This window comes from Hippoglossus hippoglossus, chromosome 2 (assembly GCF_009819705.1).
Source record: "Hippoglossus hippoglossus isolate fHipHip1 chromosome 2, fHipHip1.pri, whole genome shotgun sequence".
Taxonomy (NCBI): Eukaryota; Metazoa; Chordata; class Actinopteri; order Pleuronectiformes; family Pleuronectidae; genus Hippoglossus; species Hippoglossus hippoglossus.
Window position 1 is genome coordinate 6,019,826 of NC_047152.1, and position 144,179 is coordinate 6,164,004.

Genomic DNA, 144,179 nt, shown 5'->3' on the forward strand with positions numbered 1-144,179 from the left:
CGGGGGACCCCAGGCAATTACCCATTCTGCCTACCTTGTTGCAACCCCAGTAAAGAACAATAACTCAAAATTAACTAGGGAGTTGCATTATGGGAAAAGCAGGCTCCAATGTTTGTGGAGCTTGACCCCCACCGGATAGTGAAGGTCAGGATATCTCAGCTTCTGCTTAATTTTCCATATTCTTGTTTCAATCTGTCTCTCACAAGTTTCTTTAGTAACCCTTTAAGCTATTACTATTCAAATATTTAATTTAGTATTTCACAAAATGAAAAGCTCTTTTATGATCTTATACTTTAAGCCACAAGGGGGCAGTATGTCAAAGCAAAGAGGCCCAACCAAACAGCATCAGTAGTAAATATTCAAACACATAAAGGAAGACACATTTATATGTATATATGAAAAAACATTTTATTAAAGAAGTGGGATGCTTTGCTTCCCTATATTCTATACATTATGTGCTATACAATGCAGCGGACAGACGGTGCAGGAGTTTATTTTCTTTACACGCATATGAAGGAAAGTCATTGTCAGAAAGCAGCGGACTGGTCCACAGACCCTATGCAGCACCCATTTATTCCAATGACAATAAAAAAATAAGTCAAATCAAACCTGGGGCCAAAACTGAAATGTTGGTAAATGTGCAGAAGTAAACATTTCCCCAAGAACCTAACACGTATTTTTCCGAAAAACACAAACTCAAAAACACCCCTAAGTTTAACATCATCTGCTTGGTTACTATTTAGTTTAATGTAGATTTTAACGGTGGGATCTAATAGACCAGATTGGAACAGGAGGTTTGATTATTTAATAAATGAATCACATCCTTTGAAATGCAAGTGCAATGTCTGATCTTTTTTATTCTATTTTTTGTTTTTTAGAAACATCTGTTCCCTGGCCCAGGATCACAGCTCCAATGGGGTGAGACCACCGCTCACAGCTGTTCATACAGAAGTGACTGTATAACTCCACAGTTAAACTGCTACTCGCTACCTCAACTTACAATTTCTGCCTTTTTCTACAGCAAAACGCATTTGAATGGTGGTTAAAAAAAGAAATCCAGCAAATAGTCATGTTGTACCACAGCGATTAAGGCCCTGGTGATTATTGAGCCAAAGCAATGGTAAGAACTTTCACCTCACTCTTCTAGGATTGTAAGTGTAAAACATAACAGAAGAATAATACAACAATACTGTTTTCTTTTTTGACTTGTTTCATAAAATAAATGGCCCATGTTAACATTTATAGCCATTAAAGTCTTTAAACTCGGACTCTGGTTTTTGAAATATTTACAATATTTAAAGAAACGGAAATATCAGAATATTTAACGCTGTTTGCTTTTTTTTTTTATGCGGTGAGAAAGAAGTGAGGTTGTTGTGGTTGTTGTGAGGATTGTTTTCTTGAACATGCTCCGTCTCCTGCAGCACAAGCTGAGGGGAACCCACGCCTAAATACTCCATAAACCCTAAATGACATTCTTCACATCGGTCGGTTCAGTCCAGGTAACATCTCGCTGCTCAGGCAACAGATTCTGTTTCCTATGTCCTACAAATCTAACCACACACACTTCAATTATAGGATGTAAACGAAGTCGACAACAAGGGGGCGCTATGTCTGCACGAGCTGTTTTCTCTTCCTGTGTGTGTAAGTAGAAATCCTCTGTATGATCATGACTGGACAGCCGACCTGATTTCTAAAAAAAACCTGGATTTTAAGGAGACTGGTGAACTAGGGTTAGACAGATAGTGAGGGACCAACACTGACTATAAATATTCTATATGCTGACGATTTCTGCCGGTCCATACAGCTTCAGTGCCTCATGCTGTAAAAGCTAAAAAGCAGAAAAACTTTCTGTTGTGGAATAAAATAACCCCTGTTTATCGTTTTATTAACTGCTACAGATAGAAAATTGAAAAAATATCAATATCTGACCCATATCTGTCAAACCCTAGTGAGGAAATGCAACACAGACACACTGCATTTATAGATACACACACATACATACATATTTGCATAAATTATGTACATACATTATGTGTGTTGGGACTAGATTTTGGCAAACACGCTGAGAGAAAAAGATTTTCTCTCATGAATAAGGCATGCCATGTACTGCGGCCCTGTGCGACTTCCTGTCACACGCCGCCGTCTGTTTAGGGTGTTTACTCTGCACGTCACGACAAGCTCTGATAACTTTAATTTACTTGACTTTATTCGTTTGTGATCCCACTCAGCCGACTGCTGTGATGTCATCACTTGGCGACGGCCATCGCTGCTGCAATGCCAGGAACGCTCGGGGCTCCTCCAAGGTATGACATCATCTGGATATGAAGCGCTGAAAGTCTGCTGGTTGGCCCATCTCCGCGATGTCATGACCCAATGCTCCACTGGCTGGGTTGCCTGTCAATGCCGTTGTCTCCCTGTCAGATATTTGACAGTCGTCGCCCTCGGTTGGTGCCGAGTGAAGCTCGCAGCCTCGGCTCTCTGGCCCTGTGGCGAGCAGAACAATTGTGAGACAAGCTTCTACTGAATGCATCTTAAAAACACAGTTTGACGAAGAATTTTCTCCTTGACGTTTACAATGTGTTAACAATAAGAAACATAAGCGACAATTCCCCTGAGGTTTTGAAAGGTGATATACTGGATCTGTGTAGGATGTTGTGCAAACCTATAGTGCTCGTTGAAGTCCAGTCTGAAGCTGAGGAACCGCAGACTCTCATCTGTGCTCGTCATCAGCAACACCAGGAACTGCTGGACGCTGCCCTGAAAGGATCAAGGTCAGAAGGACATTTCAGAAGGAGAAGATTCTGCCATGATAAATGACTGCTGCTTCTCCAGGTGGATCAGGTCAGTACCTGGTAGCAGTCTGTGAGAATGCGGAACTGGGAGCGCATCTTTGGTATGGTGTCCTGGAACTCCTGAATCCTCCGCTTCTCCTCCGTTTCCTGCTCGGCCGTCACTCCCCACTGACCCTGAATCAGCAAGAGACGACACAGATAGGGACAGGTTAGTCGAACAGAGTACTCTCTTTACTCAGTGGCCCAGCGTGATCAGTTCCTACCTCCGCTTCTCTCTGCTTCTTCCTCTCCTCATACTGCAGCCGTAGGGTGAGCTCCTCCAGTGCAGAGCGGTAGAGGGAGTCCTGCACTCTCTGAAACTCAATGATCTGGTCAAATATGGACCTCAGCTGGTTCAAAAGAGACTGGGGGAAAACAAGAGACAGGAAATGTGACTGACAATCTTATTTATGGCGTCAGATTATTGTGTGAGTGTTTGTGTGCGTTACCCTGCTGTTGTTGTCCAGCAGGCATCTTGAGATGATGGAGTCCAGGAAGACTTCGTGGGCGGCGATGATGTGGTCGAGGTCCTGAGCCTGCTGCACCTTGTTCCACAGCTCGTCCCAGCAGCATTCCAGCACCTACACACACACGGGAATTACACTGCTCTATCATAAGGTATCATTGAGTCAGGCTCAACCACCATTACTGTCATTATTTAATCACCTTAAACCTGCTAAAACTTCTAAAAACAACCTCATGAGTCTGACTTTCACTTTTGTTTAAATCAGAATTAACCGGACACGATGAATCACCTCTTTCCTGTAATTACTACTTTTTATTGATGTGACGGGAACGGCGCAGCTAATGGTCTGACCTCAAAGGTGATGTAGTACTGCATTTGGTGGATGAAGTGGACCATCTCCGAGGCCAGGATGTGGCACTGGTGCAGCGCGCCGTTCAACTCTGGAGGGTAAAAAGAAAAAAGGTTTTATGAGCCGCAGATTACAGAGAGAGCAGTAACAGACTTCGTTTGGCTGAACTTTTTCTCCTAGAAAATCTGAAAAATCTATAAAACACTATTTACTAAAGTGTTAAATGTGCTTTTTGTTAGGACCAAAAAAAGTGTGTGCGGGATAAACCTTCATGTGGTAAGAAAGTGTGTTTGTCATGTGTGTTTCTGTACCAGGCATGGTTTTGAGGAGCTTGGCGTTACACATCTGTCCCTTCCAGATGTCGGTCAGCGTGTACTCCATCCTCTTGGCCCTCCACAAGAAGTTAAACACGCGCAGGTAGTGGCCCATACAATCTCTTGTAAACAACTTGGAAACACAACACACAACAGATCTTCGAGATCAAAACAAAACATACACAATGTGCTGGGAAGTGTATGTGAAAGTGTGTCTTACCGTGGCAATGGGTCCCTCCACGTGGTAGTCCAGGCTGAAAACATCCCAGCCTGTGTCGCCCGAAGACACCTGGAGCAAATGAACGACACGTTGAGAACCTGCTGACATCTTTTCCATGCATAGACACACACACTCTCACACACACACTTTACCTCCAGCAGACGCACGTCGAGCCTCTTGAGGATCTCTGCGTTGTCAAACTGAGCGTTAGTGGCTCTGACGGCCGTTTCTAAGATACCAGTCAGGTTGTGTTGGTACAACGTGGTGGCAGGACGCACCAACTCCGGTCTGCAACAACATAATTAGGATATGGATAAGTCCTGAATAATATTCTACTGTTATATCTTTGCTTTACGTGTACAAATTAGCATTAACGTGTTATTATAAGATATCAAGTGTATATGTTACTTTAGTAGGTCCATGAGGTGTCTGATGAAGTCTCCCTGGCCCAGCAGCAGGTATCTCCTCATGGCCTGCAGGTGCTCCAGCAGCAGGTAGTTTTGATTGAGAACGTCCAGCAGGTATTTGCTGGTGTCGAAGTAGGCGGCGTCGATCTTCTCCTGAAACGCCCCCTCCAGGTCCGACAGCAGCTCTGCAGCTACGAGAAGGCAGAGATGGAGAAGGTATTAACAGACGAAAAGTTCACATACTTTAGTGCAGCTGATATAAACGTAAAACTGATGTTTGACTTCAACTTTTCAGGTTTTGATAGGGCACAACATCTGTGTGAAAATTCTTAGGACTCGAACAATTCAACTTGACGTCCTTCAGCAGATACAGTAAAAGCTTCAGATCAGACTCGACCGATGAAGTCCGAACACACCGAATCAATAGAATAAGCCTAAGTATAACTCTTTCCACTTCGTAGTCAGAAGGAGAGCGGGAGAAGGCCAGCGACCGGTAAGAGCATCGATCACTGCCAGTCCACTGCTCCACGTCAATACAACAATATCAATACAATGAGGACAAAAAAACTAAATGACAATAAAGCTCGTAGCATCAGTCCAGCTTTTACATGAGCATACTGCGTCTAATTGTCTCTTTATTAATGTTATGTTATCCTAATTATGCCCTTAAACCAAGTACAGAGAGAAAAACAATAGCTGTTGTCAGTAAAAACGTCATTGACACGTTCACTTGTTATCTGAATTTTCTGGGACATTTTCCTGGAAAGGAAAAGTTCCAAAAAATATCCGGAACAACTGACTCGGACATTTGCGTTCTCACATACAGCCCCTTCAGGAAAGATTTCTGACTTCTGTGCATATCTGAAAGCAGCTGAGGCTCTTACCATCTTTCGGCGTGTCTGCAGACTTGGACGCTGCTGTGATTTTGCCCGGCGGCGTTCTGTCATGACAAACCTGGTGCAGGAAGTTGATGGATTTACCGATCAGCAGAACCTGGAGGGGAGATAAAACAGTGCAGCAGGCAGGAGATATCAGTTAGGTTATATTTGTTTTGTGTGTCAGTACTTAAGCACCTCTGATCTATAGTAGTAGAATGTGCGGGTGTGTATATACCTTGCGGGCCTGGTCCATAGTGATGAACGAGGGGATCATACACTTCCTGAGGGAGTACTTGTCGTGCCACAGACGATCGGCCTTCACGTTGGGATCAGATGCTACAAAGAACTACAAACAAAAATAAATAAAGACAGTTAAATAAACAGTGTAAACTTTTATTTTCTCAAATCAGGTCAATGTGATGAACAAGAATCAGATCAGGTGTCGTCACTACGGCTCATGAGATGCTTAATTAAAGAGATGGCAGCACCTGTATCCAGGATGTTTTAGCTTCACTTTGTACTAGTCTATTTTTTTACAGTCTATGGTCCTGTCCTCACTTTATGATGGGTTTATGGAAAATGTATTAAAATATGTGACTGGTGGAAACGATTGAGGACTGCTGAGTTGTTGGTAAAAAATAAAGGAGCCAAAGCAAAAATCTAGATTTTAATTTCTAACTGTTCACCAAAAGGAATCACTGTCATGTTACAAACTAAAACATCCCTTATTTACTTGTTTTACTAGATGTTTTTTTAATGCATTGCCAGGTGTTGTTTCTTACATCGGGTTTTACAGAGCTTATCATTAATTTCCCTCCTGAAAGGTGCAATAACTTTCTCTCTCTGCTTTCTTTAAACACAGCACTTACGAGCAGAGTGCAGTGATAACTGCTGGTTACTGCTGGACACATAAATACTGTGACTGAGAGACGAGGGTGCAGGGAGAAGTAAAGGAGAAACATCCATCAGCAGGTTCTCCATTACACTCCTCTCATCCGTTCTCATTTAAGAAGATGTCCTGCCTCACCTCACTTTCTTTATTTCTCAACCCTCTTCTTTCTGATCAGGGTCAAACATCAGAGGAGTTAAATGGAACAACGTACAGATTAGCTGCTCTATGAAAGGATCTCAGGGAGCCAGGAGATTCAGATGCGTCACACGGTTTTCTACAGTTGGTTGTGGTGAGTGAGAAATGTCCTATATTTTCTCCTAAGATTTCCCACATGCACTGAACGTATCAGAAAGATGTTTGTACCTCGTGGTACGTATCTTCCAGCTCTCCATCATAGATCCACCTGTAGAGGAAGTTGAGGATAGGGTTTGACACCAGGCTGAGGATGTGTTGAACCAGCGCTCTCATCTGCGGGTCGCCCGTTTTCCCGTAGGCGTGGACAGCTGAAGCCAACTCTCCTCCCTTTCGACCTGAACACACAAACAGGTTAAAAAACGCACACTCATCTTATGTTAACACATTTCACCTCAACACAAACACAGCAGCCACGTCCAGCCCACCTTGGCAGTAGTCGACGAGGGCGGCCAGCGTTTTGAGCCGAACTCTGGGGTCGTACATCCAAACCAGCAGCCTCCTGAGGGTCAGGCTGTTCTCTGTGCACACGATCACACCTTGTTCATCCTCCACCTGCAGCTGAGACACATACAGCAACAAACACCAGTTAACAGAATGATGGGGGAAATGACATGAGACAGACTGTTTTGGCATTTTGGCCGAGGTATTTGCTCTTAGTGTCATTCTAATTCAATATTGATCAGCTTTTTCTTTGAGTTCTTTAATTTCCCTAAATCCTGTTGCAAAATTGAGATCAAGTTGGAGTTTATTCTTTAAATGAGTCGTTAATGTGATTACCTGAGAGTGGAGGACAGACAGCAGCCTGTAATATTCCTTCAGCTCCTGGTGGAGCGCTGCACAGAAGCTCTGAGGACAGAGAGGACAGACATGGATAAAAAGACCTGCATTAAAATAAGAACATATCCAGTAAGGATAATTAATACACGTGGTAAACGCAGACGCACCTGTCCAACCAGCCCAAAGGCCCGGTCGACGCTTCTGGCGTCGGTGAACTTCATGACTTTGTTGTGGAGCCAGCCGAGCTCCGCCAGTCTGCTGCAGGTGTCCCTCAGGGACTTGTGCAGCACCACCTGGTGCCGCACAGCACACATTACAACACATATCTGTCTCCAGTTTTATTTAGATGGCTGTGATGAGTTACATCATGGAGACGATTCAAATTTTGTATCTAAAGATTTATCTTTAAACGACGCATTAAATTTGTATCTGATTAACAAAACCTTGTATACAGGAAGCTTTAATGAGAGGTAAAGTGGCCAAAGACAAGTATCTCCATCCTCGACTCTTTTATCTCTGGCCTCAGTGGCTCCTACATTGACCGCAAGTCTATGTTTAGCAGCCCTGAGAAGCTACGGGACAGGTTACATCTCAGGTCTTCCTATCGATGATATGAGAGAGAGGGGAAAAAGAAATTGACAGGACAGAGAAAAGAGGAGTCGATGGGGCTCGGAGCCAAAGAGCTTCATATTGATCTGTTGAATCTCGTTTAAAGACCAATCATCAACAATTCCCTTGATATCATGTCATCTTCTCTGAATATGCGGTGACCATTACTTCAACTGGGCTTCATAAGATGGGAGGGAGACGGTGGCATTATCCAAGTGATGTAAAGCTTCCAGCCAGGCCAGATTTACTCTGTTGCTCTTCACCTTGTTGTTTATATTGTAACAGTTGATCAAGGATGATGATGACCTGAGCTGTTCTGTTACTGTTACTCCGGCCACTGTGTGCTGTACAGGGCTCGATGCGGTTCACATACCTTGCTGTCTATTTTGTAGCAGTTCTCCTGGGCGCTCAATTTGATGAACTTGCCGTCGATGCCCTGGAAGACGTAGAGGATGTCCCGCACCAGCGCCGCCTCGCTGACCTCCCCTATACCAGCAGAGGACGAGGGGATGAACAGTTTTATCGTCCATCAAAAATACAGACTGTGCTCTTAGAGTTCACATTAAATTTTAAAACAAAAAAAGATTATCTGAAACTATGACTCAATCTGGGACATGAGTTTAAACTTTTTAATGTTTTTTGAGAGTAGATTTAAAAAATGTAAGACGATGATGAAGCTCTGCTGATTATATTTGATATAACCTCATATTGATCTATTGTTCTGCTTTAAACAGACTCAAGACTTAAAATAACAAAACACATTAATGATGTTCTGGTCAGTCTGGAACCTGCACTGCTTACGGTTATTATTCTGTGTTTATATACGTCGCTCCGCACCTGTGTCACCGTCTCGGCGAGTTCGGACCACACGTGTGGAGGGAGCCTGAGGTCCGAGAGCTGGCCGGGTGGTGGGCAGGGTCAGAGCGGACGGGGAGGAGCTCATGGGAAGAGTCCAGGCCAGTCGAGAGCCCAGAGGCTGAACGGCTGCAGCTGCAGATTGAGGAGGTTGACTAAAACACACACATACAGATTCACTGTTAGTTACAAAGTTCCAACCAGTATCCTGCACTAATGTTGTCATTATACAAACATCTGGATATGATCTAGTTGGCGTTGATATAAATTTATGATCTAAATGCAATTTAAAGGTTAGGATTAACCCGAACCCTAATGCCATGAGACTTTTTTTATGTTTGGAGTAAGGACTTGACCTTTCACAATTAAAAGGTGAGCGTCAACAGCTCAATGGTCATTTTGAACTGAAGGACTCCTGCATTATTAATGAGGATAAATGGAATTAAATGGCCTTCTGGTGCCTCATAAGAGAGATTTATGTGAGGTCAGGCTGAGACGCCAGTTCAGGCTCCACTGTTAATTGATGCTTCCTTTATCTCACACTAAGTGTTTTTACAAGATGAGTGTCAAATAAGTAAACTTTCTCTCACCAGAGGCTATTAGGTGAAACTGTGAGAGTGTACTTATTATTTTGACCACATGTATACCAATATAAAGCAGACTTCAGATTAACAGTGGAGCTTGGCACCAGATGCTTTTAAATGCAACGTAATAAAAAAGATTAATTTTAAATCTGTCTTCTCACCCGGCCAGTAGTGACTGTGGCGTCGGCGTGGGTCCGTTCAGCGTGTAGACTCCCAGACTGGAGATTCCACTGGTGCCGACACTGGCCGTCAGCACGCCGCTTCTCTCCCCGTAGCCCAGGGCCAGGCTCTGTGGCCGGGTGCAGTAGAACGGGGTGGAGTGGGCGTCCCTGGGGAGGGCCTGGGCAAACAGCGCCCCATAGTTGCCGACCTGAGAAGGATGGGTAGACGATGAGGAGATGAGAGAAGTAAGTTTAAACCTCAGGCTTTTATTATGGTCCTTTTTTAGTAAACCTATTGAAGAAGGAGATGTGTGTGTGTGTGTGTGTGTGTGTGTGTGTGTGTGTGTGTGTGTGTGTGTGTGTGTGTGTGTGTGTGTGTGTGTGTGTGTGTGTGTGTGTGTCTCTCACCCTGCCGGATGGCTTACGAGGGTCCTCAGAGAGGCTGAGCAGCAGGTAGAGAACAGACCAGCGATGCTTCAGAACGCCCTGTCAAAGCACAAAATATCCCTAATTAACAAATAATACAATCGATAACCAAAGCATGAATAAAAAGATACACTATGAATCTGATTTGATCAAATTCCACATGATGATTTGAAGAACTGAAGAAAAAAAAGTACTAACCTGTGTCTGAAGTTTTCTGTGCAGCTCAGAGAACAAAGCAGCGTCGGCTTCTCTCCTCTGTCTCAGCACTGCAACAGCATCAAGACAAACTTCGTAAGTCTCCTACAATATTAACTTTGCAATCATTAACGAGAGTAAAGCAAAAGAAAGTAGATGAGGAACATGAGGTCAAGAAGATTTGCTTAGAAAAGACTAAAGGCTCGTTCTGTTGTGCAGAGAAACAAAAAACCTTGAGTATCTGTTTCTATGAGACTTTATTACACCTGAACAACACCAGCAGTCTGACCACATGTTGCTGACACGTCACACTTTGTAGCGAGAGCTGAATTGAATTCCCGTAGCAGCTTTAGTTGATTAACTGGAATAAACTCTCAACCTCAACCAAATATCTGATTTACTCACATCAGGAATCCACATGTAAATCCAGTCAGCAGGTGCCTGTAAAGTAACAACCTGAATCGTTATTTTAATGGCACCTCTGAGGCCTTCGGTCAACCTTTGATAAATAAGTAATTATGTGCGGTAAGTGCTGCACTATTTTTGTTTTAGCTTTGATCAATGTTTTCCCACTAATGGTGCCATCCTCCCCCTCATGAAAGTGTCTTTGGTGGAATGGCTCCAGCGTAAAAGACATCGAACACACGGGGAGAAAAGTTCCAGTAGTTCAATAACCCGCGGTACGACTGTGTCATCAGGCGACAATATTCTTCCAAAGGCCAGCTTACGTTCTTTCTTGATCTTCTCCGAAACCAGGAACTCATCCCGCTCAATGGTGGGGGCGTAGTTACTGCCGATGACTCGCACTGCATACTGGAACTGGTGGGCGACTTCAGCTGGAGAAATAAACAACCGGTGATGAGTAGAGGACAAGGACACACTTTGAGGTAATGCAGAAACCAGTAGAACCAGTAGAACCAGTAGAATGCTGCTGCTCTTGCTATAGATTTTCCAAAATCAACAATCAAATGCACATTATAAAACTTCAGGATCCTGGTGTGAATGTGCTGTTGTTTTGAAAACTACTTATGCAAATGGGTTAAAAACAATTACAGGTAATAGTTGCTGTGTTTGATCACATGGTCCAAGTTGCCATCTCTTTAAAAGTGACTGAGAAACACATGATCACAGTGATTTGTTTGCTGCTCCTCTGTGATGAAGACCTGCTAACCATCCTCTGAGATGCCAGCATCCAGCAGAGGCCTGCAGCTAGCAGGACCAACCAGGGTAGTGGACCAACCCAGCACCACAGCTAAATGGCTAACAAGCTAACAGATAACCGGATTGAAATCAAACCATCTGATCAATACAAAGCGAATAGTTAATAGCTCCATGTAGCATGAAGCTAAGTTTGTATGTGCTTACAGCCCGAGCCCATTGGCTGACAGCGGACCAAGCCCCGCTTACGTGCCGTTATCCTGCTCAGCTAAAGTGGCACCAAACACCATCTGTGTTTCTTATGGTTTAGTGTGTTGGATCACTTGTATGCACTTAAAGAAATAAGCAATATTGTATATTTGATTCGGCATTTTAACAACTAAAGCAAGTAGCGTTCATCCTCACGAAAGTCCCATCGTTTTCTACAACACTCCGCCACAAAAACATAGCGGCTTGAGCCAATGAGAGCAGTGAAAGTGTTAAATTATTGATAAATGTGGGGCTGACAGGTGCAGGAAACATGCGCCGAAATGGTCAGTAGACTGCAACGATTAATAAAAGTCCTTTACAGATTAAGTGACGCGTTTAAGATTTGAATTGTGAGGAGAAACGTTTGAGTGCAGATTTATTTGAATGACGTTTGGTTTGGATTTCGCATTGAACGCAACTGGCGCGGAGCGTGCCAGCGTTGCCGGGCGTACCTTCGCTTTTCCCCGTGATCCTGCAGCAGAGGCTCTGGAGAAGCACGTTGGGTGATTTCTGGTCCAGGGCCGCCATGCTGCTAACGCGGCTAACGCTCCGTGTGAGGCCCGGGGGTTTCTTTAATGTCTCTGGATGATGAGAACTAACTCCAGACTCCCACTAAGAGCTGCGCCATTTTGACAAGTGGAGTCAAGCTAGCGCGAGGCAGGAAGCACATGACAGCAGCTAGCGGCCTTTTCCTTCAAAGTAAAAGCATGGAACTCGGGCTGCTTCATTGAGCATATGTATATACAAATGTATATACAATTTAAATACAATATTAATAATACTTCAATGTATAATACCTTAATGATTCTTTATACATGATTTGCAAAATAGACAACTGCACTTTCACACTTTTAAATCCATCTAAATGCTTGTGCTCAGACAGCCTCCCTTCAGCTGGGATTTTATTGGGAAGATTATAACCGGATGCGGTGGTTGTTATTGCAGTTACATTGACGCTGGTGTCCCAACAGAACCCGCCGAAAAGCGTCTCCAGGAAACAGAGGTTGGACAAATGAAGGAAAATAGTTCCCCCCGGAAACAAAGCACGAAGAATCATGGTTCCGACCATTTGTTTATATATAGTGATGACTTAATATTGTGTTAACTTTCTGTTGCAATCATTTATAATATTAATAAATGAACACAAATTAATATTAAAAACACCAGAATTAAAAAGACAAGTGAAATTCGGCTGATTTGATGTACAGAAAAAGTTCACATCAAATATATACCCAATGCAAGGATGAAGAATTTATATACACGTGGATTTTATATCACAAAAGTACGGAGCAAAGGATTCCTGACAATCCTGTGTCTCTGTGCAAGAGCAACAATAATTTCATTGTGTGATATCAGGTGAAAATAAAACTTGATTAGCTGAGTTCTCTTCATGATATGGTACAAATCTGGTGGATGTGTGTATCTGAAGGATTAAAACACAAACATTGTCTTACAATTAATGTCTTGTGCCCACAAGTTATTATCTTTTGGGACTTCAGGGTTTCAGAACTAGTACATTTGCAGATGATAAAATAAATGGAAACTGGACAACAGAAATACAAATCAAACTATTAAAGTTTCACACACACACTTGCTTTGATTCAATCACACTCACATGACATAAGGTCCAGAATCAGTATCTGGGTTTATTTCCAAGTAGGTTTAAACATATAAGGAATTTGCTGTGGTGTGTTTGAGCAAGTATAAATATAAAATATATGAAATAGGAAACAAAATTTAATACAGTAAATAAATAATATAATAAAAGTACACACACACACACACACACTGTGATCTCCTAATTAACTGGTGCGCACGCGCTCTCCTGCACTCCCCCACCTGGACTCGTCGTGACGTCACAGTTAGAAAAGCTCCTTTTGGCCGCGGCGCGCGACACAAGCAGATTACTGGAACACGCGCAGCTGCGAGTGGAGAGGGAGCGCGCGCGCCAGGCGGAGGTAACTTCATGCACAGGAGGAGCGCACTTGTCTGTACCTGCGTGAACTGCGTGAAAACCCGCTCCGCTCCTCCACCTCTCCCTGGAGCCTGTCAGTGAAGTGCTGCGGGACCGAGCCCTGTTCTCTTTCTCCATCCAGGAAGACGAGCGGACGGAGAAAGTCATGGAGCGAGGAGGAGATTTAAAAAGAAGCTAGCGCTCCCAGCCCCGGCAGCCCCGCGGAGAGAACACCACTGACGCCCCGCAGAACAGAAGAAGTGTCCGGGGAGAAAGGGGAACAAGATGGGGATGGATCTCAGCACCCTCCGGACCCTCATCAGCAGATATGTAAGTTTTTATTATTGTGTGTTCAGTAAACAGTGCAGCCTCCAGCCACTGTTGGTTTCAGATTCCGCCGAAGCAGCCACTCATCCGGATTAAGTTACACTCAGGAAAGCGAGTGGAAAGAAGCTGAATGGGAAATTGTGAGGAAACACTTTGAAGACACCATCAGCCATTAGTCTTTCTTTACAGGAAGTTGCTGTTTTGTCTTGTTTTGAAGTTGAAATATCCATAGGAACACTCAACCCCAGTGCAAATAACTTATCATTTTTATTAGAGCCAGACAAAATGGCTACAAACTCTATCAAGAATCAACAAGAACATCTTGCTATTGATGACAAACATATAACGATACTTATTGATATTGTATTATTGCCCAGGGCTACGCAAGACCCAGTCCTTATATGATTTGTCTATACATTTTTAACTTGAAAGACTCTAAATCTTAATCTTAAAACTAATTTTGTGGATAGAAAAACAGTATAACATTTGTATTTTCTTAATGTAAGTGGAGTATTTATGTTAGATCGGCTAATGATGGGTTAAAATGCATTATTTTGAATGAAATTTTGCATGCACACAACCGCCAGGTATTGTTTTATTATTGTATGATATAGCGTTTTTTATAAAGACGTAATTTAGAGCATTGGAGCCGACACTGTTGAGCCACAGCCGCCTTCGTACCTTCAGTCAACATTTGCACTTTAATAAGAGAAAGGTGGAGTCAGAAATGATATCACCACATGTAATGCAGCATTCTGGAGAGGATATGCATTCATGACAGAACACGCAGACAGACATTATTTTCCTTCTCAACGTATGGACGAGTCAGTTTCAGAATCAGTGAAATCAAATTTGTATGAAAAACAAATCAACGCACTCTCTGAATGCAGCCAGTGGAAGCTTTTATTTTGTAGTTTTTACTCATAGATATTTTCCCGTTACCCAGAAAGTGATTAATTCACTATGGAGCATCTCCCGTGCTATTCGCTCTCATTTATTATGCTCTTCCTTCCAGTTGACCGTAATTACAAATGGAAGAGTCGGCCACATGAATTATGTAATCCAGTTGTTTTTCCCCTGCTAGTCAAATCGATAGGCAGCAGTGGAGCAGCCGGCCTGTATGGCTATGGGTTGCATTAGGCTCCTCTGTAATGTCTTTGACAATAATCCAGACAGAGCAAGCCCTACTCACATGAGGGATAGCGAGCTTCATACCCAGGCTCCACGCTCAGCTGAGGCTTAGACACAGCCTCCCAACTGTTGCAAATGGCTGATTAGATAAGTCCCCGCTGTGTGCAGGGTGAAATGGAGCCTTGTAGTAAGAAACATGCAGAGACAAGCCTTTGATTGGAAGGATGTGGGATGCTGATGAGGTCTGCTGCTGTAATTGATCTGGATAACTGCTTTAGGCAAATGGGTAAATTGATTGTATTGCCGTCACAAAAACGGCCGGATGCAAAGAGATTGCTGAATACAAAAATTAGGGCTGGGAGCCTTTATCTGTTTGTCAATACGGTACTTTTATGAAATATCAGTCAATACTATAGGAGCAAGTGGGACGGGAGGGAGGGCTCTACTTCTGACCGTGTCTTGAAAATGAACCTAATTATAAATTCAGTCTATATTTAATCTACAGCCTGTGACAAGATGTATGTTACTTGTCTTTCATGGCAGTTTTCCAATGTTAGATAGATAGAATATGAACATGAAGGGTCAATTGTTCTTATAGCAGTTCAATTTTATAATTTTTCTAATATCCATGATGTCAACATTGTTTTTAAATGCACCAGATTCTTCTACCGTCATTTATTAGTTGTTTTTATCCAGGAACCAGTCGTCCTTGTGGGCTGACAGTCATTACGCTTCGGACGTGTTGAGATCTGTCTCGTGAAAACGGCTCAAACAGCTGTGATTCAGACACAGACTGAATTTTATGGAGTCATAAATAATCCTGGTAGTTTCAACGTAACTGAACAATATTACAAACCAGTCATCAAACAATAAAAACAAGCGGATTCTGTGAAAACACCTCAAAAGAGCATCCAACCCAAACCAACCTTAGTATGTAGAGCGTATGAAATGTGATCAATATATATATCACAGCGACTTTCATATAGATTGAATTCTGAGTCGATTGATGTATTAGTCAATCAACAGAAAATAAAATATCGCAGAGGAGATGCTGAATTTTGTTAAAAATACTCAAACACATTAAACCCGTAGCTTAAATAAAGTCAGCTGAGGTCACGCTGTAGCCTCCTCATTACAGGTCGTCCTGCCGCGGGATTATTCCGTCTTCAAAGCCAGTCTTTCCAGTTGCTGCCATCTCTGATTTAAGCAAAAAGGCAGAAGATGTTATATAAGCCTATGGATCTCTTTTTAAAGCAGAACATGTAGAGTTGTAGTCTTTGTGGCTGTCACTCCTGTTCAGGCTGAATGAGAAGCAAATGTAATCACAGTGACGGGCAGGAGCACTGAGACCCAGTGTACTTGTACTGTATTCTTCCCCTTTCTTTTGTCTTCTCAGGGTTGTTTTAGGCTCTGAAAGTTTTTAAAGACCTTTTTTGACCATATCACATTTTCTTCTTGTTGCATGTTGTTTATTGCCACTTATGCTCAATCAAAAGAAATATATATTTTCTAAGGTGTATTTGTTTTTATTTGCGCATATCAGCATAGGATCTATATACTTAACACTCATTAATGGTATTAAAAATCTGTGATTGTTCTAGTTATGGAGTAGCTGCTGTACTTCCCTATTTACTGTGGAGAGTAGGCACAAAATCGACATAACGGCAGTTTCCTGCTGCAGAAATTAGGTGATAACTGGTTTGCTGAGGGCATGCGTATACAAAGCATCATGGGTAAAATTAGCCTTAGTTTGTTTCTGTCACAAGGATCCACTACTGATCTTTTGAAAAATCCTAATTTAAGGACACTTAGCGTTGTTTGAAGTTATTTCCGGAATAATCAAAGACTCTTTGAACCATCTGAGAAATAATCTGTATGCTGCTTGATTTATTTTTAACCTGTTTCCTCTGCAAGTAATCGTAGCTGACGTGTCCCCTCGCTTGTTTTTTATGACAAACAACAAAAATCCACATTGTTCACATATGAAAGTAATTAAGTAATGTCAGTATAGATAATCATTACTTAATTAAATTTAAGTTTATGTCAAACGAACTAAGAATCATTTCAGGCTACCACCTTTAGTCACCACTTTTAATACAGGAGAGACATGTGCATTAGGTCCAATGAAAGATTAATATGTTTACATTAGGGCTGCAATGATTATTTCATTCGTTAATTGTAGTGAAAAGTTATTTCCCGTCTGAGAGTCATATTTGTCTTCTGATTCTCTCCACTGACAGATTCAACATCGATTAAATGAGTAAGAAGAATAGGTGTATGAGGAAATCAATGGGAGCCAAGGCATCGTGCATAGTTAATCTAATGTTATCTACACTGAATGTCTTAGATTTAAATCTGTAATATTGAAAGGATCTTCCATCTTGAATAATGAGAGAATCCAGACTGAACTGCTGCAGTTGTTCTGCAGTTGTTCTGCAGTTGTGAGTGAAACAAGGTGAAGTTATCATGTCTCTGTGTGTGGAGGTGGGCTGAAGCTGTCGGGCAGCATTCCTCTGCTGCTGACTAATCTGGATTCCTGGACAGGAAGTGCCTCTCCTCTGCGTCTGCTTGGCTTCCTGCCCTCACGTGGAGTGTGGGGTTACCGGCGTTCGCTATACCTTCACCCACTTAATCCAGTTTAATGTCAAATCTAAGACAAACACTGATCTCCTCCTGCTCACATTCTACCTGTTGCACGTTCTCATCGGCACATAATCAAGACTAACCTCTTAGAGTGAGTGAGTAGTGGCTGTTGGTCATATTGTTGCCTCAGTAGTGTTACTGTTACTTCATGCAGGCTTGTAAGTGGGGAGTGGAATACAGTAATAGCCAGGTGACGCAGAGGGCAGCGGATCACATGAACTCATTGCCGTTGTCTGGTTGTCAATAATTCATAAGCACGCTGGCTGGCAAGGTGGACTGATGATAATGTAGCTTGTTATGGAGGCTTCCACTGCAGGCCTTTCTTACTATAGGGTGCAGGGACACCCATGGGTGCTTGAAAAAGGGTGGAGGACCCCAGTGAAATAAGGAATGGATCAATCTTACTCACTTATGTTGGAAATATCGCAGTAGAATGTTTTAACCAGTTAGTTTATAATAGTTTTATCATCAGTTCCCTCAATTTCTTTTTATGCCGAAGGGCCGGTGACACCAAGTGGTCGGAGGCATAATGTTTTTTGGTTGTCCGTCCATCTGTCCGTCCTTTTGTTGTGAACCCGATATCTAACGTTCAGTTGGTCAAACGTCAAGGTCACAAACATGTTTTTGGCCTAGTGGACATGATTTCTCAAGGTCAAACATTGTCATTTTTAAGACCCACAAATTTAAATACTTCTGCCTCGAGTTTCCTCAAGCACTGATAGCTTAGACCTTTTAGAGATGGTGATGGGACAGTAGTGTGTGTCTGAGGTCACTTTTCAGGACTTTTAAAACATGCATTTTTTTATTTTGAAGGACAGTCGTATTGTTGGAAATCTGTGTGGTTGATTCTTGTGCTCGTGTTGGGCAGTAACAACTGATTTTTCCTACTCATGCTAATCATTTAACACCCGCCCGTCTATACTGCCCACAGCCCACAGCGTGTACCAGGGTTAACCTCTATACCTAAAGGATTTGCCGGCTCTCGCTAAGCCACTCGGTCTTGGGATTGTTTGGCTGCTTGACTTTACTGCTGTCACTTTTCAATCTTATTTGGCCGCATGAATCATATTCAATGTTCAGCAAAAAACAAGTAGTGATATGTGTCATGATTTAGTGTTTGACTGAAAGATGGGCTTATTTTGTGAATGCTAGAATCAGTGGCCTTCCACAAAATCTGTAATTGTTTTAATTCTCTGAACTGATAACTGATTATTTGATATTTTTTTTTATTGGAGCAGTAAAACATTTACTGTAATTCACTAAACAAAGAACCAGAGATAAAAAATATAAGTCTAAAAGTTGAATAAATGTCCAAAGCTGTAATAATAATTGGACAAAACCTAAACCTGCTCATACAATTATTGTATCACTGCTTTTTTAAAATAGTTTCCATCCTCTCTCCTCTCCTGAGGAGTGTGCGCTCCATTAAGAGCGAGTATCGGTGTTGTTGCGGTAACATTAACAGTGTATTACAGCCCATTGGACAAGGAGACAGATGATGGATCGCCCTGGGTTAATGGTGCGTGGAGGTCTCTATCCAAAGAGAGGCCAGTACAGGGAAGACATAGAGAGAGAGATTCTGTTTGAACTCAGGCCTTTGTAATAACGTTGCTCCAGGTCGCCTGTGAAAATGCTGAGGGGGTAGATACACCTTAATGTTCTCCCTGTCTGAGCGAATGATCGCTGGTCCACTCGTTGCTGGAACACACCATTCCCCTTGGTCCTCATGCCAGAGAGGGAGACGAGAGCGGGAAACGTGAAGTAGCCACCCCCTGCCTCTAAATGCTGATGGTGCACTCTGCAGACATCAGCCCCCACCTCTCTCTCTTCCATTTAGCCCTAACATCTCACCCCTTTCCCCCTCTCTTTGCTTTGTTTACTTGAGACATTAGCCAGAGATTGAACTATTGATTATCTGGATTATTGGCAAGTAGCACTCACCTCTAACCGCACGTTGACACAGGAAGTGAAGCTAAATTTTGCCTTGACTTGCAAGAAATTTAGCTTTTGCTTTTTCTAGTCCCATTAGGTGGATTGACAGACTATCGACCCATAATAAAACAACCAAGGTGCTTTCAGACATTTTCCAGAGGGGCTGTATGTGAGGACTCAAATGTCTGAGTCAGTTGCTGCTGACGTTTTCTGGAACAAGTGAGCCCGTCCAAAAGGAAAACTTGTCCCTTCCAGAAGATGCACTTACAACAGTTACACTGGGAGCGAATGTTCAGTATTTAGTCGGCACTGAAGCCAAATGAGTCGTGCACATGAAACAGCATTGATTATTCTGTAAAAATATCAATGCACTTTGGCAGCCACCATGAACTGCACAACAGTGATCCTCTCTAACCACTCTGTCAGTCTGCCGGAGCAGCGCAGCATCAAGTGATATAATTCTGAGCGTTCACATCACTGCACTCTGAAGCGCCTCTGATGGAATTGAGATGACATGTTGTCACGTTAGAGCCAAAATGGACTGTGTAGATGTCTTAATTTTGGGTTTGCACATGACAAGGCGACATTCATTCAGTTTGAACTCTCATGTCAAATGATTTGGTCATTAATTAGTTTTTATTCTGAAGTAAACGATGGCTATGAAATGCTGAATATATCTTTCTCGTGAGTATCGGACCCAAGAATAGAAGCTTCCCAGTGCTGGAGTTGTGTTGGAAGTGGTTCTCATAAAACGTGTCGGAGAATTCTGTGGTAGAAATAGATCCGGCAGACAAGTGTACCCAGACTGGAAGAAGTATTACCCAGGAGAAGAATATAAATAATGGAACAATGGTCACATAAATATATTCTTCTGAGTGCATCTTTCCTCAGGATGAGCCCAAGTGACAGGACCGAACCCTTTTATAGGTGCGATGTGAAGCATTTAAACATGAATAAGTAATCACCACATTAATATTTGAGTGTAATTGCCACAAAACAAAAGAAGCCACTGCTAAATTTACAGCAGTACTTTTTACATTGTGTGTCACCGGGTTGGATTAGGCCATAAAACTGCTGGATTGATTTCAAACAAGCAAATGAGGATTCAGGAAGGAAGAGCTGAAGAATTAAAACTCTCAGAAGGTTTGGAAATAGAAGATTAGTATCAGCCTTACAGTAATGGTGCAGGTTTCTGTATAATTAAGTTAGAAAACTGTAGATTAACCCACAAGTTTTAAGTGGTGGTAAAGATTCACACACAGTAAATACAAGTCAGCTGCAGCAGCATCTTAGAAATAGTTGCTGCTGGCACTGGTGGGTGGAGTTGAGTAGATGCAGCGCTCACTGGACTGGACCTTGTGGTGGCAGTTTCTGTTTAATAATCATACTCTATTGTATAATAATACACACATAACATTGTCTCTAGGAAAGTTCAACTAAAACACCTGCAGGTGGGCTCACCCCACACAGCCACCTAGTGTGACGTGTATAGAATGAGCACAGAGCATAGGAGAATCACTTCACTTATACAATCAGAAGCCCCTCCCCGCGAGGAGCCAAAAGGTATTCTTCAGCCTCTTGATGTCTGACCAGGTTGGGCAGAGTTCCTGTCTCAGATCTCCGTCTCAGCCCCCTGGTGTGCCTTTCTGGTGTGAGACAATCTGTCTCCGAGATCCCCTATCTAGATCTACAACATCAAAAGACTCAAGTCCTGTATACAATGCAGAGTTCCCCTCACCCATCTCTATCAGACACACTAAGTAACCCCTGCAGTGAAGCATTTGCTAAGACACACATGTGAGGGCCATAAACACTTATAGTCCCCTCTGCAACTCTTGTAAGTCACAGAAACACATTTGTTATCTACTTCTTCTAAATACATATCTGTTCTTCTATTAAACATTACACAAATGCAAATCTGCCATTACAACCTTTTCCAGGTTTTGCTCATTGAACCAGCGCAGTGTTCTGCCAACAGCAGGGGCGAAGTGCATTTGTTGTATACGTGTTCATTGAGTTATTTCCCTTTGTTTCATGATGGGTTGTTTTGTCCTGTAGCTTTAACAAAGTGCATTTCACAACAGTTGCAAACAACACAAATCTTTTGTGGAAGTCACCACTTCTGCAACTGTAAATGCGACTCCGTGTGAGGCCATAACCACACTTGGGTCTTTTAACCTCAATAGCTGGAGAGTGTGAGGTTCTTGCAATGATATCATAGCCTGAAATCCATTTCTACCACGGTCCTACGCCCCGGTCAAGTGACTGGTCTCATGAGAACCACATGAGGCCATTAGGTTCCCCTCACCCTCTGATCTGTCCTGTGATTTGTTCTCCCTCTGAGATAATGTGATAATCACACTTGGTGCAAGGCAGTTGTTGGAACTTGCTATGACCCTTGATGAAAATATATATTTCTCATCCTCTACATGTGGAAAGAAGGAATGAGTGCGTGGAAAGAGCGAACTTGTTAATCCTGTGGTTGTCAAGGAGATAATGAAGAACAAACTGACCACACAGTAATTTTCTCCTCTCTTGCACCCTCTCACATTAACTTTGTGTGTGTGTGTGACATTGAAGGGCAGCAGGATTCATGGGCACATGACAGTGTGACGCCGTGAATCGGACAGAACAGTGGGGCTCAGCTGAACGGTAATGAAATAAAGTCAAAACAGCACAAAGCACAGAACAGATCAGTGTTAAATAATACAAGAGAAGATCAGAAGACAGGAATGCAACATGATGCGTCTCAAAGAGCTCATAGCTAGTTAGCATACCGTCTTAACTTGTGGTGCTCTGTGTTGTGTGTGTGTTTACCGCAGTGCAACGTGATTGACCTTCTACTTTGTTTCTGGGATGTTCTGGCCCTCACATGCCTGATTCCAGCAGTGTGATGCTTGTTGCAGTGTTTAATGTATTTTGTGCCATGAAAGTGCTCCTAACGTTACCACTAACCATGAATGTTTAATCTGACTCGCCTTGCAATAGATCTGGATGCAACAGATCGGTGACTTTTGCCTATGTGTTTGTTTTATGCCACAACATTGCACGTGGTACTAAACAATGCATGCACACACACACACCTGCTTTCATGCAGAACATCAGAGTTTGGTTTCATGGTCTTTAACAGTTATGTTTGTTGGTAAATGTGAGATTTTCATGTTATTAAGTCATCCTAACAAGGAAATTTATTTGTTGCATTTGATGGTTACGATTTGTAAAACTACGTTGATTGGTCGATTTTGAAGTAGTCTTATTTGTTGCATCGTAGCGGGACTGCAAGAAGTAATATGTTGCATGGTTTTGATTGAATAACGCACATTGAGTCATATGATAAACTGCATAGTTTACATAACAGTCATGTAACCTAACGCAATAAACGAGAATAGCCGACTGCAGGCATATTATCAGGACAGAATTTGGACAGATGCATTTTTTTTTTTACATGCATCTGTTTGTTTTTGTCTTGAAGAAAAGAGAACAGTGACATTACCTGAAACAAAACTTTAATAAAAAGAGCTACAGCTTTTCAAAACTTCAAACTGAAAGCTGAACAGACACTAAAGGCTCTAGAATGAGAGGCTGGAATTAGCATTTGACTGCAGTTCTTTATCAGTTGATCATCATGTGATCGATGTAGAGTCCCTGGAGCCCGGACCAGCGACACCAACCAGGAGGGTGGACCAGTTACTGAGGAGTCAGTTTGACCGGCAAACAGACAGAAAAGCAATGGAGAGAGACACCGAGATAAAGGTCAGACAGACTTGAACAATCAGTGAGGCCTCATTAAAGAACTAATGCCAACTCCTGCTCACACAACCCCAGACTCGAACATGGCTGCAGTTAGTCTCTGACAGGGAATGAATTCACTGCTCAGATGATGAGAATGAAGAGGCTGATTCAGGTAAAGCTTTCATTTCCTCAAATATGTCACCGCCTCGTTTCTCATGTTTTTGTTTCATCTAGTTTCTCTCTGCGTCGTTGGTTTTTATAAAAAGTTTTATTTGGCCTCACTTGACATCTGAACACTGCCATAGCAACGGTTGAAGCTTCGAGGCATTTGGGTCAGCACTAGATCGCAGTAACCTAGAGATCTGCTGGTACACAGTCAACAAACATCTGATATCACTTTGTCTAAACTCACACTGCTTTTCTGCAAGTCTACAAAAGATTTGTCGGTATGTAAAGCTTCAGTGTTTAATCCTACTTCACTTGTGGCATTAAAACTACTGTTACTGTCATACCCAGACTTCCTGTAAGGTGACGTCACTACAGATTTGGCCCATTTCCTATCCACTAACATGGAGTAGGCAGGTTTTATGACCTATACTGCAGTCAGGTGGTGATTGAGACACTTTGGCTTCACTTTAGGGGAGCTGTCATGTTGTCCATCTTTATATTCTGTCTATGATTTGAGATGATGGAACAGGAGGGTACGTTTTAAGTTTGGCCGTCTGTTTATGATAGCGTTGTTCTTTTTTTTTTTTTTTTTTGGCACAGTCAGTTAATCAATACGTTTATAGACCACGATTCAGCAGCAATTTTAACAACTCATCGATCATTTCTGTCATTATCCAGCAGCAGAAATGTTCCAGTTCAGCTTCTCAGGGTTCAATGCTTTTCCAAGTCTTGTAGTTAGAATAAATCAATACCTCCTGCTGTGGATGTGAAAACATCACCTTGGGCTGAAGGAAATTATAATTGTAATTTTCTGCTATTTTATAAACTTAGTGATTCAAAATATATTTTTTTAAATGGCAGATTAATTCGGAAATTTAAATTTGCCCTAATTTTATTTCAGTGGTTGTAGAAATGCAGCGGTAGACACTTTATAGCGTGCGTGTGTGTGTGTGTGTGTGTGTGTGTGTGTGTGTGTGTGTGTGTGTGTGTGTGTGTGTGTGTGTGTGTGTGTGTGTGTGTGTGTGTGTGTGTGTGTGTGTGTGTGTGTGTGTGTGTGTGTGTGTGTGTGTGTGTTTGAATAATTACTGGCATCACAAACAGTGTAATGAACACCATCCAGCTGCTGTGTCCCCACAGGACAAACATTAGGGAAGACCGAAAAGTGCTCCCATTAGCGAGTATAGGAGAAAGGCAGACAGGATGAAAAGTTCGGGGAATAAACACTTTGGCAGAAGATACAAAAAGTATTAAAAGCATTTTGGTGCTTTTCTCTGAGCTCCTGAGAGACGAGTAGACAGAGTTACATTACAGCAGGAAGTGAAAGCACTAACGGAGTGCGGTGAAACGCGTGTATACAAGCCCAAAAGCTAATGGCATTGTCACCCTGAGGAAAATAAAAATGTCTGAACAGTTGAAACTTGAATAACGAAAACCCAACAGGACTGTTGGTTGTTACCAGTAATATGAAAGCACCACGGCTTTTACCATAAATGTTTTATAGGTGAGTGAGCCAAGTCCGATATGAGTGAAAACTAAAATCTTGAATGTGAAAGAAATGTGTGCAGTGGATTATGTTTTTGTTATATGTACCTGCAAGAAGCAGTTAACTTGTAAAAGGAGTTGGAAAAGTTGTAGGAAAATGGGAAAGGAAAAATGAAGATCAGAAGAAAAGTCTTATATGCATGTTCTCCTCATGGCTGCATTCTCCACATACTCCAGCTTCCTCCCACAGTCTGAAACGTGCAGGTTAGATTGATAAGAGACTTTATTGCCCGTAGGTGTGAACGATTGAATGTCAGCCCGGTGATTGACTGGTGACCAGAGTCTCTCACCCAAAGTCAGCTGGGAATTGCTCCGACCCCCCACAACCCTCACAGGATAAGCAGTATTGATAAAGGATGGATTGACTGACAGGTCGGCTTTTAACACCCTCATGGTACATCACACTTGTACCTCTTATGCACCAAAATTGACCCGGTAGTGAAACTGATTGAATCCAGTTTGTGTTTGTGGGTTTTTTCACCAGTAGAAAAGGGGATTTACTGTATTTGTATACACTTTTTAAGGTTATTTATTTTTTCATATATGAATTTTCATAATCTCAGGAAACTTTGAGTATAGCTGACGGTCAAAAGTCATTCTCCTGCACAGAAACCATAGAACCAGCATATTTTATCCACTAAATACTCCTCAACGTATCTGGGAGGGAGCGTGCTATCGCTGCAAAAATGTGTAGTGTTACCCTCTCGTAACAGCCCACTGCTTTTAAATGGTGCTGCCGGAGTTATTTTTGGTTGTGTCCACAAATCAATGCAGGCACTTAATGTGACCTGGGTAACACACACACACACACACACACACACACACACACACACACACACACACACACACACACACACACACACACACACACACACACACACACACAGATGCTCATAGATTCATTAAAACACACAGATTTGCTGAGTGTAGAAGAACAGTTTTACAGATGCATTTCCGTAACACTTACTAATGTGGTTTATTTTTTTTGACTGCATAAGAAAATGTGGGTTGTCGGGCTAATTCGATTGGCTCAATGTGCGATTGGTTGTGTGAAATAAGACATTGGATAAGATACAGTTAAGAAATGATTATATAAAGATAAGTAGATTTGAAGTTTTTCAACAGTTTTTACAGAGTTTTCTGTGTTCTACGATCTCTTCACATTCTTGAAGTTTTACTCTGATGTTTGTGAGTAGCAGTGCATTAATGGTGAGCTGAATCATTGGGATTTACGAGACTTTACGACATTTATTCCCATGTGACTTGAATGCAACATGAGGTAAAGTCATGGGGAGGGGTGTCATGTGACCACCAGCAGCACTCCCTTCTAATCCCTCTTTCACACACACACACACACACACACACACACACACACACACACACACAAGCAGACACTATGAAGCAAGTATGACCAGCGTGTATGCTTATTTCCTCGACAGGAATCACACAGGAAATCCACAACAATGCTCCTCTATCCAGCTCTGAGGGAAAAGCACAGTAGTTGGTCTATTATCCGACCTGCCGCCTGCCTTGCATCTATCCTGCATAATCCTGCATCTACTTCATTAAGTGCAGTAACTGCTTAAATCAGCTTAAAACGTACCTAAATCTGTGCTTCTGGGATGTGGCTTTTAATAGGGCCAAGTATAATCCTGATGCAAAGAAAAACGCCCGGGGAACACACTGAGTATTTGTAATTTGGGGTATTTCAGTCCTCAAATTTAAATCCAGAGCGGGGGGTCATGCATATACAGTGTGGCAAAGCAGGTGTGTTATTCCAGAGCCCATCTGAGATCTGCTCTGTGAAAACCAGGCTAATGAATTTCTCTGTATAGATAACAGAAGCATTGAGGTCACATCATTCTCCTCCTCTCTTCTTCCCTCCTTTCATTTTGGTCCAAGGTGCACAGCATCAAAACACACACTGTCACTTTGGTTCATTTTCTGATAAAGCAACCTAAAATGAGCATCTGGCTTAGTAGGAGGTCTGGAGTTGGGTGGAGGTCTGGATCTCCAAACCTTTCATAGCTTGGAGGCAGTCTCTATTTTATGATGACAAATAAGTTCACCTCTCTGCATCATTAACCTTGATTGTGTGTTTATGTCTATATGTTTTTCCTAAACTTCTTGAAAAATAATATAAAAGGTCAAAATGGTCCTCTCTCCTTTCCTCCCCTCTCTTCTCTGTTTCAATAGTTTATCAAAACTGAGATTCAGCAGGGAAAGGCTCGGCAGAAATAGTTTATGTGGGTGTACAGATAAAAGATACTGACGATAAGATTACCCCGGTGAAAAAGTATAACGATGTTCTCACGTATTCATATCTGATGGTGATACGATTGAGCTGTATTCATCTTTACAATAGATGAATCTTATTGTACCAAGAAACAGAGATACACTCCATACTATAGCAGCCTTGTGTTTTATAATCATACACAAGAAGTGCTTGTTAATAATTGATAACATAATTTATATAACACCTTTCAATAACCAAATTCCACTGCATTTTAAGTGTGAAAACCACATTAGAAACCAGCGCACACACATTCAGCCGCACAGTGGTCTGCTGTCAGTTTGTAGTGGAAGCAGCTCAGTGATGCCTGATTTCCAGAGCTGCCTCAGATACCTTCAGATACGTTTCCTTCAATTCTTTACTTTGTTCCATTTTAATTGTTACCAACAGTAGATTTATTTTTGTCCTTTCCGATTATTTTCAGGGAACATAAAGCCCTGTTCACACCAAATCATTGTCTTATTCATTCTGCATGAATATGGGAGATGGTTCAGATGCATTTGTGAACAGCAAAAACAAAAGATTAGTTTCCTTTCCTTTTCAACTATTAGATGCAATAAGGTTATGTAAGGACATGTGTGTAATGAAAAAAAGTGTGTGTGTGTGTGTGTGTGTGTGTGTGTGTGTGTGTGTGTGTGTGTGTGTGTGTGTGTGTGTGTGTGTGTGTGTGTGTGTGTGTGTGTGTGTGTGTGTGTGTGTGTGTGTGTGTGTGTGTGTGTGTGACAAAGTGGTGACGACTGGAAGGGTCAAATCACTAAATCCCCCAGAGACAGACAGTTTGCTTTATGACTGGCTTTGGTTTAACTGATTAGTATTCTGTCGTCTCATCTCTGGTAATGCCACCGTGCCTTGCTGTTTTATCCACACATGCCACAATCACAGATTTCCTCTAACACGAGTCAGTCATCTCTCTTTCACTGGAGTTTTTCCCTTTCAGTCTGGCCTGCAGCTCTTCCTGCCAGCTCCACTATTAAGGCAAAACATGTACTGAGGCTCGTGTCACCATTTGTCGGGACACATAATCAAACATCCCAACATAAATCCACAAGGTACTGCTGAACCAGCACTATAGGTACTACCACCAGGGATTTACAGTGGACTTATTGCCTTTTCCCTGTTCTGACTGTTGACAACAGCCTTACTGTGTTTCATCACTTACAAATCTCCACATATCACATGGTCCTCATAAGTGAATGCAGTCTGCCCTGATGAATCTGTTAATGTGGTAGATTGGTAGCCTTTAGGATTTCACCCTCAGCACCTTTTTGAATTAAAAGTTCAGCATGAAAATTCACACTAGAATTTGGTTATAGTAGTTTGAATGCAGATGTTTCTGAATGCAGACATTTTGAAGTTTCTGAGTGTGGAAACAAAGGAAAAGAATCATCAGCATTAGTTGATATCACATACAGTTTGTGTAGCTTAAACTTCATGTCAGTTTTTCTGAAAGCCTAAATTGAAAATCCTGAACACATTGCTGTTGGTCGTCCACTTCTCTTCAACGCTCGGCTCTAAACGCTGCGTCATGCTCTGAGGTTAAGAGGGGCCGTTTAAAGGTGGATGATGAGGGTTTATCACTATCTTATTTAGTCTGGCTTGTTGGCCCGGATGAGGCTGAATGACACAGTGACAGATGGGGAACACAGCTGGTATTTAATCTGTGACTCAGGGACACACACACAGCGTCGCACATGTTTTTATAAACTTTTCCTTTTTTTTTTAAATGTCACATGCACATGTAACACAACAATATACACAGCACAGGTTGACATTTAATTGTTAATCCTCAAATTGTGGTCGTTATCTTTGTACATACTGCAATAGTTACTTCACTGTCTCCCAGGCCTCCCAGCTGTGTTATGGCAATAGATCTCCATGTGCAACGTGCACGCAGTTTAAAACACAAGCTAATACATGTTTACTTCTACCTGGTTTAAATCATTAAAAGTCTATCTTCAGCAATCATGACGAATCTGGAGCCTTCTGAAAAGGTTCTGTTGAAGCACTTTCCTGCCAATGTTATGTGCAGTAGTCATCACACACACACACACACAGTTACACACACAGTTACACACACTGTATTTCTGTATTTAATGCCTTGTGATTCAGCAAAGAGGAGGTGATTTCTCTTATCTCCATAGTTCAGCGGCAGCAGAGAGATAACCCACATTCATGAGGCATGTGTGCGATCGTGTGTTTGCATATGCAACCCTGATGTATACCACAGGATTTAGATGTGTGAGTGTCTCAGTCAGCGGTATCGCATAGAGCAGGTTGCCGTCCATAGCTCTTTGTCGAGAATCATTTTCAGCGCTGCCTGTTGCAGTAACAGATAAAATACTTAGGAGCCGGTCATCAGTGGAACAGAAGCTCAGCCTTTTAAAAGCTTCACACAAACAAGTCATTTGTGTGTGTGTGTGCGTGTCTGTGTTTGTGTTGCAGTGATTCCTCTCTGCTGCTCGCATGTATCCAGTAATGTTATCTTCACTTTACAGGCATCACACAATAGCGACTCTAGTGCATGAGATGGAAAACCTTCCTGATAGTTGTTTCCTGGAGGCTGGAGTTTGTGCAATAAACTTCTAATACATCTCAGTACATCCACGGTAATAAGGCTACATTTGAAACCACATTGTTTCTCTTTAATGTCGAGAAAACTCAAACTGTAGGTTACATTGAATGTATTCTTTGGAGAACAGTGCTGTAAGCTGAAGTGGGAGCTGTTTGGAATTTAAGATAAAGTCACCATCAGTTAAAATGTTTGTAGCCGATCGCAGAATACAAGTGTTGTTGGTATTCTGTATTCTTATTCTGGAGTTAGAGATTGTGCTGCTATCGTCGTATTCTTCATTCATGTTAGTCATCATAATGCAGATTGTCCCTTGAGGCAAATTTGTGATTTGTTATTTTGGGCTATATACATAAATTCTTTCTTTTCCTATTCATGTTGGTCTTGTCACCCACCTTCTCTCAGCAGAACAACACAATATTTATCTGGTTAATGGGTGTTTTTTATAACCCATAATCAAATAACTGTTTTATGGTGGCCCAGTAAATTTGCCCGTCTCTTCTCTTGTTTTTCAATCCCTCTTTCCTCCTGTGTCTCTCGTGACCCGGGTGTGAGTTTGTTTTTAGGAGGTGTGTGTATGTGTCACTGTGACCGGATGGGTCCCGCTCTTCCTGTTTACAATATGCTCTTCTGTTCCTGAAGAGCATATTGCACAGTGTGGCTTCATTTGCTGACTAATGTTGCATTCAGGTCATGTGGGAATAAAGAATGTTATCTAAAATCTCCAATTTAGCCCTAAAGTGACCTCGGAAAAATCCCTTTTCTGCTCGTGAAGGCGTTATCTTAAGCAAACCTGTAAAGAATTCTTATTTTATTCATAATTATTTGACGTGGAGCCATAGAGATTTTAGTTCGATATTTACACAAATCTTCAGGTATATTCTTTACATGTAAGTTCACATCGTCTCCCAGAAAGGCTCAATCAAATGTAAAATTCTAAATTTAGATACATTTTTAGATTTTCATTTTTTTTTTCATGTTTTCTTTGCATGTATTTTAAAATAACTTCCCTGTGTTAGGTTCACTTCCTTTAAAAACTCACACAGACACACACACGTGGAAACACATGCTTTAATGTTCCTGTTTGGATGAGTTTCAGAATCAAGTAAAGACATAGATGAAAACACACTCGCCACAAAAACACCACACTAGAAGAATAAGGGAAGTGGGGCTTTTCTTCTCATCTAAATTTGGACCAGTGACTACAGAGGTAACATGTTATGTCATTGTCTTGCGTATGCCTGCTCTCATATATGTTTGATGTGGCAGGCATGTGTGTGTGTGTGTGTGTGTGATTCCCTGAAAGACTCCCTGTGCTTTCTACTGATGAAGCTCTAAGGAAAGTAGATGTGGCTGCTGATCGGTACAGACAGAAACAAAACCTCCGCACTCTCTCCATCCTTCTCCCCTGACCACAAATGTTTCCCTTCCAACTATAAATACACCCCCTGAAAACCTGCCGCGTCCTGAAACATAAAACGCAGCTAAAAGTGATTATCAGGGTCCAGAATAGCCCAAAGTCTCAGGTTACATTCAAAAGCCAAAGGCCCGAGCTAGGTTTTATTTTATAAGCCCAGCTTTTATTTTGTAAAGATGCAGTTTTATTTGATTAAACAGAGACAGGCTTTCATGTAAAAAGGATGAATGCGGATGAAAGCTAAAAATAATCGATAGGAGGTAGATTGTCTGGTTTAGAGGCCGTCCAGGTTGTGGTGAGAGATGGGAGTGCAAAGAGGTGAGAAAACCAATAAAGGTGCATTACGTTGGAAATGGAGGAGATGACAGTAAGAGAGGAGGCCCAGTGATTCCCAGTCACTGCCATCTGTCTCCATTCACTATATCTGATCCATACAGATAATCTTGATTTTCTTATAAGATCATTATCAACTCTTAATGCATGTGTACTTTACATAGACGACTCACAAACTTTCTTCCTCCTATACCAGGTCTTACTCAGGCAAATGGCTGGTATAGCAAACGACAAGGCATAAGTTTAAAGCAGACATACGAGTGGTTAAATGTTGAGCTGTTTTCGAAAAATGCACTGAACTCCAGACTTTCCCGTTTCTAACACGCACTTGATGCAAGACTAAAAGAATACAAAGGTGAAAGGAGAATGCCATACACGTAGAAGATGCTGACGAAAATATCAACTTGGAGAGACAAGGATATTCGACAAACTCTGGAAAATCTCCAGACTCAATTTTACGGACACTTTCTGGAGTTGGAGGAGGTGATTAACTTGGCTTAGCATAAAGACTGGAAAGACAGGTAAACATCTGGATCTGCCTCTGTGCAAAGGGAAAGAAAATCATCCTTTTAGCACCTCTGAATTTTTACGAATTGAGCCGTCAAATAAATGGAGCAGTTTGTGATGTGACACATTTTGCAGTGGAACACCTGTAGTGATGAAGATTAAACCAGAATTAATTGCTCACCTTTTTTCAGTAGCTGCGGGGAACAGAAACCAGACTCTACTATCATATATATCAGCGCTCACACACAGCGTGCGTGCGTGCGTGTGTTCCTGCTCCATATGCAGTCAACTCACAGGAAGTGTGTAAGAAATGTGTTGGCCGAAGCAGACGGCGCAGGCAGGTGGGCGTGAAGAGGAGAAACGGCAACGCTGTGGGGGGGCGACAGAGTTGGCAAGCTGTCCATGTGATCTGGTTTTCATCAGATATCACCCAGTTAGTGTGGTCCTTCTCTGATGCGATGGTTGATTGTGTACTTATTTTAGAACAGGGCGTCAGGAATTGACTGCTGAATGCATTAACACAGCATCACCACTGGCCGTCCAGATAAAGGAACGACGAGGGCGCTGAAGACACGTGTACATCTTGCAGATATCAGTTTAATACTCATACATCAGTTTTCTCCTTCTTTCCATTTCCCTCCCTTTGCTCTCCAATGGATAATTAGAGGTCACAAGATATAAATAGCTCTCCATTTCAAACAAGGTAACCTTAGAGCAGCGAGTTAACTGGTTATTGTCTGTGTGCGAGTAGAAGACGCACACACACACACACACACGTAGAGAAACTGGGACATGCAGCCTCTTGACACTCAATCTCATTGACCCGTCAACAGATTATTGTCAACTCTTGTTAGCGTGTGTCTGTGTGTGTGTGTGTGTGTGTGTGTGTATGTTTGTTTGTGTGTGTGTGTGTGTGTGTCTGTGCTACATAACATTTAAGCGACTTAACACCATGTTTATTTGTTCTGATGCTGTGACTGACAGCTGTTTTTGACTGAAAGAAAGAAAGAGAGAGGATTTGGTGTGTTCAAAGTTCAGCTCTCTCGTCCAGGCCTGCCTCTCACTCCGGCTACTAAAGCTGAAAACGACCAGGGGCTTAAAGATGACTGTGGCCTGCTGTGACATGAACGCCCTCTGCACACAAGTCCGATTGAGGCCATTGATGACTTTTCACATTTTTTTAAAATTACAATCGCTTCATGATCAATTTGCAAGGTCACTTTAATTTGTTATGCTTGGCTGATTTGGAAAACGTAGTGTTTTCAGATGGTGGTTAAACATTCAGGTTTTTATCTGTGACCTTCTCCTTTACACTGACTTGATAGATTCACTTAGAGGTGATAGTAGCCAATGAGCTTCTCTTGTAAAAACTTAGCTGTGCAAAAACTTCGCTTCTTGCATTTTTGGTATTGGATTTGATCAATGAAAGGATGAATGGACTGCAGGGAGTTCGTCCTTGTCTGTGTTCCCCTCATCCGGCTGGTCATAAAGTGCATGTGTGTGTTTGGCACGGCAAGTCCAGTCTTGTCTGAAATACTTTAAGTCAAAATATCTGACTTGCATGCATCAGGTTGAGCTGGTGTCTCAGAATGCAAATACCAAGCTCTGCAGTGTAACGTCTATTTGTTCTAAGCTCTGTGTTACGATTTGTAGTTCTTAGTTAGTGTATATTAGAACAATTTAAAAGGTGACAGATATATTCTTTTGGAGATGTAAACAACAGCATGAAATGGAAAAATACAAGAAGCAGAAAAAGGGGGTAAGAACATAAACTGAATTGCAGAATTTCAATGTTTGCGCATTTTTTTTGCTAAAATGTTAACAATGAATGAAATATTAGATATTAAAGCTTTTTATATTATTTGTAAGAGAAGTTGCATGTGGCATTTTGCAAAATTGGCACATTGGAGACATTGGATTTAACATAAACCAGTCAGACGTTACAAGGAAGCTATGACATTCTGTGGCTGTTTCTGGCAAATGGAGAAGGACTGAGAAAATAAGCAGTTTTAAAAAAAATCCCTTCTAACACGGTGTCATCTTCATTAAAGTCGTTTGTTCAGTTGATGTGAACATTAAAAATATCCCTGCAGTTAAATCAGGAAACAAGTACAGCAAAATACCAAATGAACAAAAAGAGAGGAGCATCAATGGCGGAGAGATCTGTCCTCCGTCTTATCAGACTGTTTGTATATGCACACAAGTGTGTGTGTGTGTGGGAGTTTATGATTGTGTGTGTTGTATCTGCATTCCAGGCTGAGTCACATGCAGGTCTGTGTATCCGTGGTAACAAAAGCTCTCATTCATTGAGGAGAAATTACTCATTCACTCTAACCCCCTGTAAACGTCTGTGAATCTCTTTCTGTGTGTCACACAATGTCCTGTATTTCCTTACTGTGCTAGAGTGTTTTGATTGGACGTGTGTGAATGCACGGGTTCCTCACACAATCATTTATGTTCCAGGAAATCCTTGGCAAACTTGGATGTTAAATAAAAACGGGAAATCAAGTTTGAATGTATAGAATTCAGACCTGGGTTGTGTGAAGGCAAAGATTCCTCCCCTGATCTCTTCTCTATATCACCCACAGAATACAGTTCAAAATGAAAACTGACATTACATGAGCCGTGTGTTTCATGTCCCACTCACACCTGTTCTGTGTTGTCTGCAGTGTGTTGGTGAGGAGAACTGGGTGGACAGCAGGACCATCTACATCGGACAAAAGGAGCCTCCTCCTGGTACTGAGGCCTTCATACAGCAGAGATTCCCAGACAACAGAATAGTCTCCTCCAAGGTCAGTGAAGACGCACGCAAAGATCAAATACTCACTTTATTCTTTACTGCTCAAAATCAATTACTCCACCACTGTGTTCTATTTAGAGTAAGAGAGCAGGTATAGACATAAAGACAGGACAGGAGAGAACAGTTAGTTCTGAAGCACAGTTCAGGCTGCTCTTTTATTGTGAGGGTGAGTTATTCTTGGTAATTTTACACTGTATTGCTCAAGGATAGGTTTTAGAAGAGGGGATGTTATATATGAAAGGTTTCAGTGATCTGTCTAGTCTGGGCTTCATTGATGTTTTTGTGCTGTTTCTTTTGTAAAAGGGTTTTTATGGCTGTTTTTGGAAATAGATTCATATTTGTACTGTCATCTTTATTAAAAAAGCACAAGAACTTACGGCATCAACTTCTTACCAAAAATGACACTATGTCTTAACGCTGCCTGAAGAAAAACAATGAGCAAACTGAAAACTGCACATACTGAGTTTATTAGATGTTTATATTGCGGTGTGTGTATTTTGCTGTGTAATTAAATATGTTAACATGTTTTCATGCACAATTTCACTGTTTCACATTTCCAGTACACATTTTGGAACTTTATACCGAAGAATATGTTCGAGCAGTTCAGGAGAGTCGCCAACTTCTACTTTCTCATCATATTTCTGGTCCAGGTAAAAGATTTTTCTCTTCGTGCATCAAATATTAAATTGTCCACATCTTCTTCTGTGATAAATTCTTTCATTTGTGCTCTATTGTTGTCTAATGCTGTAATTTATTTTTAATGTTTTCTATTGTTTGCCCTCAATTCTTCAGTTATAACTTGTAAAGAACCTTGTTTGGAAAGGTGCTATATAAATAGTGTTTATTATTATATCATTTATACATGTTCACATATTCATTTCTCTTTCTCTCTGTGTTTGTGTGTGTGTCACTTCAGCTGATCATCGACACACCCACCAGTCCCATCACAAGCGGGCTGCCGCTCTTCTTTGTAATCACAGTCACGGCCATTAAACAGGTGAGACCATGGTTTTCAGTCTAATTTAACTTTATTGGCATTGACAATGAACACAACACTGACGCACCTTATCCCTTTTGCACACCTCCCTCACTTCCTCCTCTGTCTGTCTCTCTCTCTCTCTCTCTCTCTCTCTCTCTCTCTGTGTGTGTGTGTGTGTGTGTGTGTGTGTGTGTGTGTGTGTGTGTGTGTGTGTGTGTGTGTGTGTGTGTGTGTGTGTGTGTGTGTGTGTGTGTGTGTGTGTGTGTGTGTGTGTGTGTGTGTGTGTGTGTGTCAGGGTTATGAGGACTGGTTGAGACACAAAGCAGACAACTCTGTCAACCTGTGTCCCGTCCTCGTGGTGCAGCATGGGAAAGTGGTCCGCAAACAAAGTCGCAACCTCAGGGTACGTGTGTGTTCGTTTGTCACCAGATAAATCACTCTCACCCCATACAACATAAACAAGGATTTGGTGTATTTTGTTTTATTGGTTCACACTGAGGGATTTCCCCGCTTCTAAGCTGTTTGTGTGTATGTGTGTTAGTGGCTCTACATTTTTACAGCAATTTAGCTTTTAAAATCTTTTGCATTAACGTAACTTACGTAAGACATTCACGGATAGAAATATTCAGCGAAAATAAAAGCTCAGTTGCTGGATGAAACGTCGTGTGAGAGAACAAATGTAAACAACTGTTGGCTGAGCTTGAGCGGCCTGCAGGTGGTGAAGCAGGAGGTTGGCTTGTTAGGCAAACTGCATTAGTAGAAACTGCATTAGCAACACTAAAGGGATCAGAGCCATGTCATCCTCAAAGACCAGGGGTGTAGTGTGGTAATTCCAGTTTTATTTAGACCCTCTGTAGTCAGTAACGGCTGGTGGTGGTATTCAGGAGGAAGGCTAACAAATACATTATACCCATATAATAGTACCTTCAGTAGATTTTGCACAATCCAATCAAAACACAACCTCCTTGGTGGAGATAAAAGTTTACATGAGTTATATAGTTAACAGAGTTTTACACAAGACGGTGTATTTATTAATAAATATTGAATTCCTCTTACTCAGGTTGGAGATGTCGTCTTGGTGAAAGAAAATGAATCTTTTCCTTGTGACCTTATACTTCTCGCCTCGGCTCGAGATGATGGGACCTGCTTTGTAACAACAGCCAGTCTGGATGGGGAGAGCAGCCACAAGGTGTGTATGTGTTTAAATGTGTAGCCTGCATTTTCAAGAAGAGTATTTTTTTCTTTCTCTTTCCATCCCTCTTGCTCTCATTCTCTCATTCTCTCTCCTCCTCTGCCTCCCTCTATCATCCTCTATATCATCTTTCGGTTGCTCCTCTTTTCTCCCATCTTTCCCTTCCTCCCTCTTTGTCTTGATTCCTTCACCTTCTCTCCTCCTCTCAGACATACTATGCAGTTCAAGACACCAAAGCCTACAACACAGAACAGGAGGTGGACTCAATCCACGCCACAATAGAATGTGAACAGCCACAGCCAGACCTGTACAAGTCAGTACAAAACAAACACTCGCTTACTCTCCCAATGTTGTTGTGTAACATAAACACCTGAAACATGTCTCTCCCCTTTGTCCTGTGCAGGTTTGTGGGACGTATCAACATCTACATGGAGAACGAGCCTACGGCCAGGTAACCTGAACCCCTCACATATCAATATAAACTAGATTGTGCTCATTTTTTTAACTTGATGATAAAATAGAATCAAAACTTTGCTTGATTAGTGATTTCTAACTAAGGTAAAGTGTATACTTTTATCCCTGAACTTTTATCATGTTGTATAGGTGTACTGGGAGAAACAAATCTCACAATAACTCCTTCACAATGATAGTTAACTGTGCTGTCGTCTGTGTGCAGGCCTTTAGGATCAGAGAACCTGCTGCTCAGAGGGGCCACACTCAAGAACACAGAGTTCATCTATGGTAAAATCACCTGAAATAATAATTCATGGTTACTTACTAACTTTTTTTGGAGCTTTCAATTGGATTTTGCTGTCTTCTTTTGTGGATAAAGCTCTGGTAAAATCTAATGAATGTTATTTTGTTTTGTTGAACCACTTTAATGCTCATGATTTGCTCTTTCCTCCTCTCAGCGGTTGCCATCTACACCGGCATGGAAACCAAGATGGCTCTCAACTACCAGTCCAAGTCTCAGAAACGCTCTGCAGTAGAAAAGTAAGCTCTCTCTCCCTCTGTCTCTCGTCTCTCTGTCATGTTAACCTACATAAAACCATTTGTTTCTGGAGGAGAAGCTGTTTGCATCAATTATCATCAAAATGATTGCCAAACATCCTTTTCCCCCCAAATTAACACAGACGTGTATAATCATTTGTGTTTTTACTCATCCCTCCATCCATCTTATCACTTTTCATCCCTTCATTTCTTCAGTGGGTCTTTGTGAGTCCGTGGCTCACACTGACTCGATCACTTTCTCTCCATCTGAATCTGGTAGCCAGATGGCCTGTAGAGATATGTAGGTGGATTATATTTACACTTGGATACAGCGTGTGCCTGATTAATGCATTGGAATAGTATTTGTCTCCCTTTTGCCAAAAAGAACTTGGCTGCGAGTAACTGCCTCTTCTCAGCTGCTGCCTGTATACAAGTATCTATTCTTGTGTGTTGCAATGCAAACACGCTGTACCTGTGGGAACTGAACAGAACTGTGAACAGATATGTCATTAGCTGCTTGCTGTCTCCCCCCACAGGTCAATGAATGCCTACCTGGTGGTCTACCTGTGCATTCTCATCAGCAAGGCCCTCATCAACACCGCACTGAAGTACGTGTGGCAGGCCGATCCCAACAGAGACGAGCCGTGGTACAACGATAGGACCGACACAGAGAGGCAGAGGCACATTGTGAGTCTCAGTCCAAACACAAATGTGTTTTCTTTCTAACCTGTTCACCTCCTCACACTCTTCATCTTTCTCATCCTCAGGTGGTCAGGGCGTTCACAGACTTCCTGGCTTTCATGGTTCTCTTCAACTACATCATCCCCGTCTCCATGTACGTCACCGTGGAAATGCAGAAGTTCCTGGGTTCCTATTTCATCATGTGGGACGACGAGATGTTTGATGAGGAGCTGGGGGAGCGAGCGGTGGTCAACACGTCAGACCTGAACGAGGAGCTGGGACAGGTAGCGAAGCAAATGTAACCCTGTGCAAACTAAAGCTGCTTTCAGACATCAACTCCGAAAAATGCCCAGAAAACTGGGTCCAGACATGTTCCGAAGTTTGCCTTTCACAAAGGAAGAACACAGCAGAAGAATATTGTGAATAGCAGCATTAAGTAAAAGCAAGTATTACTGTATTACACATTAGAGGGATTTGGAGTTAAAAATGGGAAAGGTTGGTGTGAACACAAAAATAATCTTTAAGAAACTCTGAATACAATATTTTAACAAATTAGATCTAAAATCTTAGACGTAAACGAGCCTGTGTTATGTTTTACATGACAAACACATTTAACCTGCTCTTTTTCCAGGTGGAGTATGTGTTTACCGACAAGACCGGGACTCTGACAGAGAACAACATGGAGTTCATTGAGTGCTGTGTGGACGGACATGTTTATGTGCCTCACGCCATCTGTAATGGACAGGTAACGGCTGATGTGGAAGCTCGTCATCACACACATATAATTGTGTGTGCCTGTATTTTATCCTTGCGAGCTTTAACACACAACATACGTTTGACTTCTGTTGCCGTCATTGTCACATACAGCACTTATTTAAATTGAATGGCTTCATATCATTGCTAGGTGATGCCTGGTGCAGTTGGTATGGACATGATCGACACGTCGCCAGGTCCCGGAGCCAGGGTGAGCACATCCTGAGTTTGAATGTGTTGTATGTGTGCGCATGTGTGTGTTTCAGGGTAACACAATGTTTTGCCGTCCACCCAGGAGCATGAGGACCTGTTTTTCCGGGCGCTGTGTTTGTGCCACACGGTGCAGGTGAAGGAGGAGGAGACGGTGGACGGGATCAAGCAAGGGATCCACCAGGGCAAGTCCACCTCCTTCTACATCTCCTCATCGCCGGATGAGGTGGCGCTGGTGGAGGGAATGAAGAGGTGGAGTGCACACACACGCACGTGTTTTCTTTTCACTGACTTACACGCATTCAGTTCAATGACGGTGTGTTGTTGTTTGTCGTAGGCTCGGTTTCACATATCTGAGACTCAAAGACAGTCACATGGAGATCTTGAACAGGGAGGATGAGATCGAGAGGTGAGCGTGTTCCTTTCTAACAAGGTTTATCTCTTTAACCCTCAGCAACTATCAACTTTTTATTGGTATATGCTGTTTATTTCAAGTGTTGATTGTGTGACTTTTTTCATCAGGTTCGAGCTGCTGGAGGTTTTGACATTCGACTCAGTCAGACGGAGGATGAGCGTCATTGTCAGAGCTAGCACTGGTAATACACAACAAACTGTTATATGTATATATATATATATTATACGCACATGTATGTCCGTACAGTATTTACGTTTTGTCTGACACACTTTTCCCCTTTTTTGTGTGTATGAGCAGGTCAGCTCTATCTGTTCTGCAAAGGTGCAGACTCCTCCATCTTCCCTCGGGTTGTCTCAGGCAAGGTGGATCAGGTTCGAGCTCGGGTGGAGCGCAACGCGGTGGTGAGAGTCATTTTTTTTCTGGGAACATTCCTGAAAGCTTCAAAGGTTGTGTGACTTCAGTGGTTTCCACAGCTACGGCACGTGACCACAGCGGTTTCCATGGTTACCACAGTTTAGTTTTCCCATACAGGTTCCAAAACGGCTTGTAACAAACAAAAATTGCACAGGCAGTTTTTCCCATCACCTCTTAAAAAGGTGTATTTTCATAATTTCCTTACTCTCCAGGCTATATATTTGTCCAAATTCTGAAATGTTGCATGTTGCGGTTGCAGCTGCAGATAAATCGTATCGTTGTCAGTGAAAACAGAAGGATGTGTGCTGGTGTTAAAGTCAAATAAATAGAGCAGTTGCTGCCCAGACACTCACATTCAGAGATCATTTGATTCCACTTTGCTGAATCAGTCTAACTGTGTGTGAATCTTCTTTCTCCTCCAGGAGGGTCTGCGGACGCTTTGTGTTGCCTACAGGCCTTTGAGCCCTGAACAGTACCAGGAGGTTTGCCACTTGCTGAACGAGGCCAAGTTGTCGCTACAGGACCGCGACAAACGACTGGCTGAGGCCTATGACATCATAGAGAAAGACCTGATACTCCTGGGAGCCACCGCTGTGGAGGACAGGTGGAGGATCTCTTTTAAACTTGGATTTTTATTGTATAGAAATCCAGTCTTTGCCTTTTAGTGTGTACTTCAAACTCTGCTAAGCATTAACTCCTGATTCTGTGTACTAATAGTGCAGGATAGAAAGAGAAACCCAGCAGGCATTGCAAGTCAGCTCATTATGTGCAAAGGGAGGCAGACAGAAAATTAAGACGTCATATTCACTTCCAAACATGTCTGTGACTTTTCTCTCTTTCCTCCACAACAGGCTCCAGGAAAACGCAGCGGACACCATCGAGTCTCTCCACAAGGCCGGCATGAAGGTGTGGGTGCTGACAGGCGATAAGATGGAGACGGCGGCCGCAACCTGCTACGCCAGCAGGCTCTTCCATCGCAACACCCAGATCCTGGAGCTGACCACCAAGCGCACAGAGGAGCAGAGCCTGCATGACATCCTGTTTGACCTGAGCAGGACGGTCCTGAGGCAGCACGGAGGCATGACCAGGGACACTTTCTCTGGGTTTGTACATGTGCAGTGAGAACACGGTGTCGGTACAGCATTACATTTTTCCTTTGTGTTTCCCTGACTATTAACTCATCGTGTGTTTGTGCAGCTTATCAGGTGACTGCCCTGACTTTGGTCTGATCATTGACGGGGCCACCCTCTCTGCGGTGATGAGGCCCAGCCAGGAGGACTCAAACTCAGGGAACTACAAAGAGATCTTCCTAGAAATCTGCCGCAACTGCAGCGCTGTGCTCTGCTGTCGAATGGCGCCGCTCCAGAAAGCACAGGTACGGAGACTTGTCATGTATTGTTTGTATGGTTTAGAGTTCCTACGTATGTTGAGACTTTTTGCTTTCTTGCCATTTTCTTTCTAGATCGTGAAGATGATCAAAACCTCTGAAGAGCATCCGATCACACTGGCGATTGGCGATGGAGCGAATGATGTCAGCATGATCCTGGAAGCCCATGTTGGCATTGGTTAGTGGCAGTTTCGCTACATCCTGCAACATCAGATGCAACGTGCTTCTCTATAGCCGCTTTCAGACATGAACTCCGTGAAATATATTTTCTATATCTATTTTCTCGGTCAGATGCTACAAGTTGTACAGTTTGTAGTCTGCACTTGTTAATCTGAAATACCGGGAAATGACAAACCTCTCTCTGCCTCTCAAGGTATTATGGGTAAAGAAGGTCGTCAGGCTGTGAGGAATAGCGACTACGCCATTCCGAAGTTCAAACACCTCAAGAAGATTCTGCTTGTCCATGGACACTATTACTACATACGCATCGCCGAACTAGTGCAATACTTCTTCTACAAGGTAGAAACAGTGTTTGATGGAGACAAGGAGATTTATTTTCTCTGCCACCTGCTTTTCTTTAAAATTATTTTATGTCTTTTTCCAGAATGTCTGCTTCATCTTCCCCCAGTTCCTTTACCAGTTCTTCTGTGGCTTCTCACAACAGGTACACACACACACACACACACACACACACACACACACACACACACACACACACACACACACACACACAAAGACAGGATGAATGGCTGAAACGTTTCTCTCTCTGTACTTATTTCCAGCCGCTGTATGATACCGCCTACTTGACTCTGTACAACATCAGCTTCACCTCGCTGCCCATTCTGCTCTATAGTCTCATAGAGCAGCACATTAACATGGAAATCCTGAAGAAGGACCCATCGCTGTATAGGTCAGTGTTCCCTAATCCAATGACAATTTCTGCTGAATACAGGACAGTAGGTTTAAGCTTTTTACAGGTTCCTCCACGTCCATATCATCATGTCAGAGAGTCTCACTCTTGTGAATAAGACTCTCACATCAGTTACATCAACACTCTTATATTCATCTGTTTGTTGTTGGTAACAAGCTCTCATTAGTGCATATTTACAAAAAAAGAAATTCTCTGGATGTTTCAGTGATGAGATCTTCTCCAGCACATGATGAGCTGCTTGTTTTATGCTGAAATATGCTGCACCTGAGTCTGATTATTCCAGAGAGGTAATGAGCACAGTGTGTTCACACACAGAAAAAATAAAATTCAGGTTCTTTCAAACATTTCAGACATTCTAAGGGCACTTCTACTTCTTTTAGTCTTCTGAAAAGTCTGAAGGTCTGGACCAAACAAAGTACAATAAGTCCAATAATTGTATTAAGTAATGTTATTTTATATTTAAATTTGTAACCGTACTAAATTTGGTCACAGCTCAATCAAAATAAAAAAAACAAAACAGGGTTCACATGACTAGATGAAGCCTTTTTCCTCCCTGGCTTTGTTCTTTCTTTTCCCTCGTCTCTCTCTCTCTTTCTGAAGATAAATTACAGGCCTCATGTTGTGTTTCAGTTTTTACGACTGGGACTGGCCTCTCTCAGTAATGTACTGTTGAGTCAGTGCATATGAATCAAATTAAAATATCCCATTACATTTGTTTCTGGTTAAAGGTAGGTCCCTAAGGACGCTAATGTCGTACTTATCAATACAAGTGTAATCACTCATATGAAAGGTCGTCAATATAGTCAAAGTAATTCATGATGTTTACTGTTCTGTTGTGTTTATGTTCTCAGAGATATTGCTAAGAACTCTTTGCTGCGATGGCCCAACTTCATATATTGGACCATCCTGGGTGTATATGACGCCATAGTGATGTTCTTTGGTACTTACTTTCTGTTTGACAACACCACCTTCACCAGCAATGGACAGGTAACAACACACGTGTCTACGACAGTTCATTGTGAAGGAGATCTTTTTTTAGTTTGGAAGAAATATACTTCATTCTAAAGTTTTTTATAAGCTATAGAATTTTCTGTCTCATTTTGTCTGTGTTTTCGACAGACACAACCACATCTATAATTTGCTGCCTTTCATTTGTCTTTTGCTGTCGACTTTGATTGTAGCTAAAAATTACGGTGGAATATTAGAGCATATTAAATATAATAGTAATAAGTTCGTGGTGCATGTCAACGTTTTCTCATAAAGCACATGTTATTTACATGATATTTTTCACCAGACGATAACAGGTAATTAGAGTCTATGATACCAGATATTCTTCCGTGTTCTAAAATGCAACACTTGCAGCTAATTTCCAAGACAAATATGCAGCATGTGATGTTTAATGTTTGCTTCATTGGTTCTGCAACTGACAAACCAACCTTCCTCTGTGACTTTATGCAGCATCTGACTGCAGAAAAAAGCAGAAAAGGTTTTTTGGGCTTCTGATCTAACGTGTTCCCTTGAGTAAAGGAGGATTTCATTGGACTGACAGTTTTATATACAAGTTGACAGACGTTCCATTTACATCCGAAACGCGACAGACAGCACGGCGGGTTTTCCACCATCTTCCTCTCTGTTCTCAGTTTGTGTCCTTTCATTTTCAAGAAGCGTTACTCTCCCAGAAACCCTCTGGACTGCTTTGAGTTGCTTGATTTCACTTGAGTTTTGCATCTAATTTGTTTTCTCTTCTCCAGCAACAAAACTGTTTATTTTGTTATGATTTTCTTCTTCTGGCCTTCTCCTCTTTTTCTTCCTCTTCTCTTACCTTTGTGTTGCTTTTTCTTTTTTGCTTCTCTTTCCTCCTTCCCAGCTAATGACAACCAACACACAGATGGTAAGCCTGTCCCTGTCTCTCTGTCACCTCTGCCCTTAGTTTCACTTTTCAATTCACTGTCCCGTCACGTAGCCTGATCCCAGACCACCCATCATCTCTTCAGCTCTTGTCTCCGTGCCCGATGCAGATACAACAACTGCAGGCTTCTGTGTAGTGTCCTGGCTTTTCCTTGAACCACGCTCATGTGTGCAAGCGTCGATGTGGTGATCACACACATTAGCTTTACAGTGTGTGTGTTTGTGAGTGTGTGTACTTAGTTATAATCACAGGATAAATGAGAATAGAAAAAAGATTTGCACTTCTACCTCCATTACGTAATTCAGTCATCCGTCTAATCTCATTCTCCCTCAGCTGATAGAAGAACACTGTCACCTCTGAGGTTTCTCTCTGAACATCAGGACTATTTGGGCTTATAGGCTTATTTTATAAAGACATATCGGTGAAGTGATGTTTTCATCCATCACGACACTGAAGCTCTTTTGTTATGATAAGACTTTAATGATCTGATGGTGGAGAACTTGTTACTGCAGCACATTGTCAAAATGTGAAAAAAAACAAGTGAAAGTATGAAAATAGGTAAAATAAGGATAAAAAAACAAGTGTTCATTAATTTTTTTAATATCCTGCATTGCATCCTTTTTAAAGAAAATAGTCCTGCCTTATGTAATACATTTTCTGGAAAAGAAAACATTTTTATTTTAACCAGTTATCCTTGTTCATTTCATTAACCATGCAATTCATTTAATTCTATTCAGGAAAATGGAAAATAAAAAAAAAAATCCTATTCGTACCATGTGTTGCTTTGATAACAGCAGGCAATCGCCAAATGTTTTCTTCATCATGTCACAGCTCATTATTGTAATTTAATTTGTTGTTACCACGTCAGCTGGCCTTGGAAAATCCTAATTTTAGTTTTTTTATGTTCTTTTTTTTTACTTTATTGATCCATATTTCACATATTTCATCCTTTCTTTTGTATCCAACACATTTAGAGAAACTTTTTGAATGTCAGTTGTCGAAGGGTTTAAAGTCAAACCAGGAAGAAAATGCAAAAGCCAGAGTAGGAAAGTTTTCAGGACTTATGGCATTTAAGTGTTGGCTTGAAAGAACACGTTTCACTATCTGTCGTTCCCAGAAATAAAAATATAACATTTTCAGTTTACGTTGGCACGATCGTCTTTAAGTTTTGAATCTACATGACTAATTACTACTTTTTCATTGATTAATGGCCCATGTAGCTCATTAATTAACACATAAAGTCATACAAAAACAGCTCATCTCACACGTGTCCCATTCATCAGTCATCTGATAGTTACTGCTCCACCTGAATGCTGCTATCTGAACTCCCTGCCATCTGTTTGATTGATTGATTCCTTATTGAATATTTGCACCAAAGTTTATCTCCATGTATCATATTAACACCAGAGCTGTAAGTGCATTAACCTGTGAATTTCTCCTGAGTATATTTCACTAAATCCAGGTGAATAAAGGTTTTCAAGCTGTTTCCAGCTGATTGTGCGACATTATGAGATGTAACAACACAACAAAATGAATGAATTAGGATTGAACATGAAATCCTTCCCTCTGTAACGTGTCACTGACAGCTCCTCTTGTCACCTTGTTTCTGTAGATGTTTGGAAACTGGACGTTTGGGACGCTGGTCTTCACTGTGCTCGTCTTCACTGTCACATTCAAGGTAAACACACATGCACATATGGAGTAAACAGTATCTACACACACAGACGCTCCCAAGCATCACTGGTCTCTTTAAGATGAGATCTTAGTTTGACAGATGTCATGTTTCTGTTTTAGTTGGCTCTAGATACTCATTACTGGACCTGGATCAACCACTTTGTCATCTGGGGCTCACTGATCTTCTTTGTGGTCTTCTCTCTGCTGTGGGGAGGAATCATCTGGTAGGTTATGACAACATATTTTCACATATCTCCAGTGACGAGAGGCAATATGTTTTCGGGTTGTCCGTCCATCTGTTCCATTCTTGTGACGCTTTGAGGGAATTTCTTTAAATCTGTTGCCTAAAACATTACTGAACTAAATCTATCTCTGCTCCATCCTCTTCTCTCCTCCTCCTCTCCTCCTCCAGGCCCTTCCTCAACTACCAGAGGATGTACTATGTGTTCATGCAGATGCTGTCCAGTGGTCCGGCCTGGCTCAGTATCATCCTCCTGATAACAGCCAGTCTGTTACCAGATGTGTTAAAGAAGGTGATCTGGAGGGCGCTGTGGCCCACCACCACTGAACGCATACAGGTGGGTGCATTTGTATGTACAAGTAACATGTTGCTCATAGTACAAACAGAAAATAGCATCTCTAGTTATACCATTTTTTAAACCTAAATGCATAGCATAGATATTCAGAGCATTTTTAATGGTACTCCATTACTTATTATTCACTTTCTGTACAGTGAGTACTTATCAAAATGTCATTGCATCCTTGAATGCGTAAATGCCGTGTGTTAAATGTCTAACTGATGAACGTGGGTCAGCAGATGTCCGCTGGTTTTGGCTACGTCCCTGCTCTGTTGGGTGTAAGTCAGTACGCTCCTCTTTGTTTTTGTGCAGTGCTCCTTTATTTCTAAGCCAGATAAGACAACAGAGATAGTGTGTTTACTTTCAACTAACACTCGAAAGGTTTTATTTATGGAGAGTCAGTAATGACACTGAAGCTACATGTGTAAAGATGTGTTTAAAAAATGGTGATTATAGGTTATGGTGTTAAAGAGCTGGACCTTGACGTTTGCGCTGTCATGATTAAAACTAGAAGAGCCTTGTTGTAAATGACCTTGTAAACAGAGTCAAAGCAGAAGATATAACACAAAGAGATACAAGAGAAAGAGCAGAGAGGGAGATAAGAGACAGAAACAAGAGAGCATACTGTATATAACACAAAATAACGTTTCTAAAATCAGGTAAAGCTCAAACAGCAGATATTTATTACCGTATTGTTCAGTGTAGGAACAAAACAACAGCCACTCCCAGGCTCTGGAATCTGGTCAGAGAGGAGCTCATGAAAAGCACAGCTGTTATTTTAGATGCAGGTGCAGCACATGGAGAGTTAGGGACTTTCTCCCAGGCCTGTTCAACTCTTAACAGTGAGATCAGTCGCTGCTGAGGCATGAACACATCAAGATAATAGATGTGTAGAGTGTGTCCTGTTTGTTTTCTAACTGTTTGCAGTGAGGTGTGAACTATTGTCTTTTTATCTTTCTTCCTCTATAACCTGAATGTCTCCTTTTCCCATAACTGAACCTGTCAAGATATTTCTGCTGCTTTGACCCAGACTTATTAATCTCGTAGCTCTTTAAATACAAAGACTTTATTCATTAGAATTTTTAAAATCTCATAAATTGTTCATGTGGCTTTGAATTTTCCCCTCCTCTCCCTGTCCCCTCTTTCCTCTGACCCCCTCATCCTCCTCTCCTTGATGAAACCCTCCCTCTGGTTCTAGTGGCAGGCTAAACGTCGCTGCCTTGCCTCCGAGCCCTCCACCATCTTTATGCTGTCTCAGACCTCCAGCAGAATCAGTTTCTAACCCAGCCCCTTCTGGAGGTGACCCTTCTTCTTCCCTGTATTTTCCTTTTCTCTTTGTCCCGTCACTTTCTCCCTACCACTCTTTTTGCATGACGTGAGTCTCATGTTAACTCGTCTGTTTGCATGCCACCGCAAGAGTCTGTGGTGCGCTGTTTAGCCTTCCATCATTTTTTTTGTCTTAGAAATTAGTTTTTGTTAAACATTGAGGTTGAAATATGTGTATTTTTATACATTAAGCCACAAATCTGTCTGAATGTGTGTGTGTGTGTGTGTGTGTGTGTGTCCACAGCGGGTAAGGGATAAAAAAGGGTTTGAGAGGGCCATGGCCTACCAGAGTTCTGACTCGTTAATAGATGGAGTAGCTGTCACAGAAGCCTAGAGGGCTTCAGCACGGTAAAATACACACCCTGGCTCTCTGTGTATGTGTGTTTAATGGTTGGACTGGGTAATGGTGGGTGAGTTTAACATCCTGCAGTGATGGGGGTTTACTTTGCCGTGGTTTGTGGTTCCTCACATTTGACTTTGGGGACGTTGTGGCTGACTAACACCTGAGTTTCAGTGCGTTGTATCTGTTTGTGAAGGCCTCAAAAGTCAAGGATTCTCCAGGTATTGTACAATCTCCCGTCCTGTTCTTCACTCTTTACACGGAGCTCTGCCGCCCTCTAGTGACACAGTATCGCTACAGAGGCAGTTTTCTCACTGTTGGACTGAACCTTCATGCATGTTTTATTTGTCATGTGTTTCATTTGCATGGTTTGGTTCATGGTGTGACATGGTGTTGTGGTATTTGTTTATCTCTTCATGTTTATGCTCTAATGACAAATGTACTTGGGTTGCAAAGAGGGACATTATCATCACAGCTGGCCAATTAGATTAAAGCTACTGCAGAACCTTATAAGTAATTAACTGATATAATCATATGAATTGTACGCAAAACTGGGAAAACTTGTAATCGATCTGGTTTTGTGCACAGTGACAGTCATGTTAAAACATAAAATGATAGATAGAGACATAGATACTTTATTGATCCCAAGGGAAATTTAGGAACGGCCCAAACTGGTCCAAACTACAGTAGTGGCCCTAACTTTAAAAAACTGCTTGAGACCATACAGAAATGTGATGTCCTCAAATGTTGGTGTCCTATAACACAGATTGAATTTTGGCCAGCTGAGAGAACAGTGTTTCCTCTAAGTGTCTCCTCCACCTGCTCTCCGAGATCTGTCCACAAGTAACATTTCTTTTTACTTTTATATCCATCTCTTCCCCTCTGTCTCCTTCTCCTGCCTCTCCACACTTGTGCAGAATGCTGATAAACTCTATAAGGGCCACCTCTCAGAGTTCACCCCCCTGGCGTCCCTCCACGCCCCATCCAAGGCTGGTGGCCACCGGCGAGGCTCGGGAAACCAAAGGAGCGCTGCGCACCCTCGAAGGTCTGAACCCTTTAACAAGAAAGTCATGTTCACACGCTGGCAAAGAAAGCCAGACTACAGCACCTTCACCCCACTCCTCCGATTCACAGATGGCTCCCGCCACACGGGCTACGGAGGGGCGGGGCCTGAGACCTCAGTCTAATTTATTTCTCTTTAGTACTTTTTTAAATCCTGAATTTCTGATATCGGATACATTTGGAGCTCCCTGAGCAAAGAAGGTGACTAAGTGTTACTGAGCTGGAGTTAAATGATGGACCATGTTGCTAGTAGCATCTATAATCCATCTCTGAGCGATTACAGTGAACGTAACCTTTATAACTTCTCAGCCAAGTGTGGCGCAAAGCACTATGGGGCGACTCTGGAAAGGACTCCATCCACGAGGGCCTCATGACGTGCAAAGGGCTCAGCGTACTGATGTCACAGCATAAAAACTTTGATTATAAGAGACTGAAAATATGCACACTGGCCCTTTACACCTGTCTGCCGCTGACAGCAGGCAGCTGAAGTGTACTTTTAGGATTTATACCACACTCCTTTAGATGTGTTGTGATTGGAATTCTGCAGATGATGATGACGGTGCTTTCTCAGCACATGCTTTCTCTGATCAACCATTTTCTTTTCTTCCATTCCTGCCATCTCTCTCTGTCTCTCTGTCCATCTGTTCTTCCTCTCTATAGGACTAACTGGTGTTGCCTGTGTGCAAACTTATTATCCCGAAACACTCCGTAGGACTCTGGGGTCAGATCCTTCAGCGCTGTAAGGAAGGGTGCCGTACAGAAGCTCTTAGTGTTTGTAAAGTGGATCTGAGTTGGTCTTCTCCTCATTTATTAGTTCTATTGTATCTTAAAGGGAAAAAGACCAACTTCAGCTCCACTTTCAAACTCTTCTGTAGGTAGAGTAGAGTGTTTGGTGGGATAGATACTTGTGTGTGTGCTGATAGCTAGAGTGCTGTTTTCATTCCTTCTCTCTTATCGTCTTTGAAGCACTTTAACATATATTTATCTGTAATGCTGAGAGATTAATCGCTGAAGTTTTTAATGCCTTATTATTTTAGCGATAGAATCCAGTAGAAATGGCTTCACATCAACTTAATGCCTTAATGTCATCGTGTAAATACCAGAGATAATAAACCAAAGATCCAGAAGAAAAGAAAGTTAGACATTCTCTATTCTTCCGGTTTTGCGTCCATCACGTGTCAGAAACGTCCAGAGCAACTCACTCCAACACTAGTGCATGTCTGAAAGCAGCTTCATAGACATACTGCAAGTTTATTTATCTAGATAAAGTGTGTAGTTTATAAGTGAATTGTCAGGTTTGGAGAGGTTCAAATAATAATTTATTGTTTCCATACTTTTTTAGCACCTAAGAAAATGAACATACCAATCGTCACCTTTTTCTGTCAAGTGCTCCAAATGTACTTGATGCCTTAAATTAATATTAAACCAGTATTTCTGTGATGTGTTCATCAGTGGTTCAGCCATTTAATATGGAGGACGCACATCCAGTACATCCATCCAATCCTTATTTCGTTTTATTCTGTCATACACAACCAACACATAACAGAATATTCACAAACAATAAGAAAAAACAGGATAATTCAATCAAATAGTTTTATGTACAAAAATATGACATATTTTATTGTATGTATTTCCATAGTGATCTTTATTATGATCCCACGATCTCTCTTTCTTTTAAAGGCAGTTTCATGTGCACAGGTCAGCGTACAGTCACCAAAACCTCTGCTCCTCGTATAGAGAAACACCAACAGAAAACAATAGCGGTGTGTTTTCAAAATGATTTGTCATTCATCCCTTGACTTGCTCGGTCCACATAATGTCTGCCTGAATGAGGTGCTTATACCTTTTCATATGAAAAGATCAACACAATATAGAAACATTGAAGGCACCACCAGCGGCTTGTGAGCTCAGATTAGCACAAAGACGAAACGGGTGAAAACGCGTAGCCTGGCTTCAGGTTAAATCCCACCTCTAAACCTCACTAATATATGATTATATAGAGAAATGTGTATAAAATTAGTGTGGTTTCATCACTCTGCTTTAAATGAATGAGCTATAGACTGTTCATCCTCTAAAAGGCCTTATAATGGACCTACAGAGGGAATGAGACTTTCTACCTTCATGTTCTTTGAACACGTATCCTCTCTCTCTTTCTTTCTAGCTATCCCTCCTTCCCTTTTTCTACCTTTCTCTCGTTCTCCACCTGCTGAAGCGACGCGGACGTTTTCTCACCTCCATCCGTCCTCCTCATCACCCGCTTCCTCCATCGGTCTGTCCAATCCTCCGTCTACACGTCCATCGTGAGACAAAGTAGAAATCGTTTTGTACTCGACTTTTAATAGTTCTCATATGAACCAAAGCCTTGTTGCTGCTAGAAATCCTCGTAGCTGCTTTACATTAGGTGCCTTGTGGTAGTGAACTGTCTTCGCTCGCTTTTATGGTGAATTCTACTACTTATAATCAGCGTTTGGATGGAAAGGTACTGCAGATGATGGCTGTATGGAGGAGAGACTAAGAAAAGGTGGATGTAAGTGTCAGGTTCTACTGTCCAGTAGCATTTATTATAAATGCTGCACTGAAATATGATTGGTCTGCGATCAATGAACAAATTAATCAGCACTTGCACCAAAAATATTCAACAACAATCGATGATTAATATCAGTTTTTTATTGTTTTTATTCCAATTGTTTTATATATGTCCACGGGGGCATTTTGTCTCTGAAATGTTATTTTTACTGTTTTCATTATGTATAAAGTTTAAAATTCCCAATCACCACATTAAGAGGGAGTAAGGGTCTCGTGCAGTGGTCCCAGCACATTGGAAAGATATCAGCCCAATGGTGTTTCTTTATTCTACAGACACTGAAACATTGCTTCAGCTCTGCTTGATTTGTGTTACAAACTGAAATTTGTTTTGAGTATATATTCTGTGTATGTTTACTTTAATGTCTGACTCCGACATCAAAATTAACAGCAAAGCAGTCTTATACCATTAATTTATATATTACAAAAGAAAAAATAATTCTGAAAAGAGACAAATCCAAACTTCAAATAAAACAGTAGATCTTAAAATACGTATATTTCTGCAATGTGGGTGAACTGAGCCTTAATGTTCTCAGGATTACGAATGTAAACATGTCATCAGAGATCCTCCTCCTCCTGCTGTTGTTTGTGTGGATTTAAATTGGGCTTTGACACATTCAGTTTATTGTAGAGGTTTTTGTCAGACGTAACCGTGCCAGTATTTAATATCTTAAAAATCGTTTTCCCACCGGAATCCAAAATAAGAGGTATGAGTATCGGCACTTAGAGGCACTCTGGAGTCTTTTAAAGAATCATCAGAGGAAAGGAATCCGTGCCATAAGCCCCTTTTTCATTCAGTCAGGCATCTCCCATCACAGAACTGTTACAGAAAAGGAATATCAAGAGCTTTGTGTCTGCTCTGTGTTCCACGTCTCATGAGGCTTTGTTACTATTTATCTTTTTTTACTTTCTGGACACCGTATTCGACGCGTGTCTTATTTTGTGTAGAAGCCGATTCGAACAACACCGGACACGTAGCTTTAAAAATGAGTATTATAAAAAGACAAGAGATTCCCGTGGTGTCCGCTCAGATACACCCCTGCACTGAACCGTCTTCGTCTGATGATTGACACGTCGCTGTAGGAATCTTTCAAAGCCATTAAATGGTGGATTTAAGGTCTTTACTGTACTGATCACTCTCTGTCCGGATCTTTCAACACCACTGAAACTGACAGCCTTCAAACCGAATGTTATCTTCTCTCTTTTACAATGTATTATTGTGTCATGTTCTGTATGTCTCATAACCAAACAGTATCTATAACGTCTGTACACACACTGATACAGTATACATATATAAATATATATATATAAGATATAAATGTAGTTATATTAATTGATGTACAGTTTTGGGGTCTTTTTGTATACAGTTTTTAAACAGTCATATCAAGATTTACTTGTGGGTTTTTGCCAACCTTTCTGTAGCTATCGACGGAAAACAGCTGTACATGTGCTTAAGAATAAAAGCCAGAGGTGGAAATATTAAAACCTTGTATAATGTGCTTTCTGTTTTATGTGGAGCTGCACTTCCTTCTCCAGCCACAAGGATGCAGCAGAGTATTTTTTTAACTTGTCAGACCTTTGCAGGACCAGAGTTGACAAATCAAACGCACCTGAAGAGTTTTTAATATCTGAAATATGATCAAAAGGATTAATTAGGTGAATCCAGAACATGTTCGTCTAAGTAACCTGTGTTTTCTCATGCTAAACTCTCAGCTGTGTTGAAAAAGACAAGGAATTAGAGGGAGAAAAGGGAGATTTCTTGATTTAATTCTTCTCCGAAGCTGCTCCAGGGCTGTCGTTTGCACCATCTGTGGATGTCAACAAGATTAGGATGGAGCTTTTGGAGCGATTGGATTCCCTTCATCCTTTTCACTTCTCATCTGCGCTGATCTCCACGTTCCTCTCCTCCACAGCTGGCAGCAGCTGAGACCTGCTAGCGTGTCTGACAAGGATGGAGGAATATCTAGAGCACGACTGTCAGAGGTGAAATCGAGGGAAGAGGGAAAAAAGGAGATGTTGAAAAGTGGCAGTGTGTCGTCTATACATCCCCGAGGTTTGCCAGCAGCTGTTTTTACCAAGCTGTGACTCATACAGTTGTTTTTAGAAGGCGAGCACAACAACCACCTATTGAACTCCAATACCACTAAAAACTGGGTCTATCTTTGATTTCCCTTAATGCTTTATTAGTTGGTAAAGATTCTCAATGAGAGGTGCAGGGTTGAACCTGAAACTGTCCTCGCTAACCCCGAATCCTGAGTCAATACAGGCCTCTGAGGCTGCTGGGAGCACTTCAGTGAGATGTACGGTAGGTGTCAAGTTTGTTACTGAAAGAATGCTCAGTTAAAATGAGTTCACACCCACATGAAAATACTCTTTAAAATCCACAGAACGACACAGTGGAGACGGCAGAGAAATGTCAGAGGAACCATGTCTGTGAATTTGACCTCATGTTCAAAGTCTGACTCATCTTTCTGAAGCTGCAACAGGTGACACCTGAACTTCTGTATGACCACAACGTGACATTTTTTTACAATTTGACAGATTAAACTAATGTGACACAATATGTTTGTGAGTTTCAGCCTCACACTTTACTTATTTCCAGGCTTTTTACTTTGAACTAGCTCCAGATACAGATGAAGGTGGTGTGGATCTTCTCATCCAACTTCAGCAAGAAAGGGAATAATAAGTGATCTTGGCTAAGAAGCTGCAGCAGAGTGTCTGCGACAGGCAAGTAAGAGATGAGCAGTAACAATCTCTGGGTCTAGAGTAGTTTTTTACACAGGAAAGTGACAATCTAGTTTATACGCAATAAAATGCAAACACTAACAAATTACAAAACATATTTTTGGGGGGATTTGTTATGTTTTCTTATTTGCTTTGTGTTCAAAAAGAGGAATTAGTTGTCTTGAGTACTTCAGTTAAATTTACTCCAAACATGTGTTCCACCTTTTAAATGTTGATTTCTGGGATCATAAACGAAGCTGTGAAAGTGAAGAGGCTGAAGACATCATAGGAGCTGTGAAGTCCCTTAAGAATAAAGGGGATCAATATGTTAATCTGATTACCAAATAACAATCAGCTCAGTTTGACACCTTTAGTAACAACAGTGTGTGTTTGTGTGTGGCTGCACACTTCTGTGCCCAGCAGTTGGTCTGACACTCAAACTAGACTTAAATCATTAGACCTAAGACCTCCACCCACACAGACAGAGAGCGAGTCTTTTCTCATGGTTGTAATGTCAGCGTGTCTCTATTCACAGCATTAAATGGAGGGAGGTGATGGACTCATCCACACGTGAAATCTACGAATTAGCTGTGAAATAGCTGTTATTTGCCAGCGATTATGTCCTGGCTTTTAAAGGGAGTTGTTTTGAGGATGGATGCACAAACACACTCACACACACTTTCACCTACAAGGAAGCTGAATTGACATTTTTGCTGAGTTTAAACAGAAATACTGAAAATCTCCAAGAAGATTTGAACATTTCTTTCTGAAGTCTTTGTTTCAGAAAATGAAATTGTGTGATCTGCTCCATCTTCCTCCACCTCACCTTCTTCATCCTTTCACCCATCAATCACCTTCAGCCTCTGCACCTCGTCTGAACGAGGGAAATTGTGCAGAAACTTTTTTCCATCTGTCGTCTTGTCACGTCTTTGTCACTCTCTCGTCAACGTCCTGAGACACAATACAGTCGCACACAATATGACAGAATGTTAAATGCTGAGGACTGAGGGGGCTGCTGACGTTTTGTTGTGTATACATGAACAATGTGCACACACAGTCGCAGAGACACTGTGGCTGCAGATATACATTATGAGGATTAGGAATAAAGCTCATTTGATTTCAACACTTCAGGAGGATTGTTTGGGAACAACTAATCCTTTCCATCATACACACTGACCCCTGTTGCATATTTTAATATTTGTTCTGTTTTCCTCCACTGTTGCCTAGTGCTGTTTGTTTCACTGAAAAAGAAAACTGTGGGAGACACTGATCTGACTGTTGTTAATGTCTGTTAAATACAATGTAAATAAAAGAGGATTTAAGTTCATTAGTTTTATTTTTGTTTCTAACAAATTGATAACTTGGTGTTCAGGGTGAAGGCGACAAGTCGGAACCCCAATAATAATATAATATATAATATAATATATTTTTTAAGTTAAATAAACTAATTTCGACCGGGTTTTCTCAAAGAGGTGAAACAGCGCCCCTCTGGGTTCTAACCACAGGCTTCTCTAATCCGATGTGTGGTCGAAAAGCGGTACTGCACCCTCACCTGTTGCGCCAGGTGTCATTTGGCGTCGCGTTGATTAAATGTGAATCCCGCGGGAGATGGGGAAGAAGAAGAAGATGGAGAAGCGACGCAGCAGCTCAGGAATCCAACTAATTCAACGTAAGTGTGAATAATTTTGGTTTGAACTTAGTTTGTGAGCGAATGGCGACAGTTCAGGATGTTTTTAAAAGACTGTTTACTCCCCAGGGAGGAGGACACGAGCTCTTCTGTCAACAAACAAACAAAGTGACCTGAGGTGAAAGATGGCGGACTCCTCGTCTTCACGAGAGGAGCAGAGAGGAGCTGAACCTCTAACGTGAGTCAAACACCAACTCCTGTCTCTCTCTGCTCTCGCCTGCTTTGCTTCCACCATGTTTGAATGTCCCGCCGTGGATCTGTGCCGTGTGTTTGTTTGCTGGTTTGACGCCATCACTCAGGCCTGGACCCTGAGGCCTGTTTGTGTTTGCTGGTTGTTCATTCACCGTTTGTTTGTCCTGTGCAGAAGCTTTTAGAACTTATTCAGGCTTAGTGTGTTAAATTGTGTGGCATGTGTAACCACTGTAGGTGCTGTGGTTAAATATGTGGAGGTCATAGGACGAGTCTGGATACATGCATTGTTTTTTTTTGGCATCTTGTTACAATTTAAGTAAATATATACACTTGCAAATGTTGTCTCATCTCATAATATTTTACCTTTTTAAACAAATGAGATGACAAGTTCCGAGTTTTGGTTTTAGTTGGTGAATGGTATGAAGTTTTTAACCCTAACCCTTTTTTAAAAAATGCTTAAGTCGATTATCAGTGGGATTCGCATTATTTGAATTTTTGCTGAGAATTTAAATATTGCTTTTAATTTCCTCTGCGTAAATTAAGAGTATAGATTTGATCTGGTCTCAGTCTGGACGCCGTGGTTTCTCTCAGTTTACGTAGCTCTTATTGCATTGACGCTTGTTCAAGTGTTAATTTATAATATTTCTAGAAAAATTATTCCCTTCTGATACAGATTTATTTTTTTTGCCAGTAATTCTTGCCTCCCCTTAAAACTGGAGTGTTGAATATGGTACATTTTGCTGTTTTACTTGTGACACTTTCCAGTGCGAAATATTTCCAGATTAACTACATTTTATCTGGGTTACACAATACAGAGGCATTTTTGGTGATGGTAAAGGAACATGTCTATATTCTTTTTTTATTAATTGTTAGTTATTTGATGCAATGAAGCAGGGTTAAACGTCCTGATTTACAGCTGAGCTTCATTTCTGGATGGTGTGAGGAAGAGGAGGCAGATCGTCCATCTTTAAATACAGTCTATGAAATCCATAGTCTTTGATTTGTGCATCGAACATAAATCTGTGGCCTTCAGCTGCTTCTGCTTAATTGAGGAGTTGTTGGCCCCCATCTGGCCTCGGTGGTTTTAAACGGACCAATAGAAAAGCAAATGAATGTGGCACATATAGACGGCACCGCATCGCACCGCTGACTGTCTCCTCTAACAAGTGCAGAAACAAACTAATCAGATTAGTGTGAATCCCCCTTCTCAAAGCTGAATGGAGTCCAAGTGCCAGAGGCAGAACGCTGACATTTCTGTTTGTTTTTTCTGCCATGAACTCATTTCCTCCCCCCCCCCCCCCCCCCCCCCAATACCTACAGCACAAGTAGTGATTCAGATGTTGAATTATGCATTGGAGTGTTTGTGAACAGAGGAGCAGTGTGTTCCTGCTCTGCATTGTCCTCCGCTCCTCTCCTCCCTCCACCCCAGATCTCAAACTCCCTCATTTTAATTTTCTCTCTTTTTTTTTTTTCATATTCCGCTCTTCCTCGGCTCTCGCCCTCTGCGCTCTCTTCCTCCCTCACTGTTGTCTACCAATCAAGGTGATTGATTTTATGCCTCTTCTTATCGAGCGGAGCAGCCACTGTCAATAAATGTCGCCTGTCCTCTGTCCCCACACACACACACACACACACACACACACACACAGGGGTGAGTAGTAGGATTCAGTCTTTTTGCTTTTCAAACTCAGTCACATAGTTTTCTTGTTGGTCAAATTATATTATTATGTTCTAAAAGTCATAATCAGGAGAAATTGTCATTGACTTTATCAAGTTTTCTTTTTAATTGACAATAGTAATTTTTATGGTAATGTATTACTTTGACTTAAATAAGGCATTTAAATACTTGTTCCTGATTAAGCATGAATGTTTTCTGTATGTTGCTTCTATGTCATAGTTTTCAACTGTGCAATGGATGATGCTGTAGTTTCTTTCACAGATTTTGTGCTTTCAGGGACCTGCTCTTCATGTGCAGTCCCTATCCGCAGAGGAACGATGGATTCATGCTTCTTTCAGAAACCTTTTGTCTAGACTGGTCTGTCTGTGTGGTTTGGTCTGTTCGGTTCGGTGGGTCTGGTCCGTGTGATGTGGGTTTGTTTGGTTCGTGTGGTTGGTTTGGTCTGTGTGGTCGGTTTTGGTCTGGGTGAAGGCGGTCTGGTCTTGTCGGATTGGTGGGTCTGGTCTTTGCGGTCTGGTTGGTTTGGACTGTCTGCTGGCTGAAGGAAATAAAATACATTCATGCAAAAATACTCCTAATATGAAAGTGTCTGTTGTCAGGATAATGCACAAAAGTAAAAACTACAGTAACTGTGTTTATAGACGTATATGTATATCTCGGATACATACTAGCGATTGAGGGGTGGGGCCATGGTAGCAAGTTCCCGCCCATACACGCACTCAAACAATCGTGGGTCAGTCTCAGGCGTCAATCATCTTGTTTCACCCTGTTTTTTAAAGCATTAATTAACTAATTAAAACTAAACTGGAACTGCCACCAAGAAAGTTGATTTGATCTTTTAACAAGGGATTTTATTTTAGAGGCTCATTGCACATTTGAATGTAAAATATTATAATGACGAGTAACTTGAAACTGCAAGATTTATATAAAATAGAAATGCCAATGTTTAAGTATATTAGCTATTTCTATGGATTGATTTGTCGCATATGAAGACCAAGTGTATAGAAGGATATTCACACGTGACCTTGCCTTCTTCTCTATTCTGTGATATTCAGTTTTGGTTCTCATGGTCGGGTTGTTTCCACGTTGCTAATACAAGGCAGGGTCGAGTCTAATTAGTGGATGAAATTCATTCCCTGCCGTCACTTCTTTCAGCGGCAGGCTTGCTGGTCCTCTGTGGGAATAGGGAGGCCCAGTTTATGTGTGTGTGTGTGTGTGTGTGTGTGTGTGTGTGTGGGAGACAGAGGGAGATCCCCTTACCCCCCAGGGTTATATCATTACATGGATAATTAGGCCAGGTCAACCAGAGAGAGAAGAAAGCAATTCCAATGATTTCAAGAGGACCTCTGTCTGAGTTCTGTAGTTTTTGTCCTGAAAAAGTCCCAAAAGAGACTTTAACCGTCCAAAAATCTAAATGATCTTGACTTTATCAGCATCTATTGTTAGATTAGTTACTTGCTGAAAATAGCTAACTTTTTCTGAAATGGGAGCGCAGACGGAGACAATTATCTCATTTGGCCACATTTTCATGATTTTAAAGAGCCAGAAAGGGGTCAAAGGCTAAAAGTCCAATTTCTAAACTCTCTCTCTCTCACAAAAGCTCCTATTTGGTTTAAAATTGATTTCATGAATTCCCTTTTCAGGGGATTGGGAGAAGCAGAAGATCCAATGAATACCAGTGAAATTTCTTAACTCTTTTTTTTTTTTTTTTTTTTTTTTTTTTTTTATTCACTATGATCCAAGAAAAGGAAATAAAGGCTCATACGGTGCTAGAAAGCGAAGGCATGAAGGAGCAAGGACGTACAAATGGATAAAAGAGGATTATTGGTTGTTCTTGCATATCTGAGGGAAAGTTTCACTGTTACAGCAGCTTAACTTTGCATTTGATAAATTTGTTCCAAGTAAGGACTCGTATTTCTCCTCGTCCTTCCATTTAGCCTGGTTCACTTGAAGACGCAGACCTCAGTGACTGAATTCAACACCCCCCCCCCCCCCAACACACACACACACACACACACACACACATCATCATCGAACATGTTTACCTCTGTCACTGCTGAATTGCTCAAATCTGAGCAGCCTTGGAAAACTGCACTCATTCTTGTCTTTCTTTCGTGTCTTTCTTCCTCATCTCTCTTTTTCTCCACTCTCCGCCTCCAACATTTTTTTTTTTTTTTTTCTCCCTCCAACCTTGGATGCGTCTGAGAGCTGCTATTCTCCAGGTGGAGCTGTTGACAATAGCACACGTCTGGGAAGCCGCGGTATTCGGTGAAGTTTTCTAACCTGAGGGGAGTTTTCAAGGATTGTGGAGCTGAATACAGGCTGATACTCGCAGCTAATTGGTGTCATTCATTTCTTTATCGCAGCACTTTTTCCCTGACCACAGCTATAAATTCGGTCTACTTTGACCTAACGTATATGCATGTAATGTCGAGTTTAATGGACAGCTCCTCTGCTATGCCTCTAATTTATATTTCATCATTTACTGATGTTCACGGTAAACCAATTTCTGTGAAATCAAGAAAAACTGACGAAATTTTTGAACAAATTGTACCTTGTATGTCAGGGTGGAGAAGGGAACACAGCATTTGGCTGAATTTTCACATCCATCAGTGAGTTTTGAGCAGAGCGAGCGTTTTGTACACAATGTGCATTGATTGTAAAAAATACCGTAATCAACACAAAACAATAGTGATGTCATAAATTTGACATGAACCAAACTTAATGTCGAAGTACAGTGTTTCCTTTTCTGTATTAGATCCATAAAAACAGGGTAAAGCATCATGTTTGACAGCTGAGACCGACTCTCAATTGGTCAAGTGTGAATTTGGGCGACCTCACTACCTTGCTTCTATGAATCTCCTGAAAATACGTTAACTGAGTAACTGCTGCAAACTTACTTTCATTTAAAAGAAGAACTCTCCTTTCTGTATTTTCCAATGAGGAAAGTGAAATAAATTAACTTCGAAGTAAATGTTAACAACACTTTGTTTCTCTTTTGTTAAGCAGAAGTGGGCCCTTGTAATTTTTTTGATTCCACTTCTCTGCGGACAAAACTAAATTGACTTTAAAGTAAAAAACAAACTACATGAATCTCTCTCATTCCTTTCACTCCCAGCAGTCACCTGATAGGAGTTGAAAGTTGCCTCTTTGATTTGGTGTTCAGTCAGATTCTCTCTCACAGACAGGTAGGACGAGGTCACCATCCTTTCTTCAGCTTGACATCGTGTTATTTCTGGCACCAGCACAGTTAGTGTTTTTTAAGCGTCCTTAAATGTGTTGCAAGTTGCGTGAAATTGAGTTTTAGATACGATTCTCAGCTGGTTATTCATCTGAATTAGCATTCACATATTTAATTTGTTCAAATCTCCTTTTCACAGAGGGAATCTGAGAGAAATGACACCATGTCAGATGTAGCAGACGCAATGTCACCCTAAATCCCGACAGCACTGCCCCCTCCTGACTTCAGAAGTTAAAGAGGGTGATTTTACTTGTACAGATCTAGTGAAGGTGGTCAGAACAGCAGATGTAATGTAGCTTTTACTCTGAGTTTCTTTGGACCATTCAGAGCATAAACACTGTCAGGACCAGCAGGACCTCATGAGATGTGAATTGTGGTTAAGGTTGGGTGTAAATTGGTCATGGATAAGGTGAGGGATAAGGTTTTGTTATCCAGTCCACAATGAATGGAAGTTAATGTAAAGTCCTAGTACGGATAGCTGAGCAAGCCTGTGTGTGACTGTGGGGATTTCTTTGAATGGTAGTTAAAGGATTAGCGGTGTCCATGTGTTCCCATGGTCTCCGTCTTCAGACAATAAGGTCTATAACACACACACACTTTATCAGCCCATCGACTCCTGGTCAACCTGAGCTGCTTGAAGTCAGAGCTTAGTAGTGTCGCTGGTTGACTCCACACACACACACAGACACACACATCCCCAAGAGACTGAACTTGATCCCTGGCTCTACTGGCTTGTCAATCACTTGTGGGATTGACTTACGGATAACTGACAGTAGTTGGAACGGGGCCCAGCGGCAGGTAAAGAACGCTGGAGGAGCTCGACAGGTGAGAGCTCGAGTGGGTGTGTTTGTGTGGACAAGTGAGGCCTGAATACAGTGCAGGGCGGTGTTATCAGATAACAATCACTCCTAGAGGTTAAGAGTGTGGTTATTTTTTAATAGTGTTGCTATGAATGAAGCGGAAGCACACTTTCACCCACGGTACCGGTAATCTCTTTAGGAGCATCTTAAGTGAAACGCCATTATCCTGCAAGTTCACATGCATATTTGAACATTTGGGGGAATTATGCTCACTTTCTTGTTGTGAGTTGACTTACTTTATAGATTAAAAGTACAGGAAAACCTCTATTTCCCAAGTGTCCTAAAATCTACCTGAAATGCTGCTTTTCTGTTTTCATATCATTGAATATGAAATGTTTTTGGTTGGAGTAGACATAAATTAAGAAGTTTGACCCTGCATTTGTCTTTTTTATGCTATTTACCAGGATTACTGAACCAATTTCCATGCCATGTTGTGGAGGGATGGGTCATTTAGTTGCATGTCGTCAATCAGGTGTACGAACATGAGTTGTAAAGAGCTCTTCAAATCAAAGTCGAGACAAGCCTGAACACGAAACTCACTTTTCAATTCGTTTTACTTTTGAAAAAAAATACACCAGTCATGCAAGGTCATCCACTCCTTTTTAAAAATGCTATTTAAAAAATGTTTTATTCTTCTGAAAATCTACAAACTCTCAAAGATTCTCTTAATAATATAAAAAGAGGTATTTTTCCAGAATCTTTTACACTTTATAATTTTGAAGGTCAGGCCAAAGATTCTTAATATTTACTTTACAACCTGAAAGAATGGTACGCCAGTATTGTTTGCCTCTAATTTGTCTTTGTGCGTTATTTGTTTTGTTTTTAACTTTGTGTTTGGAGCTTTTTGAAATTTATACTGTAAGATTTCAGCTATTTGTTATTTAGAAAAGTCAAGTTGCATCAGAGCTGTGGGGTTATTTACTCAATCTTTGAAGACCTTTAGGATTACTGCTTTAAAAAGTGGAGCTAAAATATACCGTCATCAAGAAAAACAAAACTCTTAACGAACAACTTTGAAAAGCAATCACAGCTGAATGTTGAATTTCAGATGCCTTGAACATGGGAAGCTTCAGTTAAACATTTCAGTAACAACTTCATCTAGGAAGACTTCTATTGATTACTAGAAAGCCCAGTTAGACCCTCAACAATTTCCTTTTTCTTTCTTTCCTGTCTCTCCTTCCTCACTCCTACACTCCTGCTCAGCTATCTTCAAAGCAGCAGCATACATTAGTGTCAGCATGTGAATGTTCCCAGCAGTTCCTGGTAGAAATCCGCTGTGTTTGACATTTTCTTAAGAGCATCAGTACACAAACTTTCTCACCCCAGAAGCAAAACTGAAAATGTGTTTATCAACAAATCAAGTGGTGTTTTTATTTCTGCTTTTTTCTCTGGAGGGTTGACAGCAGACAACACAATATTGAATTTGTCTTTTAATGGGCAAATATTAAGGTGAGCTGACGTTTTCAGTTCTGATCGGTTGATACAGAGTCCAGATTCAACACCAGTGTTTGATTAATACGCTGTATTTCTTACTGCATAGAAGAGACATAGATCATTATTTTATGTGCAAGGCAACATCGGGCTCAGCAGATGACTTATGACTTTCAGCCGGATAAGGACTATAATTTGATGTAAGAAAATGAAGATTGTACGATATACGTTCATGCTGAGCAACTTTTATTTAAATAGTTTTAGCAATGATTTTAAATTGAGTGTTCGAGTCCACTGCCAGTTTTAAAAAGACAGACATACATTTCTGGAGTTAGTAGCTACATGATATTCTATACTTGTCATTTTGCAGTAAAAAGTCCCTCTACATCGGCTAACTTAAATATTCCTGGTGATTTCCCAGTTCCTCAGCACGTGCACTAGAGCAGGCACCAGCTCAAAGTTTGCTGGATAACCCTGAATATTTGAGAGAATACTAAACCTGCAAATCAAACCATTTCTGTGACTTAGATGCAGGTTTTGTCACTGTACAATAGATGCTACAGTATATAAAAACTTTGTGATGGTACAAGCCTAAAGAAACGTTTTCTCAGTGTATAGAGACTGTGCCGTCTGTCTTCTCCCCTGAACGCTGCCCTCCTTTATTCCTCCTCCTCTAATCTTACCTCTTTCCCTCTCATTGTCCATCTCCCTCCACCTCACCCCTCCATCTCTCTCTTCTCCTCCTTCAGTGACAGTAAACAGCCCTCCTGCTGTGTGTCTCCTATTACAGCCTCCATCCTGATTCCCCTCTTTCTTCCACCCTCTGCTGTTTTTTTTTTTTTCCTTATCCCCTTTTTCTCCCTAACCATCAGCGGCTCAGCCTAAAAGCTAAAGGCCCCTCTCCAGACACTGGCTAAAGAGATACAAGAGGTTCAGAACAATCAAGCAGCCTAAAGAGGAAAGCGATGACGAGGTCAGGATGGTGAAGGGGACGGCAACTGCAGTGATGAAGAGACTAACTGAGGTTCTTGTAATCACAATAATGGCAGAGGTGATCACAGGAGGGACTTTAACATGACAAATAATGATGGAGTGGTCCAGTAATACTGATTATTGTTGAATTTTGTTCATATTCCTTGCTAAGTTGAATACTTAAATCATGTTTCTTAGTTAACTATACATCCCATAGACGGCATATAAAGATGAATGATGCGTCTCTACTTCCTCCCACTATCCAGAAATCAAGCCGAGTCTGTGCAGTGGTGAATGGTATCAAGGTCCCGCTGATACACATGCTCGACCAATTGTGAGTCAGTTTCAGCTGTCAATCATGTTTGACCCATTTTTATAGCATAAAAATAACAATTTATAACCAAACTTACCAGAAAATTTAGCATGAGAACAAAATGTTGATGATTGGAACAGTCTTTGAGAATTTTTGTTGTTTGACGTGTACTTAGTTGTCTTCGTTTGGTCCATATCCCATCTGTTTACATGGAGGAGGTGGGGTTTATGATCTATACTGCAGCCTGCCACCAGATGGCGATCGTGACGCTTTGGCTTCACTTCTGGGAAACAGTCACATCGTCCATCGTCTTTGATGCATCCTCGTGAATTAGCCCTTGCAGCATTAGCGCACTTAAAATGGAAAAAACCCCAAAACAATCATCATACGTCATTCTCTCAGCCACAGCAGCGTGTGGATCTGTCTGCCTGACTGGCAAACATAAAACAGATTCCCTGCCACTCCGTGCAGTGTGGTGAGGCAGCCATATGCCAACCTCACCTGGCTGTAACATTTAGATTAGCTGCCTGTAATTGGTGAGGCCCGGAAATTTATCACGGCAAATCCAGTCCTGTACGGGGTCAGTACATCATCCTTCATGACATCTGAATCGGTCTAACTGCTCACCTTGGATTATGGCACCGTGATTTCCACATCAAATTCCGTGTATTGGGAAATGATTGATGGGTAACGCTGCCTTTCTGCACTGACTGGGCTTTATTCAGGAAATTAAACTGGGATTTTGGCAGAGGAGGAAAAGCTTTACATAGAGCTGCTGTCTGCACAAAGATAACCTGACCGGGATGAGCCTCACATGCTTGTGCAACCGCGGCATTGAGCTTGAACTTTACTCTAACGGCAGAGGATGTTTATGTTCTGATCTAGCTCTTCACTACAACCTTTTCACGCCTCCACACTGAGGCATTACATTTTCTGGTCGTCTGTTCATCCGTCTCTCCGTCACGTTCTTTTGAACTTCAAGAACGCTCGAGAATTCAGATTTGATACAAACGCTTAGTTGGACTTGAAGATTAACTGATTCGATTTTAATGACCTCACAAAACCCCGTTCTGTTTCATGATCATGTTATCTCAACAACGCCTCGAGACTCTGGCACCCAAATCTAGTCAGAGTCTAAGGTCAAAGGTCATGGTGGCCTCACAAAACATGTTTTTGGCCTTTTGAAATTTATCTCAAATGACTTGTGTAAATCTAAAGATCATGGTTCAGGTGCATCCGTCATTTCAAACAAAACTGGTGCAAAAACATACTGAACAAAAGTATGAAGTCTGAGAACAATATCTTGAAAAAACCTCTTCATAAGTCGCCGTGTTCTTTTCTTGAAGGACAGCAGCTGCATTCACTTTGGATTCACGGCAGATACAATGAATTCCAATGGTGACTCAGAGTTTGAGCAAAAAGAAAGTAAAAGTGAAACGTTAATAGGAAACTTTCTTAAACACAAATGCAGCATGATCCACTGCTGCTCTGCTGTTGGCCTGTAACCCTCCTTTCCAATAAATCACTGCATCAGCAACTTGAAGTGACGCTTCTGAGCCACGGAGAAAGCAAAGACATGGAACTATGTATTAATCTACAAGTGGGCGACAAATGAAAGAGAAAAACAGCAAGTGTCTCAATGAGGGGCTGTTCAGCAGGAGACACTGGAACAGCTTAAATACGCCTTGACATAGGTCTCCAAGATGCAGAAACTCCACTGAGGGGATGAACAGCATTCTACCAAAAGATGTTACATTCATTTGGTGTTTTATTCAGGTTTGTCAAACACAGGGGAGAAGTGGATCATGTTGTAGGAGTGGTTCTCTATATGACGTCTATGAATTGTAGTCTGTTATAACTTGCACCGTCTTCCACGAAGGGAAAAGACAAACTTCTATCCACCTCAAGACCATGGAAGAATTTGTCATCTTTCCTATAACTTTGGTTTAAATTCGTTGGTCAATGCTACAAAATGATTGACAGCTGAGACTTACTCGCAATTGGTCAGCGTGTGTTCTACTCTGCAGACTCTGGCGCCAAATAACGTCAAGATGGCAGAATCAATATCCGGTATATTTTAGTGTCATTTTTTTACAATGTTTGCATCTTTATTTCCAGTATTATTTCTAAATAGAAAACACAAGAACCCTCAGTGCAAAGCAATATTTACCATCCATACACTTTTTTTTTCCTATTTGTGTACACGTGCAGATTTGATTTCCATGTTGAAATGCACAAATTATTCAATCTCCCTTCAGACGTGTATGTGCATATGAAAGAGCCTCCTGCAGAAATTGTAAAGCCTGTGACGTCGCTCCTTAGTGGGAAAATAGTCGGGACTCTGTGGGGAAAAAAATTACTCTTAATTCTCCTCATCTTATGCTCTGTGGGGCTGGAAGACGTCCTGCAGGGTTTAATGTACACGCGTACACACACATGCACACTCGCAAACACAGGTCAAAACCCTGAAGTTTCTGTGGCAACTTTGAAGGCCAGAATAATGACTTCCATAATGTCTCCCCTGCGAAGGAGAGAGAGTGTTAGTGAGGGGGAAAGTGTGTGTGTGTGTGTGCTAGAGAGAGAGCACTTTTCTTTCCTTGGCTGCAGGAGTCCTATTGTTGCTCCCCCTGCGGGAGCTTTTAGTCCTCAGGTCCAACTTATCGGCTGTCCAACCATGTGGTGTGGGTGTCTGAGAGGGCACGGGGGTGGGGGGGCGATTGATACAGTAAAATGTCCTGCCGTGGATGGCTCTGAGGCTTATTTTTTTTTGAGGAAGGGGGGCTTTGTGAGTGCAGAGAGGTCAAAGCTACCTCTCTTTCTTTTTATTGCTTCTCTCTCTCCCCCATTGATCCCATTGCGATTGATCTATTTTTTTTGTTCTCTCGCTGTCGCGCATGTGCTGCAGTTCAACATGTGATTTTATAATATACCAGAGAGACACACACATTTTTGAAAACGAAATTAGATGAATCGCTTGCTGTTTTTATAGCCTTGAATATTATAAAGAGGGAGATGAAGGATGCTTTCATGAAGATCCCACAGCTCAAACGCCTTCATTTGGTCTCAGAATGTGTTCCTTTCTTGCACACTTTGTGTTATAGTTTGAATTTTAAATGGATAGAATTACCCAATTTTCTCTAATACACTCAATAATGCATAATAAAATGAAGAGGACATTTACTGTCACAAACTGAAGCTGTGTTCAAGCTGTACGGGCAGTGACTCATTGACATCTTCCTCTTCAAGGATTACCACAGCTGTATGGTCTGGCTTTTGAGATGCTTAAGCATAGAAACCTGAATTAAATGGATTGGACTCTTCTGTGTGTTGTTTAAACTGGCTCATACAAGCTGCTGTTCTTATTTATATAGAAAAAGGCAGAAGACCGAAACTGACCAACATCAGTTTCCAGATAACTTCAGCCTTTTATAGACATATTGATAATGAAAAACTTATATTTTACTGAGTAATTTTGCATATTTTTAGTTAATGGTTGAACTGTAATATATCAAGCTTCAATTAAGTTTCTTTATCAAACTGAAAAAAATTGAACATACCAGTTGCACCCAGTAATTTTAGTGTGCAGATAGGACATTTTCAACATTTAAGTTTATTTCTCAGGGAGTAATTCATGGATCTTGATGATTAAAAAGTGTGTGCAATTTTGTGCAGGTCCAAAAATAACAATCGTGATCTAGTAAATTGAAATTTTACTGTTTGGCCTTGGCAGAGATATGGGGACTAATTCTAATGTTAGAAGATCAGCAGACACTATCATTGAATAGTTTGGGTCAGTTATCCAGTGGTTATAGTCTCAAGGAAAAAGCAAATAAGTCTTTTTAGTGAGTCTTCACTGTTTTTAAAGAGATGATGCTTACAAGACATGTGTGTGTGCGCGCGCATTTGTGCACGCCTGATTAGATGATTATTTCTAGACGAGATAAGTGGGTGAAATGGAGACTCTGTTGACTGTTGTTCAGGTAATCAACACACACATGCACGCGCACATACACACAAGTCATGCCACGCCATACCAGATTGCATTACCTGTCCCTTTTCATAGGCACATAATGAGCTCATGGAAACCCGAAACGGACGGAGGGAGGGAGGGACAAAGAAAGAGGTAGTGTGAAAGAAAGGGCAGACATGATAGCACGGCTATGAAAGTTTTAGAAAAATTACTTTTCATTGCTATCTTGAGCCAACTAATTACTTAAAATATTTAGAAATCCTCTTTATGTCATAATTTCTAAATTGATAAGAATAGTTTTAGTGAATTTACCTCCATATGCATCATAATAAGAGGGATGGAGAGAGAAAGTGAGTGATGGGTAAATAGAAAAAGGGCGAGACGAAGGTAAACAGAGGGAAATCTGGCAGTCGGCTCGGTTCGCTGTGTCAATTTGTCCAAACGGGAGGCTCAGGTTGCAGTGGAGGGCCAGGTAACAGGAGATCTAACAGACCACACCTATGCAGCAGGTATTAGCCTGATCCCCCTGTTTCAAAAGCACACACATTAAATGTATGGACAATGGCAATTCAAAAGATAAAGTGCTATCGGAAAAATAAAGCGACAGGATCAGACGCTCAGTTTCTACAAGTATATTGATGCAACTCTTTTCTCTGTCAGATTTATCTTGAGGTGGAAAAAGCCTAAACAGATATTGAAAATAGTTTTCACTCGAGGAAGAAATGCATGTGTTGGTAAAACAATGACGTCAGCTTAATTTCGACTCGTTGGGCAGCAGGTGAAAAGTGGCTTTAGAATTTGAAAGATGTTTCCTGTGATGATTGCTGCTTTTGACAGGTACTCGTCATATTAGTTGTTACAAGTGCATTAGGCAACAGGAAATATGGACGGTGTTGGACATCTTTTCTTGAAATAATTTTTATTATGGATTTTGTTTTTGAGCCAGCAGTCAACAATCCACACAATGTCTAATAGACTTTAGAGTCGTGTTTCATCCATCCATCACATTGCACCATCGTCCCAACAGTTGGAGAATACATTGAACAAATCATACAGCATGCAAATTCAATAATAGAAATAGTTAAAGATTCAATTAAAATATTTAAGACTTAAATAAAAGAAATGACTAAATACCACATTAAAAACATTCATGCTGAAAGGATGTTTTAAAAGCTCAAATCTGGTTTGGTGTATGCACTGAAACGAACTATTTCAAGATGGTTTCTGTCACTTTAGGTAGTTCTCATCCCACCGATTTGATCGCTGATTTGTTGAAGTCTTGATTTTTGTGGCAAGTTTGGTTTTAAGAAGAAAACGCTCGATTGGCCGAGGGTGTATATTTCCAGGACCTTACTCCCACTATGGTTCCAAATGACGTCATCAACGTAAGATGGCAATGTGCGTATCTGGGATATTATAGCCTGGGGGCATGTCTAGCAGTTCCCCCTTATCTCTCGTCTGTATGCTAAGCTAACCTCGTCCAGCGTATGTGGCGGTATCCGCTCACTCTTCCTTCCTCCATTTTTCTGTCCTTCCCTCTCCACTTATATCCTCCCATCCAATCCCCATGTTGGGGAACAAACCAATATCGACTACTGTTCACCACAACAAAGTTTGTGCTTCACACCCTGTCCTCCTCATGACTCGTACAGCCATGACACGTCTTGAACTTTCAGACAAACGTACGGCTGATGCTTGTCGTCGTGTTTCCTTGAGCCCCGTGAGCAGAACATCCAGCAGCATGACGTCGGAGCGCCGCCCACGCCGTTTGATTGACGGATGATCCCTGGGAAGTGGAGTGCAGAAAACATCGCACCAAAAATAACCCGGGATCTTGAAGATTAGCAGTTTCATGTGCCTGCGTGTGTTTAATCTCCAGTGGGAACCGAGATGCCAAACCTGCCAGACTGCTGCCCCGATGGGTTTTCAAACATCACAGCCGAGGAGACAAGGTGGCTTCCAGGACACATTTCTACAGCTGCCTCCACGCTTCATTATGCAGCTTATTCTCATCATATTGCCCTCGGTTAACAGGCTGACGCAACAGTCAGCAAGATCCCTCCTGTACTCGCCTCCTCTTCCCACTCTTTCCTCTCTTCTCCTTTTTCCTCCCTTCATCCATCGTCTTTTCTCCAATCTCGACATCTGTCCCCTCATCCACACATTGTTCATCATAACTTTTCCCTTCACTTTCCTATGTCATTTCACCCTTTGTCTCTTCTCTCCTTCATCGCCACTTTTAGTTCTCTCATCCCTTCTTTTTGCCTTTTTTTTCCTATCTTCTCCTAACCAATTATTCTCTATTTCTTTTCCTGTTTTCTTTCCTTCTGTCTGGACCTTGTCCCATCTTTTCCTCTTAATTTCCTCCCATGTTCTATTAATCTAATTTACCTTTCCCTGATTCTTTTGCCTTTTAGTTTTTCCCTAATGTTTAAGTTTCCTGTTTTATTTCTTTTTTTTTTGTTTCTTTCATTTAATTCTCGTATCTTCTCTTCCTCCCTTAACTTTGTCTTTTTCCCACTCTTTCCTTTTTCTTTTTTCACTGCTTCTCCCTCACTCCTCTGCTTTTCTTATTGCTTCATTCCATCCTTCATTTGTTTTTGGTCACTCGTTCCTTCCATGCTTTCTTCCTTTTTAATTCTGCCTCTATCTCTTCACACTTCTTTTTTCTGTTATGGAATGTGTGATGAGCCTCCAGCTAATCCCATCCCTAAAGCACCTTAGCAACGCTCGCTAAGGGAATTTGGTGGGAACTACAAAAAGGAAAAAAAGCGTATATGCACACACACACGCACGCATGCATGCACCAAGCCCAACGAGCAGCCCCCTATTGGCAGCAAGTGGATGCACTAATACATCTTCAAATGTGCTTTTTAAAGCGTCTGGAAAGGCTCTGTCGTCGGGCGATAACTCCCCACCGGTTAAAGGATGGGTGCTCCCGTTGTGTTTCAGCGCCTCTATTCCCTCCCTCTCTTTTTTCTCATCCTTCCACATCCTTCGCCATCGCTCCCTCCTTCCCCTTCTCTCCTCTCTGACCAAGTTGTCTACTTAAACAAGAAAAAGTTTGTCCAAACAACTGCTGCACTGTGTAACTTTCCTCCTGACTATGTTTGACACGAGGCTGCGTTTAATCTCCTTCTTCTGCTCAGTGGCTCGGAAGGTTTCCGTCTAACTCATTAAATTGTGCAGAGTATTTCGCGAAATGCCGGATGTTCGTATCCAGGATATTTTAGCTTCATTTCTTGATAGTGGGAGTAAGTGGAGAAACGTCGTTCATCTTCATAGCTGTATGTTAAACCATGACTTTATCAAGTTATAAGTATTACTAGTATACGTTTACTGGTTTATCACAATTTGGGATTTATTTCCATAGCTTTTTCCATCATTACTTTTAGTGGCATCTTAATATAACTGCTGAGACTGAATGCTGTGACATGACTCAGTATGTTGCACACCTCCGTCAAGGCCCAACAGTCTCCTTAAATTCAATCGAGCTGATTTTCCAGATTTTCTTTTTCATCAAGATCCACAAATTAGTCCCTTTTTGAAATCGGTGACAATGTTAAAATACGCAATGTAAAAATACCTGTTGTCGTCCCTTTATCCTGATTTACCCACAAATTCAATGGCTTCGTCTCATCCTTATACCAACTTTTGTGGAAAATCTATTCTGTAGTTTTTGTGTAATCCGGCTGACGAACAAATTAACAGGAAGAATGCTTTGGTATATATATATATATATATATATATATATATATTAATGCAGTAGTAGTAACAGTGGTATGTGTTTTAATGAGTCATTCATTCCCTCTATTCACTTTTCACTACTTAAGCACCATGGGGGACAGCAGGATATCCCATCATGCACTGGGGAGAAGTCTTTCGCATTTCTACCTATTAGTGTTCTGTTTTTTACTTCCTATTTCAGTGTTATGCACATGCAACTCTAAGCAAAGAAATCAGGTTAAAAAAACAACAAAATATGTTACATTCAAATTTGGTCTAATCACAGTAAACAGATTAAGCTGTATAGGTGATTAGATTAGTGTGTGTGTGTGTGTGTGTGTGTGTGTGTACGCAGATTCTGAGGCTATAATGAGAAACTGTAAATACCCTCAGACTGAATCCCTCTCCATGTTTAATCTGAGTCCACAACTACTGGCTGCCAACACCGATCATCCTCCTGTGTACACACACACTCACACACACACTAAACGCAGGGGCATCAGCAGTCAATTTGCAGCATCCGCAAATGACAAAAACGGTAAAAGCGTGAAACCGTGTATATGAAACCATATATTCTGACAGATCTGCTTAGATCATGTGCACACATACGCATGCACACACACACACATGCACACACACTAGAAGGCCTATATAAGTGGATCAAGGAGGTGGGTGTGTGTAGGAATCTTCAGCCAGGCTATCACTAACAAGCATGCTCCTCTCTCTCTCCTTTTATACAGCAAATCCCTCCACTCCACACCGGAGATTAGCATATTCTTTTAGCCAAATGTGTGTGTGCACGCACACACACACACACACACACACACACACACACAGTAATACATAAGGCTAGAGTCAGGATGGTCACTAAGGAAAATTATGGCATCTTAAACAGCAGCAATAGAGAGCTTGATTTAAGGAAAGCATTTATTTAAAACGTTTATTTCTTCTTTCTCTGGCTATTGGTTTAAGCATCACTCTGTGCACTTTACTAAAATTATGAAATAGCAACTTCCTAAAGTTTTGAGCAACTACCTCTCACTGCCATTAGAAGTCAACAACGTGCAAAATAAGCGGCTGTATAAAAACAGGTTTTAAAAGCAAGCTTAAGTAAGTAAAGTGATTCTTCTTAGTTTGAAAGGCTAAATCGCGAATGACGTTTCTTTTTGTTCGTCTTTTAAATGCATCATATCCACTTTACCCGGGGCTTTGCCTGTTTTCAGTTCAGGGGCAAACTACATATGGCGAAGGAAAAACACGATGCTGGCCAGTTATCCAGTTAGCTGTTTGTATTGGTCACTTGTAATGGATCACGATTATTCATCACTATTTGCTGCGTAACGTGAATAAGAGACACCTTGCGGCCAAAGTTGCATATTGTGCAATTTACTGACAGGTTTTAATGAAACCTTCAGATTAGCTAAAGTTTTTCCTAAATTGTCCGAAGCATCCATCACTTTATTGACTTACATTCTGGTTCAGATTTGACCGACCGTACTTAACAGTAGTTGTACACAGTTTTCTTGTGGGATGAGAAATTATTTCATTTCTGATTCTCTTAATTTCAGTTTTACATCCAAGTGAAGCATCTTAGATAATCTGAATTAACTGTTGGCTGGTTTCCACGTGTCTCCTCGTCTGACTGCTCGTGTCGTCATGTGGCCATGTTAAATCAGTTTCTTTGGCGAGGACATTACAGCACATCGCTTATGGCACAAACTATAAACTGGGATTATCCTGGAAGGTCTGTAAAATGAAATATGTGGTGGGGGTATAATTACAAGACGGATTCGATCAGGTCATTTAGATTTGACTGAATCACTCAAAAGTGAAGCATGATGTCGACGCAACTCAAATCACATTTGATTTTATAAATTGAATCATACGCCCTCAAGATGGAAGTCATAAGAAATAGTGGAGGGTTCACCGCAAGAGGAAAGGGACTTATTTAAAGCAATATATAACTAATAGTTACGCCGTATTTTAATAACTATATTAAAGATCAAATAAGCCATACCATTTTTTGTTTCCTCATAGAAAGTCTGACTGAATTTCATTGTTACGTGATGATGTAGTGAAGTTTAATAGAAAAGCAGAGCTATTAATTCAGTCTGCAGCTTTCTCTCCCTAACACACACACACACACACACACACACACACCCCACTGACCGACAGACTAAGTAGTGTGACTAATGGCTCCCTGCCCTATGCCTTGCCTTGGCTCCCATGGGTCAGCACGTTATAATGTGCAAATTAACTTCCTGTAAAGAGGCAGCACTTACACAAGTGTGCACACATGCATACGAGGGCCCGAGTGGAGACTTGACTAGTTCTAACCGATTTTTATTGACATACAGGACATTCTTTTTCATTTATGTAGTAAAAATCATGTATATGGTACTTTCCCCCTCACTGTTCCCCAAGACTTGTGATTCTGTTATATGAAAGAGAACTTTTCTGGTAAATAGTACATTTTGTAGAGATGTGAAAATTACTTGACTCAAGGCACTTTAAGATGGATAAAAATAATCATTTTACTGCAAGACCCAAAAATCCTACATACACAACACAACGCAGTAACACTTTTACTCGAAATGAAAGTTAAAAAACGTAATTTTTATCTCTGCACATATACTTCAGTACATCTTCATGCACAGTGAAGGTCAAACATCCAAGTTGCAGAATAAATGGCTGTCGGTGGCTTGGGGAGGTGGTGTGACGTCATAGACACGACCCAGGGCGGACTGAGAGGCTGCTGCTATAAGTTGAACCTGGTGTCCGTCATTAGAATAACATGTACGTGTGCTGTAGCTGAGCTTGTAGCACTTCTGACAGGCTCTGTGGTTTAGATGTTGCCCGACTGTTTATCACGGTTAAGGTCACAGTTCATCAGCACTAGATATCTTGTCATGCTCTCAACACAGCAGTTATTGGTGAGTTTATGTTGAGTTCAGTATTTAACTATTGGCTTCATCCTTATCTGAGGTCATAGAAATCCCTCCACTACTATAGCTACTGTCAAAGTAGATTACTCATTCATTCTCTGACCTTAAAGATCTACTCTGATCAGGGTTACTGTTGATGTCAGAGAAACATAGAACGCACAGGGATTTCACGTTTTAATCAAACAGGATTTAAAGGCACCAGATTCGGACTTTGTTTCTGAGTTTCAACCCATTAACTGTGGGCCTTTTTTTTTTTTTTTTTTTTTTTTTTTTTTTTTTAAAAGAGTCTCCCTGTGTCTAACTTTCCTAAATAATTATAGCTCCTTCACTGATGATTGTCACTAATTGACCAGTATTTTTTGTGGCCGGACTCGTGAGAGGTTGGACAGTGTGAACCAGATCTCACCTGCACTCTGCAAATGACAGTCGGGCTCGGCAGCGGTGAAAGGGGGAGAGTTGCTCATTGTAGCTCAGGCTCAGGTAATCACTGGAGTTAAAAGGTCTCCTGCCAGCTCAGAGGCCAGTTATAATCATGTTAGTGTTTCCTTTTCACTGCCATTCTTCTTTCTTTATTCTCTGAAGTGCCTGTGCCCTCCTGGAAAGGGACCATGGTGTTTGACGTAGCAGACCTCACTTTTTCCTCCTGGATTTATAATCGGTGTATAGGTAGAAACACTGGAACTTGCTTTTCTTTGTCCAAGCTGAAGTTTTCTTCCTGGTAGTGCACTCGCCACTACATTTGTGACATGGAACAGTCAATTGTCCTTATTGTACTTTATATCGATCAATATCTGGAAGTTTTCATTGTTAAAAGAATAAATTAACCTTTAAGGATATAAGAAGTCAGTGTTTTTACCATAGTGGATCATTAGAAACAGACTTCTTTAATTGTTACGTTCAATTAAAAACTTCTTAATTACAGAAATATCCCCAAAAGTTATAGAAATCTGACGCCCTCAGTGCATGTCTGAAAGCAGCTTGTGTGAGATGTGTTCTTACTTACAGCTATCAGATAAATGTAGTAGAGAAATTAAGTGGAGTGTGTAAAGTTGCGTTAATAGTCAAGTAAAAGTACCTCAAAATAACAGTTACTTCCCACCACTACAGGTTATACTGTTTGAGTCTTGTGTTGGATGAAACCCTACAGACAACTAGTTACTTAATGTGAAACAAGAAATTATAATTTTTGAGAGAATATAGATAATTTGGAGTTAAAAGCCTTGAAATACACCACAATCGGTCTTCATGGCTCCCAGTGGCTCTGTCATTTTGCACTGAAGCGTCCCCGCTACTGGTGGGAGGGGCTCCCCAGCGCCCGAGTGAGCAGACGGTGTGTGATGATTATAGGCCCCTGGGGAGATCCAGGGGGTACTCCCTAATTGATTGTCATGAAGGACTCTAATTGAAACGCGCCATGCAGCTCGTTTGATGCCCGGTGAGCGGGTTTAGAAACAGAAGGCAGCGTTTACATGGAGACTCATGGAGGAAAGTTCATGGAAGTTTTTACATCTGCTGCAATTGAAGCAGATCTAGAAGTGACGATCTGACGTTTATCTGGTGCCATCAGAAAATCAGCCGCAGTAAAAATCCATTTGAAACTTGTAGTGAGAGTTCACTATGTCATTAAGCTAAATACTGCTCTGTCATTTGATTTGCCTGGTTCGTGTTATTCTCTCTGAGCAGTTAGTGGGTGATGTTAGGATAGATATATAGTGCCTGGTTGGTCTTTGCTGGGAGACGTCACCCTGCTGTTACATATCTTTGTTTTCATGGCGTACACAAGGAGAGAAAGAAAGGAAGAGCTAACAGACGTGAAGGAAGGAAGGATAAGAGGGCACAAAGAAAGATGGAGAGAAAAGGAAAAAAGACAGGAAGGAAGAGGGAAGTAATGAAAGGAAGAAGTAAGAGTAAAGGGGAAAAGACAGGAAGGAAGAAAGATCATGTCCCTTATTTTTTTTGTAATATTGCACGTTCACTTTAATTACAATTCATATTTCAATATTGTAACTTATAGACCAACAACAATAAATAAATACACAAATGATTCAGTAATTTCCACCCGAAATATATTTATAGTTGTGTTAAGATGATCTTTAATGTGTTGTGTGTTAAAATATTATTCAAGTATTTCTTTAGGCGATATTGGTGACAAGACTTTAAAACGATGGTGTAATAGATACAACACGTGTTTAAGCAAAGTCCCATTTACCATTTAAATATCCCAACCTTCATTATATACACTGTAATTTGGAGACAAGTTATCACACAATAGGTTTAAAGCACAATTGTCATGTACTCGTTGATCTAAGGTAGTAGTGTTTCACAATGTTAGAAAAACCAAATCGAAGACTTTTTCCTTCACTCTATTCTTTCATTCTTTTGTAGTTTTTTTTTTTTGTGTAATTGGCCTTAATTATTAATGCTTTTAAAATCCTTTTTGCCTCGTACTCAACTCAAGGAGTAAACTGTTAACATTTTATTTCTCTTATTTAGCTTTCAAAGTTTTTTTAAGTAGAGCGACAACTATGAACAGTATTTTTTTCTTTTTAAATGTTTTTGAAATGTGGCTGATAAGGAGAGAAAAAGAGGAGAAGAGGCAGAGTTTTCACAGAGCAGCAGAGTGATGGAGGGAGTCAGACGGAGAGCAGCTCCCTCAGCACCAATAGGTCTGCTTTTGGAAAGACAAGGGGGAGGGAAGGGGAGGAGGGGGGGGCCCTCGGATTAAGAGGCTGAAAAATGGTTAAAACGTGTCAACGTGTAATTGCATGATAAGGCCCCCTCGCGAGGAATCCGTTGGCCCCGTTGCTATTTTCTATGGCGTCCCCGGCTAATCTCCTCGCGCCACATTCGGTGTTGTGCAATCGGTCCCCCGTAATCTCCCATGACAGAACCGGGTCCAACGACGGAGGTGAGGGTTTTTATAGGAGGAGAGGGAGGGAAGTATGCGGAGGCGTGATAAACTGACGCCGATTAGCCACGTTCAGGACACCGGGAGCACGCGGGATGGGACGTGTGGGGGGGGGGGCGGGCGGGCACCGGGGGGTTAGGGAGTGGGAAGTGCCAGAGCAGCAGTGTCCAAGCATGTGCCAGGCAGAATATGAGGAGAGGATGGGTACAGCTCACAGCCTCACTGATGGGCCGGTGGGAGCATCCAGGGCCACTGAGTATATACAGGGGTGTACCAGGGTAGAAACCAGGCTATACATACATATCAGGCTGTACCAGGGTAGTAAACGGTGTGTGTGTGTGTGTGTGTGTGTGTGTGTGTGTGTGTGTGTGTGTGTGTGTGTGTGTGTGTGTGTGTGTGTGTGTGTGTGTGTGTGTGTGTGTGTGTGTGTGTGTGTGTGTGTGTGTGTGTGTGTGTGTACCAGGGTAGTAACCGGGCTGTATCATGGTATATATCGGGTACCAGTGTGAACCAGCCTATACCGGGCTTGAAGTAGGGGATACTGGGCTGTATCAGGTTAAACCACGCTGTGAGGACCAATCAGTGATTATAAACACTGGTTCTTTTCTTATCTGTTGTAACTACTCATCGTCTTACCTGAGGTTCAGTGATGCTGTGATTATCAACTGGCATCAGGACGGGAGGATAGTTAACCCAGTTATTTGATTTATCAGATTATAATTCATTATTCTCTCGTGTGGTGGATACCTGGAGGTTTAGTGATGTGATGCTCCTCAGAAAAACTGCAGTATAGTTTGTGTATTTATGACACTGTCTTTGATTTTCTAGTTTTGTAAGTGCAATGACACCAACTTTATCACATTCAACAAATGGAAGCAGCCTTTAAAACCAGAAAACTCTCTTTCTGAATGTCTTTAGATTTTAAATAAAGAGCTATAGTTTATAAATACTTTAAAATCAATGCTTTTAAAAGTGAAGAAAGATGATCTGTTGACTTCTCTTCCCCCTTATTCTAAAGTTTGTTTATCATGAATTCTGAGAAGCAAACGTTTTACAGCCTCCCATTAACTTCCATAACACATCCAATTATTGATCATTGAAAATTCAAAATGAGTTTGTCAATTTTTAAACCACTTTTTAATCACTATAAAAACAGCCAGATGATTTGAGGATATACTGATGTAATGCAAATTCATGTCAGATGATGAGAAAAGAGGAATTCACTTTTATTGGCATCATGCATAGACGATGAAGGGTGATTACTGTAAATATGTCTTTACTGCCACAAATTAGAAAAAACAATTGGTCGTTAAATCTTTCAAATGTCGCATTTCAGCGTCTTCACTTTTGTGTTTGTATTATATTTGTATGTTCATGTATTTCTGAAGCTAGCCCCCTCATATATTAGTCCAAGTTTCCAGTATTTACCAAAAAACATAGAAAAGCAAAAGAACAACCAGACAAGAAATTTATTAGACACTATCCTGAACAATCCCTCCTGGAGTTTTATTTGTTAAATACCTTCAGTTTAAACACCTGACGTCCCTGGAAACAGCTTTATCTGATGTGATTTACATCCACGCTGCCCTCTTGTTTTTAAGTCCAGACCCAAGTGGGAATTAGTCGGATAAAACCAGGGGTGTTGTTAGCCGGGCTTTTTGTGGCGGGGTGACCCCCGGGCTGCCCCAGCTTACATCAGGACTAATCCCCATTCTCCTCCAACACAAAAACCTCCCCTCCTCGCCTTCTCCCTCCTCCTCCTCTCCGCTCATTCACTCCTCCCTCTCTATCCCCGGGGCCTCCAGCGTTTCAGCCATTAAATTAAAGACTGAAATCATTTAACAACCCGGAGAATCTCACACAGATGCAGGCGTTTGATGCTGCGGGTGTGCAGAGGTAAAGCTTGAGGACCTGTGTTTGAGTACAGGGACTCAGGTGGAGACCAGGTTGAAATGGGCCCAATTGAGGCCAGTTGAGGAATTAGTCGTTCATTGACTGCCGGATACTGTTGTCGGATTTATTTTGGAGTGAGACGTAGATTAGTGAGGTCATGACCCTGCAGGACGGTAAAAAAGAGAAACTTTGCTGTGTTGGGCCTTTGAGTGCAATTATATAGAGTTTTACTTTGTTAAATTGAGACTGACTGTCAAGGTTATCATCTGAAATGTTAGATATTGCATGTTCAAGTTGTCCAAAACAAAAGAAGATAATAAAAAATTTGTGCCAGTAAAATAAATTTGGATGAGACGACAGAAAGTCCTCATCACATATTTTAGATGCAAGTGATTCCATGAGGCCAGCTCATAAAAGATATCCTACAAAGATCTTCACAACTTACAAGACAGAAAATAGGAAATCAACATATAACACAACACATTTCAAGACAAACGGGGAAATTAATTATTTCCTGGTAAACACTCACAATAAAGCATGAAATTTATAGAGGAAGTTGCCAAATTTCTAAATAGAAAATGTAGACAAACGGGGTATTAGGCTAATATTTTGTACAGACTTCTCCCTGGAAATAAAATCCTCAAACAACTTCAAATAAATTTATATCAAACATCATGATACAATTAAAGATCAGGGCAGGACATTTTAAATGTAAACAAATCAGAAAAAGCAGCCCTATAACCTGTAATATCCCAATAAAATCTCCATCACCTTAATATGGCACATATTTATTAAAAGGTTTAACTGATGTCTCTAAAAAATTGATCAGAAAGAAAAGCAGAATGTGATCAAGTTTGCATCATTTTCAATAATAAGAGAAATAATCAATCAAAAGCCAAACTGATAAATGACATCCCTGTTTTCAAGGGGATCAGAAAACACGTCCGTTTGTAATTGAATGCAAATCTTTTTTTTGCTGTCATTCACATTTTTAACTATTTGGACTGAGATTTTATGAGATAATAGTATTTTTTAATATATTCCCTACATGGAATAAATGTAAATGAACAGCAGACACCGGAATTGTTTTAAATCAGCAAAAATAAAAACCCCACTAACACTTTCTCCACAATGAAATTACCGGGGAAATGTATTAAACCCGACAACGGGGACTTTAGTCAATTATGTGTACAATTAGATAAAAGGCGTTTTCAGGAGGCCTATTTATTCACAATTTACAAGATTTTACAACAACAAAAACGAATTCAAATTACACCGACTGACTCACATGTTTACAAGCATGAAAACTGGAAATCAATGTCAACTGCAGCCAAGAAACTTGTTTGAAACACATCCTGCACAGCGGCCCCCTCTTTAAACAGCTCTCTCACACTCTGGTGCCTGGAATTCCACAGAAAAGTCGGAAAAATAAAATAAAACTTCAAAAAATGCACCAGCCTGCACGGGTTATAATTTAAATGGGGTTAAACTTGGCATGCTCTGTTCCAGAGAGCAGATCAGCTTTAACTCGGACAGACAAAAAAAAATCCATCAAAGAAAATAGAAACAATAAAAATAAAAAAGTTTGTTCAAAGTGATTGCATTTTCATGGCTATAACCGCCTATAATTTACAATTCATCCTCAGCAGCCCGCTCCACACCTACAGTTTAAATATTTGGTTTTAAATATGCGTCAGAGGAACCGTCCCGTTGACCGGAGCGGGGCCGCTGCTCGCGTAGTGCTGCGGGTGCAACACGTGCAGTCTGCTCTGAACGTCTCCCGCCGGGTCTCCGGGGGGCAGGTACATGCTGATCATGTCCCGCAGGTCCCCCGTGGCGCACGGCGCGCGGCCTGAGGAAACTGGGGGGCTCACGCTGGGCTCAGATTTCACCAGGGACCCCAACGTCCCCCCGATCACCCCGGACACCGGGGACACGCCGGAGCTCTGGTGCTGGTGAGTGTAGCCGGTGATGCCGCCGTATCCCGGCGGAGAGGCGCTCATGTAGCTCTGAGAGTTTGAGATGGGGCTGTACGACAGGGCGCTCATGTCGTACCTGTGCACGGGCTGCGGGTTGTGCGGGTGGTGGTGCGGGTGATGGTGCGGGTGAGCCCCGTTGCCCGGGTGTTGCGTGTACGCCAGCTGCGCCTCCTGCATCATTGCGTGCGCCGCCGCAGCGGCAGCCGCCACCTGACCGGAGTACGCACCGTTCGCCCAGCCGTTCACATGCGACGCGTAGCCCGCGTTCGCCCCTGGGTGGCCGCCGGGACTCTCCAGCCGCTGCCCGCCGCCCATCCCGACCCCCGCGGAGGAGCCGAGCAGCCCCCCGGCCAGCGAGTACTTGTCCTTCTTCAGCAGCGTCTTGGTCTTCCTGCGCGGCCGGTACTTGTAGTCCGGGTGTTCCTTCATGTGCATGGCCCGGAGCCGCTTCGCCTCGTCGATGAACGGCCTCTTCTCCGCCTCCGTCATCACCTTCCACTCGGCCCCCAGCCTCTTGCTGATCTCCGAGTTGTGCATCTTGGGGTTCTCCTGTGCCATTTTCCTGCGCTGGCCCCGGGACCACACCATGAAGGCGTTCATGGGTCTCTTGATGCGCTCCTGGGGGACCTTTCCTCCGGGCCCCCCGCCTCCTCCTCCGCCGTGTCCCCCCGGGTTGGATGGGTTGGTCTGGGACATCACGGGGGAATGTAAGTCCGTCTCCATCATGATGCTGTACATTCACCTCGTCTGACAGGACCCAACTTGAGTCAAACACACAGACACATTCAGGCTGGCCCTGCGCGGCTGCACCTCCGAGGAAGAGCGGGATGAAGAGGCACCACCAGAGGGATGAAGAGGCACAGGCAGAGGGATGAAGAGCTGCTGTGGTGTCGGGCTGAAATCCTCTCAGAGTTGTAAACTTGCTCCTCACTTCTCCTCCTCCTCCTCCTCTCCCCTGTCAGAAGAACAGGAAGCTGCTGCCGGAGCTTTGAGTTTGGTTGAAGCGGAGCTGAGGGAAAAGTTATCGGAGCGTGCCCGGGCCGCGCGCTCCCACCGCAGCTAAATGAGCGAGAGACGTCCAATGGAGAAGCGCGAGCGCAGACGTGATTTGCATGCAGTTGCACGAGGTTCTGGTGACGTCGGAGCGCGAGCACCCCCCCCCCCCCCAAAAAAAAAGAAATGACTCCCTGTGTTTAGTGCGTGTGGATAAAAACACAACATGTCAACACTTTGATGCGCATGTGCTCTCAGACACTCAGGAGTCTGTGCTCTCTATTATATTTTCATATTTATAATCTAAATGATAAAGTGTTTTAGTAAATTCATGATAACGAATTCAGATATTTAATCTGTGTCAGAGTAAACCACATTTCCAATAAAGTAATGACTCATCATGGCCTTAATTACCATGGTCACCATCACAACAAGTACAGGAAGTACTCCTCTGGTTTAACAGTATTTAAATTTTAAAACAGGCTTCTGCCTACATTAAAATCTACTTTTACATTCTGAATTAAAACACTGAACTAGCCAATTAAAAGCCCACTAATATATAATCCATATTCATTAGTTATGATCTATCATTTTGTGATAGATTATTCTGGGATCACTCTACATATCTCGTATGAAAACCTTATATTTTTCAATTTGCCTCGGGTCTCTGGTCAAACTAAAGGGCTCCGCAGCCTTTTATTCAGAGCCACAGGTGCTTTTCTGTTGTGCCCGTTGCTAGGGAACAGATGACTGACGCCCGGAGCACATGCCATTCAAAGCGCCCCTTTTGTTTGTTTCCCCAGCGCTGTGTGGCGAGGACGAGAGACAGAGGGAGAGGTTTAACCCCCATAGAGAGAAAGTGCTACAGTGATAAATGTTGGAAATGGTATAGGTTTTTTAAATAAGAGCTTTTTTTTTTTTATCAGCTGATGCAGTAGAAGCTGATGTGAAGCAGCTGCAGGCCTGATGCTGCTACAGGCCTCAGATCAGGGTCCTGGTCTCAAGGATGATGCTGAAAAGCAATTCTTCTGAAGGATATCATTTTATTAGTCTGTCGTGATCTGTTGAGGAGACGACTGACAAAACCTGTTTAAATTTAATGTTTAGTTGATTCTGTCTGGGTTTGTGTGGAATTTGTCCAAAATATAATTATATTAATACAAATAACACATAGTATAATAAGCAATATTTTACTTATAGATTAATCTGCAGATATTATTTTGTGCTTTTTTTCAGTAAATTGAGAATGTATTAGAATATTACTTTTATACATCATGACTAATATAGCTAATATAAAAACCTTTATAAACACATCACAATTACCCAGCACATATCAGTTTGTTATAATCTATTAGACTTTGATAATTGATTATTCTGGGAATATTAAGTATGACACATGGATCATATAAGAACCTATGTTTTTCAATTTCTAAATACCCATCACAGAAAAGAACACATTTAAATCAACTTTGTCGTAAATGTGAAGATGTTCAGTTTGATCTGAAACATGCCAAATCAAATTTTACATATAGCTATAATTCCTTTTGCTTATTTGGATTGATTGGGTCTCAATATAGTTGCAGATAAATGTTTTGTCAATCAGTGAAGCTTTGCAGCTTCATGTTTGACACAGTCGGATGAAAACAGTTTCATTTGACATAGTCGTATGTTGTTGGGTATTCCAGTGTCCTCCTGCTCCACTGGCTTCCCGTCATGTGGAGGATCTTTTCAGCCCTCTGGGATTATGCTGCTAAAGTGCCATCTGTCAGGTGCTGCCCGCCTCTCAGCGAGCTGTTAAACTACACTGGCACGTTGGCACGGCTGGATTTTCCTCTCGCTGCCTTGTACCAGTTGGCTATAGTGCTGTTAAGTGGCTTGTATGAACTGCGTTGTGCGCTCTGTGACAGTCCCCCCCCCCCCCCCCTTCTCTCTCTGCATCCAGCACAGAAACAGTGTAGCATGCAAACACAGGAAATACAGCAGCTAGAAAATCAGGCAGGAATACGATCAGAGCATCGACAGAAATGTTTCATGTCGAGCAAATAATAATATCCTGTCAGTGACCGTAGTTTTCTAATGTAGAGTCTTTTCATCTATTGATTTCATGGCAAAATAGAGAAAGACTTTTTATTTTCTATACATTTAAATGGAGCTTTGAGTGTGAAATAAAGCTAAATAATGATTATAGGTAGAATGAGTTTTCATACAGAGGTGGATGGTTTCACTTACAGCCTGGATCATGTTGACCTTTTCAGAGTTGTGATGCCTGTGTGTGGGCTGTGTGTGATAAGTGAACAGAAGACCCCACTCCCATCATTGTCACTGCTGTCACATCTCAGCTCTTTGTGTCTTATTCTCTCACTTTGTGTGTGATGCTGACTTATACTGTCTGTGAACCAACGTCCTCCAATGGCTCCAGCTAGATAAATAGATAAGATTTGCTCCGCACGTATAGTTCTAATTATTAAAATTACCCTAATGACTAATAAACCAGACAGTGAGAGAATCAAAATAGAAATGATTAAAAGGGGGCTGAATTGATTAAGCTGATATATAAATGTATTGACACAATATCAGTTATGCATATGTTTAAATATTATAATTATCATCACTATTGGATTATTGTGACAGCCCAGCAGGTGCTTCACTAGAAACATATTCACTCAGACCAGGGCAGTTTCATTTTTTAAAGACAGTGTTGACACAATGCGACTGAACAATTGTTTACATGCATATTTTAAAGTGCGGTTACAAAGCAATTGAGGCAATACTGGAGATAAATAATAAAGTACTATATAAAATATAGTACAGCATAGTTTAGACATGTCAACCCAAAGCTATAAGTAAAGTTTAATGAGACTAATCAACAGGTTTAACTCCTGTTGTTGTTATTGATCGAAACAACATGTTGAGCATCACTCATTGTGTCTATTTACATGTTTGATGTTAAGTCTGTTCCTATGGAGACAGAAAGGTCAGTGACTTAGTTTAAATTGAATAAACACGAGTTAAAGTAACTTTAAATGTTTGAAGGCTCCTGGAGGTTAATAAGTAACTAAAGTTGTGCTGTAACTTATATGCTATGGATGAACAGTACGTTTACATGTTTAAAGTGCTGTATCCAGTGTTGTAGTTTCTTAGCTGCAGCTTTGGAATTTTCCATGTGTTTTAGATATTCAATGTTCTGAAGCTCCACACGGTGATTATTGTATCTTTGGATTTCTGATTGTGACCTGAGTTAAATGCATTTAAAATGTGATCACAGATTTTCCTGATACCCACTGTAGATACATGTGTTCACCTCACCGTCTTTAAAGGGACACTAACAGGCACTTTCCCTGCTGAATGTTTGTTGCCAAGTTGCGTGTGTTTCTGATCTTAAATGAGATAAAAAGGAGAAGCTGATGTTGGTTGGTAGTACTTTCAGTCAATGTGACTTACAGACATAAACAACCTGCAACTTGATTTCAGTTGCACTTTAATACGGTGTTTGTTATCCACAAACTGCATGAGCCATGTATGAAGGTTTTCCTGCTGTCCTCAGGTGACTTCAGGTTTTATTTGGAGCATTGAATATGGATCCAGGTGAATATGGAGCATGTGAACGTGTTTGTTGATATTCCGCACAGTGTTTGTCTTTTCAGTGTCTCTGTCGTCGTCAGGTGCTCAGGAAATGCAGGGTGTCACATCAGCTGCTGCTCAGTTCGAGACGGTCTAGTCTGCAGGAACCAGTGTGTCCAGTCTGCAGGAGCCGTTGTGTCCAGTCTGCAGGAGCCGTTGTGTCCAGTCTGCAGGAACCAGTGTGTCCAGTCTGCAGGAGCCGTTGTGTCCAGTCTGCAGGAGCCGTTGTGTCCAGTCTGCAGGAACCAGTGTGTCCAGTCTGCAGGAGCCAGTGTGTCCAGTCTGCAGGAGCCAGTGTGTCCAGTCTGCAGGAGCCAGTGTGTCCAGTCTGCAGGAGCCAGTGTGTCCAGTCTGCAAGAACCAGTGTGCCCAAGAATCCCCAACACCGAGCTGCTGGTGAGCCGTCTTCTCTCCATACGGTTTCACATCATGAGCACTTGAAGTAGAGATTTCTATACCTGCAACAAACAAACGATATTTATCACAAAGCAGGTTGTAACATTTGATTTTAGGTATATTTTCCCAACTAGTTTGTTATACTCTCAGGAATCTGATTCTAATAACATGGATTTAAACAAAACCCTCTAGTCTGTTAGTTCAGAGATGGAAAGCAGCAATAGACGTAATCTCAGCTCTGGGAATAATAATCTACAGAGTTAGAAACGAACAGACAGAGAATAAAAAGGTTTGTTAAGTGGAAACGATGAGGCCATTAAATCATTAGGGAAATTATATAGAGTTAGACTTACAAAAGAATGTGCACAAAGACAGAGGATGCTGGGTGAACAAACTTGGTGTACATATAGAGGAACAAACACTTTAGCTTATGGTTTTTAAAATTTGTTTATCCTGGTTATCTTGTGTTAGCTTCACCCACTTTCAGTTACCTATATGTAAGTGAGAGTATATATGTTTGTATGCAGGTATTGTTTGTATATACTAAGTGCACATGCATGCAGAGGTTTATATGGAAGCAAATAAGATTAATCTTTATCCTTTTTCCACTATAATATTCTCACTGGTTGTTTATAAAAGAAAATAATAAGGATAATTGCAGGAAATCTGTGCTAACATCATTTCGCTCTTCCTCTGCCATTTTCACAAGTCTGAAAATGCGTTGTAGGTCGCTCTTCTTCCTCTACATAAAAGAGATGGCGACGGACAAGGGTGAGACGTGTCCAATATTTTTACACTCAATGTTTGGACTATTTTGAGTTTGTCACCTGGGTCTTTATAGTGACTGCATGCTGATGTGAAGGTATTTTTGCCCTCAAAATATTAAGTGTGCTCTTTCTTTTCTGTGTTGATTCAGCATTTGTTCTACTCCTGCTCAAAACTATTTGTTTAGACTCAGATGTGCTGTCGCTGACAAATGTCCTGTGTTTGAGTCCTTTTCCTCGCAGCGTCCAAAACTCTCAGATTTCTGCGCTTGCTCTCAGATGTGTGTGAAACAACCACGTCAAGATTTCCCAACCAACAGACAGGTATGAATATTATATATATATTAGAACACTTCACAATCGGAGCGTGAAATATAGAAATAGCTCTTAAAATTACACACTACACTCGATTAAAGATAGGAAAGAAACTCCATCTGAGTTTGGAGCTAAGTGAATTAAGACTCCGCAATTGTGTTTTCCTGGTGTCTTTTTCCACTAGTTGACTTAAATCCAGGGGGTAATTATTTGTTAGCAACATAGTACATATAATATCACTACTTTGTTTTTCTCAGCACACACGTCTGGACAGAGCAGAAGACCAAAGAGTTGGAGATAAAACACACAGCAATAAGGAAATCTCAAAGCCAACAGGCAGTCAACACTCACACACACACAAACTAGCCCAATAGAATCAAAGGCATTTCTCCTGTGCAGCGGCCGACCCAGTGGGTTTGTTTAAGGCTCTCTGTCACAGCAAGCTGTCAGCTCTACTGGAGCTCAGCAGCACTGACAGAACACACACACACACACACACACACACACACACACACACACACACACACACACACACACACACAGTGCCTATATACAGCATTAAGCTATGACATACTGTATGTCATGTTAAATATTCAGAACTCACATAACTACAGTGAAATGTATTATTTTCCTTGACATTGAAGTCTCTTCTCTCTGTAAAGGAAAAGGTTTCAGTAACTGTAAAATGTAACAGCAGCATAATGAACCTATTTTCCAGGTGTATCTGTATCTAATCGTATGGGGAATAGTTGTGATTACTTTTTTTTAATACATGAAACAAGCTCAATTGTCTTTGTTGACAAATAAGTATTTTCTGAAAGCCTCATGTTCTCTGTTTCTAAAGGTATTAAATAAGTTTAAGAAGTATCTCCTCAGTCTTTTACTGTTTATTGTATATTTACTTACTGCTGTTAGTGTAGAAGAACAGGTTAGATTAACCATTACTAACTGTAGTAACTGCATCAGGGAAATCCAAGTGATTTCCTTCACCTGATCAGAGTTGTATAAAGTGTTGTTTAGCTGGAGTTCAGTGCTCGGCCACTAATAGTGTACGATGTATACATGAAGACTGAGTGCGCACTATAGTGATCGGGGATGGAGTCGCGGTATCAAGGTCCTGCTGTTTCACACGCTCGACCAATCGTGAGTCAGTGTTAGCTGTCAATCATGATGTCTCAGCCTGTTTGTTTTAGCATCAAATAAATATAATAATTAAATCCAAACCTACCCGAAAAATGACTTAACTGCAACCAGCCACCAGGGGGAGATCAGGATAGTTGTCGTGTCGTCTGTCTTTACATTTAATCTGTAATCAAGAATTTGACAATAAGGCAAAGCAAACACTGAGAATGTATTTTTAAAATGTTCTTTAACATTAAAATGCAGGAGCTGCCCCACTAAATCTCTATCGGTACTTTGAGTCTTATAATAGGAACAAAATGTGAATTCCTCAATTAAACCTAATTTAAATATGACTGAGCCAACAGCAGCACTCTGAATTCTCTTTGCTCCACCAGCGCTTGGAGCAGCTTTGACTTCAAGGTTTTGAAATTCACTCTCAGTAATAACTTCCATGAGTATAATAACCATTTGCAGCCATCCAGTTCCAGCCAGCTACACGGAGACTAATGTTGTCTTTCTTCCATCCATTTCCCCCATTTTCAAGTGTCACAGTAAAGTGGCCTGATGTTCCGAACACTGTTAAGCATTTGCACTCATCATTTAATCATCACACCTCGTCATTTGATTGATGCTTAATGAATGACTGGGGCCTCAGTTTACAAGACGATCGCTAACAGAGCTGTGCTAATGGCTTTTCCCTTCGAAGACGCCGAGAGACGGAGGATTCAGCTTTTACGCTGGAGCCTCAACATCATTCATTCTTTAATTTCTCACACAGAAACCTGGAGCATCTTAACAGAACAAACCAAAACCGACAGATTGTTGGCTCTGCTTTTCTTGGAAGGTACCGACATGTTCAAATGTGCTCCATGTGTGAGAAGTGAAAGATTCAGCCGTGAGCTTCGTCATATAAACTCGGCCTCCAGTCTTTTCTAACAGCATCTCTCTCCAACTACGCTCACAATTATTGTTAATTAGTGGCCATGTCACTTGTTCCTAATGGGCAGATAGGAATGATGGTCTGAAACAAGTGGAGACAAGGAGATGTTCCAGAGTGCTGCATACGACACTGTGTATTTTCCCTGTGCTTAACTCCTGCAGGGCCACAGGGAACAGGTAGAACCGTGTATTGTACATTTTAAATCATGACAATCTATTCTTCAGTTTGCAGTAATTCACCACAGCTCAATCACTGCACGGCACTTTAACAGTTTTACGCAGAAAGCTGCAACTGGCATCACCACAGGCCAAGGAAAGAAATTCCAAACAGACAGGTTTAGAATGGACACTGCACGAGCATTTAATAATAATACTAATTACCATGATTACCATAGCAACGACCGAAGCTACAATGCATTTGGCTCAGCCCTCGTGTCTTTCATGTAGACAACGAGCAGTGAGATTTCCTCCTGTCTCAGCAGTTTAAGTTTCTATCACCTCGATCTTTCCTTAACCATTTGGCTAAACCTACTGTATCCAAATATTTACAGTTGTCCATAACCCCAACTCTTTCCTGATCTTAATGATACTCTATTCATTCAGGGTTTCTGCAGCGTTCCTATCTGGTGAGGACTAAACAACAGAGGTGAGGATCAGAAAAGCTTCTACATTTGCTGTTTTAACACTTTCTGTGAGAATAACTGGACTGAAAATGAACCTGAACTTGACAAGTGATGTTTGAGAAATACAGAGCAAGCAGAGATGATTAAAAAAAGACTAATGATGATGTTAATGTAGCAGCAGTAATGAGCATCCTTCTTTGACCTTTAACACTTCCAGCTGAGCTCTTTGTTTGCTCTCATTCTTCCATATGTGCTACAGGCAGGTCAAGCAGTGTTGATGCCACAGCTACAGTTTATTTGTACCTCCCCCCTTCCTCTCTCACACACATACACGCACACACTCACACAAACGCACATTTAATTTAATTAGAGCATGTGCGGCCTCCCCGTCTGCCAGTATTGTCAAGATGCTCAGGAGCAGCCAACACTATCACTGATTGCTTCCAGATATGAAGAAATATGATTAGACCACGTGTATGTGTGTGTGTCTCTAAGAAGTGGGAAGAAATGTGATTGTGGTTTGTTAGTGGCGAGAGCAGAGGTAAGATGAGGGGTTGAAAATGATGTGATGATTGGATCGGGGGATACAAGAGCAGAGGGAAGGATATAAAGTTGGAGGAAGGAGGAGTGAGATGATGCATCCACAGACTCTGGACAAGGTTAGCTTAGCATACATACTGGAGGTAGAGGGAAACAACTAGCCAGGCTCTGTCCAAACTGAAAAAACGTCCATCTCTTCCAGACTTGTGTTCACACTAGAGTCCCCAATATTCTGTCTATTAAACAGCTGTGAACTTGCTAAAAAGATGATTGACTCCTTTCCCATTCCCAGTAGAGGAGTTTGCTGTTGCACGTTGTTTCCAAAATGTAAAAACAATAACTACACTAACGTTATTTGGATACCAACATGCCGGAGTTCAGTGCCGATCATAACGTTGCACAGAAAGGATGCAGTGTCAGCATTTAAACTGCCAAACAAACAAACCAGATGTAACTTTCTCTAAGACACTTCATTAAGGTATTTATGCTAAGCTAGGCTAATAACATCCTGACTCCAACAGTAAACACAGACATGAGATTTATATCAACATTCTCGCTTCCCTAACAATTACGATAATTTGTTTGTTTATTTATCTTATCTGAGGTGAGGTGGAGGACAGGGAGGAGATAAAACACAAGGAGGAAGATCCATAATCCCTCACTATTAGTCTGATTTTCAAATAGACGGGAGGTAAACATGAAAGCTTGGATTCTCTGTGTAATAAGATTAGTGTTATTAAAGGAAGAATGGTAGATGGTGAACGAGAGAGGAAAATACGGCAGAGAAGTGGTAGCGAGGGAGGAACCCTGTAGAGGAGTGGTGAAAAGAAAGGGAGGCAGGGATGGAGTGACCTCGGCAAAAACAGATTAGTCGACCATGAAGAGGATTACCAGCAATGATAGTCCCACTGAGGGGCCAGAGTCGGTCCCAGCCAACACACACACACACACACACACACACACACACACATCAAAGTGATCTGCGTGAGTCCAACCTGTCTGGCCAATGCAAACACACACATAACTGTCAAAATACACAGTGCATGTCATCCAGCACAGTGTTGATTTAACATGTGTTGGTATTTGCACTTTCACTGCACCACATGAATCTAACAGATGTGATTACTCTGTACATTAGGTTTTACATTAGAAATAGAGCTTCAAGTCAAACCACTAAACATGGTGTCAAACTCTGAAGACAAGGCGTATTTCCAAATTCAACACTGCACTTCTTTGGGACTTTAATAAACCACATGCCGAGTGTGAAGCTGACAAGATGAATACTTCTCAAAATATGCCAACCACAGACAGACAGACAGATCCTCAATTCACTTCCAACAAATCCACAGGCAACAGTATAAAAGTGAGTCAGGAGGTTGAGGAAGAATTAAAAAAACCTCCCTTTGCTCTGATCTGGGCGATCAAACGAAAATATAAAGTCCATTAAAAACATGATCAATCACAATCGAGTCTCGCATCATAACCGATTTTATAATTGAATTTTATGTCCGTTTAGTTAAACACTCTGCAGTTATGTAAAATTTGGTTAAAAGACAAACTTCATGTAACTTTTACAATGGGTTTTCTAACACACACACACACACCGATGCCTGTTTTGCACACCAGCACAGAAAACAGCTGACTGTCATTGTGCTGGGCTGACACAGCTGTGTTAGCGACAGTGGTCAAGAATCACTAATCCCACTCACCCCCCCCACCGCCATGACTGATTTTAACTGACGCTTCTGAACCTTCCTCTGTCAGACTACGATCCTGAAACTTTCAAAATCTGAATGATGAAGAGTTTTTATAACTTTCCGACTCGTAAATTACATTTCAGGCGTCCTAAATCGTAACGGAGTTGTGGCTGCCATTATAGTTGCAGCATTTATCTCACGACTTGGCGATACATCATTAGTTGAATTTCCGTTTCACAACTTCACAAGTGTTTAAATACAGTAAAAATACAAGGGGCGAGGAACACAGTCATCGTATTTACGATGTGGTTACGGTACGAAGAACTAGCCAAAGTGTTGAGTAGTAAAACGTAAAGGTACTCTTTGTGCAGCAAATCGCCCTTTTCAAAAATCATTACATGTTATACTAATGGATTCTATTATAATAATGAATGCACAAAATGCAGCACTTTAACAGTGTAGTTAGTAGAGATAGGTAGAGCTAATTGAAGTACTTTAAATGGAGTTGAGTAGTTTAATGTATCTATCCTAATATTTTGGATAGAACTTGTGTGTATTAGCTTCAGATGAAAAACAAGTTGCTCTTTGAGTTTCAGGTGAAGCTGCAACATCACAAAATACAGAAAAGCTTAAATGGTGTGATTTACAGTCTCTGCCCACACAAATCAGGACAGAATCAAAAGGATAAAAGACACAGAACCTTTCCTTCTTCCTGACATTTCTCTCTATCCCACTGAGGGGAAGATTTGATATCAGGACCCCCCTCAGAGGAGGATGGGGGTCCTCTCTCTCTCTCTCCTCCACTCTTCCTAAATGAGGGCTTTTTCCTGTTTTTTCTGCTGTTGGTGGGGGGTGTCGCACTCTGGGAAGAATGAGGACTTCCTGTGGAGGGTTAAGTGTGCGGCTGAGGAGTCTCTCTTTCCACCTCCTTTACAGTTGCTCTCTGGGTCTCTCGCCCATCCTAAATGGGGTCAAGCTCCCAGCCAGGACCTGCTGCTTTCAAAGACCCTAAAGAGCAACTCTCCTCCATCTGGCCTTTCCCCCTTTCCCCCTGTCCCCCCACAACCTTTTCTTCTTCTTTCCCTCCTTATTCCTTTTCACCGCTGTCCCCCACTTCATCTTCCTCTCCTGTGGCTCGCTTTCGTCCTCTCTAACCCGCTCACATCCATCTCTCCATTCATTTATCTAGAAGTGTAGAAAGTCTTTTCTGCTCTTGATTGCTTGATTAAAACTTGAGCAACATAGAACATTGTTCACTTACTTGTTGATCTGCAGGTAAGAATAGATTTAGGTAAAAACTGTAAATCTACATTTGGTCAAATCTTTATAAACATGAGTTAAATATTATTGTTTCAGAAGCATTTCAGAGACTAGGTCTAAAAAATAGTTAGAGATGCTGTTGAAACAACCGTTATTTGTAACTAAATGTTTGAAATGTTTATGTGATCTATAAACTCTTGATTGAAAAACACATGGACGTACAGAATGAAACCTGTGCCTGGAGGTCAAAGATGAACTGTTTGCGTCTTAACCTGATTTTAACCTTGTTTTTACTTTGAGCTATTGTCATATATGTTGTATTGATGGGTGTTTGTCTCCTAATCTGGTTCTAACTTTCGATTTTACTTAATTAAATTATGATGTCCGGTGTACTTGGGTGTTTAGAAAGATACTGTGAAATGGTACATTTTTACTAATATTATTTCTAGAGTTATGCATGGCCTGGCTGTAACAGGTCAGGCACAATAATGAGTCTAGCTATCTTGGGATCTGCTTTTAACCTGTAAATCTCACACTCTGAGTCAAACAGCTTCTAAACTGACATTCACACCATCCTGAGGTGAATCACCACAAAGGTAAGAGCTTCCTGAAGGCAGCTTCTATCTATATTAATCTTCAGTCAAACTAAACCAGACCTTGTTTCTCCTGTTCCAGCTCCTGCTAATAGATCGTCAACAGCCTGACGCCCCAAACGTTTCTTTACCAGCAGATCTGTGAAGAGCCCTGCTGCTACAAGTGGGTGCACCTGCAGTGAAAAGTCAGTCTTCTGTGACATCAACAAAAAGCAAACAGGCTGATCACTTCTTTAGTAAATGCAACACCTAATGTAAAAAAACAAGATTAGCCTCAAATGCTAATGGCACTCAGCTACCTGCCTCTAACCCACAGGCACCTTCACACCCAACTCAGGACCCTCCCTCTTTCAGAAGCAGCAACATACCTTCACTCCGCTCTCCAGACGTCCATCTATCGAAACAGTAGAAGGGCAAGTTCAGATCTTTTTCTCCATATATCCATCCAGGATGAGCCGAGTTCTGACATTTCTACACTTTTTTAAAAATCTTTTGTAAAAATGATGAGCAGGACAAGAAGAAGAAAGAAATGGCTGCTGATCAAATAATCTCCAGTTAATGTTAAACTTGTTCTCATTGTTCCTAGATGCAGATGTTTGTCCATGACATTGCTCTCAGCCTCGCAGTGACACAGATGGTCCCACAGCACCTCCTCTTCCTGCAGAACCTCACATGTCCATCTACAGAAGTCCTGATGGGGACCATCTGAACTCTGTCTCTACCTTTAGCATCTTCTCCCCTTTTTCTGCTTCCTTCCACCCAGACCCGTCTCAACCCTTCCTGCCTTCCTCAAACCTCGTCTGCCTCCACTCCTCAGGCCTGCCCACCTCTCCCTTCCTTCCCCGCTGTTCCTCCCATCACTGACTGTCCTACTCCACCAGCGATGGCCAGCGTGGCTCTCCGCTCCCCTTCCGACCCATACTGGGTTTTATTTAATTTGTCCGTATAATAGACGTGAATGAACCCGGGGTTTAGGGCTACACAGGCAGAAAGCGACAAAGGAGGGAGGGGCAGGCCGCTCAGCAATGTGTGGGAAAAGAGAAACAATAAGTGCCATTAATTTTGATTGGCTTCCCCTTTTTAAAAATTACTTCCAAAGTATGATGTCCCATTGTGGGAGCAGAATAATGCTGAACAATGCAGCAGGGGGCAGGGAGGTAGTCTTATATATCCAGGCTAATATTCAAGGGGCTTTGGCCAATGCCGGCTGGCCCGCACTGGATAACCCTGCAGTGCAGCGACTGGGCCTGGGGTTAGGCTCATAATAGGAGGCATTGGGAGGCCTTTAGTTCCCATTGTGGTGGCTGTGTCAACAGTGAGGCTGCTGGGAGTTGCCTGGCATGTGCAGCGGAGAAAGGGCCTTTATCCCCTTCCTTTTAGAAACGCAGAGAGAGAGATGCACCATCGCTTCCTCTGTCTCTTTCTGTCCCTGTTTACCAGTGAGGGTTTTTATAGATTGTCTACAGGGAACAAAATGTGCCCGAACTGGACCATTAGTTACTGTAATGAATACAAGCTAATACTGTAGCATATAGTATAGTATGGAAAGAGTTTACAGATTATCACCCTGAATCCCTATTGTCCAACCTTTACTAAAGGCAGGATCACTCAATCATAATTGGACCACACACATCATGTGATACAAGCAGGTGATAAAATACAATATCTACAGCTTGTCCCAACATTAAACAGCATAATCATTTACTTGATCTACGTGTGTTGGTGTTAAATGTAAAGTACAGGCTGCATCTGCATTGGTGGCAACAGGTTGGGGTAACAGCTGCTCTAGTACCCCGGCCAAGGAGGTTATGTTTCCTCTGTTTGTTTGTTTCTTATCAAGATTTCAACAGGACGGACTCCCACATAACTTAGTTAAAGGACGTGGAATCTGTCAGGCATGAACCCATTTAATTTTGGTGCGGATCCAATATTCTTTATCTTTAACATTTCTCAGAATAAATTCATGGATCTTGATGAAGAAAAACCCAGGCATGTTTAGTGGACTGATATTTTGTGTGAAATTTGTCTTTATTAGAGGACTGATGGGCCTTGGCGGAGGAATGTGCTCTCTGTGTGGCCTTCTACTTATTTTTTTTACTTTAATAATGCACCTAAAATGTTAGTAATTGTCAGGTTCAACACAGAAATATAATATCTCTGATTTCATTTGACAACTGTTGCTGCTGAAATGACAGAAATGTGTACGAGCTAAACTGTCAGTCCACTCAAATCCCTCTCCCTTCCTGCTACGTTTTAGAGCGACACACACACACGAGCAGCGGTCGGCTTGTCAATATCACTGTCGGCCCATTCATTCATCCAACTCCACCTGGGAAAGAGACGGACACGTGTGTTTGCTCTAGATTCTATTCCCCCAGGCAAACACACACACCACTATTATACTTGTCTCCTGGCGGCGATGAGCCAACCTTGAGAAAGCGAAGCGAAGCTGAACAAATAGACGCATCCAAAAAACACACACGCACAGGCGTACACATGTATGTAAATACACACGCAGAACAGCAGCACCTAAACAAACAGGCCCGGCAATGGTAGCAGCACACGCCAGCTCTCATTACCAGCCAGCACAATAAGCTGATGTCCACACACACACACACACACACACACACACACACACACACACACACACACACACACACACACACACATCAAAGTGATCTGCGTGAGTCCAACCTGTCTGGCCTGGCTCCTCAGTCAATACTCAGCGAGTTTCATTCAGAACACGTTTTTCCAAATAGCCTGTACTTTAACATGAGATATTTTTCATCACAGTATTCTCTAAAGTAATTTATGTGACAATGTCTTTATCTTTAAACATTATACAGGATCTCTGAGATTTAAAATATCCAAATGTGAGCAGAGTGATAAACTGGGGGGGCTGGTGGACAGCTCTGGATGCTGTTTGTTTACTGCAGCCACCACAGCGTCAGCAGTTTCCTGTTGGTGTCTATTGTGTGACTGACACGGATAAAGCACACGAGAGGGAGAGCAACTGGTCAGCATAGAAGGCCAGAGAAAGAAGGAAAAGCCTGGCAGTGTTACTCCATGTGTCAGGAATAAGTCAGAATCCACAACCTAGTATATGACCATCGTATGTGGTCAACACGCCTGCTCTCTCTGCTATAAAGTATTTTAATACAGCAGGATTCTCAGTGAAACCATGACTGAAACTCAGCCCATTAACACTATATGTTAACGAAAATGGCTCCAGATAGAGCAAATACCACTGTCAAGGTCCAGCCCCTTATATTCAATCAAGCTGCACAAAATAACATCAGTTTCTTAAATATGCCTGATTTCTTTCATCAAGATCCATGAATCACTCCAGAGTTAAATTATAAAAATGTTCAAATGAAATCTCGCAATGTCGCAAATTCCTGCATCGGCTCACTGATCCGAATCCGCACCAAAATGTCCGGAGTTCTTCACATCCTGTAACCAGGTTTCATGGGAAAGCTCATCTCTAGTGCTTTCTTCTTGCTAAAGGGATTTGTAAATCTAGTAAACATCATAGAACGTAGTCACTAGAAACACAATCTGATCTGTTTACGATATAGTTTCACCAACTGCCTGTTTATTTTTTCAGGTGTCCAGGGTTTTGACTGCAACTGTTAAACCTTTACATTAACTTCAGAAGAAGAGCGATATATTTTCTACACAGGATGAAGACTGGATTGGCTCCTTCATCACTTTCATTGGAAGAGCAGGAATGATTAAAGTAGTTAACTATTCTATTTTTAAATCCATCTTATTAGTATATAGTTTAATTTCGAATACTCTTTCAATCTCTGCTATAAACATGCACTCAGTGCCCAGTTTATTAGGTACACCTGTGCGTGTATATTCAATCTTAATATAGATAATTATGTTCAGTGTTATTGAGGTTGTAGTTTCCACCTCATTAAGATTAACGAGTAATGAGCAAACAGTTCAATTAATAGGTCTCCAAAAAACTTGTATTAGACTGCATTAGATATTTGAGGTGTACCTAATAAACTGAGTGTTAATGTAGTTGCAGTTTCTTTACTGTTTACTTTTTAAAATGTATATTTAAATACCTTTTCTTTACATTTGACATGTCTTTACTTCTAATCTACTTTCTTACTTTGGGTGCTTTGTTCCACTTTCCCTCTGAGCCCTGGTTTCCTCACAGTGATCATTTAAGTACCTTATTATCTTGTGTACACATGTGCACACTCCCAGCTAATGACAAGCCCTTCAGCTGACCTGCTGACCCTCATCAGAGCAACAAAGAGCCGGATAGCAGCGCTGGGACAATAAGATGGAGAGGTTGCTGAGGGTGACGAGATAAAAGCAGTGACACAACACTGATGGAGGGATCAGGAGCATGACAGGAGGAAGGTGGGGGGGGGGGGGGCTGATGATATGAAACTCGGCTCTACGCCATACAGGATGAAAGTGAAAAAAGGTAATGCCTTAAAAAACAAAAGGTAACGGCCAAGGTGTCAACGGTTCTAATTAGGATACTAGATGTCGCGTTATCACCACCATCTCTGACCAAAACAAAAGCTTGGTCCGCCATGACTCCATCTCCCTTTGTGTTCTCCGCCTTTAAAGTCGATGGGTGTTGGTGAACTCTGCTGAGGCGACCACTGAACATGCACAACCAGAAATACTATTTAATAGTTACCTAGTGTGCAGGAGAACCACAGAAACAATCCAGCTAGCTGTCACACAGGCTGGTTAAATTAATGAGTCCTGTCCATAGACTGTGTGAAGATGGACGACATGACTGCTCCACAAAAGTGAAGCCAAACACATCGCCCCCTGGTGGCTAGCTGCACTACAGGTACAAACTCAAAGATGGTTTCTGTAATTTTAGGTAGTTCTCATCACTGTTCAAGTGCTCTTTCTGGTAAGTTTATATATTGGATATAGTTAGTCTTTTTTTATGATGACAAATAGTCTATTTCTTGCTGCTAACTTTCCCCCTACTCTCCATCCCTCCACATCTCTTCCTCCATGTGCATAGTGAGGTGGACTGGGTGAAGACTGCGGAGCGTCACTGCTCAGTCAGTCGAACTGGACAGATGATCAGGATAAGAGCGAGAAACAGCCCTGTCCATCATTCCGTCTGTCTCTAGCATGACCAACGTACGTTATCATCTCATCACTGTGCTGTCAGCGGTCTATTGCTTCTGCATCCCCCCCACTCACACTCGCACACATCACTATGTAGTAGCACATACTGTCAGGCTGCACTGATAAGACGTCCATTACTGCTTCTTTCAGGCTGTCAGACAACATAAGTGTATTTTTAGGAACACAGTCGCTGCTGTAGCTGCTCGTTGATTCTAAACTGAACTATGAACTTTTTATTACCAACTGTTACTATCTACTACTATTTATAAAAAGTCATATTGCATCGTATTCCATGTTGTGCTCCTCACTCATGAATTACAGATAATTTAGAAAGAGCAGGACCACACTTAAAACCTCCTCCTGTCATAGTTATAAACACTAACCTGCTTGTTTGTCTCTTCTTATTCCCCAAACTCTCCGTCCTCTACGGTCTCTTCGGGTCCTCTGGAGTTCCACTGAGTTCCTGACGCCACACCATCGGTAAGACGTCCCGTCCTGTGAAGCCAGGATTTATTTAGTATCTACAATCGCACCCCAACTGCTTTTCAGCCTTATGTGCAGCAACTAGTATGTTTTTACTGCAGATTATTTTCTTTCCAGAGTCCAAAGTGCAAATTGTCAAATAGTTTCAATCCAAGAATCTTCAAAATTGTTCAAAAAGGTTTTTGCTTAAAAAAATAGATATTTTTCATGTCAAATGACAAACAAATAATTTCTCGAAGGAAAAATATGAATTTCACTGCTAATCAAGTAACACTAATGGCTAACAGTACTGATTATTTTTATTAATGTAATCTTTTGTCAAGCAAAAATACCAAATCTTTGCTGTCTTAGCTTCTCAAACGTAGATATGATGGTTTTCAATGTTGTGTGTGTGTGATGGTAAATAAAAGAAATCTTGAGGTTTTTGACTGGACACGCAACTTTAAAATGTCCCATTGAGCTTTGGTTAATCAATCAATAAATACAGTTTTTGGACAACAATAGAATGAGGTTGAATTAATTTATCCTTTTGTGATATTTCTTGAGTAACCTGAATATAAAATTTCACGTGCTTTGAAAGCTAACTTTTCTGCAAGTTTGTTTGTGAAAGTGCACGGGTTAAACTCAAAATAGATCAAATCTGATCCTGTTAATCAAACGAAACGTGCAGAAATGTCTGTCTCATTCAAACGGCCATAAGAAAAGTCCTTATTGAATGGATGTGTGGTTATTAGCTGCTAATTTAAGGTGCAGCTGGAGGTATTGACACTTCACCTCCTCCGTGCTGCCAGCACACATTCAGCTGCACGGTTTGATTGAAAACTTTTCTTCACTGAGGGGGAAAAAAGTCCTCCTATTGTGAAAGAGTGCAGTGGCACACAGAGAGAAATAATAACTCTGACCTTGCTATTAAACATTATAGATTTCCTTCTGTACAGGATCTGTTGCTCAAGTGTTCTCATTGAAAGCTCCTTAGAGAGACACACTGACACATGCACACACACTCGCTGAGATCAGCCTTGGCCAGGTTCACAAAGATGGATAAAACAGAAGATCCAAGCAATGACCACAGATACAAAAGCTTTTCTATTATTAGTTTGGCTGCATCATAAAATCTGATTAATTTTGATAAAGTAAAGTTACCAGCACAACTTTAGTTTATACCAAACTCTATCCTTTCTGAAAGATATCGGTAAAATGCCGTCGCTGATGTGAAAACTTGCATTGACTGAATACAAATTGGAAAAATATTAGTAATGTGCAAATTAATTGCAGAAAAAGACCTTTGTCTTCTGTGCAAAGGCCTTTAAACCTATGACTCACTGAAGACTAATTTAAAATAAAGCTGGGGATCATGTTATAAGTTTTTGTGAGTTGAGTGGCACAACTGTAATGGTTCATTTTGACTTTATTAAACTGATCTAAAATAAATAGTACAGAGAAATGGAATTCTAACCTTTTTGAAGGAAGGTCTGTGTCTGGAACGAGTCAACTTCCTGTCAGAGGTATTGTGTGAAGTTCATGGTTAGCTGCCATTTTTCATTAGTCCTGGAAAACAGGAATAAAAATAAAGATTATTAACCAATTAAGTTCTTCAGTGTGAACATGAAAACAGAAAATGGAGTAAAAGGTTGACTAGAAAGAAAGATGATCCATAAACATCAGTCAAAGCTGAGATCTGATTCCTGTTACTGACACTCCATCATATTTAGTTTGACTCTGAGTAAAGTTTGATCAGCGACAACGTTTCCCGTCATAACTGAAGATTCCACCTGTGGCATCTGTCGGCCTTGAACAGAGGAAGAATTATTTCTGTCATTCTGCTTTTGTCTGTTCATATCTAAAATTTAAAATAAAGCTTTCACTGACAAAACACTTAGTTACACACATTCACACCTGGACGCTGCAGAGCACCAGTCTGAGCAGCTGACCAGCAAACACTCTTTCAGACAATCATGTTGACAGAAAGCAGGCAGTAAAATAAAAATCTGGTCTAAAATATCTCTGCTGTGGAGGAACTCAGCCCTGTACTGAGATGTTCATATACACATTATTCCTCTTTCACCCTCATATGCAGGCACCCTCTCCTCTTATACCTCTAAATTTGCACTACCTTTTCTTTTCTAGTGCCATTACACACTCACACAAAGGCTCCATTCATAACCTCCCTATCTACTTTGTCTCCTTCTCTGCCGCTGTCTTGCTCCCCCGTCTCCACCTCCATCTGCTCGTCACACCCAAGGTCTTGGGAGAATAATAGCAAATAGCAGATTAGCATTCACCTCCGACCGATGCGATGTGACTCGGTACGCACACGCACACACAGGCTGCTGCAAGGCCACTCGCCCAGACCTCACAGAGTTAATTAAGGTGACGCAATTATTACTGTGGAGCTGTCAAACACACAAACACACATTTTGTTCTTCACTGGTGGTTTTTACAATTCAATGTTAAATGAATCTATAAATTACATAACCATAATGTGTCATATTGTCATAAATATACAGTTCATCTTATCTAATCGGTTATATTTGGAATATAGTGTTTTCCAGTGTGATTCTATATTGAATGTTCAAAAAAGTTCCTAATGCAGGTTTAAGTTGATTTCCAGAGTTGTTACTTTAAAAAGTAGCCATTCATCTGTATACACAGCCTCCAAACTGCCCCAATACAATCATATCACCATCTAACTTTAGACAATTGACCAATTATCAATCACTTCACAGGAAAATAGAACTAAACCAACCAAATAAAATACCAAAGAATATGGACATAAATGTCACATTATTTAAGTTTTAGCGCCGTCGTGAAGGTCGAGGTTTCAAACTCTTAATGGGAAGAGAATGACAAATGTTATTTCGATATATATTGGACTTTTGTTATATTGCTATTGATGAAAATTATATTTACGATAATGATTTTGTTTTATCTCCCAGCCCTACCAGAAGAAACTGTAAACTGATTGGTATCAGTCGTCCGCTTTTGATATAATATGAATTAAATATTAAATATTGACCCGTATCACAGTGGGAATCTGTGCTCTGGTGTCTCCATGATGACCTACAAGCTGTTTCAGAAGGTTTCCCACCTCGACAGGAATAAACTGAGGGACTTTTAAACCTGTTCTGTTACTGAACACCTCCTCCAGCTTGTTAGACCCCCCCACTCTCTGCAACATGTCTTTAATATCTCACAGATGGATTCACTTATTAACCAGAAAAATAAATCGCTATCGGGCAACAGGAAAAAGTGACGGTATTAATCAGCCTACAACCTTTCTGAGTCTCTGTCTCACACACACACGCTCTGGTATGAAATCTCGAGGTGGTGTGTGGGAGCGACAAAGAGGCTGAGAGCAGGCGATGGTTATCAGCCACTGTAGGAAATTAAAGGGATGGTCCAGCGCTAATATGCAGATTGATGATAGAGGCCTCGCTCACTGTCGCTCAAACATGTGCTTTCTCTCTCACACACACATGAATTCAGAAGGCATTACATTAACATACATTTCTCTAAGCCTGACTAGTACTTTCCTAACCCCAACCACGACCCTTATCAAATTACAGTGTAAACAGATTAAGGCCCCCACAAAATGAGCAACACCTGGATCACACACACACACCTAGAATCAAGTACAACATATGACGGCAGTGTGTGTATAACTGTGTAGCAGCGAGTGGATGAGAAGGTTGATTAGACTCTGTGACATGAATACCAAATCAGGTGTGTGTTCTCTGATTTGAATCGAACGTAATCAAACAAGAATTACTCTTAATCTAACAATACTGCTGATATAATTTTACTACTTCTACTACATTTGTGTGAATGTATCCCAACGCCAACAGAGAATACCACATATTCCCTCATGTGCACCACTTCTTCTGGCTAAGCCTCACATTATACACACTCAGTGTGCAGCAGGAAAACACAAACTCAGACAGAAAGAGCTGACAAAAAACTCAGCTGTGCCGTTTGTGATTTAGATGCAACAGTTGTAGTGGCATCGAACAGCGGAAAAAACCTTTTCTGTTTATCTTACAGATATCTAAGGATGGACAACATGACGGCTCCCCACAATTGCCAGGGTGATTGGCAACTGAAGCTGACTCACAATTGGTCAAGTGCGCGTTTGGACTCGATCACTTCTGGGAAGACTCTAGCTCCAAATGCACAAGATGGCAGTGCTCGTATCCGGGATATTTTGGCTTGATTTCTTGGTTCTGGGAGGAGGTGGAGATGTGTAGTCAATTGTTCTGTAAAGTCTATGGTTCATCTGAAAAGTATTTGTTTTTAATGTAGCTTTAATTTAGTTGTTCCCAGTTGGGACCCCCACAAGGGATTATGAGTTAATGACAAGGGTGGGAAATGAAGCAGTAAGTACATTCTGCTCCACAAATTATATATTATTATTTTAAGATTTTGTTTTCTAAACACTAGTTTTGCCTCCCAAGGTGTAATTATTGTAGTCAATCAAATGTTTGAACTGTTCACCATTAACTGACGTGGACATGAAGCATCACAAGTAAAAAGGTACAGTAATGTAACATGCAGGCAAAACAACAAATGACCCTAATCCCAATGATTTATACAGCAAACAGTCGCACAAAGAATAAAATGAAAGCCCTACTTGACACGACTTTCATTTACTATACGAGTCTCCATATGTTCCACAGTTTCCAAAAATGTAGGAAGAGAAGAGAACTCAAAGCAATGACGATAAGATGAAAAGAAAAGAAGTCCGGTCCACGGTGTTGTCACTACTGACTGATATGCTCTCCAGGTTCCCTCTAGTCACACGGCTCACCTCCAAATCAGATGCTCAGAGCTCTTTTGATAACTGCTTTGAGCTGACTGCATGTTATTACAGGTATTACATGAAATTGCCTGTGTTAGGTGAAGGGGATTATTGGTGCTTTTGGGTCAATACTTCCTCTGAGCTGTTTGGCTGCTGGAGCTGAGGAGCGATTAGGCCTTTGTCTGTCAATTCGACTTTATAGAGGCGGTTATCACACACACTTGTGCAGGAACCGCAGTGATTACGGCCTTAGGTGTATCGAGGCCCATTCAGTATGCTGAGATGTGTCAGATCTAGGGTTGCAAGGGCTGTCCAACACACACACACACACACACACACACACACACACACACTCTGAACGGTAGAATGTCTAAATTTGTCGACAGGAGGAAGGGTGACAGTTGTAAAATAGTCAAAATCTCCAGTGAGTCGGGAAATATAGAAATAAATCACACAAGACTCCAACAGGGAACACCGAGTCTAATAAAGGGACCATTTATCACTGAATATTACACTACTATGAATTTTGCTTTTTGTGGACTGAAGTGAGTTTAGATCTTAATTGAAATATACACGTGCTGCCTGTTTGTCAGTAACCTTTCTAATAACTTATCTGTTTGCAGTAACAGAGCCAGTGGGAAAACACCTTCAACCTCAGGTTTATTCTCTTGAAGATCTTATCTTTGCAGCAGGAAGCAGGTGGGCTTACTTTTAAGTAGTTAAGATTATTTATAATTTCATTATCTTTCTCATCTTCCTTGTGATACTTATTTTGTGATTATTATGTTGCTGTATCATTGTAATCTCCCTTTAGATTAATAAGGTACTTGACACATGCAACAGGCTAATGAATTATTTATCAACAGTATCACTGAAATAATTCTGTATAAAAAAAGGTTTAGAATTATGAAAGTGATAATGAAGCGTTGCCATTTTAACACCATCACCACCTTTTTATTTATTAAATTTAGGGTTGATTTTATTAATGTACATTTTAAAACTCTCGTACTAATGCAGCACAAGCTGGAGCAAAGTGATGTTATTAGGGGGCGTATAGTCAGTCTCACAGTAGGAGCTGAGCTGACCGGGTATGGTGATTTCCACTTTACTTTTGTGTGGGTTAATGAGGAAAAACCTGAAAAACCCTGAGCCTAATGGGATTTTGTGATAAGAAATTACCAGTGCTGGGTCCTTCTCTTTTGTCTCTAGCTCAGGAGTTCAATGGCTGAGCCAATAAGAGGGAGCTCAGGGCCTTGGTTACCGTAGAGACGGGAGAACACAGGCCACAGCGTCGCCATGGTAAACAGGGGAGCCATTCAAAGTTCTTTTCACACACTTGCATACACACACATGCGTAGCCTTGTGGCCGGTGCTCATTTTTTCTCACTAAACAATTGTAATTCAAACTGAACAGATTTGTTCAGACTCGTGGAAACCGATGAGGAGGAAGTAACTGTATATCATATCGTGATTTCCTTTAGAGCTTTATAAAATTAATTTATTAGAAGAAATAGAGGAATATGCTTTTTATTCTTTAAAGTACATATGTAGTGTTTTAATCCAAGTAAAGCTCCTTTTCCATTGGTTAAAAAAACCACTAAGAACTGCTAACACCTGGCTAGATAGGTTTGTATCGGCTCCAGCTCTGATCGGCAGTGATGTGAACATGCTAATTTATTTTTCTTTTTTTTGGCAGTCTTGACGCTTATATTGCACCTTTTCTGGCGCGACGTTACATGACAGATTGTGAGTATTGGTGCGTAAATAGCCATGAATGTTGGTGTACTTTTATTAATATATATATTCATATTAATATATATATATATATATATATTGTATAATATTTTTTATTTTCTTCATATCTTGCAACACAACGAGGTGAGAGAGCTTTTTAGTTTCTAGCATGTTTGTGATGTTGAAGTGAAACACCAGGGGGGAAAGAATCCAATAGTGCTAATGGAAAGGGAGGCGATCACCTTTTTTATCAAGTTTAGCTTCGTTTAAATAGCCTGCGTATACCTGCTTATTTTGGTAGAAAAGCAGTAAAGGATACCCCTTTTCGACAAGGGGTTCATGAGTGGTAGCTTCAGGATGTGAAAATATAGCTTTCACCTGTTTTCTTTTTGCTCTGTTAATATTTTACAGTCTGCTTACAAAGCCTGTTAAAGCCCGTTTAAGACCTTGTGTTCCAAACTGTCACAGCTTTGTTTTCCCTCGTACACTTCATTTCACTGCTGTTAGGCTCTGATTTCTGTGCCGGTTTGCAGCCTGCGTTTTTCTTCTTAACTCAGAGGCCACGGAGCTGAGCTGAGTAACACAATGACAACAATGGGAGAGAGCGTACCCGGAGCAAATGGGCGAGAGGAAGAGATAGGGAGGAGGGAAAGAGAGGGAGAAAAATGCTCCTTGGCTCTCCTGCTCCTGCACTGCATCAGCTCTATGGCGAAATGGAAAACAAGCAAATTACAGAGCACTTCCACGAAGACAGTGGCCTTGTCATCTCAACCTGCCAGTAAGGATTTCCTAAATTACCGGTAGTGCAGTGGGAGAGCTGCCCTATAGCTTATCTGCCACTCCAGCAAACAGACAGAGACAGCACTCTCTCTGTGAAGGTTTCACCACGACAGGACATGGAGCCAATTTCAGGTTCTCTTCAAAATAAGCAGAGATAATCCAGCAGGTTCCAACTCTTACAGGATGGAGTCAGATGCTTCTGTCACATGTCCTGAGCTCCTCTGCAACAGTAGTGTCAGAGTGATGGTGGAAAGTAACTGGGTATATGTATTCAAGTGCTGTACCAAGTAAAGTTTGAGCTACACGTACTTGTATAAGTATGCTATACGGTTTTGTCTGTTACTGTAAACTCACCATCAGGCGGCAGAGTGATTTAGTGTGATGGTCAAGTGAGCCACAGAGTGAAGAAAGAGAGGGAGCAGCTAACAAAGCAATGAATGAAAGGTTATTATTTCTGTTTTGCATCTGTCATGCTCACTCAGATTTTTCTGGGCATTTTCCTGATGTGTTTCCACATGTGCAAGAAGGCAGCGCTGTTATCTGGGATATTTTATACATAGTCTTTATACAAAGTCTATGGTTTGCACCATCACAATAATGGTGTAAGTGCACTTAGCATCTTCCAGGGAACACTGTTTTTGTAACTTTTAGCATAAGGAGGAAGCATCATGTTCAACTAAAATCACAAAATTAATGTGAACCGCACTTGTGAATAATGACTAATGTCCTGTCATTACATTATGGCCGATTTGCTTTTACAAGAATCAATTTTACAAAAAGCCTGAATTTATGTGACCGAGCGATTATTATTAAAAATTGAATATTGTCACTGATGCAGCATCTGAGAGAGTGAATGCTAGTAATTTGTCATTGAAGGAAAATGCCGAGACTTGAATGGGCCTTAAAAATGTAATGATCTCGCGCGCGCACACACACACACACACACACAGAGCCTTACAGTAGTGACATTTAAATGGCTCATTTGAAGATAATAGGCCTGCTGACATCAAATGGATCCTTGTTATCATAATAGCAAACAACTAACAAGAAATGAGGCTGCATAAAGACTGGCCCCATATTTGTCTCCTTGAATACAATAACTAAGCAAACAAATATTGTTAACAAACAGCAATCTAAACTGTCTATTCACATGAGCACATTATGCAAATGTTTGCCAATTTATGCTTCACCAATAGCTGAAGGAAATCAGAGTGCATTACAGCCGCCTCTGCACAAATGTTCAATTAATTTCTTTAAGCATGCCTGACAAAACATGGTGTTGGTATTATACAGCCTGAATTTTGTCAACAGGCAAAATCCAGATTTGAAAAGGAGATTTGAGGCTTCATCTTTTGTTTAGAATAACACCCAAATTAAGCATAACGTCATGAATGGGCCCTTACAAATGTTTAATTATCACTTATGGGAACTTCCATTCATATGTTATATTTTCACCTGACGCTGTCGATCAGCGGTTCAGATTTTTTGACCTTATGAGCAGAAGGACATTCAATTTGATGATTGAAAACAAAATCACTCAACATCAAATATCAGCAAGATTAATCATATATAATTCTTCAAATGAGTCCACAATTTAAGGTTTCCCATATACGTTGGGTGTGGTGGTTAATTACTATTTAACTCTACAAGTGTTACTATTAAAGTTGTCCATGTTGACCTCTGCACAAGCTCTAGTCTGGGGGCCACGGGTTCTGCTGGTTTTATGAAGCTGGTGTCAATACAAATATTACTGCGGTGAGTTGTAGTTGTACATTTCCTAAACGATAAGCTGTTGGAATTGATGGAGAACACAACCCTGACTAACTGTGACCTTTTTAAAGCACTGTTACTTCCTGTAGATCACCGGCTGTCTGTCTCACACTGAAGCGAAACCATCTTAATCACCCTCTAGAGGCTGGCTGCAGTATAGGTAATAAATCCCACCTTGTACATGTCAAATACATTTTTCTCAATATGGTTTCTGTCATTTTAGATTGTACTTATCACACTGATTTGTTGAAGTGATCATTTCTCCTGTAAGTTTGTTTTTAATCAGTTTTTTTATGCTATGAAAACAGATGAACGTCATAATTGACCGCTGAGACGGACTCACATCTTTGTTGAGTGGGTGTATTGGTGGGATCTTTGCCTCACAGCTCCGTCCCCGATCTCATACTGCAGACTCTGGCTCCAAATGCACAAGATGGTGGTGTTTGTATCCTGGGTATTTTGGCATAGTTTCTGGATAGTGGGAGGAAGTGGAGACACGTCGTCCAACTTTATATACAGTCTATGATTTGACCTAATATGAACATTATTTTATTGGAATTAGTTGGTAGTATTTTGGTGATGTCCGTAATTTGATAAATGTTTCTACAGAGAGAAAGTTAGATGTGTCATGGACTCACCAGTGTCTCCCATCGGGGCCAAGCTCTACATGGAAGTTCCTCTGCAGGAACTGTCCCCAGCCATTGGTTTAGATATGTGGAGGAGACCTGGGTCAAAATCAAAAGACGGACATCAATGCGGTGGACAAAAACAAATTTCACCTGTGAGGATGTCAGAGGAAACAGTCTGGCCTTGTTGGATTCTGCAGTGAGCATTGAAGAAGACAAAGGCCTCAACATCGGAGTGAATAGGAAACGTACACACAAAGACCAATACTTTGACTCGCGTCACCCACAAGGAAGCACTTAAAACCTGTCACCACCCAAACTTGGCTGCAAAAAAACTCCAAAAGAAACAAATCTGACAGAGAAGAGGTCACCAACAAACGGAAAACAACAAACTTGTAGATTTTAAGCCCTGCAGCAAAAACAAGTGTTCACCCTAAGGACCCAGACACAAATGGAGCAATGTGCTTTACGCAGTCCCACGCAAGGATTGCTCAGACCTATACATCGTAAACACAAGGATGGAACAACACAGGAGGGCCCCTTCCTGGACTCAGCACGTTACTAACACCTTAAGGAAAAGAATGATCCCATCTTTATCAACCTGGGAAATCCATCACTTAACAGAGGAGGTGGTTTGCCAGTTGCCTATGTACTGAATCTGCTGTTCTCACTGTAATGTAAAGAGATCATCCATGACCCAGACAACGGATTACTCTACCAGATCTGCATATATAAGGAGGCAATGCTATTCCACAACGTTATGCTGCTTAATACAAAGAAACCCTTAACCTTAAAAGGTTACTTTCCAAAACCGCTGCAGATGCATCATAAAAACCCCATTGATCTGGACAGTTTTCTTTCTCACACACCAAATATTCCTGTTCTCTTCCCTTTTCCACTCCTATTTCCTCCTCTCCTCCCCTCTCGGAGGGTCTAGCTGTAATAGGAAGGTAATTTCCTCCTATTACAAGACAGTACATTAGTCTCTGCCTGCACGATCTACACAAGTTGGCAGTCCAACCAAGCCATTTACAGAGGATCATTATCGTATGTGATGTCCCAATACGCTTGGGAATTCTGAGATGAAATGATGGTTTTACTGTGTGTGTGTGTGTGTGTGTGTGCGCGCGCGAGAGAGAGAGAGAGAGAGAGAGAGAGAGATCAAGGTAACATCTCACAATAGGTCCCTTTAAAAGCCCAGCTCACGATATGATACTATTAAGATTTTTTTTTTTGGAGCACCAATTACACTACCACTACCTTAAGTGGCATTCCAGCCATTCAATTTTGATACATTATGAAGATGGGTTCATATATTATACCAGGATCTTCTTTAAGATGTTCGGCAGCTGACTGTGAACCTTAAAGTGCTACAGGCAATTTGACAAAATTATCAATCCTCCTGCATTTGGCTGCTGCCCCTTTTTACTGGAGGTGATATCATCTTAAATGAGTGCATTCCCCCTTCCCACCCGACACAATCTTAACACCATTTACTGGTAACAGTGTAATATCCAGCTATCTAACATGATACAGGGTGACATGTGGCTAACACGGTGTCCCAGCATGTGAAGTTCAATTCTCCTGTTCTCCTTTTTCATACTGCATATAGGATATGGTATATGCTACCCTCCAATGAAAATAAAAAATGAAAACAAAGGAAGATGAATTTGTCAGATTCCAGTAGCACTGTTCACGACAACCAGGTAAAAACAAAACTGCCAAAGTCAGTCACTGTTGATTCAGCCATGATGTTATAGACTGATAATGGTTTTCAACGCAGGAGAAAATCTACTTCCAGTTCAGTAACATAAGGTGAGAAGAAAATAGGGTTGAGAACAACTACTGACAGGAACCATGCCTTTTGTGGGCAAAAAGCGTTTTTGACAAATAATCTTAACTCAAGGTCCATTTGTTTGCCTTTTCCAATGCTTTCAAGCACAGGAAGTAATATTCCCATCAAGTTTGGTCAAAATCTGTCCAAGCGTTGAGTTATTTTGTCAACACACCCACACGCATTATACATATAAAGGTGAAAATAACACCCTGCCTGCGTGTTTATGCCAGTACACAGTGTAATGAACGGTTATGGAGGGAAAATGTCACACAAATTTTGCAAGTATACCATGAGTTAAGATTGTTTTAACATTGAGGAATTTAAGATTGTGTGATTGCAATATTCAACAAATTTCTACAAACGAAAGTGATTTTTGGTGCTGTCACTTTTTATTGGAAATTCAAACCATTCGAAGGTGGTGGGGTCGAATTCAAAATATACAGTCTAGAACTGCATCAGACCGTTAGAAGTAGTTTGTCACTGTCGGCTTGACCTACTGCATGCCCACTCATCAGTCCGTTAAGTAAGGCAGCAGTGTTACATTGTTTTGCTTCAAAAATGGACAACGCTGGCAAGTGAAGTTGTCCTGAGCAGATAATCACAACACCAACGCATCTGAGAAGCGATTTGTGTAAGTGTTTTGTATTTTAAATCTGCAAATTAATGAACACAGTCGCATGGTACAAAGTCAACAAACCGCTTTCCCTGTCATACTCTTGAACAACATATTTGCGGGCTCAATGCTTAGCTTTTTAACCAAGTGAGGCAGAGGGATGAGCAGACATATTAAAATGAATTGTGCGTTGCATCAAATTCGTTTGAACCCTCTAAAAAGTGACAGCCCTAATGGTCTTAAGACTAGCCTACACTACTGTGTCTGTGTGGCCCCTCCAACAAAGAGGCTGGTAAATGTCCTCCTGTACAACTGACTCCTCTGAGGGGTTCCCTGTCCTATACCCAGTTCTCTCTCCCAGAGCAGAAGCAGTAGGACAGGCCGAACAAAAGGCCTTATCTTGATTTCCCTTTTCACGGTGGGTGATTGGCCAGGAGAAATGGGGGGGGGGGGGGGGAAGTCATGTCCTCACCAGAGGCACCATAAATGTCAGCCGTCTTCCTGTCTCCAAAATGTGTGTGTGATGTGAAAACTACAACATTTATCGAACAAGGATTTAGAGGCCTAGAAAATCTTCCTGTTACAATGTCAGTCACGAAATGCACACACACACTACGTGCATACAAACACCATGCAGCTTTAAACAAAATGTCTCTACACCTATTGCATCACAAGGTTGCTGTTTGAGTGTAATGATGTTAGAACTGTTTAAAATGTTAACATTCATGTAAAATTCTCTTTGGATTTTTAAATATAAAAAAAATATTTGAAAGTGAAAATGCAACCAATCGCTGTTAAAAGAAATACCACAAATCATGGTCATGATTCTCTCTGGCAACAAAAGCAAATCAAGTAAAACATCTTAGCAACAGGTGGTTTTTAGTTGACATGATATATGTAGAAACATGACTTGTGCAAAAGAAGAGTGTGAAAGAGTGTAAAGTGAAAATGATGCACAATTTGTTCCCTGCTTCTTTTGTTCAACAGAAAGACTTATTTCTTCAACAGATGTCCAAATAGTTCAGTCTATCTCTTGTATATAAACAAAACATTCAAACATTAATTCTAGTTTTTGGAGAAAAGATTCCCCTTAAAATGTTCCACCAAAACAAGTTTGAACCATTTATCCTTTGGCTACAATCCTCTAAACTTGAGACTTCGATTTGCACCCTCTCTCTAAACTTTTTCTTTTCCTCATTCGGTTGAAGTAACAGCCTTTATAATCCCATTCCTGCCAACCATCAATCAACTGGGCTCTTATCACCAATGCTCTCTCTTCATGAGCTTTCCATCACTAATTGAAAGATCATTTTAGCCCCAGGATATGGCTGAAGACACTAATCAAGAACTCGTTAAGGGTTATTAAGGGACAATTGCCCCTAATTTCTCTAATCCATTGGATATTTAATTAATTATCCAATAATTACAGACCAACAACTATACAAGCTGGCATGTTCAAACCAGACAGCCAATTTTAAATTGCCTCTGCTGTGCCATTAATTAGTATTGGAAGTAGTTTACTGATATAAAATCTGTCTGAGTTATGAGTCCTGCTGTGTCTGAGGCCAGGAGGACCCTACACTAAAGTCCAAAGCTTGATCAGCAGAAACACAGGACAGGAAAACTGTGAGCAAAGTTAAAAAATATTGCCACTCCGTCATTTTTAAGCTTCTTGGTCAGTATATAGTATATACTGAGTATTAAGTAATATCAAATTTGTCAAATTCATTGTTGATCCACCACTTTAATCCAAACTGAAATACTTCAATATCTATCAAATAGATTCACATGCTTAGAACTTCCAAGCAGTTGCCTTACTGCCTTAGCCATTACATTGGACAGCTAACTGGCATTTTGTAGAGCCTTTAAGTGCTCCATGGTAGTGTTAAATGAGTCAAATCTTCTCAGAGAGCTCAATCTGTTCTCCAGTCAAATGGCGCAGGGGTTAGTAGTTTGACTCATAGCTCTTGGGATGAGGGTTCAAGTCTTGCAAAGCCCAATAAATTTTCAATGCTGGTACCCGATGCAAACAGTCAAAAGTTCTAAGAAAGATCAAGCAGTTGTCCGATTCAATGGCTCAGATGGTAAGGTTAACTAGAAGATTGGGGGACATGGGTTTAATTATTGCGACAGCCAAGGAATTTTCAATGCCCAACGCAAATAGAAGGCTGTCTCATAGACCCTTGGACTTGAGTTCAATTCTTGCAACAGCCAAGTAATTTTCAATGCCCAAACCCAACGCAAATAGTCAAAGGTTCTAAGACACTTCAAGCAGTTGTCTGATACAGTGGCTCAGACGGTTAGAAGGTTGACCCTTAGTTTGTGGGACATGGGTTCAATTCTTGCATCGGCCATGCAATTTTCAATGCCCAAACCCAACGCAAATAGTCAAAGGCTCAAAGAAAGCAAAGACAAGTGTCCAGTTGAATGGCTCAAATGGTTAGAAGCCTGCCTCATAGACCCTTGGACCTGGGTTCAAGTCTCGCAAGTAGCTCAGTTAGAGGATGTACTGATACATCTGAGAATGCGGGTTCAATATTTACGTGCTGCAGTAAATTTATCAAGATTAACATACAGAGTGGAAACTTAAAAGCGCTAGGAGAGAAGGTCCCAAAGCGAATGATGCTGGCGTGAGGGCTTATGGTGTCAGCTATGGAGCTGGCCAGTCTAGGAGAGGCTGGTTCGAATCCTGCCCAACATCCAGTATCTGGTGCACGAAAGGGGATTAGAATAGATAGTGGGTCAGAGGAGTTGGTAGAGGTAGTGGGAGGAGTTGGTAGAGGTGGTGGTAGGAGTAGTTGGTGGGCCATAAATAACCCGCATTCTCAGATGTATCAGTACACCCTTGAAGACTTGTTTTGCATCGGGTACTAGCATTGAAAATGTATGGGCTTTGCAAGACTTGAACCCTTGTCTCAAGAGACAACCTTCTAAGCACCTGGACCATTTGAGCTATTTAATCAGACAAATGACTTCTCTTTCTTAAAACCAGTACAAGCATTGGACATTTATTTACAGTGATGTCAGAGAGGAGAAGAAGAAAACAGTGTGAGGGGAAGATGGGGAAGGATAAAAAGAGGCAACAGAATCAATTAGTCATGTTAAGAGCAAGTTCAGCGTGCATGTACACCCACACCTGCCCTCCCCCTTGTCCCTCCAATGCTGAGAGGGCCACCCGCAGACCATACGCCATTACGAAAAATTAAGAGGGGCGACGGTTTTTCTCCACTCTCCCTCTACCTCTCACCCACTTGCTCCGTCTGCTTCTTGAAAGTAGGGCTTCATCAGCCCCCCTGCAGAGATCATTCATCCATACAGTGACACACACGCACTGTGAGCTTTTTTTTTTTTAAACACTAATTAGTGTTCAGACCGCCTGCCCAATTATTACCAGCTGTAGTCTAATTAGGGCTTATTTAAACTGCTCGTCAATTAGTCTTTAACATCATTGTCTGCCTGAGGGAGATGGACCGGTTAACACTTCCTGAGGCAGAGAGGTTCAGATGCAACAGTTGGGCTCCAGCTACCTGTAAAGTAACTAGAAACACGTTTTTTATTAGAGACAATTCTTTATACCATTAATAACCCTTTGTTTTGTCAAATGATAAAACGCACCTCAGAGTCCATTATAACCGTTTTGGAACTTAAAACTTATACGCAAGTTTAGATGTCATGGAATTATAGATGAATTTTTTTCCTGAGAACCACAAGTATATATTTAGTTGCATTCAAAAAAGATGCCAAACAACCATGTGAAAACAATGTTAAGTGGAGATGAACCTGCAGTGATTTATCCCTTCAATCTGCAGCTCCCCTCTGTGTTTTATAGTTTCGGCTCATTGTTTAGCTGTCTCCTGCAATTTTGTGGAAGTGGAAGACTAAATTGCTGAGATACCCTGTTAATAGTACCCCAGTCTGAATGACAACTCAGCCTAAGTGGAATGAGAATGTTTGGCCCAGTTGAATTGACTCCAAAAATACAGTGTTGAAGCTAAGACCAAGGCTCTCGTCCCCATTTTCAAGAGAAAAACTTTTCCCCCCAGACATTGTTTCAGAATTTTATTTCCCAGAAGATGAAGATGTAAATGAATGACTTGCACTTCATGTATGACTCCTCTTTCATCTTGAGATTTTGTATACTTATATATTTTCGTGTTGCATTCTCCATCGACTGATATTGCATGGACGTAAGGGACTGGCAACTAAGATGTCCAGAGCAACTGACTCGAGACATTTGCGTTCTCACATACAGCCCCTCTGGAAAATGTCCAGTTCGGTGCATGTCTGAAAGCTGCTTCCCTGATAAAAGCTCACTTGTCTAGGATGGAGACTGCTGCTGTTTAACTGATACTGCAGACAGGACTGGTCCATTAATGGTCCCACCAACAACAAGGCTATAAGGTTTCTGTAATCCATGACATGTTGCGTCGGGGTAAATGCATCAGATAGTTGTAGACTCTCCTTCCTCCTCCCTCGCTGCTCAGAGCACTAATCTGTCTGTCAGTGTTTTGCCAGTGGCTCCCTGTGGGCGGCTGTCTGTTTGAGGCTGTTTTAATTAATTTCCAATCAGAGCAAAGTAAATTCATTAAGCACTCACAGCTCTGTTTGAAGACACACGCACATATGCAGCCGTGAATATTTCCACAAACCTGTGAGTATGATATGCATTAATTACACTGTTTTTCATACACCCAGAGTAAATAAAGACTATATTTCATTCAACAGAAGAAAGACACTCCTGGTTCCGAACTGTGAAAATAAGACATTTTAAAGAAAATATGAAAAGAGAAACTCAAAAGAAATAATTATTAAAAAAATCTTGCATTGTTTCTGCTGTTGTAATGCATGGATACAAACCAACCAATCAGAATACAGCATAACATACTGCAGAATACACAAACATCCACGTATATACCGGCATGATGTTTAGATTCACCAGGCATTCGTGATACAATTTAAGACACTCCACAAAAACTGATGTACAGCATTACATTTACTGAGGAAGATTATATTAGACCAATTTCACACACGTGAAGCAGCTTTCAGACTTGCACTGAACTCTGGAGATCCTCCGGACTTGCTCTGTAGGGGCTGTATGTGTGAATGCAAATGTCCAAGTGAGAGCCTCTGGACTTTCTCCATCAAAGAAAACGAAGGTCTCCAGATGGAGCGAATCACTAAGGATTGTGCTCAAAGTTTCCTTGAACGTCTGTACCACATTTCACGGAAAACTTTGGTGCAGCTGTCAAAATATCTCAGTAAATCAAATTGTAGTACGGACCAAGACACATCTCCATCCTCTGGCACTCTGGAGTGTAGGGAGGAGGAGGGAGGCTGCTTCAAAAAGGAGGATTTATCAGGTCTAATCTCTCAACAAACCAAGCAGATCAATTTCCACTTAACGCAAACATACACACATCGGGCATGTATATTTAGCGCAGAAGCTCTCTCTCCTTCCCCCCACATAGCCCTGGCCCCGTCAGTGAAAGTGGCAGAGGGAGAGTGTGGAAAACAATGTTGTCAAGCAAAAGAGGAAGAGAGAGGCAGGGGAGAAGAATGATTGAGGAAGCGAGCATAAAAGAGAAAGAAGAGGAGGAGAAGAGTTCTCAGAAGGCTAAAAGGATTAGTCCTCTCATCTCTCCTGGATCACAATGTTTCCTGAGCCATGTTTGATCAGCGATTGTGTGTGTGTGTGTGTGAGAGAGATGTTTGCTCCGATACTGACGCTGCCTCATTCTGATCCTATTACATGGCAATAAACATCAGCTCCCAACATGGGGATTACCGAGTGTGTGGAGATGTATGCAACACTCATGGTTTTTGGCTGGACCTTTTATCCTCCTTACAGAATGACAGTCCCTGTCTCCCTCACACATTCACACGCACATCCTCTTATTTACACTTCTATCCATGTGAGGACTGGAGAAGTGCAATATACCACAAAATGACAAAATCAAACATTTCAGGAAGGTCTGCAAAAGAAAAAAAAGAAAATTGAAATCATGAGTGAAATAAGACAATATCACTTATGTGCATTTTGAAAAACATGTGTACCTTCAATACATGTAATGGACAACCTAGGCTCATATGAGGTTTTAAAGTCTGGCAGGAAAAACTAACAAACAAAAAAAACTTTTTGCAGAGGGGAAAAACAAACAGAAACCTCAGAGACCCACATGTGAAGGACCGAGGGGTCCTTGTGTAACAGAGCACATCAACAGAATAACAAAACTAACAACATTCATGAGAAAAGATAGTGCCCAACATAAATGGAGAGGTGTTTAACATTTATACATGAGGCATATATATATCTAAGCAATGTAGTTGTAATCATAACCCACCATCAGCTGCCAACAAGATCCATTACCATTACCTTGATCTATGATCACGATCCACCATCACAGGCTTGATCCACCATAACGGATCCACCAAAAATCCACCATAACGATCCACAGTCCACCATAAGGATCCCCCATAACAATCCACCATAATGAACCACAGTCTACCATAACGATCCACCAGTAAGTGAGCTCCTCCGACATCATGATATACATCTGCAGGCTGCTATAAGCCGTCTTATAAATGTAAGACTTTTTAAGACGATACTAAATATAAATATAAGACCCATGTCAAGTATGACAGATATGAAGGAATATCGAGGCCCAGAATTACTTAAACCTTCTCATAGGTGGAGATAAAGTGAAGTAGCCGAGTAGAGAATAACCCTCAACACAGCATGTTATCTTGCAAACTACTAATAGGCACTGAGAGTCTTTCCCACAGCAGTACAGATGTTATTTTTCTTTTTTGGGGGGGTAGGTTTATTACATCGCGTAAATATCTCTATTGTTGAGAAAGAACTACAACACAAAGATATTATGACACACACATTTTTTTTAAAAATTATTGTCAAGTGCTACAAAAGTAAGGTTTAATGAACACTAAGAGAATTAACACCATCTAAACATTTAAGAACTATTACGTATTGTGTTACTCTATTTAACATGAAAGTGTATTTACCCAGAAGTTCCCTAGAAACTTGTATGAGCAACACATTTGCCTCAGATTTATGTCTGATTAATAAATGACAACTCAACAATACAAGAACAGCTGCATGTCAAAATTGAAAAAAACTTGTATTTCAAACTCTACAGTGTATGAAACTGAAAATAGTGGTCCAACTTGATGAATCGTCACGTCACACAGGTTTACTGTCATTGTGCTGTGATCCATTTTTTGGAGAATCTTGATTCTGTCGCACTCTGTTCTTCACATTGACGTGAGGCTGCCTGCTCCAAAATGTACACCAAAATACATGGACACCTCAGAAACTACATTTAAACCATTGAACTCTCAGACGAATGGAAAATCCCACACAAACATTACAATCAATTTATCTGCTCACATATTTAATTTAGAATATAATAATAATAGTAATAGATGTGAATTTTAAAAGGCGACTTATTTGAAATGTCCTGGTACAATACTTTTCTACCTTCGTCAAAAAGAAATTGGTCCTTAAACCAATCCATCCATCGTCACACACTTCTTTCCCTCCTTCCTCCCGATCCTTTCTATTCCTTCACACCATCCCTCCCTCCCCCTGTCCACCCCCCCATCGCCTTTCTTTCTCACAGAAAATCTAGAAGGCTGACATGCAAATGGGGTTTATTAAATCCTATTAGGCCGTCTGTCACAAGCCAGCAGAGAGAGAGGAGAGGAGAAGGGAGGGAGGGAGAGAGCAGGAGCGAGAGACATTACAGTTGGAGGAAGGGAGAAAAAGAGAGAAACTGAAAAAAGGGAGGATTGGAGGGAAGAATGTGAAGAAAGGATGCTTTTTACGGCCAGCTGCAAGTCACTGTCATGCATATGTCTACTCTACATATACAAAGATTCTACTCAGTATCAGTAAAAAAAACTGAGTCACTGCATGAAATCATTAAGTTTTTTTTAAAGCATAATTATATAATTATAGCCCCCTTTTATGGTTAAATATTCCATATTATATCCTGAAATGTCATCTTACATTTCCATCCGGTTACAAGCTATAAAAGCTGTGATCAATTTACCCTCACTATACAGATATTATTTATTTTCACCTGAAATTCATATGAAAACCATAGATAGATAGAGATATAACAACTCAGGTATATAGCTCATGGCCGTTTCTGATAAATCTTAAAAATATTGAAAAGCAGCAGCTATTCAGTGGAGTTTGTATGGATGGAGGTTCTCTTGGACACTCACAAAGCTCTCAGTGGAGAAATAAAGAGGAGCAGGTTCTGCAGTGTGTAGTGTCTTTGTGCCTGTGTCACTGGAAACATCTCAGATTTTGAAAGAAAGAATTCAAACCTTTTCAAATCAAAACGTCTTGGCTCAGGTTTTTCGTACATGAAAGAAGTTCTAAAGAAGTTTAGGCAAGCTTCAAAGTTATGAAAATGGAATAGTTTGTTTAATAAATGTATCAAATATCTTCGGTGACCTGAAGTACTAGAACATAGTTAAAGGACAAGGCATTTACGGAAAGAAATAAAAATGTCCGTTAATTTCATATATATGAGAACCCACCATTTTTGCAAGTAATGATGGATGTCCTTAATATAAATGAACAGCTAAGACTGACTCACGATCGGTCAGATGTGTGTATTGAGCTCAATCCCTACAGTACAGACTCTGGTTCCAAATGTGCAACATGTCAGCGTTCGTGTTTGGGATATTTTAGCTTCAAATCTGGATAATGAGAGGAAGTGGACACACGTGATCCATGTTTATATCACGTCTATTGGACCAAAAAAACAGTGACTTCAGTGAGACACGAAGCGGCTACTTTGCGTCGCTGAAAAAGTAACCAGCTGCAACAGGAGACAGATTTAAGATATGTAATAACTGTGTGCCTAAAGGTCATTTAAATTAAAAGTCACATTTTTCTCAGACATTAAAATGTAGTATTTAAGAGTTTAAGTAGTCTTAATTATATACATTTTCAGGTAATTAATGTGAGCAAACCTGTGACAGGTTAATAACAAAGCATGAAGATACTGAGAAGTAAAGTAAAATTATTATTATTATTAATATTAAGGCGGAATTTAAACAGCTGGTTTGTCATCCTTTCCAATACGTTTAATCAACCAACACCAAGTGACATCAGAGATTTCTCTTGGCTCTTAATCAAGGCTCTCATTGTCTTGTTGGTGCTTGTGGGCCAAAGTCGTGTACATGAGCTGAACACTTCATGTAATCTGAATTTAAACTGGGCAACATATTACAGGTTATTACTTCTCGTCCTCCCTCTCATCCCTCACTTCTCCTCCCTGCTGCTCTCTCTCTCTCTCTCTCTCTCTCTTTGATTTTCTTTTTCAATGATGAGAGCTGCCTTTCTCCTGTCTGTCAATTATCCCCCTGTCCGTCTCTCCGTCCGACTTAATTGGCGTTTGGGAGATGCTAGCGGCATCCCAGCGGGCTCGGCCGGGACAATGGAGGCCCATATAGCTGACCAGCCCTCGGCTCAGCCCAAATTGAATTGGAAATCTTCCATCTTCTCTTTAGCATAACAAAGGGGGTGTAGGATTTTTAGACAAAGGGCCCGTTTTAATGGAGAAAATCAATCTCTGGGAGGAAGCAGCGGCATTGTCTCCCATCAACTGTACAGGTGTGTCTCACCCACGGTGGCTTTAATCAGAGGTGGCAGGGGAGAGATCTGGAAGCCACATCTCTGTCAAGGTGGGGAAGACTGGCAGCCGGAGGAGGGGGGGTGGCAACATCCCTGCAAAAGCCTTTGGTTCTGGCATCTACGCTGCAAAGGTAACAGATTTATTTCCCCTCTGGACTGGACGAAACCTCAAGTGTGAAGATCTCTTGGTGGAGTCGATAATGTATGAAGTAAAAGCAGGCTGACAGGGATGATGATCAACACAACTGTCTAATAAAGACATTTATCTTTCTACAGGACACAAGGACGAGACCTTAATCTTGATCCCTAACACACTTCGACACTGAATAGACTGGATCTCCAACATAATACTCTCAAATCATAGACTGAAACCTACAGGTGAAAAATAATAAGTCAATACCTGAACAATTTGTTCCCTATGACCTTCCAGCCCTGGTGCATTGTTTGAATCATACGTTGGCCCTGAGAGAACAACACACAGCAACTGGAGCTGTTAGCACTGAATGTGGCGAATGAGTCAAACAGGTTTTCCTATTGGGGCTTACTGTAACTGTGTGTGCTCCCTGCTAAGACTGTTCCAACACGAAAACTCGACTCAGCTGCTGCTGATACCAGCTCTTGAACAGATTCACTGCCCTCGACATGTCACTGTACGTGGGGCTGCAGTGACGACCGCCAAAGAGACTGAGGGGAGCTTCATGTGTCCATAGACTGGACACAGAAAGTGAAGCCATTGAAGAAGTTCCTGAAACATGTATTCTCTGAAATGACAGAGGGCGTCTCCATAGCTTGCAAAAACTTTCTATAACATAGAAGTTTAAGTTCTCAATCTCTAGTTTCCAGTCTTCTTCAATACAGCATGTTGTTAATTTAGCAAATTATGGTCCAAATGGATTGTAGAGAAACTCGTGGCTGTAGCACAAAACAAACAAATCTCTTATCCTCAGGTTGTTTTTCTATTCAAAAACACTGGGATGTCATGATTATTAGTTATATTTACACAGACTACAGCTTCGTTTTTAGAGAGAATAATGAAGCATAATGTTTCTCGCTTCCACTTGACACTGGCACATAATGTTAGTGTGGCCTGTGACCGATTATGAAAGGTGTACAACACTCAATACTCACAACAGTAGTATATTCATGAGTGTGCAGCCAGTGTACAGTGAGGGGGAAAAACACTCGAGTAAGAGCACCTCAAACATGACTAGAGGAGTAAATGTACTTATCCACATTCCACTGCTGGTTTGTTCCACATTGTAAACCCTCTAATAAGCAGCGAGAGAGTCATTGTTGCAATGATTCAATAATTAATAAATTTTTTGATGCAGAGGCAAACACGTTTGGGTAATCAAGTGAAATGGTCACATACCAGGATCTTCAAGCGCATCTTTTTGAAACTTATTAAATATTACCACCAAAGTTAACAATGTCAGTTTCTACGTCGCTGGTTTAGTTTCTCTAAAACAAGACACCCGGGAGAATCTTGGATTCGTGCGAAGTACGTGATGTGCTGTTACGCCACGATGCTCAAAGAGACTGAGTCTATAGAAAAGACGGATATATAAAAATCCTCAGAGCTCAGCTTCTCTTGAAGGGGCCAAAAAACAAACCAGCCGCCAAGAGAGGAGATTTGGAGAGACATGGATTTGGTGGCTAAGATTGCTGTCTGACTGCAGTGTTCAGAAGACACAAGTGAGCAGTGATCGCCTGGAGCAGAGAGAGGAGACTGTGGATTACAGTAGCAGAGAGCTTACTGTCCTCCATGCATTGTCTTTCACATCTGCTCTCCGCATTATGATCAGTAGAGATTCAGTTATCAAATCGGTCAGTCAAAACATCTTCGGTCACCAACATTAAAACCACGTACTGCTGATAAAAGCAACATATGGTAACAAAACACAAAACGAATAAGCACATCTTAGCACTAGCAGACAGCTATACAGTGCCGTTCAGGAGAAAAACTCAAAGTTAGATTGCGATAGTTAGTTTTTACGGAAAAAATAATCTTTTCACCAATTTGTGTGTGGCAAAGAATGAATCCATAACATTTTGGAGCAGATCCAAGGTTGGATCCTGGTAATTTTTTTTCACATACTTTGCCTTAGTATTTTAATCTTTCATTATCATTTTATCAGATGTTTACTTTCTTGATTAATCAATATATAATTTTTTCAATGAATAGCTGAAAACTGAAATTGCTCAATGGGGCAAAAAAAAAACAACCTACTTGGTAGTGTTTTGGCATTAACTTGGACAATGGCGTCTTACCTTAAGCATTTAAGTGTACTGGGTGCAACCTTGACTTATTCAATGTCCAAATAATATTTCTGAATGAGGCCATAATCTGCCACAACTAACTGACATCTCTCCCGGTCGTCTGGTCCCTGCTCTCTGTCGGTGTGTCTCGGTCCGTCTGTCGCTGCTGTTAAGGAGTAGTCTTTCAGGTCTGGGTGTTTTGATAAGGTGAGTGTTTGCGTTTATCTGCGCGCTCCCAGCTCTGTGCATTACCATGAGAATGGTTTAAGCCCTGTGCTAATCCTCTGTGTCTCTGTTGTAATAAATGTCTTCATTCACACACTTTGCAGCCGAGACCGAAATACACAGCGACGGCGCAAATATCGCCTTCCCAAAGATTATGCAGTCAAACATTATCACCTTATTTTGACCTTAAATTGTAGCATAGGGGTCTTGAACCAATCAACATCTTATACTCAAGTTTTTGTGACCAATAAAAAACTAAATGTATGTTTAAAATAAATAAAAGATAAATTCACATCAACAGTATATAGTAGAGAGTTCTAACAGATCTCACTTTAGTATTTCAACAATGTTTATTTCAAACCTCTCAAAAAGCTGCGAGGGAAATCATACCCAGCATGATTATAAACTGGTCAATAAATCTGTCATTTTGTTTTTATCTAAACTGTAAAAGTGATGTCTAAAGATTGTCATAGGGTGTTTCATACAATTTTCACATGTATGTAAGAGCCAAGATGTTTATTTTTATAAAATGACACTTTATTGTAATTTGCTGGATTTAAATAAGGTATTTAAATGTCTTTAAGGATCAGCATAGCACAGGAAATAACTGATTCTCTGCTCAGTTAGCTTTTCAATGAGCCATTCTCACTCCGTCTCCCAGCTTCTCTCCGTGTCTCTCCTCCCTGCCATGTTTCCCCTGGGACCCCCCCCCCCCGTCACCAAGAGTTTTCCCCACACAAAGCAGTCTATTAAAAAGCCTTTAGCGAGGCCATTCATTCAGAGTCTGCTTTCGCAGAGATGAGGAATGGGTTTAGGGTAAAGGTTAGTGTGTGTGTGTGATGAAGTTAAACATGTAAGGTCTAGGCCTTAACGCCCTCTGGATCATCATACCCAAGGGGTTTATCGTGGCTAAATGTCCTATAATCCCATTTAATCCTATAGAAATACATACACACATGTACTAATAACACTAATACCTATAACAAATTAAGTATAGGTAAGTATCTGATCAATTCCCTATTACACTGAATAAGATTAATGGCCGAGTAAATGTGGCCACACCACAGAACAAAGCTATTCTTCCCACATACAATCTATAAAATGACATCATACTTCCTAATTTCATTGACCTTATCAGCGAGTCTGGGAACTTGTAACAGGGACAATATTTTAACCTACACTAGTCAACATGTCAATTTAAATCAGCCACAGTGCAGTTAGTGAACTCTAACTGGATGTCTTATTAGTCTAGATGAATGTGAATAAACATAAGCTACTATTTGCAGCCTTTTACATAATCCTAACCTAATTATTGGACCGATAACATCAATGACTATTGCTCAGACTCTAGCTTAAAATGTGCAAGATGGCAGCATTCGTATGTTTTGGCTTCATTTCTGGATAGTGCAAAGAAGTGGCCATGTGTCGTCCATCTTTATATACAAGTATGGTTTGCACAAAACTGTTTGGTCATCCGTTTGAACTAAATGCTGCCGCACTGACATCTTCTCTAAAATGGTGTCAATTAGTTTTTGCTTAATTTGGAATAATGGATTAATACTGGATGGTTATTGATGTAGTGCTCCTGACCAGTCAAACCAGAGCCTACAGTGCTATCTCAAACTGTTCAGCGTGTCACTGTAGCAAACACACAGAAAATGTAGATCTGAGGACCAAGGTCATGAAGTCTCAATCTAAAGATCAACCGTGTCTATACTCAGAAATCATTTCTGGCAAGATACTTTGCTAACAGCAGGGAACAGGGCAGAGGAGCGAGTGAGAGACAGCAGGACAGAGCGGAAGATGTCTGAAACCCACAGTTAGCCTTTTGCACTTTAGTCTGTTTGAAGAAGATGAAGGGATCTGTGGGGAGGAAGGTGAGATCGCAAACCTCTTCAACACCTTTTGATGCTGCAGGAGATCAGAGACGGGCAGATGAAGACCGGGAATGGAAAGAAGAGCGGCGGCATATTGCACAGAGAGGAGACAGAAAGAAAACGCAGATGGAAGGACGAGAGCAAGTGTTCCAGCCAGCAGGAACCAGATTGAGATCCACAGGAGCAATAACATCCATGTCAAATATATCTCCCCGTTCTGTTTTATGTGCACTGCAACTGGTGGTGGGTCTGCGTTTACCACAATAAGTAGATTGTCAACATCCAGCAGAAAAACACACACACTTTTACTACTATTGCTATGAGGACCTTCAAGACTTAAATCCCTTACTCAATGTAAACAGTCGTCTGAGCTGGACCAGGGCATCATTGGAGGGCCGGAGAGCCGGAGAGCCAGCCAGCCGGAGAGCCGGCCAGCCAGCCAGCCGGAGAGCCAGCCAGCCAGCCAGCCGGAGAGCCAGCCAGCCAGCCAGCCAGCCGGAGAGCCAGCCAGCCAGCCGTACTGGTTGGTAGGTAGGTACTGGTTGGTAGGTAGGTAGGTACTGGTTGGTAGGTAGGTAGGTACTGGTTGGTAGGTAGGTAGGTAGGTAGGTACTGGTTGGTAGGTAGGTAGGTAGGTAGGTAGGTAGGTAGGTACTGGTTGGTAGGTAGGTAGGTACTGGTTGGTAGGTAGGTAGGTTTTGGCTCCTCAGACATAAACATATATGTTCCCAGGAGGACCACAAAGTTTTTAGAACTGTCCTTGTTATTCAGTTGAATTCTTAGTTCTTTGGTATTTTTTGGTATTTTTCAATTACCACAATAAGTAGATTGTCAACATCCAGCAGAAAAACACACACTTTTACTACTATAGCTATGAGGACCTTCCAGACTTAAATCCCTTACTCAATGTAAACAGTCGTCTGAGCTGGACCAGGGCATCATTGGAGGGCCGGAGAGCCGGAGAGCCAGCCAGCCAGCCGGAGAGCCAGCCAGCCAGCCAGCCGGAGAGCCAGCCAGCCAGCCAGCCGGAGAGCCAGCCAGCCAGCCAGCCGGAGAGCCAGCCAGCCAGCCAGCCGGAGAGCCAGCCAGCCAGCCAGCCGGAGAGCCAGCCAGCCAGCCGGAGAGCCAGCCAGCCAGCCAGCCGTACTGGTTGGTAGGTAGGTACTGGTTGGTAGGTAGGTAGGTACTGGTTGGTAGGTAGGTAGGTAGGTAGGTACTGGTTGGTAGGTAGGTAGGTAGGTAGGTAGGTACTGGTTGGTTGGTAGGTAGGTACTGGTTGGTTGGTAGGTAGGTAGGTAGGTTTTGGCTCCTCAGACATAAACTGAATCCTTCCAGACTTAAATCCCTTACTCAATGTAAACAGTCGTCTGAGCTGGACCAGGGCATCATTGGAGGGCCGGAGAGCCGGAGAGCCAGCCAGCCGGAGAGCCAGCCAGCCAGCCAGCCGGAGAGCCAGCCAGCCAGCCAGCCAGCCGGAGAGCCAGCCAGCCAGCCAGCCGGAGAGCCAGCCAGCCAGCCAGCCAGCCGGAGAGCCAGCCAGCCAGCCAGCCGGAGAGCCAGCCAGCCAGCCAGCCGGAGAGCCAGCCAGCCAGCCAGCCGGAGAGCCAGCCAGCCAGCCAGCCGGAGAGCCAGCCAGCCAGCCAGCCGGAGAGCCAGCCAGCCAGCCAGCCGGAGAGCCAGCCAGCCAGCCGCGAAGAGCCAGCCAGCCAGCCAGCCGGAGAGCCAGCCAGCCAGCCAGCCGGAGAGCCAGCCAGCCAGCCAGCCGGAGAGCCAGCCAGCCAGCCAGCCGGAGAGCCAGCCGGAGAGCCAGCCAGCCAGCCAGCCGTACTGGTTGGTAGGTAGGTACTGGTTGGTAGGTAGGTAGGTAGGTACTGGTTGGTTGGTAGGTAGGTACTGGTTGGTTGGTAGGTAGGTACTGGTTGGTAGGTAGGTAGGTAGGTACTGGTTGGTAGGTAGGTAGGTTTTGGCTCCTCAGACATAAACATATATGTTCCCAGGAGGACCACAAAGTTTTTAGAACTGTCCTTGTTATTCAGTTGAATTCTTAGTTCTTTGGTATTTTTCAATTACCACAATAAGTAGATTGTCAACATCCAGCAGAAAAACACACACTTTTACTACTATTGCTATGAGGACCTTCCAGACTTAAATCCCTTACTCAATGTAAACAGTCGTCTGAGCTGGACCAGGGCATCATTGGAGGGCCGGAGAGCCGGAGAGCCAGCCAGCCAGCCAGCCAGCCGGAGAGCCAGCCAGCCAGCCAGCCGGAGAGCCAGCCAGCCAGCCAGCCGGAGAGCCAGCCAGCCAGCCAGCCAGCCGCGAAGAGCCAGCCAGCCAGCCAGCCGGAGAGCCAGCCAGCCAGCCAGCCGGAGAGCCAGCCAGCCAGCCAGCCGGAGAGCCAGCCGGAGAGCCAGCCAGCCAGCCAGCCGTACTGGTTGGTAGGTAGGTACTGGTTGGTAGGTAGGTAGGTAGGTACTGGTTGGTAGGTAGGTAGGTAGGTACTGGTTGGTTGGTAGGTAGGTACTGGTTGGTTGGTTGGTAGGTAGGTACTGGTTGGTAGGTAGGTAGGTTTTGGCTCCTCAGACATAAACATATATGTTCCCAGGAGGACCACAAAGTTTTTAGAACTGTCCTTGTTATTCAGTTGAATTCTTAGTTCTTTGGTATTTTTTGGTATTTTTCAATTACCACAATAAGTAGATTGTCAACATCCAGCAGAAAAACACACACACTTTTACTACTATTGCTATGAGGACCTTCCAGACTTAAATCCCTTACTCAATGTAAACAGTCGTCTGAGCTGGACCAGGGCATCATTGGAGGGCCGGAGAGCCAGCCAGCCAGCCAGCCGGAGAGCCAGCCAGCCAGCCAGCCGGAGAGCCAGCCAGCCAGCCAGCCGGAGAGCCAGCCAGCCAGCCAGCCGGAGAGCCAGCCAGCCAGCCAGCCGGAGAGCCAGCCAGCCAGCCAGCCGGAGAGCCAGCCAGCCAGCCAGCCGGAGAGCCAGCCAGCCAGCCAGCCGGAGAGCCAGCCAGCCAGCCAGCCGGAGAGCCAGCCAGCCAGCCAGCCGGAGAGCCAGCCAGCCAGCCAGCCGGAGAGCCAGCCAGCCAGCCAGCCGGAGAGCCAGCCAGCCAGCCGGAGAGCCAGCCAGCCAGCCAGCCAGCCGGAGAGCCAGCCGTACTGGTTGGTAGGTAGGTACTGGTTGGTAGGTAGGTACTGGTTGGTAGGTAGGTAGGTACTGTTTGGTAGGTAGGTAGGTACTGGTTGGTAGGTAGGTAGGTAGGTAGGTACTGGTTGGTTGGTAGGTAGGTAGGTACTGGTTGGTTGGTAGGTAGGTAGGTACTGGTTGGTTGGTAGGTAGGTACTGGTTGGTAGGTAGGTAGGTACTGGTTGGTAGGTAGGTAGGTTTTGGCTCCTCAGACATAAACATATATGTTCCCAGGAGGACCACAAAGTTTTTAGAACTGTCCTTGTTATTCAGTTGAATTCTTAGTTCTTTGGTATTTTTTGGTATTTTTCAATTACCACAATAAGTAGATTGTCAACATCCAGCAGAAAAACACACACACTTTTACTACTATTGCTATGAGGACCTTCCAGACTTAAATCCCTTACTCAATGTAAACAGTCGTCTGAGCTGGACCAGGGCATCATTGGAGGGCCGGAGAGCCGGAGAGCCAGCCAGCCAGCCAGCCAGCCGGAGAGCCAGCCAGCCAGCCAGCCGGAGAGCCAGCCAGCCAGCCAGCCGGAGAGCCAGCCAGCCAGCCAGCCGGAGAGCCAGCCAGCCAGCCAGCCAGCCGCGAAGAGCCAGCCAGCCAGCCAGCCGGAGAGCCAGCCAGCCAGCCAGCCGGAGAGCCAGCCAGCCAGCCAGCCGGAGAGCCAGCCAGCCAGCCAGCCGGAGAGCCAGCCAGCCAGCCAGCCGTACTGGTTGGTAGGTAGGTACTGGTTGGTAGGTAGGTAGGTAGGTACTGGTTGGTAGGTAGGTAGGTAGGTACTGGTTGGTTGGTAGGTAGGTACTGGTTGGTTGGTTGGTAGGTAGGTACTGGTTGGTAGGTAGGTAGGTTTTGGCTCCTCAGACATAAACATATATGTTCCCAGGAGGACCACAAAGTTTTTAGAACTGTCCTTGTTATTCAGTTGAATTCTTAGTTCTTTGGTATTTTTCAATTACCACAATAAGTAGATTGTCAACATCCAGCAGAAAAACACACTTTTACTACTATTGCTATGAGGACCTTCCAGACTTAAATCCCTTACTCAATGTAAACAGTCGTCTGAGCTGGACCAGGGCATCATTGGAGGGCCGGAGAGCCGGAGAGCCAGCCAGCCAGCCGGAGAGCCAGCCAGCCAGCCAGCCGGAGAGCCAGCCAGCCAGCCAGCCGGAGAGCCAGCCAGCCAGCCAGCCAGCCGGAGAGCCAGCCAGCCAGCCAGCCGGAGAGCCAGCCAGCCAGCCAGCCGGAGAGCCAGCCAGCCAGCCAGCCGGAGAGCCAGCCAGCCAGCCAGCCGGAGAGCCAGCCAGCCAGCCAGCCGGAGAGCCAGCCAGCCAGCCAGCCGGAGAGCCAGCCAGCCAGCCAGCCGGAGAGCCAGCCAGCCAGCCAGCCAGCCGGAGAGCCAGCCGTACTGGTTGGTAGGTAGGTACTGGTTGGTAGGTAGGTACTGTTTGGTAGGTAGGTAGGTACTGGTTGGTAGGTACTGTTTGGTAGGTAGGTAGGTAGGTACTGGTTGGTTGGTAGGTAGGTACTGGTTGGTTGGTAGGTAGGTACTGGTTGGTAGGTAGGTAGGTAGGTACTGGTTGGTAGGTAGGTAGGTTTTGGCTCCTCAGACATAAACATATATGTTCCCAGGAGGACCACAAAGTTTTTAGAACTGTCCTTGTTATTCAGTTGAATTCTTAGTTCTTTGGTATTTTTCAATTACCACAATAAGTAGATTGTCAACATCCAGCAGAAAAACACACACTTTTACTACTATTGCTATGAGGACCTTCCAGACTTAAATCCCTTACTCAATGTAAACAGTCGTCTGAGCTGGACCAGGGCATCATTGGAGGGCCGGAGAGCCGGAGAGCCAGCCAGCCAGCCAGCCAGCCGGAGAGCCAGCCAGCCAGCCAGCCGGAGAGCCAGCCAGCCAGCCAGCCGGAGAGCCAGCCAGCCAGCCAGCCAGCCGCGAAGAGCCAGCCAGCCAGCCAGCCGGAGAGCCAGCCAGCCAGCCAGCCGGAGAGCCAGCCAGCCAGCCAGCCGGAGAGCCAGCCAGCCAGCCAGCCGGAGAGCCAGCCGGAGAGCCAGCCAGCCAGCCAGCCGTACTGGTTGGTAGGTAGGTACTGGTTGGTAGGTAGGTAGGTAGGTACTGGTTGGTAGGTAGGTAGGTAGGTACTGGTTGGTTGGTAGGTAGGTACTGGTTGGTTGGTTGGTAGGTAGGTACTGGTTGGTAGGTAGGTAGGTTTTGGCTCCTCAGACATAAACATATATGTTCCCAGGAGGACCACAAAGTTTTTAGAACTGTCCTTGTTATTCAGTTGAATTCTTAGTTCTTTGGTATTTTTTGGTATTTTTCAATTACCACAATAAGTAGATTGTCAACATCCAGCAGAAAAACACACACACTTTTACTACTATTGCTATGAGGACCTTCCAGACTTAAATCCCTTACTCAATGTAAACAGTCGTCTGAGCTGGACCAGGGCATCATTGGAGGGCCGGAGAGCCAGCCAGCCAGCCAGCCGGAGAGCCAGCCAGCCAGCCAGCCGGAGAGCCAGCCAGCCAGCCAGCCAGCCGGAGAGCCAGCCGTACTGGTTGGTAGGTAGGTACTGGTTGGTAGGTAGGTACTGTTTGGTAGGTAGGTAGGTACTGGTTGGTAGGTACTGTTTGGTAGGTAGGTAGGTAGGTACTGGTTGGTTGGTAGGTAGGTACTGGTTGGTTGGTAGGTAGGTACTGGTTGGTAGGTAGGTAGGTAGGTACTGGTTGGTAGGTAGGTAGGTTTTGGCTCCTCAGACATAAACATATATGTTCCCAGGAGGACCACAAAGTTTTTAGAACTGTCCTTGTTATTCAGTTGAATTCTTAGTTCTTTGGTATTTTTCAATTACCACAATAAGTAGATTGTCAACATCCAGCAGAAAAACACACACTTTTACTACTATTGCTATGAGGACCTTCCAGACTTAAATCCCTTACTCAATGTAAACAGTCGTCTGAGCTGGACCAGGGCATCATTGGAGGGCCGGAGAGCCGGAGAGCCAGCCAGCCAGCCAGCCAGCCGGAGAGCCAGCCAGCCAGCCAGCCGGAGAGCCAGCCAGCCAGCCAGCCGGAGAGCCAGCCAGCCAGCCAGCCAGCCGCGAAGAGCCAGCCAGCCAGCCAGCCGGAGAGCCAGCCAGCCAGCCAGCCGGAGAGCCAGCCAGCCAGCCAGCCGGAGAGCCAGCCAGCCAGCCAGCCGGAGAGCCAGCCGGAGAGCCAGCCAGCCAGCCAGCCGTACTGGTTGGTAGGTAGGTACTGGTTGGTAGGTAGGTAGGTAGGTACTGGTTGGTAGGTAGGTAGGTAGGTACTGGTTGGTTGGTAGGTAGGTACTGGTTGGTTGGTTGGTAGGTAGGTACTGGTTGGTAGGTAGGTAGGTTTTGGCTCCTCAGACATAAACATATATGTTCCCAGGAGGACCACAAAGTTTTTAGAACTGTCCTTGTTATTCAGTTGAATTCTTAGTTCTTTGGTATTTTTTGGTATTTTTCAATTACCACAATAAGTAGATTGTCAACATCCAGCAGAAAAACACACACACTTTTACTACTATTGCTATGAGGACCTTCCAGACTTAAATCCCTTACTCAATGTAAACAGTCGTCTGAGCTGGACCAGGGCATCATTGGAGGGCCGGAGAGCCAGCCAGCCAGCCAGCCGGAGAGCCAGCCAGCCAGCCGGAGAGCCAGCCAGCCAGCCAGCCGGAGAGCCAGCCAGCCAGCCAGCCGGAGAGCCAGCCAGCCAGCCAGCCGGAGAGCCAGCCAGCCAGCCAGCCGGAGAGCCAGCCAGCCAGCCAGCCGGAGAGCCAGCCAGCCAGCCAGCCGGAGAGCCAGCCAGCCAGCCAGCCGGAGAGCCAGCCAGCCAGCCAGCCGGAGAGCCAGCCAGCCAGCCAGCCGGAGAGCCAGCCAGCCAGCCGGAGAGCCAGCCAGCCAGCCAGCCAGCCGGAGAGCCAGCCGTACTGGTTGGTAGGTAGGTACTGGTTGGTAGGTAGGTACTGGTTGGTAGGTAGGTAGGTACTGTTTGGTAGGTAGGTAGGTACTGGTTGGTAGGTAGGTAGGTAGGTAGGTACTGGTTGGTTGGTAGGTAGGTAGGTAGGTACTGGTTGGTTGGTAGGTAGGTAGGTACTGGTTGGTTGGTAGGTAGGTACTGGTTGGTAGGTAGGTAGGTACTGGTTGGTAGGTAGGTAGGTTTTGGCTCCTCAGACATAAACATATATGTTCCCAGGAGGACCACAAAGTTTTTAGAACTGTCCTTGTTATTCAGTTGAATTCTTAGTTCTTTGGTATTTTTCAATTACCACAATAAGTAGATTGTCAACATCCAGCAGAAAAACACACTTTTACTACTATTGCTATGAGGACCTTCCAGACTTAAATCCCTTACTCAATGTAAACAGTCGTCTGAGCTGGACCAGGGCATCATTGGAGGGCCGGAGAGCCGGAGAGCCAGCCAGCCAGCCGGAGAGCCAGCCAGCCAGCCAGCCGGAGAGCCAGCCAGCCAGCCAGCCGGAGAGCCAGCCAGCCAGCCAGCCAGCCGGAGAGCCAGCCAGCCAGCCAGCCAGCCGGAGAGCCAGCCAGCCAGCCAGCCGGAGAGCCAGCCAGCCAGCCAGCCGGAGAGCCAGCCAGCCAGCCAGCCGGAGAGCCAGCCAGCCAGCCAGCCGGAGAGCCAGCCAGCCAGCCAGCCGGAGAGCCAGCCAGCCAGCCAGCCGGAGAGCCAGCCAGCCAGCCAGCCAGCCGGAGAGCCAGCCGTACTGGTTGGTAGGTAGGTACTGGTTGGTAGGTAGGTACTGTTTGGTAGGTAGGTAGGTACTGGTTGGTAGGTACTGTTTGGTAGGTAGGTAGGTAGGTACTGGTTGGTAGGTAGGTAGGTAGGTAGGTAGGTACTGGTTGGTTGGTAGGTAGGTAGGTACTGGTTGGTTGGTAGGTAGGTAGGTACTGGTTGGTTGGTAGGTAGGTACTGGTTGGTAGGTTTTGGCTCCTCAGACATAAACATATATGTTCCCAGGAGGACCACAAAGTTTTTAGAACTGTCCTTGTTATTCAGTTGAATTCTTAGTTCTTTGGTATTTTTTGGTATTTTTCAATTACCACAATAAGTAGATTGTCAACATCCAGCAGAAAAACACACACACTTTTACTACTATTGCTATGAGGACCTTCCAGACTTAAATCCCTTACTCAATGTAAACAGTCGTCTGAGCTGGACCAGGGCATCATTGGAGGGCCGGAGAGCCGGAGAGCCAGCCAGCCAGCCAGCCAGCCGGAGAGCCAGCCAGCCAGCCAGCCGGAGAGCCAGCCAGCCAGCCAGCCGGAGAGCCAGCCAGCCAGCCAGCCAGCCGCGAAGAGCCAGCCAGCCAGCCAGCCGGAGAGCCAGCCAGCCAGCCAGCCGGAGAGCCAGCCAGCCAGCCAGCCGGAGAGCCAGCCAGCCAGCCAGCCGGAGAGCCAGCCGGAGAGCCAGCCAGCCAGCCAGCCGTACTGGTTGGTAGGTAGGTAGGTAGGTACTGGTTGGTAGGTAGGTAGGTAGGTACTGGTTGGTTGGTAGGTAGGTACTGGTTGGTTGGTTGGTAGGTAGGTACTGGTTGGTAGGTAGGTAGGTTTTGGCTCCTCAGACATAAACATATATGTTCCCAGGAGGACCACAAAGTTTTTAGAACTGTCCTTGTTATTCAGTTGAATTCTTAGTTCTTTGGTATTTTTTGGTATTTTTCAATTACCACAATAAGTAGATTGTCAACATCCAGCAGAAAAACACACACACTTTTACTACTATTGCTATGAGGACCTTCCAGACTTAAATCCCCTACTCAATGTAAACAGTCGTCTGAGCTGGACCAGGGCATCATTGGAGGGCCGGAGAGCCAGCCAGCCAGCCAGCCGGAGAGCCAGCCAGCCAGCCGGAGAGCCAGCCAGCCAGCCAGCCGGAGAGCCAGCCAGCCAGCCAGCCGGAGAGCCAGCCAGCCAGCCAGCCGGAGAGCCAGCCAGCCAGCCAGCCGGAGAGCCAGCCAGCCAGCCAGCCGGAGAGCCAGCCAGCCAGCCAGCCGGAGAGCCAGCCAGCCAGCCAGCCGGAGAGCCAGCCAGCCAGCCAGCCGGAGAGCCAGCCAGCCAGCCAGCCAGCCGGAGAGCCAGCCGTACTGGTTGGTAGGTAGGTACTGGTTGGTAGGTAGGTACTGGTTGGTAGGTAGGTACTGGTTGGTAGGTAGGTAGGTACTGTTTGGTAGGTAGGTAGGTACTGGTTGGTAGGTAGGTAGGTAGGTAGGTACTGGTTGGTTGGTAGGTAGGTAGGTAGGTACTGGTTGGTTGGTAGGTAGGTAGGTACTGGTTGGTTGGTAGGTAGGTACTGGTTGGTAGGTAGGTAGGTACTGGTTGGTAGGTAGGTAGGTTTTGGCTCCTCAGACATAAACATATATGTTCCCAGGAGGACCACAAAGTTTTTAGAACTGTCCTTGTTATTCAGTTGAATTCTTAGTTCTTTGGTATTTTTTGGTATTTTTCAATTACCACAATAAGTAGATTGTCAACATCCAGCAGAAAAACACACACACTTTTACTACTATTGCTATGAGGACCTTCCAGACTTAAATCCCTTACTCAATGTAAACAGTCGTCTGAGCTGGACCAGGGCATCATTGGAGGGCCGGAGAGCCGGAGAGCCAGCCAGCCAGCCAGCCAGCCGGAGAGCCAGCCAGCCAGCCAGCCGGAGAGCCAGCCAGCCAGCCAGCCGGAGAGCCAGCCAGCCAGCCAGCCGGAGAGCCAGCCAGCCAGCCAGCCAGCCGCGAAGAGCCAGCCAGCCAGCCAGCCGGAGAGCCAGCCAGCCAGCCAGCCGGAGAGCCAGCCAGCCAGCCAGCCGGAGAGCCAGCCAGCCAGCCAGCCGGAGAGCCAGCCGGAGAGCCAGCCAGCCAGCCAGCCGTACTGGTTGGTAGGTAGGTACTGGTTGGTAGGTAGGTAGGTAGGTACTAGTTGGTAGGTAGGTAGGTAGGTACTGGTTGGTTGGTAGGTAGGTACTGGTTGGTTGGTTGGTAGGTAGGTACTGGTTGGTAGGTAGGTAGGTTTTGGCTCCTCAGACATAAACATATATGTTCCCAGGAGGACCACAAAGTTTTTAGAACTGTCCTTGTTATTCAGTTGAATTCTTAGTTCTTTGGTATTTTTCAATTACCACAATAAGTAGATTGTCAACATCCAGCAGAAAAACACACTTTTACTACTATTGCTATGAGGACCTTCCAGACTTAAATCCCTTACTCAATGTAAACAGTCGTCTGAGCTGGACCAGGGCATCATTGGAGGGCCGGAGAGCCGGAGAGCCAGCCAGCCAGCCGGAGAGCCAGCCAGCCAGCCAGCCGGAGAGCCAGCCAGCCAGCCAGCCGGAGAGCCAGCCAGCCAGCCAGCCAGCCGGAGAGCCAGCCAGCCAGCCAGCCGGAGAGCCAGCCAGCCAGCCAGCCGGAGAGCCAGCCAGCCAGCCAGCCGGAGAGCCAGCCAGCCAGCCAGCCGGAGAGCCAGCCAGCCAGCCAGCCGGAGAGCCAGCCAGCCAGCCAGCCGGAGAGCCAGCCAGCCAGCCAGCCGGAGAGCCAGCCAGCCAGCCAGCCGGAGAGCCAGCCAGCCAGCCAGCCAGCCGGAGAGCCAGCCGTACTGGTTGGTAGGTAGGTACTGGTTGGTAGGTAGGTACTGTTTGGTAGGTAGGTACTGTTTGGTAGGTAGGTAGGTACTGGTTGGTAGGTACTGTTTGGTAGGTAGGTAGGTAGGTACTGGTTGGTAGGTAGGTAGGTAGGTAGGTAGGTACTGGTTGGTTGGTAGGTAGGTAGGTACTGGTTGGTTGGTAGGTAGGTAGGTACTGGTTGGTTGGTAGGTAGGTACTGGTTGGTAGGTTTTGGCTCCTCAGACATAAACATATATGTTCCCAGGAGGACCACAAAGTTTTTAGAACTGTCCTTGTTATTCAGTTGAATTCTTAGTTCTTTGGTATTTTTTGGTATTTTTCAATTACCACAATAAGTAGATTGTCAACATCCAGCAGAAAAACACACACACTTTTACTACTATTGCTATGAGGACCTTCCAGACTTAAATCCCTTACTCAATGTAAACAGTCGTCTGAGCTGGACCAGGGCATCATTGGAGGGCCGGAGAGCCGGAGAGCCAGCCAGCCAGCCAGCCAGCCGGAGAGCCAGCCAGCCAGCCAGCCGGAGAGCCAGCCAGCCAGCCAGCCGGAGAGCCAGCCAGCCAGCCAGCCGGAGAGCCAGCCAGCCAGCCAGCCAGCCGCGAAGAGCCAGCCAGCCAGCCAGCCGGAGAGCCAGCCAGCCAGCCAGCCGGAGAGCCAGCCAGCCAGCCAGCCGGAGAGCCAGCCAGCCAGCCAGCCGGAGAGCCAGCCGGAGAGCCAGCCAGCCAGCCAGCCGTACTGGTTGGTAGGTAGGTACTGGTTGGTAGGTAGGTAGGTAGGTACTGGTTGGTTGGTAGGTAGGTACTGGTTGGTTGGTAGGTAGGTACTGGTTGGTAGGTAGGTAGGTAGGTACTGGTTGGTAGGTAGGTAGGTTTTGGCTCCTCAGACATAAACATATATGTTCCCAGGAGGACCACAAAGTTTTTAGAACTGTCCTTGTTATTCAGTTGAATTCTTAGTTCTTTGGTATTTTTCAATTACCACAATAAGTAGATTGTCAACATCCAGCAGAAAAACACACACTTTTACTACTATTGCTATGAGGACCTTCCAGACTTAAATCCCTTACTCAATGTAAACAGTCGTCTGAGCTGGACCAGGGCATCATTGGAGGGCCGGAGAGCCGGAGAGCCAGCCAGCCAGCCAGCCGGAGAGCCAGCCAGCCAGCCAGCCGGAGAGCCAGCCAGCCAGCCAGCCGGAGAGCCAGCCAGCCAGCCAGCCGGAGAGCCAGCCAGCCAGCCAGCCGGAGAGCCAGCCAGCCAGCCAGCCGGAGAGCCAGCCAGCCAGCCAGCCGGAGAGCCAGCCAGCCAGCCAGCCAGCCAGCCGTACTGGTTGGTAGGTAGGTACTGGTTGGTAGGTACTGGTTGGTAGGTAGGTAGGTAGGTAGGTAGGTACTGGTTGGTAGGTAGGTAGGTAGGTACTGGTTGGTAGGTAGGTAGGTAGGTACTGGTTGGTTGGTTGGTAGGTAGCTAGGTAGGTACTGGTTGGTAGGTAGGTAGGTACTGGTTGGTAGGTAGGTAGGTTGGTTGGTAGGTAGGTAGGTAGGTACTGGTTGGTTGGTAGGTAGGTACTGGTTGGTAGGTTTTGGCTCCTCAGACATAAACATATATGTTCCCAGGAGGACCACAAAGTTTTTAGAACTGTCCTTGTTATTCAGTTGAATTCTTAGTTCTTTGGTATTTTCAGGGGAATTTGTTTTTACAAAAGTACAAACTTGCAACAATATAAGGCTTCACCTTTACAACTTCCATTCACACTCAGTTTTTAAGGTATTTCTCTTTTTGCACAAATTCAGACTGAATCCCTTGTAAGCAACAGTAAATAACGTCTACAAATAAAACTTGAGCAGTGTCAAGCAGATGACACTGAATATTACTGGGATCCTCTTTTCATTTTCAGTGATAAAGGTAAGTATTATTCAGACAAACTTGGAAGATAAGGAGAATATTCTTAACACCGGTAGGAGGACGACACATACAAAGGAGAAGGTTACATGTGTGTACATCCGAGTGGGACTTCAATTACAATGAGGCAATTCATGGCCAAACCACACTGAAGATCTTCATACTTGCTGGGAAATTCAGAAAGTCTGAAGTTTAAATTATTTAATTAACATATTTTTGCCCAAAACACAACCAAATGCAAACACAATCCTCTCTTACACACACACACTGTTCACTATAAACACAACAACTTGCGGCTTGCAGTAAGATGAGAGATGGATGGGCAAATATTGAGATGTGACAGTGTAAACAATGCCCTGCTAACCAGATGGCTGGACTATTTTACACGCGCACGTTTCAATGCCTTGTGGCTTGAACGCAAAATAATTCAAGGTTAGAAAGAATAAAAGGCGATTTAAAACAGATGTCTCCATCCATTCATCCCTTCATTTCTCCCTGCCTCCTGCTCTTTCTGACAGTTGCTGGAGAGGCACAGACCAACATGGCTTTCATATAAAAAACAAACAAGTGCAAACTCCCACAACACTGTGCCACCCTGATGAACCAAAGACTTTATAGAAAGATGGACAACACTTGAACAAAACATCAGTATGATGATAAGTGTATATCATGTGTGGAGGCTGGGTTCATGACCTTTACTGCAGCCAGCCACCAGGGGTCAATCAATATGATTTGGCTTCACTTTTAGGGAGCAATTTTGTAATAACTACGAACAATGTAATATGATGGTATTTAATTATATAACATACATAACTTATCTACAAAACAATAATACATGAACTGATGATCAGAGCCATCATCAGAGTTCAGAACCATGGACAGATCTTTCACTGACAACAGCTCCAGCTTCAGCACCACGGTCAGCGACACACACACAAACACTACACTCACTCCGTTTTCATTAAAAAAAAAAAAAATCACTGAATATAAATGACATCGGTTTCCATGATTTAAAAGCCTCATTTCACATTCATACTTTTCTGCTGCATGTCAAACATTTCTTACCCACACTCAGACACAGTAAACATATAAGTCCTGACTGTATTGCATATGTACATCTTCATCTACTGATAGGTGTCAAATGAAGGGATAAAACACTACTCTAGTGTAAAGGCTTCAGGAGTTGCATATAAATATTTTCCATACCCTTAATACTACAAGATCAAATCATCGCCCATACCTACATTATTTCAGTTCCATTAGTTTCTCATCTGTCATCATTTGACACAGAATGAGCCTGTAGTGGTTCATGATGACCATTTACAGCTTTTTCAGTGATGTCTCACCCACATGAAATACTGCATGCTATGGTTTACGAAAGTAAAAGTATGATTGAAAGCAGATCTTTGATGTAAATGTATTTAACAGACACGCACGCAAGTGCACCCTTACAAACACCATATGCTGCTGGGGCGTCTTTGTATCTGAGGCCTAACCTGTATAATAGGTGTCACATTAGCAAGACAACAAATCAAACCGTCCTTCATTTCCCAGGCCTCTCCTCTGCTCCACAGCTGTAGGCCTCTTTGTTGTCAGGGGAGTTTCTAATTAATATGATAAATAAGATGGCGGGCTCAACTCCCTGATGCTTTTTAATTGGAGGAAGCCTTGAATGGCACGCGGGCAGAGGCAGAGATTAGCGGGTTATTTGTGAGTTTTTTTTATGAGGAGGAGAGAGAGCGTTTTTATCCTCGCAGTGATTTCCTGTCTCATTGTAATACTCGACTGAATGCTCGTAACACACACACACGCGCTCACAGAGCACAGCGGGATTTGAGAGACAGCTCATGTCTGGTTGTATGAGCCCTCGTGTTAGCGTTTCCTGATGATCAACACCACATTTACATAGTTCATAGTCACGTCATCAGCTCCGGGAAAAAACACACAGTTTTAAACCATGTGCAAGTTCACGACTCAAAACCGGAAAATTTACACACATGAAAAGAAAATACATATATTCTCACTTTGAACACTTGAATATTTTGTCCAGTTTTTCATTTCTTTGAGAATATTATAAACAAGAAAGGTTTGCTTTGCTACTTTAAACGTTTTCTGCCATGTTTTGCAGTACTCCAGGACCTGTGTGTGTGTACGTGCATGAGTGTGTATTCTTCATGGTATACTATGCACCACCTACAGAAAACAAAAAAAGAAATTGGTCGAATATCTGACAGATTTGCCTCAAGCATCTACGTTTCACCAGCCCACTTCTCTTCAACACACACAACTCTGATCTCCTCATCCTCAGCTAATCCTGCTCCATCTAAATCAGAGCAAACAGCCCAGAGGGGACGAACCAGCATTGTTTTGTACCCATCTAATCCTTCTCTCCATCATCTCCATCTCCTTCTTATGTCTGACAAGGCTCCTCTACATCAGTAAACATCAACCACAACGCAACTCTGCGTGTGTGTGTGTGCATGTGGTGAGAAAATGGTGAAACAACCACAGCAAGCCAAAGGGGATTTTACTCCAGTTTCTCCAGGCCTATTTTAGTGTCACGTATCAAGCCTAAATAACTAAGAATATCCCGTCTGGCTGGACAGTCAAAACCTCTGCGTCTGAGAAATTAAAGCGTGGATCTCCAGAATAAATGCTTCTTCCTGGCACTGCTGATGGTGTGAGAAAAGAAGGACAGAGGAGAAGAAGGGAAGGGACAAAGACTGAAGTGGAGCGGGAGAAGGAAAAGAGATTATTGGATGAGAGCGGAGATGCAAGAGAGGAGGAGAGGAAAATATACCAGAAGAGTGGAGGCAAACTGGGAAGATGACAAGAGCTTATTGAATAACGAACACGCATAAGGAGGAGGTGATGAGATATGAGGAACTCATGAATAGGAGAGGAGAGAAAACTGGAACAGAGGCAGAACAACCTCGGGATGACAAGAGATTATTGCATGAAGGATGAAAAGAGGAGCTGAGGAGATAAAGAAAGAAGGAAAAGGAGCACAATCAAAGAACAAGGAATTCAAGGAGAAATTAACTATATCGCTGATGAAATTACACTAATATCTCAAGGAATAAAAAGACAAGTTAAAAACAATACATTTTTTGATTTTAAATCACGCTCTCTTTCCAAAAGGGAGGTTTGAAGAGATTTTCAGCAACCTCTGGGGTATGAACCTGGTTCAAACACTTGTCAGAATCCTCAGACTGGAAAGTTTTCTGTGCTGTTTTACTTAAGAATTTTAAAAATTTGAAAGGTGCAGGAGAGGAGAAATGAAAAGGAGACAAGAGAAAAGACGACAAACTTATTAAAGAAGAGATGAGACAAACTGAAGATAAAGAAATGACAGATGTGACAGAAGAGAAGAGACAAGAAAGAAGTAAATAAAACAAACGAGGAACAGAGGAGATGACAAGTTATAGAGAGAGGAGAGAGGAGGAAAGAGTTGAAGGGTAAGAAGAATTTAGGAAAGGAGCACGGGGGTAAAATGAGGGGGAGAATTAAGAAGGGGTGAGGGGAGAAAACAAGGATGTGATATATAAAAGGGGAGAGAAGAGGAGAAGTGATTAAGAGTAAAACGAATGGAGAAACATGAAGTGGAGATATAAAGGAAAGAAAAGTAAAAGAACAGAGGAAATGAGGAGAGAAGATATAAAGAGTAGAGGATGGGGGGGGGGAAACGACAAAATCTCTCTCTCTCAAGCACACACACACGCACAGTTGCCACTTTGCCTCAGCAGCATTTAAAGCTGTAATGACAGGCCAGAGAGTGATAAGAGACTCTGAGTGGAGAGGCCACTATAGCTGCTCTCCTCTCCCTGCTAACAACTGTAATTATCCAAACTCCACACTCACTACTATTGATCTCTCCCT

The 144,179-nt window shown here is 42.4% G+C and overlaps 3 protein-coding genes and 4 long non-coding RNA genes across 16 annotated transcripts; 3 read left to right on the forward strand and 4 right to left on the reverse strand.

Annotated features, from left to right (window-relative positions):
* Positions 1 to 392: 392 nt before the first annotated feature.
* On the reverse strand, positions 393 to 12,221 carry tubgcp3 (tubulin, gamma complex associated protein 3). Of its 2 annotated transcripts, none has more exons than XM_034603490.1 (23): positions 12,019 to 12,221; positions 10,888 to 10,995; positions 10,163 to 10,230; positions 9,947 to 10,024; positions 9,539 to 9,747; positions 8,776 to 8,948; positions 8,312 to 8,424; positions 7,497 to 7,622; positions 7,330 to 7,398; positions 6,978 to 7,104; positions 6,721 to 6,887; positions 5,701 to 5,811; positions 5,472 to 5,580; positions 4,589 to 4,778; positions 4,333 to 4,468; positions 4,181 to 4,249; positions 3,958 to 4,093; positions 3,649 to 3,737; positions 3,281 to 3,412; positions 3,056 to 3,196; positions 2,850 to 2,966; positions 2,663 to 2,757; positions 393 to 2,484 (listed from the first exon to the last, which is right to left on the reverse strand). In XM_034603490.1, exons 1-23 carry the CDS (start codon positions 12,092 to 12,094, stop codon positions 2,418 to 2,420), a joined length of 2,706 nt encoding a protein of 901 aa, XP_034459381.1. In that variant the 5' UTR covers positions 12,095 to 12,221; the 3' UTR covers positions 393 to 2,417. The 2 variants fall into 2 exon arrangements, with proteins under 2 accessions (XP_034459381.1, XP_034459371.1); XM_034603480.1 differs by having other exon boundaries at positions 6,978 to 7,110; positions 12,019 to 12,220.
* Positions 5,515 to 6,675, forward strand: LOC117772421. The gene is made up of 3 exons (XR_004615773.1): positions 5,515 to 5,621; positions 6,328 to 6,437; positions 6,533 to 6,675. It is a non-coding gene; the product is annotated as an uncharacterized LOC117772421 (long non-coding RNA).
* A 1,211-nt stretch (positions 12,222 to 13,432) lies between the features above and the next one.
* On the forward strand, positions 13,433 to 53,675 carry atp11a (ATPase phospholipid transporting 11A). Of its 8 annotated transcripts, XM_034603431.1 has the most exons (33): positions 13,433 to 13,850; positions 34,784 to 34,906; positions 35,475 to 35,564; positions 35,831 to 35,911; positions 36,189 to 36,296; positions 36,954 to 37,082; positions 37,295 to 37,398; positions 37,489 to 37,536; positions 37,762 to 37,826; positions 37,997 to 38,078; positions 38,612 to 38,762; positions 38,843 to 39,040; positions 39,388 to 39,501; positions 39,661 to 39,720; positions 39,805 to 39,971; positions 40,057 to 40,128; positions 40,242 to 40,315; positions 40,432 to 40,535; positions 40,971 to 41,152; positions 41,400 to 41,651; positions 41,746 to 41,923; positions 42,011 to 42,113; positions 42,309 to 42,454; positions 42,540 to 42,599; positions 42,718 to 42,845; positions 43,718 to 43,853; positions 44,734 to 44,757; positions 46,388 to 46,453; positions 46,570 to 46,673; positions 46,862 to 47,027; positions 47,267 to 47,305; positions 48,226 to 48,326; positions 48,598 to 48,701. In XM_034603431.1, the coding sequence occupies exons 1-32, from the start codon at positions 13,806 to 13,808 to the stop codon at positions 48,307 to 48,309; spliced, it is 3,483 nt and encodes a 1,160-aa protein (XP_034459322.1). In that variant the 5' UTR covers positions 13,433 to 13,805; the 3' UTR covers positions 48,310 to 48,326; positions 48,598 to 48,701. The 8 variants fall into 8 exon arrangements, with proteins under 8 accessions (XP_034459322.1, XP_034459329.1, XP_034459339.1 ...); XM_034603438.1 differs by lacking the exons at positions 47,267 to 47,305; positions 48,226 to 48,326 and adding an exon at positions 49,611 to 49,743; XM_034603448.1 differs by lacking the exons at positions 47,267 to 47,305; positions 48,598 to 48,701 and adding an exon at positions 49,611 to 49,732.
* Positions 53,676 to 55,825: 2,150 nt separating this feature from the next.
* On the reverse strand, positions 55,826 to 56,754 carry LOC117772411. Its single transcript, XR_004615769.1, has 2 exons — positions 56,615 to 56,754; positions 55,826 to 56,013 (listed from the first exon to the last, which is right to left on the reverse strand). It is a non-coding gene; the product is annotated as an uncharacterized LOC117772411 (long non-coding RNA).
* A 64-nt stretch (positions 56,755 to 56,818) lies between these two features.
* LOC117772401 lies at positions 56,819 to 108,938 on the forward strand. Of its 2 annotated transcripts, XR_004615767.1 has the most exons (4): positions 56,819 to 56,927; positions 106,746 to 106,821; positions 107,332 to 107,421; positions 108,414 to 108,938. It is a non-coding gene; the product is annotated as an uncharacterized LOC117772401 (long non-coding RNA). The 2 variants fall into 2 exon arrangements; XR_004615768.1 differs by lacking the exon at positions 107,332 to 107,421.
* Positions 80,020 to 84,012, reverse strand: LOC117772390 (transcription factor Sox-1a-like). The gene has a single exon (XM_034603502.1). The coding sequence runs from the start codon at positions 83,593 to 83,595 to the stop codon at positions 82,561 to 82,563; it is 1,035 nt and encodes a 344-aa protein (XP_034459393.1). The 5' UTR covers positions 83,596 to 84,012; the 3' UTR covers positions 80,020 to 82,560.
* Positions 87,812 to 102,875, reverse strand: LOC117772417. The gene is made up of 4 exons (XR_004615770.1): positions 102,784 to 102,875; positions 101,228 to 101,339; positions 90,175 to 90,252; positions 87,812 to 87,929 (listed from the first exon to the last, which is right to left on the reverse strand). It is a non-coding gene; the product is annotated as an uncharacterized LOC117772417 (long non-coding RNA).
* Positions 108,939 to 144,179: the final 35,241 nt, after the last annotated feature.

Coding starts and splice junctions, on each gene's coding strand:
- tubgcp3 (XM_034603480.1), bottom strand. CDS start 12,094: ATGGCGGCCCTGGACCAGAAATCACCCAACGTGCTTCTCCAGAGCCTC. Junction 9,748..9,946: donor CTCGTAAGCCATCCGGCAGG/GTGAGAGACACA, acceptor CATCCTTCTCAG/GTCGGCAACTATGGGGCGCT. Junction 7,623..8,311: donor GCTACAAAATAGACAGCAAG/GTATGTGAACCG, acceptor GTGCGGCACCAG/GTGGTGCTGCACAAGTCCCT.
- atp11a (XM_034603411.1), top strand. CDS start 13,806: ATGGGGATGGATCTCAGCACCCTCCGGACCCTCATCAGCAGATAT. Junction 35,912..36,188: donor CAGTCACGGCCATTAAACAG/GTGAGACCATGG, acceptor TGTGTGTGTCAG/GGTTATGAGGACTGGTTGAG. Junction 46,674..46,861: donor CTGTGGGGAGGAATCATCTG/GTAGGTTATGAC, acceptor CTCCTCCTCCAG/GCCCTTCCTCAACTACCAGA.
- LOC117772390 (XM_034603502.1), bottom strand. CDS start 83,595: ATGTACAGCATCATGATGGAGACGGACTTACATTCCCCCGTGATGTCC.